Below are 141,967 nucleotides of genomic sequence, written 5' to 3'. Positions count from 1 at the left end.
GGTGGCATTGAGCTCCCAGTGCCTGCTCACTTGAGCCCCAGCTCTGCCCCAGACCTGCAGAGAGGCCCCGTGCTCTGACCCTGGCCAGCCTCAGGACCCATGCGCATCTCCCACTGCTCCTCCAAGTGAACCTTCTGCTTTGGCCACAGTGACTTCCTCACCTGGCTTAGGAACTGCTGGGCTACTGGAAGGTGTAGTCTGTACATTAGGAGCTGGCATGGGGTTTGGGAGCCCACAGCGTCCTGGGTGGGGGAGGTCCCTGGATATATGAAGGGACTGCAAAAACTTTCATGGAAAATGGAATTAAAAGGTCAGGTTTATTTTGGTGCAAACACTTGTTTTTTTGAAATCTATGCACAGTTTTTTCCATAATGTACAGTTCTCCATGAACTTTTTGAAAACCCCTCATAACAGAGCATGGGGAAACCTTGTGGCGCTTCAGTGCTCCCCCCATCCCCACACTCCACCAAGGGATGAGGCAAAGGGAAGGATTTGGGGAGCAAGTGACAAGAGAGGATCCTAGTAGCATCGCAGAACAGCACTGTGCAGGGGGGTGCGGGGTGGGCCAAAGGGTCACTTACACAATTAGTCCTCTTCCTCCGGGTCGCTAATCTCTTCATAGGCCACCACGTACTTTCTCTCCCGCAGGCGGTGGCTCCAGACGTTAATCTCCTTCTTTCTGGGTTCTACAATGGAGAAGAGTTGGTACATGAGGGGTGGGTGGGCCCTGTTTTGCAAGAAAAGGAGATGCCTTTTCCCTCCCAAGTGTGCATTGGCCTTCCACAGCCTCTGCTGTTGTTCACATCCACCTCAGACAGGCTGAGCTGTCAAGACCTGCACTGACACAAACCAAGTGTCAGGTCAAGTTTTAGCTTTTGACTCTATGCCAGGTTTTAGACTCTCAACCTCTTCAGTTACCAGAACATTCCATCTTCTTTCGTTCAGCCTCTATCTGTTAAAGGCAGAGTGTGTACCCAGCATTGAGCTAAGGGCTGCGAAGACAACCCAGAGTCAGCTGTGTCCCCAGCTCATCACAGATAGAATGATCTGAGAACCTTTCATGTCATGAAGCCTTCTAGATTTAATTCAACACCTCCACACAATTTATGAACCGTGAAGTCTTCATTTCTATTTTGTAGATGAGGAATCTGAAACTCAGAGTTTGGAAGACTTGTCCAAAGTCGCATGGACTTTATATGGATGGCAACTCAAGTCTGTGATTTCAGAAGTCATAGTCTAACACCTCAGCAGGTGCTGGGCAAGCGCCTCAGCCCAGGTTGGAGCCAGGACTGTCCTGGGTCCATGCCATACACCTAGACCACACACAAATACAGCCAGGAAGACCACAGGGCTTGTTCCTAAGTGGTTTTCTCTTACCTGACACCACATCATGCTCCCCAGAGGTACTTAGGTGTTCCAGATTTCGCTTCTTCTTAGCCTGTCCCGAGTAAGATGTTCTTGGCATTCCACGTGAATTATTCCTTCTCTTTGCTGGCTTCTTGGTCACCTTTTAAGTATGAAGGTCACACATAAACAGTGTCAATGGTGTTTCTCCAGTGCTTTAGAGCTTTATTATAAAGTGTCCTTATATGCATTATTTTAATTAGTGTTCTCAATAACTGGGATATCATTACATTCTTCATACTTAAATCATGAGGACTCTGGGAGGTTCCAATGAAAAGTAATGGCCTAAATGAATGGTGTTCCCAAGACTACAGTGCTTGTCATCACAGTCTATTCAGGCATTCTCACAAACAGCGAGAGTCTCTGTGTAATTGGGAGTATGGGACACGGAAGATTTGACAAGATAAAGCATTCAAAGAATCTACAAGGTCTATAAAAGGAAAGGCTTCTATAAAATTATCAGGGATCATGTATAAATGCAAAAATGTACAGCGGGACGGAGCATTGCTGGAAAAAGGATGGTGTCAGGGAGAGGAAAGAAATGGTTGACAAATTAATCCAGACAACAAAGATAACAGTGCCACATGTGGCATACTGTCCTACCTTGGCAAGAAGACAATGTGAAATTGGGCAAGGTGGGACCAAGAATGTGAACACTGCATGTAAAACAAACTAAGAGAAATTGCTTTCTGAGCTCACAAACATTTTCAATGTGGTAATAATCAACATTAATACTTCTTTTCACAAGCCTTCTTAGAATTTGCTCTCCATCCATCTCCACATTGTCAATCCAACTGGCAGATCCCTTTACCCTGTACGCTAGAGTTGAATCTGCAATTGTGGAATCACAGTCATTCAATACACATTCGGGTGCCTTTGAGGGCTCCTCTGGGCTGGGACTCAGGCTTCAGAGGTACAAGGCCCTCAAGGAACTCGCAGGAGAGAGGGACAACAAGCAAATCAATTCCTCTGCCGTCCAAGTGGCCCTGGGATAGAGCAGAGGCCAGCAGGTACGTCCTGGTGTGAGCATGGGTGTTTAAATGGAAGCATCAGCAGCCTCTGTCGGGGGAATTGCTTGAATTTCATACATGAAATGGTAAAAGAGCCTGGAGATGCTTTGTGGCTCTGGATCAGACTACCACTGCCACCGCAGATCAGGTAAAATTAGTTAACACCGCGATGTTCTCATCTTTACTGTTATTTAACGTATAATCACACTGCTGTTGTTTGGAGATAATAATAGAAACAATGTCAGAGAGATTTTCTTAAGGGTTAAGTAGATTTATCTGTGGGAACGGCTTAAAACCTGGCATTACTATGAAAACAAAAGTATTAGCTATCACAGTTGTTATTAGGTGTTGTTAAGCCATTGGTGCCGCATCGTGCACTGGGATGAAGCCATCAGGAAGGGGAGTGGATGTTCTCCCACTCTGAGCAATCCATATTCATATCCACAGTGTGTGTGTGTGTGTGTGTGTGTGTGTGTGTGTTGGGGGGGCAAAAGTTCTCTGGTTCTTTAGATTGGGCAGATACTCACCTTCAGGTGTTTTCTCTGATGCATGCCAGAAGACTCCGGCACAGGAGCATCTGAAATTAGGCAAGCAATCAGAATTTTTCTTTGTTGGTAAAGATTTCCAAATTCAAGAGACACCTGTGGTATCAGAGGATTCTGAGGCAGAGGGTTATTTGTCCACTCTTTCATTGTCAAAGACTTATCTGAGACTGGATTCTGAATGATCTGTAGTTATGGCTTATGCATTTATTTGCGACATCAATTTGGAATTTCCTTTGTGGTGGGTTATAAAATGGGGTTTAAACTTCATCGCTGCCTTATTCTATTCTGTTACATATCTCTCTTTTGCTCCTCAAATCAAATTGATTGCCTGAGAATCTGAACTGTATCTACTTAAAGATATGTGAGAACCAGAAATCACCGTACACTTAACATGAGTCTTACAATGTCCATTATACTTCAGTTAACCTGCTGAATGCGTGATGAAGCATGGCCAATTTAGTTCAGTGGTTCTGAAATGTTTCTAGTATAAAGAGACTCCTTTAATATCAACAAACTTGGCAGATACTCAAGCACTGGACTTTCTGAGCTCTCCCACTGACTGTGGGGGTGTGCACAGTCTGGTTTGCTTACCTAGAGAGTCACAGGTCTATGGGGGAGAGGTTTGCACATTCTGACCCTATCTTCCCACAAGTGTGCTGTCAGAGCAGAAGAGCGAACGCACATTTTGCCCCCTTTATGTTGATTACACACATTACTCAAAAGCACAAAGCTCTCTGCCCCAGAGTCTGTCTGTCCCTCTTTTTTTAACCCTCTGTTTTCTCTGTTCTCTGACACGTGGGAAAGCTCAATGTATGTGTGTAGGAGGTACTGATCTTTCAAACTCTTCCAAGTTCAACACACAGGCTCAAGTTTGATTGATAGTAAGACAAAATTGGAATTTTCATAACATAATGTGTTCATCACTGTCTATTTATCCCATACCTATGTGCTGTTGTGAAACTGGAAATTTTTGGTGGCTTTACACTTTGATTCATTCACTGTGTTCAGTAAGACAAACAATTCTTTAAAGAATAAATATTTCAAACACACAGGACGCCATGAGGAGTAATATTGAGTCCAGTTGGATCTCAACACTCTCCCATAACTACTTCAGCTCTAAAACAGGGCAGGAGTTGTGGCACAGCAGGTTAACCTGCCACTTGGGACACCCTAATCCCGTATCAAGGCACCTGAAATCCAGTTCTATCTCTGCTTCTGATATAGCTTCCTGCTAGTGCACATCATGGGAGGCAACAGGTGATGCCTCAAGTACTTGTGTCCCTGCCACCCATGTGGGAGACCCGGATGAAGTTCCAGGCTCCTGGCTTGGGCCTGGCTCAGCTTCAGCTATTGCAGGCATTTGGGAGAAAGAATTGGCAAATGGAAGATCTTTCTCTCTCTCTCTCTGCCTTTTAGATAAATAAAAATTAAATAAACATAAAAAGTATATAAAATACTGCCAACAATCATGGCTTAAACTGCCTGTGCAGCTGGCTCCAATTCTCATACTCCCTTTTCTCCACTTATAGCCACTCCCCTGAATTTGATGGGTTTTATTGCAATTCAGATTTGGGTGCATTAACCATCTACTTATTTTCCATAGGAATGCATATTCTTGTTTTGCATCTTTGAGAATTTTATGTGAGGGCCGGTGCTGTGGTGTAGAAGGTTTAGCCTCCGCCTGCAGGGCCTGTATCCCATATGGGCACTGATTCGAGTCCTGGCTGCTCCACTTCCAATCCAGCTCCCTGCTAATGCGTGTGGGAAGGCAATGGAGGATGCCCCAAGTGCTTGGGCCCTGGCACCCATGTTAGAGGCTTAGATGGAGTTCCTAGCTTTGGCCTTGTTCAGCCCTGGCCTTTGCAGCCATTTGGGGAGTAAACCAACTGATGGAAGATCTCTCTCTCTCTCTCTCTCTCTCTCTCTCTCTGTAACTCTACCTTTCAAATAAATAAATAAAGCTTTAAAAAATAAAAAATAAGAAGAATTTTATGTAAATGGCTACTGTACCCAACCTTGGGCATCAGCCTGTTTTCACTTAGCCATGATGCGTGTGGAGCAGCAACTTCCCAGGTGACTGGAGGAAAAGCAATCAGGCCCAATTCCCATCCACTCACCACGACCTGCAGTGCTGACGCCCTGACCTGCATCAGGATCATCTTCCTGGGATTTTTCAGCATTTCTACCAGAACACATGAAAGCTGGGACGACAGTTTTGAAACCTAGAAAGAAGCAAAACACCTGTTGCTAAAGGGACAAAAAGAAGGCAGGGGAGGGCGCTGCCATGTGCAGACAGCAGAGTTCATAGAGAGGCTGACGGGAGAGAAAAGGGCAGGTGCACGCTCCACTGATGCTGCTCCTTGCCCTTAGCCCTGTACAGGACAGAAAAGAGAAGGGTGCCTAGAGGCTGCCTTGGGAGTTCTTCCTGCACCAAAGGAAAGTGGGAGGCACCTGCTGCAGCTGAAGAGGAGACAGGTGTTGTGTGTGCCCAGCCCTTCCTGATACCTAGTTTAGTCATGGTGGTATAGTTTCTCTTCATGTAGACATAAGTTATCTTCTCAGAGTATTCCAACTTTTCCCATTCCTTCTTAGAAAAGTACTGGGATATATCTTTGAAGGCCTAGAAGAGAAGGAAAAAGAAATGTCGGCGGACTCAGTGTTATGGCAAACCGAGTCAACAGGGGTGGCATTTCCTGGCTTCTCCCTTGACACACAGTAGGTGCTTATTGCGGCTAGCTTGCTTCCCCTCCCACCTTCCTGACCAGACTGGGAGTCATCAAGTGTAGTACAAGGTCAAAGACCTGTTTTTCCAAGCTTGTGGGATGAGGGCAGAGTGTGAGTGAGAAACCCCCAAAGCCCTGAACCTCACTCTTGTCCCTGGTGCCTCTATCCTCAGAAATATAGTCACCTATACTCTCCCTTGGCTCACTCCTCTGCCCCCTCCAGGTCATCTCACCTTGCATGTCTTCTCTGATTTCTGAGAATCAGCACTGTGGCTCATGGGAAGGGATCCGTTTGTGCTCATGGAACCCGGAACAGTTTCATCTTGAAGAGATGTAGTCTCAGTATCTGCAGGCACAAGACCAAAAGTACAGAGGAGGAAGAAAGCACCGGGGGATGGCCACTCTCAGCCAGCCAGTGCCATGTAGGTTCTACTTTTCTTCCTACTGGGCTTATCTGTCCCTGGGTAAGGACAGAGGGCAGTGAAGGAGCCAGATGAGAATGAGGAATGGGGGTCTCTGAGGAAAGTATTAATTAGATGACAGGTTTGCCGTGGACATGAGCAAAGCAGCCAGCCTGGAGTTTTTCAGAAGGGTTAGCTACTGTTAGTGGGGGCAAACTTCAAAAAGTTTGTGGAGTTAGTGTTGATGGAAAAAATGTTTTCAAATGACTTATTTTATTTATTTGAAAGGCAGAATTAGGGAGAGGGAGAGGGAGAGGGAGAGGGAGAGGGAGAGGGAGAGGGAGAGGGAGAGGGAGAGGGAGAGGGAGAGGGAGAGGGAGAGGGAGAGGGAGAGGGAGAGGGAGAGGGATCCTCCATCTGCTGGTTCCAAAGCTGGGCCAGACTGAAGCCAGGAGCCAGGATTCAGGAGCTTCTTCCAGGTCTCCTATGTGGGTGCAGGAGCCCAAAGACTTGAGCAATCTTTCTCTGCTTTCTCAGGTGCAGTAGCAGGGAGCTGGATCAGAAGTGGAGCAGCCAGGACTTGAACTGGCGCCCATATGGGATGCTGGCTCTGCAGGTGGCAGCTTTACCCCCTTATGCCACAGCACGGGCCCCAGTGCAAAAAATTTTTGAAATGCATGCATGAAACAAAAATTGCATAAATATTCCCCATTCTTCATTTTTTTTTAACGTGGGAGAGAAAAGTGTATCACCATTTACATGGTATGATTCAGTGAAGCAATATTTGTAACTAAATACCAAATAGAATTCAAAATATTTTTTGCACCAAAATAAACTCACCATTTATTTTCATTCTTTCAAGAAGTTCTTGAAGTACTTCCGTACTTTCTCTGGTATCCGTTTTAGTCTGAAGGAAAAATGGAGAGACATTTGTTAGGTAAATGAGGCACAAAAGACAAATTCTACATGATTATATTCATATGTGGAAGCTAAAGAAATTGATTTCCTAGAAGTAGAGTGTAGGACAGTGGTTATTAGAGGCTAGAAGTATAGGGGAAGTAGGGATTAGAAGGATGGAGGAGGAAGGGCTAGAGGGAGGTTGGGTAACAGGTGTGGAATACATTTAGATAGGAGGAATGAGTTCTGTTCTGCAGCTCAGGGTAACACATTTTACAACGATTTAGTACTTTTTAAATTATTTTATTTATTTGAATGACAGAGTTAAGAGAGAGGTAGAGAGGTCTTCTGTCTGCTGGTTCACTCTCCAGATGGTCACAACGGTTGGAGCTGCACATATCTGAAGCCAGGAGTGAGGAGCTTCCTCTGCATCTCCCACGCAGGTGCAGGGGCCTAAGGACCTGGGCCATCTTCTACTGCTTTCCCAGGCCACAGCAGAAAGCTGAATCACCAAGATTCGAACCAGCACCCATATGGGATGCTGGTGCTTCTGGCCAAGGCTTTAACCTGCTGCGCCACAGCACCGGCCCCAGTACATATTTTACAAAGAACTAAAAAAAAGGAGTTCAAAGCTTCCCAACACAAAGAAATGATCAATATTTAATCATATGCAAATGCTAATTATCCAATTTGTTCATTACACACACTGTATACATGTCTTGAGTTATCACACTGTACCCCATAACTATGTAGAATTATGTGTTAATTAAAAAGAAAAAAAAAGTCTGGAAAAGAAAAGACCCTTGTTGGGGAAGCAGTGAAGTGAATGTGTAATTAGCTTTTTGGTTTTGAGGGGGGGGGGGAGGTTAAGATTATTTTTCTAAAGGGAAAAGGAAAAAAAAACACCAGGAAGAATCACAATGAATTTTTACAATTAAAAAACAAAAATGTTTCATTCCATGAAATTAGTTTTTTCCCCTTTTACAACTTTTTTACAAAAATATTTATTTATTTGAAAGGCAGAGTTACAGCAAGAAGGAGAGCCAGAGAAAGAGAGAATCTTTCGTCTGCAGGTTCACTCCCCAAATGGCTGCCAGCAGCCAGGGATAGGCTAGGTGGAAGCCTAGAGCCAGGAGCTCTATTCAGGTCTTCCATAAGGGTGCAGACTTGGGCCATCCTCTGCTGCTTTCCCAGGCATGTTAGCAGGGAACTGTAGAAGAAGTAGAGCAGCTGGGACTCCACCCCATGCCCTGCTACTCCATAATGCAGGACCTTATTTTTAAATATATTTACTTATTTTTTTATTGTTTGATAGGCAGAGTTACACAAAATAGAAAGGGAGAGACATAAAGAATCTTGGCATCTGCTGGTTCATTCCCCAAATGGCTGCAACCCCCTGCGGAAGCCAGAAGCCAGGAACACCATCCTGGTCTTCCATGTGGAGGGCAGAGGCAAAAGTACTTGGGCCATTGTTGGCTGCTTTCCTTTACAAGGCGCATTACTAGGAAGCTGGATCAGAAGTAGCAGCAGCCTGCACTCCAACAGCAACTTAACCCCCCCCCCCCGATAAAGCTGGCCCCTTTTATCACTTGTTAACCTTTTGTTTTATCTTAACTTCTAAATAACAATTGTACATGTTTATGGGGAACACTGATCTCTGAGTATTTGTACGGGTCATGTACTATTCAGACCATAGCAACCGACACACCGTTCGCTGAGTGGGGTTTCGTGCGGGAGCGGTGTTTCTGACCTGAAGACGTCGTGGAGTGGGGAGGTGAGTCCCAGGGAGCTTTCAGTCTATCGGTTTCGATTTTCCGGCGGAGGGCTATGTGTGGGGTTCCGTTGTTTTGAAGAGAAACAGGGATCACTAATACGAGCGGATTTCGAAGTATTACTGGGCTATCTGGGAGCCATTAATGCGCAGAGGGCGGAAGTCTCAAGACCAAACACCGGGTAATGGTCACTCAGACCTCAGACTGAAGGAATGGGTGGGAGTCGTTTTAACACGCGACAATCTGGAGCTTCTCCCACCCCCCGCCCCCAAACTGAAGTGTGTCTTATGGAAAAGACACTTAGGGGTTTCTGGGGCCAACGGGATTACAGCTTTCTCCCACAAAACATAGTAAAGTAGTTCCATAGGCAGGCAGAGGCTATTTGGTATTATTTGTGAGTACAGAAATATTATTTGGGGGTTCCTCAGGAGGGGGGGAAGTTTTATAATCAGCAAGTAAGGAGTTTTCGCATACTTAAGAGTTTTCTCTCTGCTCGATGGGACCAGCATGCAAAGCTAAAATCACGATTGTAAAGATCTTGGAATACACAAGAAAGGCCGAAGCACTTGTGTACTCTCTAGAGGTTCCCCGATTTTCTACCTGCCCCTATTAACCTGCCCGAAGGCTTCCCCCAAATTGAACTTACCTCCGTTTTGGCGGTCTGGCAGGCAACTGCGGTTCCACTAGGGGCGCAATGAAGTTTCTTGACTGTTGTATTACCATCAACGAGTCAGGCAGTGCGTGAACTCAGTCCCGCCAATCAGATGCCCGGAAAATGGGCGGGAAAAGAGACAGAAAAATTACGTAACAATCTAGGCTTCAAATGCCCAGAATTCTCAAAGGGGCGGAGCCTCTGATTTTCCCGCTTGAACGGATGTTGTGCACTATGAGAAAAAACTAATGCGCGATGCGTAGGTCCGGTTCAACGCATGTCAACACGCATGCTCTGATTTTCCTTTTCACTTAAAAGGGTGTGTATGTGGCATGTTGCCATCTTAAGTCCATCCTCGCAGCTCCTAACTTCCTTACATCCGGGATCTTTTCTAGGACCTCCATAGTAACTTAAATTGAAAAAACTTCATACAAAGAAATGTAGAAAAATTGTAAACAGTATATATTCATATGTGTTTTTATTGACGGTACAAGCATCAGATATATGTGTCATGCCTTGATATTAAAAATATAGCAACAGTGTTTTAAAAATATCTGTGATCACTTCTCAGCCTTTTGGCTAAGATCAAGTGTATAAAAGTATAAATTAGGGCTCCTGTGTTCTGCTGGCAGCAGCAGAGGCGGCAGCGGCGGCAGAGTTGGGGCGGGGAGGATGCAGGTGTCAGGGGCTCAAGCACTTGGATCATGTTCTGCCGCCTTCCCAGGCACATTAGCAGGGAGCTAGTTGGGAAGTGGAGCAGCCAGGACTTGAACCAGCACTCAGATATGGAATGCCTGCATTGCAGGCAGCAGCTTAACTTGCTGCACCAGAACGCTGGCTCCCAAGTCTGTGCTTTCAATTATGTTTCTATATTGCCTCAACTGTTTGTTGATTGGTTTCATGAACGAAGCAAGGAAGGGATGCATCTTAAAATAACAAAGTAAGGGCTCCTGAGCCGCTCTGTACGTGTCCATGCACCGGTTATTTCACCGCCCTGTCTTGTCGGTCTCTCCAGCGTGCTCCTCCCGCCTGGAAAGTAGGGCTGGGAAAGGCCGGGCCTGTGGGAGACGGCAGGAGATGTTTCCAGGGGCCCGAAGCATCCAGAGACTTCAAGTCCGGAGTCTCCGTGTTCGGGGGAGAGGGGACGAGAGTGCAGTGGTTCCCCTGGGAGGGCCGTGGGATGAGTTCGGGATGGGGGGAGACATTCGCGCAGTAAACAGCCACGATTTTATGGGGTTACCGAGGTACCTAGGTCCTCAGTGTGTGGGATTTGCTGCTCTTCTGGCGAGGGTGGGGCAGGTGGTCCCGTGGATCTGAGGGGGTTCTTTTGGCTGGAAGTGGGGATGGACTTGGCCGACAGCAAATCTAGGTCGTGATGGGGAGAGGTCTGCGTCCCTGACATTTGGGGGGCTGAGCACAATTCAGCTCTCCTGGAGCTCTGATGCCGCAGATTTGGTTGTGGGAGGCGGGATCAGGAGACAAACCTGCCTCCGTAATTTTGAGTGAGGGCCATGGCTCTGGGATTGGGGCAAGCTCGCCCTGGGACAATCTTATGCGAGTGTGTGTGTGCACGCGCGCTTCAGCACATGCTCGCGATTGGGTTGGGGGGGATGGGCTAGGACCATGTATCGGAGCAACGTTTGGTTGGTTTGTTTTTTGAGAAGTGTTGAGGGCTCAGCTCAGCGCAGGCATCCATGAGGATTGGTTGCTTTAGGAAGGTAGCCTCCTCCTAGGGTCCCTAGGTTATTGGGGTGGAGGTCGTGGCAACCCTCAGAGCCTAGGTCTTTTCAATATTTCTGGAGCTGGTTTAAATCTCTTTATTATGGAGATATAAGCAGGATCCAGAATTCTCGAGATGCAAATTCAATCCACTGCCTTGCTGCAAATCTATCTGGAGCCAAATCCCTTCCTCACCTTTGCAGACACTGAGGATTGTCCTAGCTACACCTGCTGGATAAGAGCATGGCCCTTTACAGTGAGACTGGAAACCCAGGCTCTATCACTTCCTGGTAGTGTCACTTTGAGAAAGTTGCTGACGTGTTCCGTGCCTCTGCTTCGGACACGTCCTGATTGCAGAGGCAAAGGGAGGTGAGCTTTCTGCTCCATGTCGGTATCTTATTGAAACAAGATGTGGTGATACCCACACTCAGGACCTCTTCCCAGGAAGCTGCCCGCAGTTCTTTCCCCTCTCAGCAGGGCTTCTGTCCTGTCATTGAAAAGGACTGGTTTTGGGGCTCATAGCGTTTTTGAAGTCCCTGGTTGTGTTTCCTGCAATGCCTTCCCCACCCACGGGAGGGCTGTGTGCAGGGGAAAAGAAAGACGCAGCAGCTCCACGGGAGAGCTCCTCGCCAAGGGCGTCCTGCAGTCCTTCTTTTCTCCAATCACAGGAGCTATCTTTCTTCTTCTTTCACATCCTGACCTCATTTTATCTTTAAAATGCGTCTCTGAGGGGGCTGGCAGAGCAGGTTAAGCTGCCAATTGCGATGCCTTGTCCTGCATCAGAGTGCTGGGTTGAGTCCTGGCTGCTCCACTTCTGGTTCAGCTCCAGGCTAATGTGCCCGGGAAAACAAGTAGTTGATGGCCCAAGTACTTGGGTCCCTGCTACTCATGTGGGAGACCTGGATGGAGTTCCTGGTTCCTGGCTTCAGTCTGGTCCATTCCTGACTTTTGCACCCATTTAGGGAGTGAACCAGCAGGTGGAAGATCCTCTCTTTCTTCTCTCTCTCTCTTCTCCCTCTCTGCCCCTGCTTTCTAAATAAATAAATCTTCAGAAAAACATTTAAAAAACCCAAACAATAAAATACCTTTAACCTTTACATAACTCCCTACAGTCACCCAAAATTTCCTCTGGCTGCTATAAATTACCACAAAACTTCTTCCATGAAATAATAAAAATTTATTCTCTCACTGTCCTGGAGGCGAGAAGTTTGAAATCAGTATTGCTGGACTGAAATCAGAGGTTCTAGAAATACTCCTTTCCTTCATTTTTTAAAATAAATGATCTATTTTATTTGAGAGGCAGAGAGAGAGAGAGAGAGAGAGAGCGAGCGATCTTCCATTCACTTGTTCACTCCCTAAATGGCTACAATGGCTGGACTGGTCCAAAGCCAGGAGCCAGGAACTTCATCCAGGTCTCCCATGTCAGTGCAGGGGCCCAAGCACTTGGGCTGTCTTTTGCTGTTTTCCCAGGTACGCCAGCAGGGAGCTGGATCAGAAGTGAAGAAGCCAGGACTAGAACTGGTGCCCATATTGGGTGCTGGTGCTACAGACGGGAGCTTAACCCACTATGCCACAGTGCCAGCCCCTCCTTTGCTTTTCTAGGCTCCAAGGGCTGGTGTCATTGCTTGATCTCTGGCAGTGCTCCTCCAACGTTGGAAGCCAGCACCCTCAGCTTTCTCTCTTCCATCTTCTGTTCTTTGCTTTTTAAAATATTTAGTTTATTCATTTGAAAGGCAAAACAACACAGAGAAGGAGAGACACTTGTGAAGCCAGCATCCCACATCAGAGTGCTTGTTTGAGTCCCAGATGCTCTGCTTCTGATCCAGATCCCTGTTGACACACCTGATGGGGCAGTGGAAGATGGCTCAAGTGCTTGGGTCCTTGCCACCCACATGAGAGACCGGAAGAAGCTCCTGGCTCTTGGCTTTGGCTTGGCCTAGCCCTGGCTGATTCACTCATTTGGGGAGTGAATCAGTAGATGGAAGATCTCTCTATCTCTTCCTCTCTGATGTTCTGCCTTTCAAATCAATCAATTAAAAAATGCTATACCTCTCTCCCAGGGTTATGTAACTTGTGACTATACCTCTTTCACAGGGATAATGTACTTTAGCATATAGCTAGGTATATTGTGCTATAAGATTAGTTGTTGGCCAGCGCCGCAGCTCACTTGGCTAATCCTCCGCCTGTGGCGCTGGCACCCCGGGGTTCCAGTCCCAGTCGGGGTGCCAGTCCCAGTCGGGGCGCCAGATTCTGTCCCGGTTGCTCCTCTTCCAGTCCAGCTCTTTGCTGTGGCCCGGGAGTGCAGTGGAGGATGGCCCAAGTGCTTGGGCCCTGCACCCGCATGGGAGACCAGGAGGAAGCACCTGGCTCCTGCCTTCGGATTGGCGCAGGGCGCCGGCCACAGCGCACCGGCTGTAGGGGCCATTTGGGGAGTGAACGAACGGCAAAGGAAGACCTTTCTCTCTGTCTCTCTCTCTCTCACTGTCTAACTCTGCCTGTCAAAAAAAAAAAAAAAAAAAGATTGGTTGTTGTTAGGATTAAACCAGGAACATGGTAATAGCAACACCATGTATTCATTCTGCTTCTCATTCTGATATTTCCAGGTTCAACACAGAATTTTTTTTAATATTTATTTTATTTATTTGAAAAGCAGAGTTACACAGAGACACAACAGAGGGGGAGAGAGAGAGAGAGAGAAACTTCCATCCACTGATTCACTCCCCAGGTGGCTGCAATTGCCCGGGGGCTGGGCCAGACTGAAGCCAGGAGCCTGTAATTCCATTTGGGTCTCCTACATGGGCGTAGAGGCCCAAGCACTTGGGCCATTTTTCACCGCTTTCCCAGGCACATTAGCAGGGAGCTGGATTGGAAGTGGAGCAGCTGGGATTCGGACCCGCGCCCATATGGGATGCTGGCATCACAGGTGGTGGCTTTACTTGCTATGCCATCGCGCTAGCCCCATTATTGAATTCTGAGTTCTTTTGTGTTCTGTATACAAATCGTTTAACAGATATGTTTTACAGTTTTTCTGCTAGTCTGTGCCTTGCTTTTTTCATTCTTTTAAAAAGGATTTTTTTATTTATTGTTTATTAAAAACGATTTATTATTTATTTATTTTAGAAAAGGATCTATTTATGCATTTGAAAGGCAGAGCAACAGAAAGAGGGAAAGGTAGAGAGAAAAGAAATTCCATCCACTGGCTCACTCCCCAAATGGCTGCAACAGCCAGGACTGCGCCAGGCCAAAGCCAGGAGCCTGTAACTCCATTTACATCTACCACATGGGTGGCAGGATCCCAAATACCTGGGCCATCTTCCGCTGTTTTCTCAGGTACATTAGCAGGAATCAGGATTGAAGTGGAGCAGCTGGGACTAAAACCAGTACTCTGTAATGGGATGCAGGTGTCACCACTGGTAGCTAAACCCTCTGTACCACAACGCCAGCCTCCTTCCTTATCTCTTGATTAAGGTGTTGGCAGCCCCACAGGTGTAGCCACTGTCCAAATCCTAATATCTAGAGGCGCAAACACCTGTCTCTAAGCACTTGTCACTGTCACACATTAGGGGGTGCTGCTGAAGTCACTTGCGCATCATTCACTTCCAGCCTTGAGTGAAACAATTCCCAACAAACCACCTCTGGCGACATGGCATCAGCCCCCAGAGAGGCCACGAGGGAAAGATGAGGAACTCCCAGCATCATCTTTCCACTTCACACCAAGTCTTTTCAACTGGAAAGGGCCCATCTGTTTAGTCCTCTCTTCTACCCAGACTGCAGATTTTCAGAACTATGTTTTTCCTCTTTTGATACCTATGAGCCACTGGCTTTTGCAAAATATCTTTTTTTTTTTTTTTTGACAGGCAGAGTGGACAGTGAGAGAGAGAGAGACAGAGAGAAAGGTCTTCCTTTGCCGTTGGTTCACCCTCCAATGGCCGCCGCGGCCGGCGCGCTGCGGCCGGCGCACCGCGCTGAGCCGATGGCAGGAGCCAGGAGCCAGGTGCTTTTCCTGGTCTCCCATGGGGTGCAGGGCCCAAGCACCTGGGCCATCCTCCACTGCACTCCCTGGCCACAGCAGAGGGCTGGCCTGGAAGAGGGGCAACCGGGACAGAATCCGGCGCCCCGACCGGGACTAGAACCTGGTGTGCCGGCGCCGCTAGGCGGAGGATTAGCCTAGTGAGCCGCGGCGCCGGCCACAAAATATCTTAAAATATATATCTTAAAAGGGTTTTAATATGTGACTTGGCCACATTGGTGTATAGGATAGTCTTAGTCCACTTCTTTTTTTTCCCTTAAATAATGAACATTTCATAAGAGTTTAAAGAAACCAGAAAAGATACTAGCTTTCCTCCAAACAGATTTATTGGGCATAACAAAATCTATAACACACAACATGATCCTTAAAAAGCAACTGACTCTAACTAAATAGAATAGTGTCCGTTGTACATTGAATGAATGGCCTCACGACTGGAACTTTATAAGTTCCAGAAGGTAACTGTGTAGGATCAAACCCCTGTGACAGACTGCTGGAGAACTGATGAGAGATGGCAAGAGGCCATTTTGTGCACTGCCACCGTGATGCCATCATGTTTCTGGATCATAATGTTCCCATTATCTGATTCTAGACACACCACAGGAGTGTCTGTGGGGTCAGAGGTTAGCTTAGCTGCTTGCCAGGCTAGAACAGATATCACTCCAGCATGCTCATCTGACAGTAGCCCAAGGCGGCCTAGATTGAGTCCTTGTGAATCTGCACACGTGACTCCAATGATGGATGGATTCTTCATTGTGTCTTCCACGTGTTGCTTCAAGGTTGTCTCTATCCTGCCTGCCTGCCATACACCCCTATCTTAGTCCATTTTCTGCTGCTATTACAGAATACGCAGATGGGGAAAATTATGAACAATAAAAGTTTATTTGGCTTACAGCTCTGGAGGCTGGGAAGTCCAAGGTGGAGGGGCTGAATCTGGTGAGGGCGTCTTGCTGTGTCTCCATATGATAGAAGCCATCCCATGGGAAGAGAGCACATGAGAGAGCAAAAGCAAGAAAGAGAGTGGAAGGGGCCGAGAACTCATCTTTTTTTTTTTTTATCAGGAATCCAATCTGAGATAACTAACCCATATGGTAATAGTATTAACCCGTTCGTGAGGCCAGTACCCTCATGACCTAATTGCCTTTTTTTTTTTTTTTAAGATTTATCCATTTATTTGAAAGGCAGAGTTACAGAGAGGCAGAGGCAGAGGCAGAGGCAGAGAGCGAGCGAGCTCTTCCATCTGCTAGTTCACTCCCCAAATAGCTGCAACAGCCAGAGCTGTGCTGATCCGAAGCCAGGAGCCTGGAGCTTCTTCCGGGTCCCCGATGTGGGTGCAGGGGCCCAAGGACTTGGAACATCTTCTGCTGCTTTCCCAGGCCACAGCGGAGAGCTGGACTGGAAGTGGAGCAGCCGGGACTTGAACCGGGGCCCATATGGGATGCTGACACTGCAGGTGGCCCCCTAATTGCCTCTTAAAGGTTCCACTTCTTAATACTGGTTGGGAAGTAGAGCAGCCAGGACTGGAACTGGCACTCTGCTATGGGATGCTGGCATTTCAAAGAGCAGCTTAACCCACTGTACCCCCATGCTGGCCCCTGCTCTTTAATTATAAAGACTGTTACAAAGGATACAGATGAAGAGTTGTATAGGATCCGGTATAAGAAAAGGGGTGTGGAGCTTGCATGCCCTCTCTGGTCATACCACCCTCCTGGGCCCTCCACATGCTCAGCTATCAGGGAGCCCTCCAAACCCTGTCCCCGGAGAGTACATTATCTATGTATGATTGTTGCTAGATTGGGTGGAGAAACCCAGCAAAGCCTATTCAGATTTTTCTTGGCCCCTGCATGCAGCATTTCTTCCTCCAGGATAAGAGGCAGGCTGTATCACAGATGGGAACTAGGGATGAGCAGGGAATAGTGCTTCTGAGTAATTCCTTTTTGTAGCGTTTTGATTTTTTCATCAATATTAATGTTTCACATATGTAAAAAAATAAGAAATAGCCACTACATCTGACCACAATGGGGTATAGATATGATTATTGCTTTAGTCAGGACCATGCAGAAAACGATGTGTCCTTTCTTCTCCACATTGAATCTGAGTCCAGAGTCACATTCCTACCAATATGGCCTTCGGATCTGAGGTTTGATTCTGGTCCTCTGTTAATTCATCCACCCTCAGTGCCATTCAGGTCTGACCTTACACCTTGTTCTCTGTTCAGTCTCAGTATAGGGTTATTTCAAGTAAAAGATTTATTTATTTATTTGAAAGGCAGAGTTACAGAGAGGGAGAGGCAGAGGCAGAGAAAGACACACGCACACACGCACACACACATCAGAGAGAGAGAGAGAGAGAGATCGAGATCTTCCATCCACTGGTTCACTCCCCAAATGGTCAAAATGGCCAGGGCTGGGCCGCTGAAGCTAGGAGCCAGGAACTTCCTCTGGGTTTCCCACGTGGGTGCATAAGCCCAAGGACTTGGGCCATCCTCCACTGCTTTCCCCAGCACATTATCAGGGAGCTGGATCGGAAATGGAACAGCCAGGACTTGAACTAGTGCCCATATGGGATACCAGCACTGCAGGTGGCTGCTTTACCTGCTGTGCCACAGTGCCAGTGCCTCTGTGTGGGCTTTTGTTAATGCTTCTGCCACTAATACCTCACTTAGCACATTTAACTTGGGTTTCACTTTAAGTTAGTGCATACTATTTCATCATCAATTGAATTATGGCATGTGCGGGGCATGCTCTGCTTCCGGGGTGCACAGGTGTCTGCGTAACATGCTGGCGCAGCGGTGCAGGCTCCCCCAGGATAGCGCTGAGAGGAAGTTAGACGGGCGGAGTCCGAGTTGTTTACAAGGAAACTTGATTGGGCACAGGCATCAGGAGAGATGACGTCAGCACGTGGACTCTATGGAAACCAAGCGCTTGATAGGGTAACCTTTGAAACGATTGGCTGGCTTCTCTTTCCCTCCCCTATAGCTTTGAGGTTTTTTGCTTTAAAAGAGGCTTACTGCGCAATAATAAACGAGTTCCTGCTTGATTGGACTCCCAGCAGCGTCTGATTGTCTCCGGGATCAAGGGATCAAGGGAGACTGGGGAATATGCGAGTGATGCACTTACCTTTCCTTGGACCCAGTCCATCTTCATTCGAGTGGACTAAGACCCTGCAGACATGAAAACCAAACCTGGTCTCTATTTCTTCTTCCATCAGTGCCTTTGATCTGGGAATCAAATCCATTTTCTCGACACTATTACTTTCCTATTCTAATCTATGTTATACTCAGATCTCAGTTATAGATTTTAGCACTCAGCTAATAAGTTATTTTGACCACAAGCTTCCTAGTGGCTACAGTGAAGAGGACAACATGAGATATGCGTTCTCCATAAAGAGAAATCACTCCAGATCCTCAACAAGTCCAGGTTGCAAAAGGACTGCAGCCTAAGCCATTTTATTATTGGGTTTTCCTAGAGGCCACTTGTTTTCAGCTCAGGGTGGCGCCATCAAGAGTTGTTCTAAATGAGCTGTTTTTAGTTAAAATTCTCTGGCAGAGCCGTGGAGAGTGGGATGGTTTCCTGGTTTTCTGTGGCTCCTTTGTTGTCATGTCAGAGTATGAGGAGTCACGATCCAATTCAAGGGCATTTCCTTCTCCTGTGCTCTTCTATTTTCAGTGTTCATTTTTTTCCTCCCCACAGAGAGACGCAATACCCAGGATGAAGAATGTAAGTAATACTTGTACAGCAAAGAAAAATTTAGGATGTGGAATATCTCCGTGATCTAACTTCTGCCTACTTCCCTGACATGACTAAGATTCTCTCGTTTGAGGATGACCTTTCCAGACTCTTCATGTGTGTAACTCCATCCATGTATGTAGGTTTATATGGGTGAATGAGTGTAAGTGATCTGATTATTGTGTATTTTTCTTTACCAAACACACAAAATGCACACACGGTATTTTCGGTTCTGCCACATCATTTTTTAACCTATAGATAAAATGCACTCAATAAGTGTGGTTTTTATATATGTTATTATGGATATTTTCAGTTTGGCATACAGAAGTAGAGATTTTAGTGAACACTTTTGTACTTTCCCAGCTGCAAACATTGTCAACTGGTGGCAAGTTTTGCTTTATTTGTTGTTTATTTTCACCCACTCCCGTCATTGTCAACAACATCATCATAATCTAGTCAATTCTTTATGGATATTTGGTTTAGAATTTATACTGTTATATTCATGAGACATATTGGTGTCTAATTTTCTTTTATTGTTCCTTGTCATGTTTTGGCATTAGGTTATATGAGCCTCATAAGCAAGTTGGAAAGTGTGGTTTGGTAGATTTTGGGTAAGATTGGTATTATTGTTATTTCCTTAAATATTTAGAATAATTCTCAAGTGAAGCCATCAGGTTGTAGTTTTTTTATGGGAAGGTTTTTTTTAAAAGATTTATTTTATTTATTTGAAAGTCAGAGTTACACAGAGAGAGGAGAGAGAGAGAGAGAGAGAGAGAGAGAGAGAGATCTTCCATCCACTGGTTCACTCCCCAGATAGCCACAATGGCCAGAGCTGGGCTGGTTCACTCCCTAGATAGCCACAATGGCCAGAGCTGGGCTCATCTGAAGCCAGGAGCCAGGAGCTTCTTCTGGGTCTTTCACATAGGTGCAGGGGCCCAAGGACCTGAACCATCTTCTACTGCTTTCCAGGCCATAGCAGAGAGCTGGATTAGAAGTAGAGCAGCTGGGATTCGAACTGGCGCCCATGTGGGATGCTGGCACTGCAGGTGGCGGCTTTACCCACTACCCCACAGTTCCGGCCCCTATGGGGACCTTTTAAATTATGAATTCAATTTAATTAAAATATATAGTACCATTTGCATTTTCTTTTTTTTTAAATAGTCACTTTTTAAAAAGTTTTATTTACTTAAGATTTTATTTTATTTGAAAGACAGAGAGACAGAGACAGAGAATGAGCACTCTTCCATACTCTGGTTCACTTCCCAGATACCCACAACAACCAGGATTGGGCCAGGCCAAAGCCAGGATCCCAGAACTCAACTGGGGTCTCCCATGTAGGTGGGAAGGACCCAACTGTTTGAGCCATCAACTTGCTGCCTCACAAGTGCGAGCAGGAAGCTGGATAGGGAACAGAGCCAGGACTTGAACCCAGGCACTCTGATAGGAGATGCATCACATTGACCACTTTGCCAAATGCCTGTCACCATTTTCTATTTATTTTTATGTTGGGTTTGGTAAATAGTGATTTTTTTCAAGTAATTTGTCCAGTTTGTCTAAGCAGGAGTCAACAAAATTTTCCTGTAGAGATCCAGATAGAAGTATTTCAGGCTTTGTGAGCCTTGTGGTTTCTATTGTAACTACTCAAATCTGCTGTTTTAGGTTGAAAGCAGCTGTAGACCATATGTAAACCAATGAGCATGGCTCTGATCCAGTACAACAATTTGTGGACAGTGAAAGTTGGATTTCATGTGTCACAGAATATTATTCATCTTTTTTCTTTTACTCAACCATTAAAAATATGAAAATTGGGGCCAGCGTTGTGGTGTAATGGGTTGTCACCCCCTGCAATGCCGGCATCCCATATGGGCACCAATTTGAGTCCTGGCTGCTCTACTTCTGATCTAGCTCCCTGCTATAGCACCTGGGAAAGCAGTAGAAGATGGCCCAAGGGTTTGGACCCCTGCACCCACGTGGGAGACCCTGAAGAAGCTCCTGGCACCTGGCTTCAGCCTGGCCCAGCCTTGGCCACTGTGGCCATTTGGAGAGTGAACCAGCAGATGGAAGATAATTCATTCTCTCTCTCTCTGTTACTCTGCCTTTCAAATAAATAAGATAAATCTTACAAAAATGAAAACTATTTCTTAGCTTATGGGAGTTTCAAAAACAGATAATAGGCTAAATTTGCCCTTCAAGCCATATTATGCAGTTACCTGGCATACATTTATCAAATTTATTGGTGGAGAATTGTTTATAATACCCTCTTATCATCATTTTTGGTGTCTTTAGAATACCAACCTGTTGTTTATGAGCCTTTTTATTGTTTCTGTTTTTTTCTCCTTTATATAATGGTGATAATAATAAGAATCATAGTTACTATTTACAATGTTTACTTTTATGCTAGGTTATGGAATAAGGATATAAGCCTCAACCATTCTCCCTCATTGCCCAAAAGAGGTAAACTTTGGAATGTGTTCCTTGCCCTTGAATCTCAATATCTCACACCCTATTGCCTTCATACCCCACCCCTCACAGCCACCTGAAAGACCAGTTGCTCTGAACACCTAAAAGACCAGTTCCAGGAATTCCCTTCTGCCTGCTGCCCCCTACCCCACCCCCAGCCCCAGCCCTCTTAAAATACAAAAAGGCCTGACCCCTGGGGGTCAGGGCCTTCTACCACGTGTTTCATGGATGTACATGTGGGCAATTGGTCACCTACGTCTGTGAATTTATTTTCTCTGAATAAATTCGGTCTGGCTGTAAATTCGTACACTGCCTCCTCTCTATTCTTCGCCTCTTTTCCTAACATTTTGGTGTCTTGTGTGAGGAGGCACCAATCTGCAACTCTTTTCCTAACACCAGGAACTGTTATAATACCTTATAGTGTAATTAACTCATTGAATTTAACCAGGAACCCTTTGTGCTAGGCACTCTTGTTGCTCCCGTTGATCAGATGAAGAAACTGAGGCACAGAGTTCACTCAGCTAGTACAGTCTAGCAAGAACTCCGAAACAGTGAAGCCATAAATAAGGAAACAACCTTATAAATAGATTTTTTTTACTTTTCAAGTATCTGTGTAGGTCAGACTCTTCAACATGATTGTGCAAAGCGACAACACATCTGTGTATAAATGTAAAGGGCATTTTTCAAATTGTATTTTGATATCGTGCAATCAGCTTAGACATGTGGCCACAGATTGTTTACAAGAAGGCCTAGTTCTCAGTGTCTTAACCCCCCCCCAGCCCCAGACATCATCAGTGTTTTTAATTCTCATTGTTTTGTGACTGAGCATTATATCTTATTTCTATTTGCTTTTCTTTAATGTTTAAATGAGATCCAGCCTCTCTTAACATTTCTTTTCCATTTTGTGTTTCTCTGTAAATCTCCCTTTCCTTTTCATCTTTTACTTACTGCTTTCTAGAAGCTTTTTATGAGTAGTAGGAATTTTGAAATGCACACTGCAAACTTTTTTTCTTGGTAGGTTGATTTGTCTTTCAACCTTACTCTCTGTTTCCTCTCACTGGAGGGAAGTGGTTTTTTTTACATTTTTAGATTAATATAAAGAGAACAGATTTAATGTAGTTCATTGATACAATTCTAAGAATATAATATTTCCTTTTTTAAAAGGAACCTTTAAAAAATATTTATTTATTTGAAAGGCAGAGCTACAGAGAGGCAGAGGCACAGAGAGAGAGAGAGAGAGAGAGAGAGAGAGAGAGAAAGGGCTTCCATCTGCTTGGTTTACTCCCCAGAGGGCTGCAATGGCTTGAGCTGTGCCAATCTGAAGCCAGGAGCCAGGAGTTTCCTCCAGGTCTCCCATGTGGGTGCAGGGGCCCAAGGGCTTGGGCCGTTTTTTGCTGCTTTCCCAGGGCACAGTAGAGAGCTGGATCACAAGTGGACCAGCTGGGACTTAACTGGCACCCAAATGGGATGCCAGCACTGAAGGTGTCAGCTTTACCCACTATGCCATAGTACTGGCCCTGATACTTCCTTTTTCCCCTCCTCTCTTCCCCTTCCTTTATTTCTCTCTTTTTAAATTTTTGCAGTAGCATATATTTAGTTTACTTTATATTCAAAGGATCAGTGCTCCACTAAATACAGAGTTCAGCAAGTGGAGAGTAGAAAAGTAGAAAGAACAGTGTTCAGCAGGAACATAGACAAGGGCTACAAACAATCACATTCAAAGATGTCATTTCTACTCATGTACATTACATTTTTTAATACTCTATATATTAACTACCACAAATATGAGAAAATGTGTGTTATTTGTCTTTTTGGGTATGGTATATTTAACTAAGCATAATGATCTCTGGTTGCATCCATTTTGTTGCAAAAATCAGAATTTCATTCTTTTTTGTGGCTCTGTAGTATTTCATCATGTATATATGCCACATTTTCTTTGTCCAGTCATCAGCTGATGGACATCTAGGATGTTTCCATATTTTAGCTATTGTGAATTGAGCTGCTATAAACTTGGGAGTACTGGTAATGCTTCCATATGCTGATTTCATTTCCTTTGGGTCTATTTCCAGGCATGGGATGGCTGTGTCATACAGTAGGAAGAGTTACAGAGAGAGAGAGAGAGAGAGAGAGAGAGAGGAGAAATGCAAAAAAGGAGAGAAGGAAAGAGGGAGAGAGAGAAAAAAAGAGAGAGGGATAGAGGGAGAAAGAGGGAGAGAGGAAGAGGGTGAGAGAGGAAAGAGAGAGAGAGAGGGAGGGAGAGAGGGAAAGGGGGAAGAAAGAGGGAAAGAGGGAGAGGGAGAGAGAGAGAGGGAAAGAGGGAGAGGGAGAGAGAGAGAGAGAGAGAAATCTTCTGTCCACTGGTTCACTACCCAAATGGCCACAATAGCTGGGGCTGGGCCATGCTGGAGTCAGGAGCCAGGAGCTTCATCTGGGTCCCCAGGAGGATGCAGAGGCCCAAGGACTTGGGCCATCCTGTGCTGCTTTCCCAGGCACATTAGAAGGGAGCTGGATTGGAAGTAGACTACCCAGGAATTGAACTGATGCCCATATGGGATGCTGGTGCTGCAGGAGGTGGCTTAACCCTGTTGCATCACAGCAGTGGTCCCATATTTTCAGATTTCTGAGGAATCTCCATATCCATAATGGTTGTACCAGTTTTCATTCCTGTCAGCAGTGTATCAGGATACCATTTTAATCCACATTCTTGCCACCATCTGTTATTTTTTTATTTTTGGATGATAGCCATTCTAACTGGGGTGGGGTGACACTGCATTGTGGTTTTTATTTTCATTTCCCTGATGGCTAGTGATCCTGACAATCTTTTCATGTGTCTGTTGGCCATTGTGTTTCATCCTTTGAAAAACACCTGTTCATATCCTTTGCCCATTTCTTAACTGGATTGTGTGTTTTGTTGTTGAGTTTCTTGACCTCTTTATATATTCTAGATATATCAGATAACATAGTTTGCAAATATTTTCTCACATTCTCTTGGTTAACTACTCACTTTGTTGAGTGTATTATTGTACAGAAGCTTCTTAGGTTGATATAATTCCATTTATCTATTTTTTTCTTTTATTGCCTGTGTTTCTGGGGTCTTTTTCAAGAAGTCTTGACTTATGCCAGTGTCTTACAAGGTTTCCCATATGTTTTCCTCTAGTAACTTTATGTTATCAGGCTTTAGATTTATATCCTTAATCCATTGTGAAATCATTTTTATATAGTGTGTAATATGGTAATACGGGGTTCTTTTTTTTAAGATTTTTATTTATTTGTTTGACAGGTAGAATTACAGACAGTGAGAGAGAGAGAGACAGAGAGAAAGGTCCTCCCTCCATTGGTTCACTCCCCAAATGGCCGCAACGGATGGAGCTGCGCCAATCTGAAGCCAGGAGCCAGGTGCTTCTTCCTGGTTTCCCACGCAAGTGTAGATGCCCAAGCACCTGGGCCATCCTCCACTGCTTTCTCAGGCTACAGCAGAGAGCTGGACTGGAAGAGGAACAACCAGGACTGGAACTGGCACCCATATGGGATGCCAGTGCCGCAGGCAGAGGATCAACCAACCCAGTGCGCCACGGCACCAGCCCTGGGGTTCTTGTTTCATACTTCTGAACACTGTTTTTGGTTTTTCTGTTTTTTTTTTCTTGTTTGTCTCACTAAGATAATTCAAAAGACTTGTCTTTTAGCTCAGACATTCTTTCTTCTATATCATCAAGTCTGTTGTTAAGGCTTTCCACAGTATTTTTTATTTGACATATTGAATTCTTCATTCTTAATATTTTAGTTTGGATTTTCTTCAAAATCTTTATTTCTTTGCAAAACTGCTCATCCTCATCATGTATAGATTTCCTTATTCTGTGTAATTGTTTCTTTGTGTTTTTGAGTGATCTTACAATCATCATCCTTCTGAATTCCTTTTAATGGCATTTCATTAATCTCCCTGTCTTTACAGTCCAATATTAATGTATTATTGTCTTCCTTTTGTGGAGTCATACTGTCTTTCTTATTCATGTATCCGGTATTTTTACATTGATGTATATGTGTGTTTTTTTTTTTTTTACCTATATGGGGAATCACTTGTTATTATCTCTTCTGAAGACTTTGTTCTTGGAAATATGCCTCTGTGACTTGGGGAATGCCTCCAGCTTACACTGGAGATCCAGAAGTGTGTGCTGGGTGGGGCCAGGGAGCTCTGACCACAATTTGCAAGTGGGGCAAGAGGCATGGTGGATCTCCTCTGACTTTAGTCATTAGGGGGAGGGGATGTTGACACTGGCTGGTTGTGTTCACATCATCAGTCTGTCTCTACCAAGGTGAACCAGCTGATTCATTGCCTGGAGTGAGCTCACGTTGCCTGTACAGACCACCCACTCAGGAACACAAACTCAGAAAACATAGCACAGAGCACTGATGAGCTCCATAGTGTGAGTCCTGAACCCTCTGCAAGGTCCATCCCCAGCACTCAGGGAGCTCCAAACTTCCAGAGTTGGACCAGGTGACTGTCCAGGAACCCTACCACACCCATGCCCTTCTCTGTTCTTCAGCTTATGCCCAGAACTCCCACAGTCTGGGAGGTATTGCTGTGGTTAAAAAAAAAAGTGAGCAGATTGTACTTGAATATCCTATTACAGGAGTGTGATATTTGAGGATGTGGCCTGTTGTTTTTGAGCTAATAAAACAGAATACCTGAAATTGAAAAATTTATGGAAGAAATGAATTTATTTCTTAAAATTCTGGAGGCTGAGTTGTCCAGGATCAAGGTGCTGACATTTGGTCTTATTAGGGCCTTAGGTGCCCTTGCACAGTAAGAGGCAGAAGGACAGGCTAATGAGCTAGCAAGCTAACTGCTATGGAGCCTCTCTTTTTTATTTTTAGGAATTTATTCTGAGACATCCCAGTTTTATCTTTTTTAAAAAAATATTTATTTATTTGGCAGGCAGAATGACAGAAATAGGGAGAGAGGGAGGGAAGAAGAAGAAAGAGAGATCTTCCACCTGCTGATTCACTCTTCAAGTTGCCACAACAGCTGGGGCTGGGCAAGGCCAAAGCCAGGAGCCTGGAACTCCACCCGGGTCTCCCATGTGGGTGGCAGGGCTCCAAGTACTCTTAGTATCCACCCTTTTTTTCCAGGCACATTATTAGAGAGCTGGATTGAAGTGGAGCAGCCATGACTCAAACCAGTGCTCTGATAGGGGAGGCTGGTGTGTGCTGGCCCCTTCTGTGAGGCCTTTTTGGTTCCCAGATTTAAGTCAGCATGTTTGAGCAGGCTGTGTTCTTGAAAACTGCAGCTTGAGTCATCTTGGTTTAGCAGATGCCCTCAAAGTGAAGAGCAAGCAATAGTGGATGCGGTGGTCTTAATGTTTGTGTCCCCTTGCCACCCAATCCATATGATTAAGCCTAATCACCGAGATGATGGTATTGGGAGATGAGGTGTGGGAGGTGATTGTGGAGCATTTTTCTTTTCCTTTTATAGAAATCTTTTCTTTTCCTAATGTTTATCTATTTATGTTATTTACTTTTTTTGCTATCTGTGTGGCTTATATTTGTGAGCAGAAAAAATAATATTTCTCACATGGAAGAGCATAGGAGAAGGAATTTGCATTGAACTGGGAAATGAACTCCCAGACACAGACAATAGCACAGAAGCCATGGAAAACCAGGAAAGCCCAGCCACTACCCTGAAAGCATCTGGCAGAAGATTGTAGCTAAAAATGGGTTCATTAGAATTCTGAGCTGAAAACCACTGACCTTTCGAAAGACCCAACAATAAATTTTCTTAGTCCTGAGTTTTCTATTTGTGGAGAATGAAAATTATGTAGTGATCATGTTTACCCTTTTCTTTTTTAAAAAATTTTATTTATTTATTTTGAAAGGTAGAGTTGCAGATAAAGAGAGGGAGAGACAGAGACAAAGGTCTTCCATCCAGTGGTTCACTCCCCAAATGACCACAATGGCTGGAGCTGAGCCAGTCTGAAACCAGGAGCCAGGAGCTTCTTCCAGGTCTCCCACATGGGTGCAGGGGCCCAAAGACCTGGGCCATCTTTCACTGTTTTCCCAGGCTGTAGCAGAGAGCTGGATTGGAAGAGGAGCAGCCGGGAGTCGAACTGGCACCCATATGGGATGCCAGCACTGCAGGTGGTGGCTTTACCCGCTATGCCACAGTGCTGACCTCATGTTTACCCTTTTCACTGTAGTTGCCAGGAAGTTCACAGACAAATGTGCAGTCTATATAGAAGTAAGGTCATATGAACTATTCATATCTTTATTCCCTCTGAATTTCTTGTATCATGTTTTTCCACTATTATTTGCCTTCCTCTATTTTGTCGTGGGGAATTGTGTATCTGGCTTCCGCAAGACCACTCTCAGACTTGATGATTTATTAGAAAGACTAACAAAACTCAGAAAAGCTGTTTTACTCATCGTTATCATTTTTAAAGATTTATTTATTTATTTGAAAGGCAGAGTTACAGAGAGGCAGAGGCAGAGGCAGATGGAGAGAGAGATCTTCCATCTGCTGATTCACTCCCCAAATGCCCTCAATGGCTGGAGCCAGGCCGATCTGAAGCCAGGAGCCAGGAACTTCTTCCAGGTCTCCTACGTGGGTGCAAGGGCCCAAGGACTTGGACTATATTCCACTGCTTTCTCAGGTACGTTAGCAGGGATCTGGATTGGAAGTGGAGCAGCTGGAACGCAAACCGGCACCTATATGGGATGCCAGCACTGCAGATGGTGGCTTTTCCTGCTATGCCACAGTGCCGGCCCCATGATTATCAACTTTTAATGCAAAGTTACAGAGTAAAATGAGCAAAGGAAAAGGTATGTAGAAAATGAACTTTAGGAGAAACTAGGCAGACGTTTCTAGTTATCATCTCTGAATAGAGTCATGTGGATAGCGCTTAATTATCACAGCAATGTGTGACAACACACAAGAAGTACGGCCAAATAGGGAGGCTTGCTTGAGTCTTGGTGTCTGAGATTTTTACTGGCTGTTAAGCATGTAGTCAAGGAATATCTGGATGACTTACCTTAGCTGTTCCATCCCCAGCTCCCCACAGGTCAAGCTGATATAGTGTGGTCCAAATCTCAAACATACAGAATAGTCATTTGCATAAATCACATTGTTAGCATGAACCATCTGATGTGTACTGAAGTCTGAGGTATACAAAGACACTCTTAGCAGTCTATTCCATAGGCTCTGAGGCTATCTTCTGGGAGCTAGTCAAGGGCCAGTCCTCAGATATTGTAATGTGCAGGGTTTGGGCAGCCTAAGCCTGCTGAGTTAACCCTTTATGGCATAGTACACCCGGCGTTGGCCCATGGCCAAGGCTCCCTTCTAACAAAATGATGATTGTTTTTTGAACATCCACACTTAGTTATTTCTTATGTATTTATTTTAAGTATTTATTTGAAAGGCAGAGACAGAGAGAGAGAGAGAATGAAGGAGATCTTCCATCTACTGGTTCACTCCCCAAATGTCCACAATGGCCAGGGCTGGGCCAGGTGGTGGAAGCCAGGAGCCCAGAACTCCATCCTGAGCTCCCACGTTCAGGGGTCCAAGTACTTGGGCCAACATCTGCCGCCTTCCCAGGTGCTTCCAACTGGACTGGAAGTGGAGCAGCCAGGACTCGAAATGTTGGTGTTGCAAGAGGCACCTTAACCAACTGTGCCACAATGCCAGCCCCATACACTTAGTGTAGTATTTAATAAAGCATAAATAAGATTCAGTGATACTATCAATATACACATTCCTAAAATTTGGAGACTCCACTGTGGATTAGGAGTAGACTTTAAAGAAAAAACTAATCCATCGTATCAAATTTTACATTTTTATACTAATTTGATTACTCATTTACCCTTTTTATCTACTTCTGTTTGTATCTTATATTAAACTTCTACAGAAATTTTTTGGCAGAGGAATTAGCTAATGGTTAGAAGTCACACCTGTGTGTAATGAAGTCTGAATGTGACATAATATCTCCCAGAGCCTTCCTTGTCTCAGAGTAGGGCTTTTTTCTTGGGAACTGGAGCCCACCATGTGATGTTCACTGTTTTTTTTTTTTTTAAGATTTATTTATTTATTTAAAAGGCAGAGTTACAGAGAGGCAGGGGCAGAGAGAGAGAAAGAAGTCTTCCATCTGCTTGTTCACTCCTCAGATGGCTATAATACCCAAAGCTGTGCTGATCATGCAGGTGCAGGGGCCCAAGGTCTTGGACCATCTTCCACTGCTTTCCCAGGCCATAGCAGAGAGCTGGATCAGAAGTGGAGCTGCCGGGACTCAAACCTGCACCTGTATGGGATGCTAGCACTGCAGGCGATGGCTTTACCCGCTACACCACAGCTCTGGCCCCATACGGTTTTAATTCCATACTAAAGCCATTTCTTTTTTTCTATTCTGTTTCATAGCCTTTTATGTACAAAATAAAGGCCACATAGCTCACTGTGGCATTTCAGGCATGCTGCTGCTATATTTCAGCCATTACATAGCCAGGGAAATGTCTAAGCATTCTATCATTTAGGTCTCTAGTAACACAGTAATCAGTCTGCTGGAAACTACACCAGATAGTCTGATGGCCCCCCAGGGTCATTCTTTCCCGGATTGTGTAGTTTGTAGTAGATCTATCCTAAAAGGAAAAGTCAGATTGTTCTGGCCCTTTGAGTTCCACTTAATCATCTATATTTGGTCAAGTTCATCACCAAGCGATATGGCCAAAATGTATCCCAGAGTGATGACATGCAGGTTTACAGGCTTCTGTTTGTCTCTATCAGGTTCCAAAAGCAAAGGGAGTCTCAGAACTTAGGGTTTCAAGGGCCAGCACTGTGGCATAATGGGTAAAGCCACTGCCTGCAGTGCTGGCATCCCATATGGGTGCCGTTTCGAGTCCCAGCTGCTCCACTTTAGGTACAGCTCTCTGCTCTGGCCTGGGAAAGCAGTAGAAAATGGTCCAAGTGCTTGGGCCCCTGCACCCTCATGAGAGGCCCAGAAGAAGCTCCTGGCTCCTGGCTTCAGATTGGGCACAGTCCGGTCATTGTAGCCAATTGGGGAGTGCACCAGTGGATGGAAGACCTCTCTCTCTCTCTCTCTGCCTCTCCTTCTCTGTAACTCTGCTTTTCAAATAAATAAATAATATTTTTTTTAAAAAAAGAACTTAGGGTTTTACCTTTCAGGCATCTGGTATGATTGTGCTGAGACAAAATGAATTTCTTGCTCTGAGCTTCTCTTGAGGCACCAATGTAATATTGATTTCCCCCCATTGCATAACTTACTCATTCTTTTTCCCTCAGCTGCTGTTTTTGCTTCTTTGCCATTATTCTCCCCAAACTTTTCCACCTTTGGAAAGGATGTTTGGCTTAGTCACTGTGCTGATCCAGATTTCTGGCAGCAATCCCAGTCTAGCAACAGTGCCGCCCACTCAGTCCATTCTCACTCCTATTGCTGTATAGGATAAAGTTACATACAGCATTACCCTCTACCTGTGGTTTTCCTTTCCATGATTTCAGTTACCCATGGTCAACCACAGTCTGACAGTATTGAGTGGGAAATTCTGGAAATAAAGAAGTCATACATTTTAAATTTCTCACTGCTCTCAGTAGTGTAATAAATATAATGACATTCTACTCTGTCTTTTAAAAAAAGATTTATCTATTTATTTGAAAGGCAGAGTTACAGAGAACAGAGAACAGAGGCAGAGAGAGAGAGAGAGAGGGGTCTTCCATCCACTGGTTCACTCTTCAGATGGCCACAACGGCTGGAGCTGTGCCGATCTGAAGCCAGGAGCCAGGAGCTTCTTCTGGGTCTCCCACCCAGGTGCAGGGGCCCAAGGACCTCGGCCATCTTCTACTGTTTTCCCAGGCCAGAGCAGAGAGCTGGAGTGGAAGTGGAGCAGCCGGGACTTGAACCAGCGCCCATAAGGGATGCTGGCAGTATAGGTGGCAGCTTTACCCACTGTGCTACAGTGCCAGCCCCCTCCACTCTGTCTTGACAGGGACATGATTCTCCCCTCTGTCCAGAGACCCACACTTACCCACACAGGCTTATCTGCCTGTTAGTCAGTTAGGAGTCATCTCAGTTATCAGATCGACTGTTGAAGCACCATGATGCTTGTGCTAAAGTAACTCTTATTTTACTTAATGATGGTCCCAAAGCACAGGAGTGGTTATTCTGGCAATTTGATAACAGTATACTGTTTTAATTGTTCTGTCTTATTAGTTATTGTAGCTTATATCCTCCTGTGCATAATTTATGAAAATTTCTCATATGCACATGTGTATAGGAACAAAACTGTATATATACGTATATATTGTATATATATATGTGTGTATATACACATATATATGGTTCAGCATTATCTGCCATTTCAGGCATCTATTGGGGGCCTGAAGGTAAAGATCTCATGGGCTCTTTTACTACCAGATAATACAGCTATATTCATGCCAGCTCCAGTTTTACCAGCTAGCCTGATGTAGGAGGTTTGAGGGATTTGGGGTCTGATCAAGGGAAAAATAAGACCATGAGGTGGAGTAGCATACATGAGCTTTATTGGTGAATACACAAGCTTTATTGGTGATGCAGTGAAAGTTTGCATGTGGCGGAAGTCCCTCCTAGCAGCTTGAGTCACCTCTCAGGAGAGGAGGAAGAAGGGAACTCTTGGGGCCAGAGGGGCTGGAGGAGGGACTTAATTGTCTTGGTTATGTTGCTTAGCAGCACAGAGTGGAGTCTCTGGATCGGAGAGCTCACAAGGACAGCAGAGGCTTGGGGTCTTTCCAAGCATATCTTATCTATTGTCAGCAGATTCCTGGTGGGGTTTCCTAGGTATGCAAAGCAGAAGGCTCTAAACAGCTGAAAATCTGATTGGGCTACTTTAAAAGTAACTAGGAGCAGGTGTTTGGTGCAGCCGTTAAGACACCGCTTGGGATGCCCATATCCCATAGAGGGCCTGCTTTGAGCCCTGGCTTTGTTCTCAATTCCAGCTTCCTGTTAATGCACTCCCTGGGAAGCAGCAGATCATGGCCCAAGTAGATGGGTCCCTGCCACCCATGTGGAAGACTTGGATTGGACTCCAACCTCCAGGTTTCAGCTTGGCCTAACGTTGGCTGTTGCAGTCATCTGGGGAGTAAACCAGCGGATAGGAGATCCCTGTCTGTCTCTACTTTTCAAAGAAATGAAAATAAATAAGTAAGTAAATAAATAATGGATGTGCAAATACAGATTTCTCGACTTACAGGGTTATGTCTTTATAAATCCATTGTAAGTTGAACATATTAAAAGTGAAAATGAATTTGCTCCACTTAACCTACCAAACATCACAGCTTAGTGTAGCCTACATGCTCACAACTCTTAGATTAGCCTACAGTTGGGCAAAATCCACTCACACAAAGCCTATTTTATAATGAAATGTTGGATATCTCATGCAATTTATTGCATAATGTATGGAAAGTAAAAAACAGAATGAGTATAGGGGTACATTCTCAGACCATTGTGAAGTCAAAAAAAAAATCATTAAGTTGAACCACTGTTGAGTCTGGGGCCATCTGTATTTGCCACCAGTTTGGCACCAGTTCAGCGTTTGAGCTAATGGGTCTCGGGCTGCAGCAGCAAAGAAATAATCTGTTGGCTAGTTTGTAGAGGCCATCGTTGGCTTATTTGTACATCAACAAACAGTCCATCCCTGTCTCCAGGTGGTTTTATACTGTTAGTTGCATGTTTTTATAATGGAGTTTGGAATCCAGGATTCTGGAAGGGCACAAACTAGGATTTCAAAGCCCATTTGCAGGCAGTCTGCCTGGTTAGTGGGGAAGCCAGGAGAACAGATCAGAAAGAGAGAAAGCTTTGATTTGTTTTATTTGTTTAATCAGTAGAATGATAGTATGGTCCTTTTGGCACATGTCATTGGGTATCTCTGTAAAACATGGAGAGTGTGCTATATCCTGACCATTATATACTCTCTGCTTGGTCTTGACTGAACTTGAGTCAGACTTCTCTCTCCTGCAGGCCATTGAACTCTGCTTGCCCCAAGCCTGAGCAAACACACACAAAAGTGCGGGATGACCCTGTTCTCAGCTTCTCCTGGGAATCGGCTGACCACAGTGAAACACTTTCCTATCAGAACTTACGAGTCATTTCCTCTTGCCTGTCCAGCTTCCTTTCCAGAGTCTGTTTATCTCTGCTTGCCTCCTCCTTAGCCTATAAAAGAAAAGCCTTTCTTTTTTCTTGTTTGGTTTTGAGACTCTTGCAAGGTGTGTGGTCGCAGCAGTCCCAATAGCAGTTGTTCCCCTGTTGTAATGGTCACTTTCTTTCCCTCAAAGTCATCCTTTTAAAAACAGGGAATCTTCAAAAACTTCATGAAAAACTATGGGGACCGGCACTGTGGCGTAGTGAGTGGGTAAAGCCACCGCCTGCAGTGCCGGCATCCCATATGGATGCCGGTTCAAGTCCCGGCTGCTCCACTTCCCATCCAGCTCTCTGCTATGGCCTGGGAAAGCAGTAGATGTCCCTAGTCCTTGGGCCCCTGCACCCACGTGGGAGACCTGGAAGAAGCTCCTGGCTCCTGGCTTTGGATCGGCGCAGCTCCGGCCATTGCGACCATCTGGGGAATGGACAAGTGGATGGAAGACCTTTCTCTCTCTCTCTCTCTCTCTCTCTAGCTCTAGCTCTAGCTCTAGCTCTAACTTTCAAGTAAATAAATAAATCTTTAAAAAAAAAAACTATGTGTGGATTTCAACTGTTTTTCACCAAAATAAACATATCTTTTAGTTCCATTTTCCCATAAACTTTTTCAAGTACCTTCAGAGGAATCTCTCCTTTATAAGTTTTGATTTGGGGCCAGCGCTGTGGCACAGCCGGTAAAGCCGCCATCTGTTGCACTGGCATCCCATGTGGGTGCTGGTTCCAGTCCCAGCCACTCCACTTCTGGAGTAGCTCCTTGCTAATGCATCAGGAAAAGCAGCAGAAGTTGGCCCAAGTACTTGGGCCCCTGCACCCACGTGGGAGACTCGGAAGAAGCTCCTGGCTCTGACCTGGCCTAGCGCCAGCCATTGGAGCCATCTGGGAAGTGAACCAATAGATGGAAAATTCTCTCTCTCTCTCCCCCGCCGTGTGTGTGTGTGTGCGCTCTGCCTTTCAACTTAATAAAATAAATCTTAAAAAAAAAAGTCTGATTTGTTTTTCTTTGAATGTTAATAGCGTCATGACTCACATGCAGTACAGAGTGCCCTCAGACCTGGCTGTCTTCACTCAGGTATTTATGCTGGCTTGCTGGATCCTTTGAGTCTTTTTTTTTTTTTTGGACAGGTAGAGTTATAGACAGTGAGAGAGAGACAGAGAGAAAGGTCTTCCTTCCGTTGGTTCACTCCCCAAATGGTGGTGACGGTCGGAGCTGGGCTGATCTGAAGCTGGGAGCCAGGAGCTTCCTCCAGGTCTCCCACGAGGGTGCAGGAGCCCAAGGACTTGGGCCATCTTCTACTGCTTTCCCAGGCCACAGCAGAGAGCTGGACTGGAAGAGGATCAGGCGGGACTTGAACCAGCGCCCATATAGGATGCCGGTGCTGCAGGCAGAGTATTAACTTCCTGCACCACAGCGCCGGACCCAAAGCTTTTTGTTTAACATGTAACACTGGTCCATTTTCATGTGGTAAAGTACACTATTTCAACAACTGTATACAGCTAAACTGTTTACATCAAATCAGGCAATTAGTTTCTCCATTTTTGGTCTGTTCTTTATGTTTGGAGCCTATCAACTCCTCTCTTCCTGTTCTTCATGCAACATATAACACATTATTGTGAACTGTAATTGTCCCGCTGTGCTGTCGAACATGTGCTCTTCCTCCTTTTTTTGACTGTGTTTTGGGACCTGCTATCCAACCTTCCTCTGTCCCCTCTCTCTCTCCCCTTTGCAGCCTCTAGTAATTACTATTCCAAGTTCAGATCAACTTCTTAAAACTTCTACATATAAGAGAGAAAAATGTGTATTAGTCTTTCTGTGTCTGAGTTATTTCATTTGACATAATGACCTTGGGTTCCATTCACTTTGCTGCAGATGTCAGGATTGCATTCTTGGTTTTTTTTTTTTTAATGGCTGGATATGTTCCATTGTATGTGTACACCATATTTTCTTCATTCATTCATCCATTGACGGACACCTAGGTTGATTCTGGGTCTTGGCTGTTGTGAATGGTGCTGCACAAAACAAAAGCAAAACAAAACAAAACAAAATCACCATGGGAATGCAAGTGTCTCTTTCATATGCAGATTTCATTTTTTCTGGATATACTCCCTGAAGTGGGATTGCTGGGTCATATGGTAGGTTCCCCTTATCCACCCTTCTATCCACCCCTGCTAGTCCTTTTTCTTCTCACTGCAGTCCCTGGATTCCTCATGGTCATTAGAGCGTTAGTCCACCTGCCACCATTGGGGGACTCTTGAAGGACCCCAAAAGTAACTACCAGAAGCTGGAATTGCTAACTGGAAACATGCTGTATAGTTTATCCACTCAGGTAGTCTTTGAAGATACCTAGGTGGTTGCTTGATGTCTCTTTGGTCGCTTATCAAATATTTAGTGTACAGCCTTCTCAAGATTACACATCAAGACAAAAAAAATCATGAAATTCTCCTTCACAAATGTTGGTGGGAAGCTTTGGCCCTCACATTGAAGAGGTAACCTCAATTTCTCCCACCTGCCAGAAGCACAATACTGAAACAAATACAAAGTTGGGCAAAGACAAGAGCTAATGCTGTTTTATATAAACCAGTGAGTTATGGATTTCTGTGTTTGTGCCTGACTTGTAGCTAAGATTTTAGAGTCAGTGGTATAAGATTTGTACCTGTATCTGTATGTTTATGTAGGTCTGTCATGTATATGTGATATTTTTCTACCTCTGGATGATATTACCAACTCAATTTATAAAAATCCTCAAAGGGACTCCATTTTAATTGTCTTAGAGAGGAATAATTAAGCATATAAATTAAAAACTCCTCAAGCTCTCAGAAAAAAAAATCAACACCTGAACTTCTGAATTTCCCATGTGGAGGTTATAAAATAGTCTCTAAAACCTAACATAGGGGCCTATGCTGTAGCTCCTTGGGTTAAGCTGCCAATTGTAACACCAACAGCCGGTCTACAATCAGATTTAAAAAAAAAAAAAACCTTTTTTAAAAAAAGGTTTAGGGGCTGGCACTGTGGCACAGTGGGTTAAAGCCCTGACCTGAAGTGCCAGCATCCCATATGGGCACTGGTTCAACTCCTGGCTGTTTCTCTTCCCATCCAGCTCTGCTATGGCCTGGGAAAGCAGTAGAAGATGGCCCAGGCACCTGCCCCTGCACCCATGTAAGAGACCTGCAAGAAGCTCCAGGCTCTTGACTTCGGATCGGCTCAGCTCTGGCCATTGCATCCATTTGGCGAGTAAACCAGTGGATTGAAGACCTCTCTCCCTCTCCCCTCTCCCCTCTCCCCTCTCCCCTCTCCCCTCTCCCCTCTCCCCTCTCCCCTCTTCTGTGTGTGTGTGTGTGTCTCCCTCTCTGTGTAACTCTGCCTTTCAAATAAATAAATAAGTAAATAAATAAATCATTTAAAAATACATCTGTTTTTTAAAGATTTAATTAATAGTCATCAAACATTTAGGTAATTTCTAAGTTAAATAAAATATCAAAGCATTAATTACTAAGCATAAGTTCCTTATTTTTATCTGGTCCAGACAAAGAAGATTTGTGTCTGTTAATAAACATGTTTTTCTTACCTTCTTTTGCCACACAGAGAAATTGTACTGTATATAAGGAGGTATATACAGTTGGCCCTCTGCATCTGTAGATTCTGCAACGAATCTTGGACCAAAAATATTGGACAATAAAATTGTATCTGTACATTTTTCTTGCTGTTATTCCCTAAAAAATATGGTATACTAACGAGTTACGATAGCACTTACATTGTATTAGGTATTATAAGTAATCTAGAGGTCATTTAAAGGATACTTGAGTATATTCTTAGATCTTGTGGAAAGACTATGCTATTTTATGTAAGGATTTATTTATGTAAGGGTTTATTTATTTATTTGAAAGGCAGAATTACTGAGAGAGAGAAGGAGACACACACACACACAGATATTTTCTTTCTTTTTTTTTGACAGGCAGAGTGGACAGTGAGAGAGAGAGAGACAGAGAGAAAGGTCTTCCTTTGCCGTTGGTTCACCCTCCAATGGCTGGCGCACTGCGCTGATCCGATGGCAGGAGCCAGGTGCTTATTCTGGTCTCCCATGGGGTGCAGGGCCCAAGGACTTGGGCCATCCTCCACTGCACTCCCTGGCCACAGCAGAGAGCTGGCCTGGAAGAGGGGCAACCGGGACAGAATCCGGCGCCCCGACTGGGACTAGAACCCAGTGTGCCGGCGCCGCAAGGCGGAGGATTAGCCTATTGAGCCATGGCGCTGGCCACACAGAGATATTTTCTATCTGCTGGTTCATTCCCCAAATGGCTGCAATGACCAGGGCTGGCAAGGCTGAAGCCAGAAGCCAGGAGCTTCTTCCTGGTCTTCTTCATGTGGATGCAGGGGCCCAAGGATTTGGGCCATACTCTGCTGTTTTCCCAGGCACATTAGCAGGAAGCTGGATTGGAAGTGGAGCAGCCAGGACTCGAGCCAGAACCCATATGGAATGCTGGAACTGCAGGCCATGGCTTAACCCACTGTGCCACAGTGCCAGCCCCTATCTAAGGAACTTGAGCATTTGAGATCTTGGTATCTTCACTAGAGTAATTGGTAGTATCCTAGAACCAAGCTCCTGTGGATACTGAAGGATAACTGTACCTATAAAAAATTGAGCTTTGCTAACCTGCTACAACATGTTAGTATATGACAGATAGTTCACAGTTATCTACTTCTTATTGTCTCTGTAAAAGAAAAAATAGTGGTTAAAAACTATAATCGTTATTTATAAATGAAACCTTTGGTAGCAATGATTGCAAAAGGAAAAAAACTTTGAATATTAAGGTATGCCAGATATGTTTTTCCCAACATTTTATTAAATTCTCAAGCATAGAGAACAATGAAAAGAATTGTTTAGTGAGGACTCATGTATCACCTATCCAGACTCACATGATGCTAACCTTGCTTTATCCCATGTCTGTTCATTTATCCATCTCTCTAGCTGTCCCTCAATCTATCTTATTTTTGGATGTAATTTAAAGTAAGTTGCTAACTTCAGTGAAATTCACTTCTAATTCAGCATATGTATCATTAGCTAGCATTCAATGTTTATTTAGTTTAAATAAAATTGATAGATGTACAAATCTCAAGCATATCATGAAATACAATTTTCAAAAAGTTTACTTGGGAGAAAGAAGGACAGAGACTGCTGGTTCACTCCCCCAGCTGTCCACAGTGGCTGGGGCTAGGTCGAAGCCAGGAGCCTAGAACTCAATCCAGGTCTCCCAAGTAGGTAGCAGGGATCCAACTAGTTGACCCATCACAACTGCCTCCCAGGGTCTGCATGATCAGGAAGCTGGAATCAGGAGCCAGGATTAGAACCCAGACACTCTGATATGAGAAGTGAACATCTTAACCACTAGGCTAAGTGCCCACCCCTCAAAGAGTTTTGATCAATAGAGACCCATATCAAGGTGCCAAGTATGGCCATCTCCACAGATGGTCCTCTCATGCCCCTTCCTTGTCAATTCCTGCTGCTACCCTTCTAGAGGCAAGCATCATCCTACATTTTCTTGCCATAGGTTGGTTTAGCTTGTTCTAGAATCTTCATACTGGCTTGTAAGAGTTTGCAAGGGCCAGCTGTTACATGTGTACCAACACAACACTGATTGCAGATGAGGATTTTTGTCTCAAGACCGATACATTTCTGCTGACAGACAGGAAGCCATTGTGTCAGAGGCTTCCAGCACTATCACACATGATCCTCACAGCAATCCCAGGAGGAGGAAGCACCAGCCCCTTTAAAAAAGTTATTTATTTATTTGAAAGAGTCACACAGAGAGAAAAGGAGAGGCAGAAAGGGAGAGAGAGAGAGAGAGATCCTCCATCTGCTGGTTCACTCCCCAATTGGCTGTGCCGATCCATAGCCAGGAGCCAAGAGCCTCCTCCAGGTCTCCCATGCGGGTGCAGAGGCCCAAGGACTTGGGCCATCCTCCACTGCTTTCCCAGGCCACAGCAGAGAGCTGGATCAGAAGTGGAGCAGCCAGGACTTGAACCAGCACCCACATGGGATGCCAGCACTGCAGGCAGCGTCTTTACTTGCTATGCCACAGTGCCAGCCTCTGCACCAGCTCCATTTTAGACAGGGAAGGAAAAGGCTGGAGAGGTCAGGTCACTTTCTAATGAATAACCTTCCGAATCAGGATCTGAGCCCTATGTGCAGCTTCCGGGCTAGTCTATGGTCACTGTATTAAGTCTCCCACTGGCACATCAAACTCTTCTTTGCAGGTATATATAGAGCCTTGGGAAATGTGAGCAGAGTTGACTGTTGACCGTCATGGCTGCCTGCACCCCACCTCCCTCCTCAGGACCTGCCTGCCCTGACTTCCTCCTGTCTCATGTAATCCTTCAAGTCCTTGGCTGCCAGGGCCCTTCTTGCCCTCCACTGCTATTTGCCTGAGCCTTGCCCCCTCTGCAGGCTGCCTTTCCTATGAGAACACAACCTGAAGCCTACCCTGGCAGTGGTGGATACCTCCTCTTGCTACAGCCAAGTGTGTTTTTGTTAAGGAAAAAGGTAGCTTTTTAAAAATGTTTTTTAAAAAACATTTATTTATTTGTGGCCGGCGCTGCGCTCAATAGGCTAATCCTCCGCCTTGCGGCGCCGGCACACCGGGTTCTAGTCCCGGTCGGGGCGCCGGATTCTGTCCTGGTTGCCCCTCTTCCAGGCCAGCTCTCTGCTATGGCCCAGGAGTGCAGTGGAGGATGGCCCAAGTCCTTGGGCCCTGCACCCCATGGGAGACCAGGAGAAGCACCTGGCTCCTGGCTTCGGATCAGCGCGATGCGCCGGCCACAGCGCGCTGGCCGCGGCGGCCATTGGAGGGTGAACCAACGGCAAAGTAAGACCTTTCTCTCTGTCTCTCTCTCTCACTGTCCACTCTGCCTGTCAAAAATAATAAAAAAAACCATTTATTTATTTGTTTTAAAGTCAAGTTACAGAGAGGGAAACACACACACACATACACACACAAGGAGAGGGGAGAGAACTCTTTCTCTCTAGTCTCTGTGTCGTAGCAGGCAAAGCCTCTGCTTGCCGTGCCGGCTTCCCATATGGGCACTGGTTTGAGTCGTGGCTGCTCCACTTCTGATCCAGCTCTCTGATGTGGCCTGGGAAAGCAGTGGAAGATGGCTCAAGTGCTTGGGCCCCTGCATCCACCTGGAAGAAGTTCCTGGCTCCTGGCTTTGGATCAGCCCAGCTTCGTCTGTTGGGGCCATTTGGAGAGTGAACCAGCAGATGAAGGATCTCTCTCCCTGCTTTCTCTCTCTCTGCCTCTAGCTCTATAATTCTGCCTTTCAAATAGATAAATGTTAAGAAACAACCTTAGGAAAGCTACCTTCTAAGGGCATACCTCCAGTATGCATACCTAAGGACCTCCCACTAGACCCACTTCCTAAAGGTTCTACTGCCTTCCTGAGAACCAAGCCTTTTAGGGCCTTTGGGGGCATACCGAAACCAACCTCCAAACCACAGCACCTAGTAATGAAGCTTCCACTAAGCCCCAAAGGACAGAGCTGAACACGTGTCAGTTCCTGAAAAGTGCCATGCTCCAAGAGGTCATGGCAATACTGTGCCCTTCCTGCACCCATATGGGATGCCGGCACCACAAGCAGGCCAGAGCTTTAACCTACTGCACCACAGTGCCGACCCTGCCAAGTATTATTTTCCGATAACCTATGCACAATCCTGTTTAAGCAAGTTTTCAAATATCTTGACAGCTTTTGACATTTTGTCTTCCTCAGATCTAATCCTATATTTTACCTTTTATATCTAAAACTGACTTTCAGATTTCTCTGTGGGGCTGGCATTGTGGTGCATAGGTTAAGCTGCTGCTTGCAATACCAGCATCCAATATCAAAATGCTGGTTCAAATCCTGTCTCCTCCACTTCTGATCCAGCTCTCTAGATCAGTAGCAGGCAGCCCTTGGCACCCATGTGGAAGATGTGGATGGAGTTCTGGGCACCTGACTTTGGCCTGGCCTAGCCCCAGCTATTGAAACCATTTTGGGAGTGAACCACAGGATGGAAGATTCTCTCTCTCTCTCTCTCTCTCTCTCTCTCTCTCTCTCTCTCTCTCCGTCCCACCACTACTCTGCCTTTCAAATAAATTAATAAATCTTTAAAAAGAGATTTCCCAGGGCCGGCACAGTGGCATAGTGGGTAAAGCCCCAACCTGCAGTGTTGGCATCCCATATGGGTGCTGATTCAAGTCCCAGCTGCTCCACTTCTGATCCAGCTCCCTGCTAATGTGCCTGGGAAAGCAGTAGAAGATGGCCCAAGTCTTATACCCATGCTGGGGACCCAGAAGAAGCTCCTGGCTCCTGGCTTCAGATTGGCCCAGCTCTGGCCTTTGCAGCCACTTGGGGAGTGAATGAGCAGTTGGAAGATCCTTCTCTCTTTTCCTCTGCCTCTGCCTCTCTGTAATTCTGCCTATGAAATAAATAAATAAGCATTTTTTTAAGAAAGAGAGATTTCCCAGAAAAATGACAGAAAAATTTGTTCTTTCACCTTGTAAAAAAGAGGTGTTAAAATAATTAGATTTATTTTATATTTTATAAATTGTATGAAAAGCATTGTAAAAAATACTTACCTTTGCCTAGATTAAAGTTGTTTGGGTAAAATAGCATCAATATAAATATTTCAAAAATTTTGTAAAATCCCTAGAGATTTATCATTGCGCTCACTGTTCATGATATATTTATTAGAATTCTAGTATTGTTTTCTTTATATTAGACAACAGTACAATGTTATCAGACATAATTTCAATTATTTAAAAACTCTTAACATGGTCACAATTTTAGTTGTTTTTTTTTTTTAAGATTTATTTGTTTCTTTGAGAGGCAGAGTTACAGAGAGAGAGAGAGAGACAGGGAGAAAGGTCTTCCATCTGCTGGTTCACTCCCCAAATGGCTGCAATGGCTGTAGCTGGCCCATCTGAAGCCAGCAGCCAGGAGCCTCTTCCTGGTCTCTCACTCAGGTTCAGAAACCCAAGGACTTGGGCCATCTTCCACTGCTTTCCCAGGCCATAGCAGAGAGCTAGATTGGAAGTGGAGCAGCCAGGACACAAACTGGTGCCCATATGGGACGCTGGCACCACAGGCAGAGGCCCAACCTGCTATGCCATAGCTCCAGCCCCCAAAATTTTAGTTTTTAAAAACCCGATAGTGGGACCAGTGTTGTGGCTCAGAGGATGAAGCTGCCACCTGCATTACCGGCATCCCATATGAGCACCAGTTCGAGTCCTGGCTGCTCTGCTTCCCATCCAGCTCCCTGCTAATGCTCCTGGGAAAGCAGTGCAAGAAGGTTCAGGTATTTGCATCCCTGCCACCCATGTGGGAGGCCCTGATGGAGTTCCAGACTCCTTATTTTGGCGTAGCCATTGTGGCCATTTGGGGAACGAACTAGCAGATGGAAGAGCTTTCTCATTTTTTAAAATATTTTTTTAATGATTTATTTATTTATTTGAAAGTCAGAGTTACACAGAGAGAGGAGAGGCAGAGAGGGAGAGAGAGAGGTCTTTATCTGCTGGTTCACTTCCCAATTGGCCACAACCACCGGAGCTGCGCTGATCCGAAGCCAGGAGACAGGAGTTTTTCCAGGTCTCCCACATGGGTGCAGGGGCCCAAGGACTTGGGCCATCTTCTACTGCTTTCCCAGGCCACAGCAGAAAGCTGGGTCAGAAGTGGAGCAGGCAGGACCCGAACTGGTGCCTGTATAGGATGCTGGCATTGCAGGTGGCGGTTTTACCTGCTCCGCCACAGTGCCAGCCCCACCTGCCTAAGATTTAGGGGCACCCTTTTTCCATCAGTCAGGAACCCTTTGATTTTTCTACCTAGACATCAAAAGGAACCTCCAGCTCCAAAATGTCTTGAAAACAGCAATCTGTTTCATCAGTCCGCCTTCTTTCTCACCATCATCACTGTATTACCTCTGGTTTAAGTTTTCTAGACATTAGATGTACCAAAAGGTCTATAACAATATGTTAGGACTACAAGCTTAGGTGGAATCCCAGCCTCAGATGGAAGGCTGTGACCTTCCTTTCTCATCAGATTCTCAAGAAGCCTTAGAGCAAGAGGTGAGGAGATTTGGAATAGGCCTATTAAACTTGACCGTGACAGCAGATTGTGTATAGGTAGCCTTCACGCCTGGAGCTGCTGCTGTGCAGGCCACTCAGAAGTTCATGCGTCTGCCATGCTTTGCTACAGGAAATGACTGTGTTCCATGAGCAGTCTGACCAAAACCACTCACAGAGTTCTCAGAAAACTGCAGGACCTCCAGTGAGCTGTCTCGTCACAATTGTCCGGCACAGGGTATGATCCTGGCTTCTTGGTCAGAAGTGATTGCCGTTCATATGTTCCCCCAAACACTCTGGTATCTGTGCTGCCACCCAAAACATGCGGCCTGCAAACCAGCAGACCCATTGCCTTGTCACTGTCATCATTACTCTGCTATCTGAATACACTTCCGGCCGATGTCCAGGAATCTTCTGGACTAGCTCCCTGCAAATCTTAAATCTTGCCCTTGTCTACCTTTAATGGCTGCTATTTAGAAAAATGTATTTCTAAGTATACCTCTCATTAAATTCCCAGTCTCTCACTCTCTGACAGCTGTCAGAGTCCTTCACACTCAGGAAAACTCTTTGAAGCGAATTCAACCTTGCGGTAACTCTTCATTTCATCACCAACAGTGTTTCAGGATAGAGTTTGTGGCTTTAAAAATAGGGGGAACACAGCAAGTGCTCACAACTGCCCTTTGCTACCCTTTGCTTGGTCTTGACCTAACTTGAGTCAGGCTTCTCTCTTTCCTACAGGCCCTTGAACTCTGATTGCCCCTAAGCCTGAGCAAACAAAAAAGTACAGCATGACCCTGTTCTCAGCCTCTCCTGGGAATGGACATTTGCCTCTGAGACCCCACTGGCCATTTTTCCTTATTTTTGCAGCTTCCTCTCCACAGATTTTTATCTCTGGTTGCTGCCTCCTTACCCTATTAAAGAAAAAAAAGTTTTTTGTTTGGATTTGAGACTTCTGAGTTCTTTATGGTCACAACATTCTCCCTATTGCAATAGTCCCTTCTCTTGTAATAATCTTTTTGAATCAAAGTTTCTCCTAAGTCCTGATATTTTTTTGACAACTCACATGCAAAAAGATGTGTTAACAAGTATGCAGAGCTCCCCGTCACAGTAAGGAGGTAAACTAGGGCTATGCTGCTATCTAATAACGTGACTGCTGAAATATAGTGAGATCTGCCAAGGTTTCCAGTTCTTGAGTCTTTTGTTTAATTCACATGGATAGCTCACTGCACTCTGCTATCTGTGTTTCTTATTTGAAATACTGTGTGATGTCCTGCACACTTGCGGTTCCTGCTGCCCCCTCTAAGATTAGTGATTTTTTAAAAAAAAAAGATTTATTTATATATTTGGCAAAGTGAAAGTGTGAGCAAAAAAAGAGAGGGGAGAGACAGCGAGAGAGAGAGCGAGCCAGCGAGAGAGAGAGAGATATCTTCCATTGGCTGGTTCATGCCCCAAATGGCAGCAACGGCTGAGGCTGGGCCAGGCCAAAGCAAGAAACCTGGAACTCTAAGTCTTATATGGGTGGTAGGGTTCAAGCGCTTGGGCCATCTTCTGCCACTTTCCCAGACACATTAGCAGGGAGCTAGATTGGAAGCAGAGCAGCTGGAACTTGAACTGGCCCTCTGATGTGGGATGCTGGCATTGAATTGTGGAAGCTTAACTCACTGCACCACAATGCCAGCACACAGATGAGTGATTTTAAGGTGACTTGTACCACCACAACTATTGGGAAAGTTTGTGACGTTAGAGAGTTGGGTGAGCATGATTGTCAGGGTCCCTTCCCTGGGGCATACTGCTGCTGAGTGAACATTTTGAGCCAAATTCAAATTCAAGAAATACTGTCCAGTGTGGAATGAAGGGAAGTTTATGATAAGCCCCTTGATTCCCTAAAAGGCCTTCCAGGCTCACTCTGCTGTGAGGTTAGGTTAGTGAAGAATTCCTATGCAGGTAAGTTTGTGTGGCTTAGTGCAATTCTAGGTTGTGCTATTAAGAGTTTATAGTGTTGCAGCCAAACAAAAGTGCATGTTGTCCATATTATATTTAACACATAGGTCAACTCACTGATTATGGGCTCCGTCCACCCTTGGCTGGATATGAGTATTCACATGAATTACCTTCTGGATCTTGTTGATGGATGTCTATATCAGGGGAGTAGGCTTATCTTGGTAGGTGAGGTTTGTGGGGCCTGCTTGGCCAGAAGAGGCTGTTTTGCGCTGTGTACTGAAATCAGTTCGGTAGAAGCAGACCAGTGTATGGTTGGTTATGTTTGTAATCTCAAGGCTAAAGCTAGGTACAGGTATGGTCATCCTTGTTCTTTTTTTTTTTTTTTTAACTTTTATTTAATGAATATAAATTTCCAAAGTACAGCTTATGGATTACAATGGCTTCCCCCCCATAACGTCCCTCCCACCTGCTACCCTCCCCTTTCCCACTCCCTCTCCCCTTCCATTCATATCAAGATACATTTTCGATTCTCTTTATATACAGAAGATCAGTTTAGCATACATTAAGCAAAGATTTCAACAGTTTGCTCCCACACAGAAACATAAAGTGAAAAATACTGTTTGAGTACTAGTTATAGCATTAAATCTCAATGTACAGCACACTAAGGACAGAGATCCTACATGAGGAGTAAGTGCACAGTGACTCCTGTTGTTGACTTAACAAATTGACACTCTTGTTTATGGCATCAGTAATCACCCTAGGCTCTTGTCATGAGCTGCCAAGGCTATGGAAGCCCCCTGAGTTCACCGACTCTGATCATATTTAGACAAGGCCATGGTCAAAGTGCAAGTTCTCTCCTCCCTTCAGAGAAAGGTACCTCCTTCTTTGATGACCCATTCTTTCCACTGGGATCTCACTCACAGAGATCTTTCATTTAGGTTATTTTTTTTTTCCCCAGAGTGTCTTGGCTTTCCATGCCTGAAATACTCTCATGGGCTTTTCAGCCGGATCCACATGCCTTAAGGGCTGATTCTGAGGCCAGAGTGCTGTTTAGGGCATCTGCCATTCTATGAGTCTGTTGTGTATCTCACTTCCCATGTAGGATCGTTCTCTCCCTTTTTGATTCTATCAGCTAGTATTTGCAGACACTATTCTTGTTTATGTGATCCCTTTGGTTCTTAGTCCTATCATTATGATCAATTGTGAACAGAAATTGATCACTGGGACTAGTGAGATGGCATTGGTACATGCCACCTCGATGGGATTGAATTGGAATCCCCTGGTATGTTTCTAACTCTACCGTTTGAGGTAAGTCAGCTTGAGCATGTCCCGAATTGCACATCTCTTACCTCTCTTATTCCCACTCTTTGTATTTTTTTTCTTTTTTTCTTTTTTTAACTTTTATTTAATAAATATAAATTTCCAAAGTACAGCTTTTGGATTATAGTAGCTTTTTGGTCATCCTTGTTCTGGTAGATGTGCATTGGTGTTTCAGTTTCCTGCTGATGACCAGTAGTCAATAAAGTGGACGTGTGTGCATGGCTAGAAGCTTTGCAGTGCTCTCAGTGCGTTTTCAGAAAACTTGTCAATTTAGCTGCATACCAAAGTGAATTCTGAACAATAGGGAACACACGTATGGGACCCTTATAAGAGGGGGTGCAAATTATCTCAAAAGTAGACATGCGTTGTATTCCACACGAGAGCCGTCTGTTCCCCTGCTTCTCAGGATGCTGCTGTTTCAGTGGGGGATGACCGGCCCCATCCCTCGCCCTCTGGGAGAAACTGTTCTAGGGCAGCCAGTGCACAGCTTCAGTAGCCCCAGAGGCGGCCCCTTGGAAGCAGGTGATGTGACTACGCCAGCACGTTTCCTCCCAGGCTGGCCGTGCCTCCACCCCTTTCATGCCTCTACCCTGTAAGCTGGGATGTGCACGTCCTGTAAGGTAGCCCAGGAGAGTAACACTGGGCAGCAGCACCCCTCCAGGATGTCCCAGGTCCTTATGGATGGTGGCCTGGGTAGGTAGGCCTGGCAGATGTTGGCATAGCTATGCCCAAGAAGTTGTCAGTGAGGATGGAGAAACTCCCATGCAGAGAGCTGTGGGGAGCAACTCGGACTAGACTAAGTTACTGGAATTAAGACTTATTCTATGCATCTGCTCTCCCACAATATGGCGCTGAGAAGGGAGTAACAACTTCTACGCAGCTGCCTCTCGCCAATTTGATTGACTGAGCTGCAGGAGCTGATCTTGCTCCTGATTGGAGGAGAGCAGCGTACTCGGCGTGTGGGTAGCAGAGTTGGGATTGGTGGAAGAGGACTATAAAGGAGGAGAGAGACAACATGCACCAGGAACATCTGGGGGAACACCTGAGGAACACCTGTGCAGCCCCCGAGAGAGCCGGCCGGCGGTGTGCCGCTCCCCCGCGGAAGTGGGGAATGTGGCAGGGGGAACCGCCCTTCCACGGAGGTGGAAGGGACGGTAGCCAACCCGGGAAGAACCAGCAGCAGACCCGGGAAGAACCAGCAGCAGACCCGGGGAGGGCCGAGCAGACGAAAGAACAACGCAGGGTCCTATGTCGTTCCTCCACGAAGACGGGGAGTGACAGAGAGCGGTCAGGTTTCTCCAGGGGATCAGCAGTGTTTGGGGGAGATTTGTCTTTGCAGTACCCTCAAGGGACGTCAGTGGTTTACTGGGCAGCCAGCGTTGCAATCCTTGTAGAACCTGCTTCCGTCGGGTGTCCTGGCCGTGTGTGGGCTCAGGGAGGGGAGGTTTCCCAAGCTGGATGTAGCCCCTGTATTTTAGGCATGCCTGGGTCCAGATGATGTGATGTATCCTGCACAGCTTTGCTTGGACGGGACGAGTGGCGTGGGAGGAGGCCCACGGAAAGGAGCCCTGGGCACAGGGTGAGGGCAGCTTGTCTCAGCAAGTGGGGTTTGCGGTGCGGGGGAGAGAGCACGTGACGACCGCTAGGGAAAGAGGCCAGTACAAGGGCTCACACTGCTGGCAGTGTCAGCCCGGGGGTTCTTAGGAGCGCCGATGCTATCTGCAGTCCCGTGGGGTTGGCTGCTGTTGGCTGTGGACGGCAGCACTTTTTGGAACAGATTGCACCAATCACAAGCATCGTGGCGATGACACAGGGTACTCGGTACTGTCTCTGGGCCACCTTCAATGAGACTCCACAGTGGTGGCCAGTTACCTGTGTGTTTGATGACGTGAGTTCACGGTGGTCATTTCACGAGCTCTGAGGTGAGAGGTGGCCCCCGGGACTCGGAAGGCACCTCAGTCACAGGCGGCTGTAACCTAGAGCCTGGCTGAGCCCGGCGGGTGCTGCTTGCGGTTGCACTGGTGGGAGGCGAGTGCTGGCTTCGGTGCAGACGCCTGGTTGGGTTAGGAGGATGGAGCAACCCTCGTGGCCACCACTGTGCTTCCTTCCCACTGTCCCCAGTCTTCCCCGTGTTGCGTCCCCCTGAGGTGTGTGTGTGCCGTGGTGCTGCCGGGCATACCTGGTCAGCACAAGGCTGCAGAGTCCCAGCGATGGTGGCTCCAGCAGTGAGCGTGCACTTGACGCTGCGGAGGGGAGGGGCTGCTTAGAGAAGGAGGGGCTGCAGCAGTAGGGTGGGGGTGAAAACCAGAGACCATCTGCCGTGAGCAGTGAGCAGTGGGGGCTCAGTTTTCCTTGGCTGTCACTGAAGCGATGGCCCTGGTTGGGGGGTTGGGAACAGGTCCAGGTTTGTCCCTGGAGCCTTGAGTAAGGGTCCCTGGGCAGCAGGTGAGCACCCTCTCTTTTCAGGTGGTGGTGGGGTTTGCCGGGCTTAGGCCGGATGAGGAGCAGGTACAGGCTGGGCGTGGCCCCGGGGTGCATGGTCCAGGTCCGCTCTTTGGCGGGACTGAGGGGGAAGTGGCCAGGCGCCGGCTTTGCCGGGAGGGAGAAGGTGAAGGACGGTAACAGGTGTGGGGGCAAGGCCAGGGCCCCCATGTCCATGAACAGCATCCTGGGGCTGCGTGCCTGGCGTGGCTGTGTGCTGGGCAGAGGCCTCGGTGTCTCTGCGGGGGTCTGCTCCGCGTGTGGGTAGCAGTACACTGTCGTTGTGCCATAGGGGCGTGAATAACGTCATCAGGGCTGTGGGCAGTGGTTTCTGAAGTTCTCCCCACAACCCTTGTTCTAAAAGCCCTACGTGTCTTACTATGGCACGGGCCATTAAGGAAGGTGGGAACCCGAACAAAGCTAGTTTGAAATGTCCGTTGCTGCATTTACTCGGCAGTGAGGCAGCACCCTGGGCCTGCCTGCCTGCCTGTGCAGCTCCCCAAGGCCTGAAACATTGGGCAGTGGTGGCGGAGGTTGGTACCCTGCGTGGCTTAGCCGGCAGCTGCCTCTTTCACCATCTGCCACAGTTCAGGCATCTCTAGTGGTTCCTGATGCAGCAGGGTGAGGCCTGTCCGGACAGGAAAATCCAGATAAACAGGTTGAATACTAACTGTTAAGTGTTATTCAAGTCCCACACTGCCATGTTCTCTTATCTGTGCCTCTATGACAACCGGGCAGGTCCTGGTTGCTGATACGTTTTCTGCTGGTCAGTGGGCCCAGTTAGGCTGATACATTTCCTGCTGCTTAGCAGGCCCAGTTAGGCTGACACTTTTTCTGCTATGTAAGTCCTTGGCTGATAGCCACTGTTGTATAAAGCCTGTATATAATATATATGTATATATATATATAAGGAGGCCAACTCTTGTACTGTTGGCTGCTGCTGTTGCTACAGATGCTGCTGTTGCTGCTGTCTGCTGAATAAAGTATGTCTTCTCTACCTGTGCATCCATGAGTGGTCTTCCGGTTTCTGGTCCTGCACACCTCAACATCCCAGGTGGCTGAGCACAGATCCACATCTGGTCTAATTAGCATGAATTGGGGGTGAGTGTCCCCCCGTGCCCCACCAGGGGACATGTTGCATCTGAACGGGCTGTGGTATCCCGTGGCAGTGGTCCCAGCATCTTGGTCCCTCACCCCCACCCCAGAGGAGTGGAAACTGGTGAACGGGAGTTCCTAAACCTTGGGAGGACATGCTGCCAGAGAAATATCGGGCGGATGCTGGTTGGATGGATGGATATTGCATATGATGTCAAAGCAGCAGTATGAAGCCACACTTGGCAGTGACACCTGGGTAGAAAATTGTGCCATGTGGAAAAACAGCTAGAGACCCGTGTATGGGTGTACACTTTGGTGCTGTAAACAGGATTCTTTTCAGGTGAGTATAAAATATAGGGTTGGATAACTATAGTAGGTGGTGCTTGGTGGTTATGGCCTTGTGGGCTGGGGAGCCCTGCCCCCAGGAGTGGCCTGGAGTAGATAACTCTCCCACTACCATGACAAAAGACATTGCATAGATTTCAAGAGCTGTCTGAGCAGGGAAATACCCAAATAGCAGAGAAGGCCACAAGAAGTGAGACTGATTTGCAGACAGAAACCTGAGGAAAACAGAGCTTGCAGTACACCTCAACAACAGCGTGGGAAAAGGACAGCCACTTTGTGAGCTCTGCCTCAAGCCACGTGCTCCACCTCCGCTTTTTCTGGGGAAGGGGGTGAGAAAAATAGAGGCGGCTGCAAGAGCTTGTGGAAACAACAAGGAAAGACCGACTCAGAGGGCCCTGATAACGCAACAAGCTCCAACACCTGGGGAAAGAAGCCCAGGAGATCAAGATCAAGATCAAGATCAAAATGACTGCTACTTAGTGCTGATGAGGGTAATTGAGGCCCTGAGCCAGGTCACCTGCCGGGGGCTACTGTGGGAGCCTGAGCTTTCAGACAAGGTAAATTTTGGCTGCAGGTGCGGGCAGTAAAATCCCTTGTCAGAGGACACCCACAGCACGTAGCAGCGACTGTGCCAGTGCCCCAGCAAATAGCGCGGGTGTCATAGTACCGATTCCCTGGGGTACATGAACAGCTTGAACAGACTGTTATCCAGTTGGAAAAGGTTGATGTTATTCGCCCTATAGACAGCCCAAATAACTCACTGGTATGGCTGGCACAGAAGCCAGATGGTACCTGGCAACTGACTGGATTATCGAAGAGTCAAGCAAGGTGACAGCAATGCTACATGCTGCTGTTCCATGGGTTACGGACATCTTGGACCATTTGACTCTGACTTTGGGACAGTAGCACTATGTGGTGAACTTGGCTAATGCATTTCTCTCCACTGACATAGATCCTGAGAGCCAAGAGCAGTTTGCATTTACCTGGGAAGCTGAGATGATGGACCTTTGTTGTTCTTCTCTGAGGTTATCTACAAAGCCATACTGTTTGTCCTAGGCTGCTAGCTGAGGATCTGGCCTCCTGAAAGAAGCCTCCTACTGTTGTTCTGTTCCATTGTATTGATGATAAAATGTTAACCTCTGATTCTCTTGCACATTGAGAAACTGTAGCTGATGGTTTAAAACATGCTCTGGGGGCTGGTGCTACGGTGCACTGGGTTAACATCCTGGCCCGAAGCGCCGGTATCTCATATGGGCGCCAGTTCGAGACCCGGCTGCTCCGCTTTCCATCCAGCTCTCTGCTCTGGCCTGGGAAAGCAGTAGAAGATGGCCCAAGTCCTTGGGCCCCTGCACCCATGTGGGAGACCTGGAAGAAGCTCCTGTCTCCTGGCTTCGGATCGGCGCAGCTCCGGCAGTTGCGGCCAACTGGGGAGTGAACCAGCAGATGGAAGACCTTTCTCTCTCTCTCTCTCTCTCTCTCTCTCTCTCTCTCTCTCTCTGCCTTTCCTCTCTCTCGGTGTAACTCTGGCTTTCAAATAAATAAATCTTTTAAAAAAAAAAACATGCTCTGGATTCATAGAGATGGACATTCAGTGTCAACGAGGTGCTCACGGACCTGGCTTGTGTGTTGAATTCTTAAGAGTTGTTTGCTTGGGTGAGACTAAAGTCATACCTAAAGCTGTGATTGATGAAATCCAGGCTTTTCCACGTTGTTACAGACTTTTGTGGGAATTACTGGGATACTGGTGAGTATTTATTCCTCATTTAACACAGATGCTCTGCCCATGCTATCAATTGTGCCAATAGGAGGCAACATTAGATGCCCGAGTTTGAGTAGGCTTCTGCAGCTTCCAACCGCATGGTGACACAAGTCAGGTACTACAAGTGATAGACCCCACAAAACCTTTCCAGTTAGATGTTACTGTTATCGCCACTGGTTTTAGAAGGGGGTTGTGAGGACAGGCAGGGAAAAGACAAATTGCTGTCAGGTTCTGGTTCCATTTATAAAAGGGAGGCCAAATGGCATAACCTCCCCCCCTCCATACACATTAAAAAAAGATAACAGCCATGTATGTAGCTTTGCAGGCTTGTGAGCCCATAAGTGTCCCCAGAATATCCAAATAAGGACTATGTACCCTATAGCTGGCTGGTTATGTTAGTGGTGGTGAGTGGAATAGGTCTTCACGCAAGAAAGCATTCAGATGTGTGACAGAGAACAGTGATAAGCAAGGTAACAAGGTTTAATGGGGTAGGACATCTGTCAGAACGGACAGGACAGAATCGGAGAGAAAGCACCCTGTCATTCAGACTGGGGAAAACAAGGTTACGTGGTTTAATGGAGAGGATACACCTGGCCGAACAGGCGGGCAGCTCAGGAGAGAGCTGAGTATGCAGTCTGTATTTAGAATGGGGCTTATAAGGGAAAAGAGATTCAGTTCTTCCCACAATTTCTCCTTCCCCTCCTCCACCTCCTCCTCCTCCAGGACAAAGGGTTTGCTGAGTATGAATTAGGTGAAATTCCTTCCAAAGCTTTCACTACTCAGTGCTGTCAGACCGGTGCTGTCAGACGGGGAGCCTAACTGGCCCCAGGCGGAGGAGCTTCCCCCAGGGTACCTCCCTTGTTTTATTGCTCAGTGTTATCAGGCCATGTAACCCATCTGGTGCTGGGGAGAAAGGATTCTCCTGGGGAGCTTTCCTTGGGGGTGGGGGAGGCTGAGACCACCTTTAGAGATATTGGGGTATGGGTGAGACTTTGTAGTGTAAAATACTGGGCTGCTTCCAACATGAGCTTCTGCAGATACTTTAATTTTCTCAGGCCCCTCTCACACGTACAAGCTAATTTCTAACTTCCTGCCTAACAGTTACAATCCTGGGTGGCTACACCGAAGACGCCTAAGACGGGAGTAGCTCAGAAGCCCACTTTGGCCAAATGGGGGGTATACTTAAAAGAGAGGGTGGCTATTAATACTAGTCTCTAAAGGGCAATAAAGCTCACAAGATGTTACCCTTCCCTCCCTCCCCCTTGCTTCAGGAACAAGCTCAACCTCCCTCAGATTCCCTGGAAAGCATCTGACAAAACAGATAAGCCGAACAGGGCAGCTTGCGAAACAGATAAGAAGAAAGTTTCCAGCTACTTCTAAAAGCCCCCTACTCCCTACTGCCCGCCAGCTGCAAGCCCCCTACCTCCCATCAGGGCGATTCCCTCTTCAGCCAGATAAAAGCCCAGCCCTGCGTGTGCCCTGGGTGCAATCTCTTCAGAGACTGTCGCCACCTCTTTGCTTCAATAAAGCAACCTGTCTCTGTTGAGTTTGGCTCTGTCTCTTTCCATCTCTCTTTTCTGGGGGTACAAAAGGCCAGAACCCCGAGCTATTCCAAACCTAACAGCTTCCTTTCCCAAAAAGTATAGGCCCTAATCGGGCCTGTAACCTATGCTACCTTGCCTGATAAACACCCTCCTGCTGTCCTGGAGACCACGGACCTTACTGTGAGGATATGCCACCCTTGCCATCTACAACTTGTCCTGCCGGGACAATCTGACTACTTGGAGCATGGTGGCAGTAAAGAGACACTAACACCATTTGGGTGTTGAAGACAGGTACTGGACAAAGTAGCCAGTGGACTAAACTGCGGTCCATATGGATGGTTATTACAAATAAACCAGGGCCTTTACATATTAAGTCAGACAGCTGAATAGTGTTCCAAACCATTAACTTTATGGCTACCTCAGTGGGAGCAACAAAACAGGCATAGGTCATTGACCAGTATGGGTACATGCAATATAGAGAGATCTATAGCACATAGGTCCCACAAAAGAGGTCACAGTATATCATTTGAGTGGGCACCATCCACTATTGGCCTCTGAAAGTGATAAAACGAATACAGTAGTCCAGATCCATAGCTTCTAGATTCCTGGTAACATTAGAGCCATATGGTTACATCAAAAATTGGGACACGTCCCGCAGACTATGTTACTTATGGCCCAACCTTGGGATGTAGATATCACTCCCAGCAAAGCAATCCGAACAGTGAAAAGATGCCTTGGATGCATGTGAGTATACCCAGGATGGTTTAGGCTGCATCCTACATCTGGTCACGTGCTGCATAGAAAAGATCCCCTGAAGCACTGACAAGTAGATTTTATCAGACCCCTACCCTCAAAACTGGACTTAAGTATGTGTTAACCACTGTAGACACAACAGGACTTCTTTTTGCTTACCTGGCTTGTGTGTTGTACAGGCACTAAAACATTTAAGTACAATATCTGGTCAGTGTAGCCAGTGACTAGGGTTTGCATTTCACTGGCCATACTCTTCCAAGTCTGGGCTAAAGATAATAGATATATCTTGACCATTGCATGTCCCCTACAAGCCATGAGCTGCTTTCGTGATAGAATGTTATCATGGCCTGCTAAAAAAAAATTAAAGTTTAAAACTGACCCACTGGTTAAACCAAGCCATCCATTTATTAAATAAACAACCAAAAAAGAAGGGGATGTCTCCATTAAATGTGTGACTTCATAGGCAACCACAATGTGTTCATATTCAAGTTAATACAGAGGATGAACTTCTGCAGCCAGTGAGTAGCCCTGATGGGCTTATATTACTGCCAGCTCCTTCCCTTTAATGGAAAGTAAAAAGATAAATGGTCATGACCTTGGCTTCTCATGACTAACATCAATCCCTGGATGGCCTTACTCCATGAAACACAGAGATGTAATATCTGTTACAGGTAACACCTTTCCTTGGTATTCACATGGCCAAACACAGTAAAGGTACCCCATGAACAAAAACATATATGTTGGCCATATGGCCTGTTCCTGTAATGTTATCCACTAAACACAAAACAAATATAATAGGGTACGTGGTCTGGTATCACCAACCAGGATGTCCTCCTCTCCCTGCTACTGTCATATCAAAAGATAAAGCAGTTGCTTGTATATTGCCCAAAGGGTGTGATTTGCCTATGATGGTTTCTGTGTTACTTTTGTCTTTTCTGCCAGCCTGATTCAAGCCGACAGTGTGCTCTCATGGACCCATAATGTATCACACTGTTGGGTATGTACTGAATTTCCTATAAAAACAATAGGGAAATATACCTGTGCCACTCAACAACTAAAAAAAGCTAAACCTGGCTGGCTTCCCAGAACCCCTTGAGCCCAGGATGGGATACAATCAGGTGAGCGATCAAAAACCTGCCATGAGGGGATCAAGACAACCACCACCCCTTCATTAAATATGCCACATAAAATTGTTAGAGTTGGTTGCTCAGGAAACAGACAGAGCTTAGGCAAAGGGCCTACATATGTATGAAACAGCAATGGCCCCCTAAAAATCATGCTGCAGGACAGATCCCACAGAAAATGTGCAAAAATATTACTAGAGTTACAAAGCCCAATTATTGGTGGCGTGGACAAAAACATACTGACACTAAACCTGTAGATGTGCTCTCTACCAGACACCTCTGGGTTTGTGGACAGTCCAGCTGGCCATACCCCCAGCTAACCGGGACTGACAGAAGTCCTTGGGGGGCAACCTTATATCTCTGGCGGGATTCTAAAATCTCTGAGATGCCACACAGTTGACTCGCAGAATACCATAAATGACACCATAAAAAACAAACGCCTTAGTGTTTTTACCCAATGACAGGCACTGTTTCCCAGAGAGGGCGCTATTGAGCTAGAGTTAGAAGTAACTGCTCTTGCAGAACACACTGCCAAGGCCCTAAACCAGACGCGACAGGTGTTAGCTTTGATGATACAAAAGGTGTTGATGATGCAACTGTGTTGCCTTGGACCTACTAACCACAGCCCAGGGGGGCCTTTGAACTACCCTTCTCATAAAATGCTGTACATTCCTACCTGATAGTCAAGATAATGTCATGCGGGTCCTCATTGAGATAGACACTGAAGTGTAAGCTGTGCAGGCTTTATCCCACAACCTTCTAAGAAAGTGGTAAAACAACCTGTCCTCTACCTGGTGACAGATTCTAATTATCTTCACTTTGGTGTCTTATACACTGATGGTTTACTGTTGTTCCCTATACTGTTGTTACGGTATATGGGTCCAAAAAACTGCCCTATGAGCCCCTCCAAATCAACCTATTTAAGGAGTGGAATGTCAAGAAAATCTAGGTAAACAGGTTGAATAATAACTGCTAAGTGTGATGCAAGTCTCATGCTGCCATGTTCTCTTATCTGTGCCTCTAAGGCAACCAGGCAGGTCCCAGTTGCTGATACATTTCCTGCTGCTCAGGGGCCCAATTAGACCGATAGACATCTCCTGCTGCTCAGCAGGCCCAGTTAGGCTGACACTTTTTCTGCTATGTAAGTCCTTGGCTGACGGCCACTATGGTATAAACCCAGTATATAAGGAGGCCAACACTTGTGTTGTTGGCTTCTGCTGTTATAGATGCTTCTGTTGCTGCTGTTGGCTGAATGAAGTATGTCCCATCTACCTACCATTCTAAGAACAGTTTCTGGCCCTGAACACCTCAATGTCCTAGGCGGCCAAACGCAAATTCAACAAGGCTGAATGAAATAGGTTTGCCTGTCGCTCCCCCTCTTCATGGAGGAACGACACTAAACCCTGCCTAGGCTTCATATCCGAGTCACGGCACCATTATGTCGCTCCCCGTCTTCGTGGAGGAACGACACAAGACCCTCAGTTGTTCTTTCGTCTGCTCGGCCCTCCCCGGGTTTGCTGCTGGTTCTTCCCGGGTTGGCTACCGTCCCTTCCACCTCCGTGGAAGGGCGGTTCCCCCTAGCCACTTTCCCCACTTCCGCGGGGGAGCGGCACACCGCCGGCCGGCTCTCTCGGGGGCTGCACAGGTGTTCCTTCAGATGTTCCTGGTGCATGGTGTCTCTCTCCTCCTTTATAGTCCTCTTCCGCCAATCCCAACTCGGCTGCCCACACGCCGAGTACGCTGCTCTCCTCCAATCAGGAGCAGGTCCTGCAGCTTGTCAAGTTGGTGAGAGGCAGCTGGGTAGAAGCTGTTTGCTCCTCTCCCAGCGCCATATTGTGGGAGAGCAGATGTATAGAATAAGTCTTAATTCCAGTAACAGTATAGTCTGAGTTGCTCCCCACATTTGCCAGTTCTGGTGAAGCCTCTCCTGTCTAATCTCCCTACCCCCTGCCGTGTAGTAGCCCCCAGTGTGTAGATTTCTGGCGACTGGTGCAATCCCTAATGACTGGTTAAATGTCTGTCTGTTAGGTGCACTCCTCTATTAACCAATTTTCCTGACCTCGTTATGCCCAAATGCCCTGACCTCTCACGGGGCCACTGATAGGAGGGGTAAGGAGGCTCATCTGCAAGGTCTGGGGACCCTTTTTCCTTGAAAGATGCACCTGCTTTGAAGATCTGGTTAGCTCACACTTGGCCTTGCATTGAGCCTCCACCATGTCCTGCTTTTTTTGTTTGCTTGTTTTGTTTTTGGTAATACAGTATTAACCATATCTTTATGAAATATTCTGGAACCAAAAATGGTAATACATGCACCAGGCACATCCAACACATGATGTTTACAATGGTTTGCATTGCATTTTCCTTTTCATTTATTCCTGGAAACTGCATGTTTTCATCGATGAAATATGGAACTGAGCAGATTCCTTTTTATTCCTACAAAATTATGGGATAAACTCGCTCGATGTTCTATCTCATTTCTAACAAAATTTACAGGTGCACAGTTTGTGAAATAAACCGCTTAAGGACTGAATGCATAGAGCACGCTGCAAGGTACAAGAAATCAGCTAGAAACGAACATAGAAAGCTGCCATCTGCACCACCAGTCCCGAATGCTGGCAAACGTTTATCACAATGTAGGAAAAAAAATAATGAAAGGAGAAAAAGTTCAGTCCTGAAAGGGTTAAAGAGAAACCCCAATATATTGTTGTTTCTAACCATCCCTCCCACTTTACAGCACTTGATAACAGAGTCAAATGTCTGGCACAGAAACTTACACACGTTTGTTCCAGGATTCATCAGAAGCACAGCTGCTTTTGAAATCAAAGTAGCTTGGTTAATCATTGAAGAGCATTTTGTTTCAAAGAGGACCCTCTCTCCCCCTGCAGATTTTCTGGTTACCATGACCAGTCAGGATAGTTCTCAAAAATGGCATTGAACATTTTCTGTGAGGGTACACCTGGTACCAGTCTCATTAAAAGCGAAAGCAAACTAACCACTTAGGATCACAAATAAGTCTGTGCAGTAAGTGACAAGTATTTGAGCAATTAACTCATATATTGAGGATGTCTGCGGTTGCCACAGTTTAAGCCAAGTCAGCATCAGGTTAAATATTATACTAGCGTTCAACTCGGACATCATTCAAAAATATAAAGGGCATTTTACATTAAAAGCCTGCAGCTTGCCTTCCCAGTTTGTGTGATACATTTAATGGAGCTGATAAAAAAATGAATTGGATCACAGCTCAGTATCCCTGCATGTTTTTAGAAATTGCATAGGATCATGAAAGCCTAATATACACTTCTGAAAGAGAATTTTTAAAAAATCAGCCATCCTATACTTTCATTGAAGTACCCACCATTCTAAGAAGAGAGTCTCCATAAGGGTAAACAACCAGCATCTCTGATAATACCAGCATCTCTGATAATACCATCATTGCCTATAAATTACACACTGGAAATGACTCAAAAATCCATGGGAAAGTTTTTTTTTTTAAGGCAGTTGACAAAAGAACTACTGGTAAACAAGCTACTCCAGACTTACCATTTTCACTCTTTAGTCTGTGTTACTTAAATGACAAAAGGAAAAAACGAAAGAGCAGGGTTTACGGTCCAATATTTTAAAAATTTTGTTCAAAGAAGCAACCAAAATAAGACACAAACATTTAAAAAAGCCAAAGTTTATTTTGATAATTCTGTGAACTTGGAAAATTATTTTGAGCTACAAAGCTGGGTAATGAATAGTTAGTTCTTCAAAAGTTTCACCTTTGTTACCAATTAAATTTGTAACATTTGGCCGGCTCACTAGGCTAATCCTCTGCCTAGCGGTGCCCATACACCGGGCTCTAGTCCCGGTCGGGGCGCCGGATTCTGTCCCGGATGCCCCTCTTCCAGGCCAGCTCTCTGCTATGGCCAGGGAGTGCAGTGGAGGATGGCCCAAGTGCTTGGGCCCTGCACCCCAATGGGAGACCAGGAGAAGCACCTGGCTCCTGCCTTCGGATCAGCGTGGTGCGCCGGCTGCAGCACAGCGGCCATTGGAGGGTGAACCAACGGCAAAGGAAGACCTTTCTCTCTGTCTCTCTCTCTCACTGTCCACTCTGCCTGTCAAAAATAAAAATAAAAATAAAAAAATAAAAAATCCTCTAAAAAAATTTGTAACATTTCTTAACTAAGTATAAATAGGAAATGGAGGAAACTGGCTCATTAAAAGTAATGCAGGAAACTGCTGAAATCTTTACTTTGTATATACTAAGTTGATCTTCTGTATAGAAAGTTAATTAAAAATGAATTTTTTTTGACAGGCAGAGTGGACAGTGAGAGAGAGAGAGACAGACAGAGAGAAAGGTCTTCCTTTTCTGTTGGTTCACCTCCCAGTGGCCGCTGCGGCCGGCGCACCGCGCTGATCTGAAGCCAGGAGCCAGGTGCTTCTCCTGGTCTCCCATGGGGTGCAGGGCCCAAGGACTTGGGCCATCCTCCACTGCCTTCCAGGGCCACAGCAGAGAGCTGGACTGGAAGAGGAGCAACCGGGACAGAATCCGGTGCCCCACCGGGACTAGAACCCGGTGTGCCGGCGCCGCAGGTGGAGGATTAGCCAAGTGAGCCGCGGCACCAGCTAAAAATGAATCTTAATGAATAATGGGAAGGGAGAGGGAGTAGGAGATGGGATGGTTTGTGGGTGGGAGAGTGGTTACGGGGGGAAAACTGCTATAATCCAAAAGTTGTACTTTTGAATTTTATATTTATTAAATAAAAATTTTCTAAAAAAAAAAGTAATGCAGGATAGAAAATATTTTCACACTCTGAATGCAAAGCACTGTGTAATTACTTCCCCTGATGGAACACAGGAGAATAAGTACTACCCGGGGTGGGGGGAGGGCGGGGATGACTGCCGTGGCTCAGTGGGTTAACGCCCTGGCCTGAAGCCCCGGCATCCCAAAAGGGCGCCGGTTCGAGTCCCGGCTGCTCCACTTCCAATCCAGCTCTCTGCTATGGCCTGGGAAAGCAGCGAAGGATGGCCCAAGTCCTTGGGCCCCTGCACCCACGTGGGAGACCCGGAAGAAGCTCCTGGCTCCTGGCTTTGAATGGGTTCAACTCTGGCCAATGTGGCCAGTTGGGGAGTGAATCAGTGCATGGAAGACCTCTCTCTGTAACTTTTTTCAAATAAATCAAATAAATCTTAAAAAAAAATTAACTTGCTTAAATCTAAACTTTCAACTCACAGAAAGTCATTAAGACTTCAGCTTAAAAGAAAATAGAGTTGCAGACTTAGACCAAAAAACAAAAACAAAAAACAACCACCAAAACAACCTGGACTATGGTAATTAGGTTAAACAAGCGTGGTCCAGCTTGGACCCTGAATGTACTTCACGGCAAAAGCTCAAAAGGGGTGGGGAGAAGAGCCTGTTTGGTGACAAGGTGTGCTATATACTGTTATATAAGAGGAGGCATGATGAAAATGGACCTTGTCACTAAAGCTTACACAAGTTCCTTGGTCTGTTAAAACCACGTTAGATTTGTGTCTTCTAGTTTGCCTAACTTTTATTCCTCACACATATCTATTTCTTGCCCATTTAAACAAAACCAAACCAAAAGCAACCAAACAACAACAACAACACAGAAACCACAGAAGCTGAAAACCTCCGTTCCAACAGTTTGTACATTTGGATGTCGTGTTTGTCTTACTGTAGCTTCTGCCTTTCAGATCGCACTTGTAGATCCTAGAGGTTTTGAATAGATCACCCGGCATGAAGTTTTCCAAGAAACCACGCAAGATTGTTCTTTTATTTTTTTCTTTCTGTTTTTTTTTTTTTTCTGTGAATTTTCTGCCATGCTCAAGTCAGTTTAAGTTCCAGCAAAAAGATGGTACTTAGGACACCACTGTTGTTGCTGCAGATGACATAATGTTGGTTGAACTTGTCCTGGTGTTTGTGTAACTTCCCTCGCTGTTTGTGTTTGATTTGCTGGGGAGCACCTGGCTTGAGTTGGCTCTCAGGATGGCTCCTGCTTCATTGCAAAGAGGCTGTAGCCCTGGTAGATAGAGGGAAAGCTGGGAGAATAAATAATCCCATTATTACAGACCAAAGTTACTGGAACCTAGACTGGCTGCCAGACCCATCTCTAACTTTCTTGGAATGCAGACATGTCTGGGACAACACAGAGCATATTCTCTCCACAACTGTACGTAGTTTCAGCTTCTACATCCCCGAAGCACACTTGTACAATGTTTTGGCTGTGTAGTAGTTCTTTCCTTCCAAGTTCAGCTACTGCATGTCCTGGTCACTATGTCCCAGCCCAATAAATTCACATGGTTGTGATTCTTGTTTCTAACAATCATGGCGTTGCATTTGCGTGTGCTCTCTCTTTCTTCCATCCACTTCGATAAGATACACACAAGGGACAGGGCAAAAGAAATATTTTTTCATTTCCATATGACTTCTGTGCACCTTTTACACCGATTACCTCACTATTTTATTGCATAGCTTCCCTAGTGAGTTGCCTAGATGGTGGTCGCTCACCAAATTTCCTTTTAATTCACGCCAGGTCCTTCAAGAACATGTACAGGTAAGTCACAGGTCGGAACGCTTTGATGCGCCTCAAAACACCTCAGCCAGTGTATTAATATTCTCCTTTACTTTTGAGATCATAATGGTTGTGAAGAACTATAATGCTTTCATTTGAATGATAGTCTCTCTCTCTCTCTCTCTTAAGATTTATTTATTTGAAAAGCAGAGTTAGAGGGAGAGATAGATCTTCCAATTGCTGGTTCACTCCCCAAATGGCCACAACGGAGAGGGCTGGGCCGGCCAAAGCCAGGAGCCAGGAGCTTCTTCCAGGTCTCCCACATAGTTGCAGGGCCCCAAGGCTACCCTCCACAGTTTTCCAGGCACATTAGCAGGGAGCTGGATCTGAAGTGGAACAGCCGGGACTTGAAGCAGTGTCTATGTGGGATGCCAGCATTACAGGCAGTGGCTTAATCAATTACTCCACAAGGCTGGCCCCTGAATGATACTCACATAATTAAAATCACCTGTCACAACAGGCGCCATCTTCGACAAACTCGCTAAAACTCCAACCCTAGTGAGATTCTCCTCTCCCCGCCCCCATACACCGACTCTTTCTAGGGTCCCTCTCCCGCATCCCTTCCCCTTTCCATTACCACGCTCGATTCCACGTAGCCCCTGCGCTCTTTTTCTCCTTGCAGCCCTCACGGAGGAGCAGACGCCTTGGGCTGCCTGCAGAGTAGGGGATCTTGCTCGCTGCATTCCGTGGAAACCTAACCGCGCCATGTCGTGTTGGATGTGAGCATAGGAGTGCTGCACCTACAGGGCTGAGCAGAGGTCAGTGTCATGAACTGCTCCCACGTCTCTTGATTCCCAGTGTGTGCACCTTGTGTTTTCCAGCCCTGATTTCGTCGAGGTGCTGTGTAAGGTGTTGGCCTGTGACCCACTCACGTTGGGTGGGTGGTGGTGGTGGTGGTCGCCTGTGCGGTCCCCTGGGAGATGGCTTGTCTAAGGCAGGAGCTGTGCTGAGGTCGCACCCAGGTTGGAGCGTGGGGTACTTTGCCCTGGCCCCCATGCAGGGACTGGAGGGTGTGAGTAGGGGCGATGCGCTGTGCCTGCCCATCGCCTGGCTCTCCTGCGCCTCGTGCTCGCTCCATCGGGGAAGGAGGTGCTGGGGTTCTTGTTGGAGAGGTGCCCCACCCTCCCTGCGGTCCCCACTGAGCAGGGGTGCAGGCTTCCCTGGGGTGCAGCTGTTTCCTCGCAGAGTTGCATGTTCTGGTGAGGCCGAGGTGAGCTGTCCCGGTGGGCACCGTTGCCGTGTGCGTGAGCAGGCCTCGGGCTGACCCCAGCCACAGGGAACCCCTGGCGCTGCACAGGGGGCACAGAGGCCCGCGTGGAGGGTAAGTGGCCCTGGTGCAGGGAGGGCTCCTGTGTCCCTGGGTGCCCAGCAGGCCACCAACCGGGGCCACTTTGAGGTCTGTGACAGTGAAGTGAGTAGTGTGTGGGAATAGAGGAGAGGAGGGTGTGTGGTGCAGGGACAGTTGGCACTGCGGGGAGTGTAGCCACATTTATGACACAAATCTTGGACCCAACAGTATGTTCCATCAGGCTTCTTGACAGGAAGAATAGGGGTATTGTAAGGGGAGTTAGTTGGCTGAAGTAGTCCTGCTGACCTCAGTCTAGTGATTGTAGGTCAAAGCCCGTGTAAGGCTTGTGGGTTGAGGGGGTATTGAGGATTGTTGGGGAACGAGGGGTCCTTGAGGGGTATCTTTATGTGGTTGAGGTGAAGGGCAACCAAATGGTGTCCAGTGTCCCAGACAAAGGGTCTACCTGCAGGAAAGGATACCCAACTGTCGTGTGAGGTTTAGAGTCTTGAGAGAGGGGGCTAGTAACAGGAGAGGGGGTAGGCGAGGGTCTGAGGATTGTGGGGCAATGATGGAGTATAGCTTAGTCAATATGCCCACCCAAGGAGCAGAGTTGGACAGGCAGGTAAGATAAGAAAGCTGTGAGTGAAGATTATAGATCCTTTTGAGCAAATAAGAGGTTGAGTACTGAGTGGCTGTGAAATCTGGCCATTATCTCCAATAATATCTAGAGAGCAAGGACTAAAGGTCTCACATATTCCTGTAAGCTGTCCCCATATCCAAAAAGAAAGAAATTGGCTTGTGAGACACACCCTGGGATCTGCACTGGCGATGGCAGTGATGGGGGCCTTGTCGGTCCTTGGCAGCCAGTCCAAGGCACGCATGACCGGACAATCCTGGCTCTGGATTGGGGTTGGAGAGAGTGACTCAGCCTCCAGAGAGGTGGGAGCACTCAGATTTCCAGTGTCCCCCGTCCCCACAGGGCCAGCATGGCCTCAGCAGGGCTCAGGGATTCGGGAAGGCTCTTGCCCAGTGTTCTTCCTTGCCACACTTGAAGCATGGCCCCAGGGGCTAGAAGGGTGTTGACCAGGGTATTGTATGGCCCTCTTTAGTGGGCAAGCAAGTAGCTGGTATTTAGTCTGCTCTCCTTTTAGCTTTGAGTTTTAGATTTGTCTAGTGTATTAAAGACCCCAAAGGCAGCTTTTCTGAGATTCTTTTGTTGGGTCTGGGGCTTGTCTTTAATTTAAGGAGCTTTCTTTGGTAATATCTGGGGATGCCAGTGAAATAAAGAGTGTGGAAGTAGAATCTCTCCATCTCCAACCCTGGGTCTAAGTTGCTGTATTTGAGGAGGGCCTCTGAGTCAGTTCATAAAAGTTTCAGGGTTTTCATGAAGGCTTTGTAAAGTGATTTTAAATGTTATCCTAGTTCCTTTGGGGTCCTTAGGAGCTGCGTCTGTTTGAACAGAGTGTCAAGTTAGGTGTGTCTAAGGAGTTTGCAAAGGCCATGGCAGCAGCCGCGCTGTGGACCTTTCTCTCTAGGTGTGGGGAAGAGGAAAGAGTCGCATACACCTCCTGCTAGGTGAGGTCACAGGCGTGGGTTAGGTGCAAGAATTCCCTTGTGTATTGGGCAGACTCCGTGCTGTAGGAACCTCGGTGCTTTTCAGTTCGAGCCAGATCAGAAAAGGAGAAAGGGACACAGACATGGACAACACCCTCAGCACCAGGCACCTCACGGAGAGGCAAGATGGGGATGGGTGGCAGGGGTGAGCATGGCCAGCATGGCCTCCACAGAGCTCAGGGATTCGGGAAGGCTCCCCGAATCTGCTGGGGGCAGTTGCTGGGAATGCACAGGCAGTATGGAGGAAAAGAGGGGGGGTGAGCAGGAATGGGGGTGCAGTGGGGTGGGCAGCAGCTCCCTGTCTCAGTGTCCATCAGGCCCTGCTCAGACACAGGTTTGAGGAGAGAGCATATGTTTTTATTTAAAGATTTATTTATTTGAAAGAGTTACACACAGAGAGAAGGAAAGGCAGAGAGAGAGAGAGAGAGAGAGAGAGAGAGAGGTCTTCCATCACTTGGTTCATTCCCCATTTGGCCGCAATGGCTGGTGTGTGCCGATCTGGAGCCAGGAGCCTCCTCTGGGTCTCCCACGCGGGTGCAGGGGCCCAGCAACTTGGGCCATCTTCTGCTTTTTTTTTTTTTTTTTTTTTTTTTTTTTTTTGACAGGCAGAGTGGACAGTGAGAGAGAGAGACAGAGAGAAAGGTCTTCCCTTTGCCGCTGGTTCACCCTCCAATGGCCGCCGCTGCAGCCGGCGCACCGCGCTGATCCTGGCAGGAGCCAGGAGCCAGGTGCTTTTCCTGGTCTCCCATGGGGTGCAGGGCCCAAGCACCTGGGCCATCCTCCACTGCACTCCCTGGCCATAGCAGAGAGCTGGCCTGGAAGAGGGGCGACCGGGACAGAATCCGGCGCCCCAACCGGGACTAGAACCCGGTGTGCCGGCGCCGCAAGGTGGAGGATTAGCCTATTGAGCCACGGCGCCGGCTCATCTTCTGCTTTTCCAGGGTACAGCAGAGAGCTGGATTAGAAGTGGAGCAGCCCGGACTCAAACCAGTGCCCATATGGGATGCCGGCACTGCAGGTGGCGGCTTTAGCTGCTATAGCACAGCACTGGCCCCAGGAGCATACGTTTTTGCTACACTCCGTCATCAGACAACAAACATAAAGCTGTGGCGGGGTGGGGCAGTCCATTCTGGAGTTCTGTCCCATTGATCCCAGAGCGCAAAACACCAGATCTTTGTATAAGCACAACGTCAGTTTGGCATCATTTGATAATATTATGGTGTATTTTACACAATTTAACTTAAAAAGTTTTTATTACCCCAACTGAGATCTTATCCTCTGAGAGGTCCAGTCATCCACCTAGATGCCTCAAGTTCAGAAGACTTAGTTTGGAACTTTAATATATTGTCAGGGGTTTAAAACCATTTAGTAGGTCCTTTAAAAAAAAAGATTTATTTATTTGAAAGTCAGAGTTACGCACACACGCGCGTGCGCACACACACACACACACACACAGAGAGAGAGAGAGAGAGAGAGGTCTTCTATCCGATGGTTCACTCCCCAATTAACCACAACGGCCAGTGCTGTGCCGATCTGAAGCCAGGAGCAAGGAGCTTCCTCTGGGTCTCCCATGTGGGTGCAGGGGCACAAGGACTTGGGCCATCCTCTACTGCTTTCCCAGTCCACACAGAGATCTGGATTGGAAATAGAGCAGTCGGGTCTCGAACCAGAGCCCATATGTAATGCCAGGGCGTTAACCCGCTGCACCACAGCACAGGCCCTGGTGGGTCCTTTAAGGCTCAGCTTTCCTAAGTAATTAAGGGTCAACAATATAACAGAAAACAAGAGAAAGCTGTCCTGAAACACATACAATTTTCATTACCTAGGTTAGTTACAGAAACAGAGAAATACCTTGATTAAAGAGATCAGCAGGTGACATCAGCCTGTGAGACATTACTTCAGTAGACAAAGAGGTAGCAAGTCAGATAACCCTGTTAACTGGCCATTTAAGACTAGATCTAACTTTACATAATTTCCTTTAAATCTCATCCATCCTAATCTCACACAGCAGTTACCAGTCACAAACCTTCTACAACACACTTATTTCCTCAGTTTTGTTTGTATATAAAATTCTTTTTATTAAAAAATTTCTTCTTTCACCTTTTGTCACCAAGAATGTATTGTTCTGTTTATAACTTTCTCCACAATTGTCTCTCCTACCTACTAATTCCTCTAACTTACACCCTGACACACTCCTGGAATACCTCTAAATTAAGAGAAATCATCTTTTACAAGAACAGGCAGCATTTTAACTCGTCGTTAATTTAAAGCAATTTTTGAATTTTGGGGGAGAAGGTAGGAAACAGGTTCATAATTTTACTGTACCAAAGCGTTGTGAACCCTAAATTAGTGATTGGCCTCATTTTCTCCTGGTTGGCTTTAGCAACAGTGTTACCAAAGATGGCTTACCAGAGGTCTTTTTGTCTACGTGTAGGAAACGATTCAGGCATGAGCCCCGGGGTAGTGGTAAGCAAGCAAGCAAGGTTAATGGGTTAGGGTATCCGAGAGAACGGATGCGCATCTCTCCAGAGGGAATCAGAGTGTGTGCCCAGTAATGTAGACTGGGGAAAGCAAGCTGACAGAGTTTAATGGAGAGCGTACACCTGCCAGGCCAGGCGGGAATCTTAGCAACGGGCTGAAGGCTGAGAGCCGTGCAATGCAGAAGATGGGTTGGAAGGAGAGGAAGATTTCTGAGCGTGTCGAGGTGGCGTGAGGAGGAGGAAGAGGTGGCAGGACATAGGCGGCAGTACCAAAGTCAAGCTCAGACTTCAGGGCTCCACGGTTCGAACTTTGGTCTTTTCCCGAAGAGGGGGAATCTAATAGCTGGAGCGAGACTGACAGAATGAAGGGCGTTATGGAGAAAGAGGATGTGTGGACTGAACATGGGGAGCCCAGAGCATGTCCCACTGTGACTGATGAGGCTAAGTCTTGGAGCATTTGGGGGTTAAAGTTCCCATCTTAGGACTACTGACTGTTATCTGTTGTATACTGTGGCCAACCCGAATTGCAGAAAAAGATGAGTCTCTTAGGCTTTATTTTCTCCTTGTGGATATGGGGGTCCTAAGCTTATGAAGGAGACATCTAAGGTGTGAATCCTTAGGTGGTCGGGAGGGTGAGTTTCCCACGTGGAAAGTAATGGAGGTGCGTTCCAGAGGGTCACAAAATGGAAAGGAGGGAGAGACACAGGCGTCCCCAGACCTCCTTCTGCACCTGAAAACTGAGACCATCTCTTAACTCCAGGCCTCCCCACAGTTGGGCGCTGGCCAGAAGGGACAGTGTCCCAGGCCAGAGGAGGGAACTTGACCTAGTGCTGTTAGGTAGGAAGTCAGAAATGAGCTTATGTGTGTGTGACAAAGGCCTAAGGAATTGACATCTACAGTGGCATCTCAAAGTCATCCTGATAACCTTCCAGGTGCAGCCCAGTATCTGCATTTCAAACGCCCTGCCCAGATCTTGACCTTCCAGGGGCCCTGCCCCTTCTACCCAATAACCATCCTTCCTCTAAGGCGGGGCGACGCCGGCCAGGCTTCCCCTGTCTGGTAACTTCAGTGGGAAAAAAACTCAGAAAGGAATTTTTCATATTTATATTCAACAAGTCCTTTGTTCCGGGAGAAGGAGAGGGGGAGGGAAGGCAAGACCCACCCCCTTAGAAGCCCCAGCCTAAATGTGCACTGGGCTCTCTCTCCCAGGTCCTGTCTGGAGAGGTGCCTGTCCGTTCTCACCGATGTCCCTGCCCTAATAAACCTTGCTATGTGGCTTTCCCCTGCTCTCTGTCTCACGCCTTTGCTTCTCCGATAACAGTGCTAAGATGTTCGGGTGGATGGCTGGAGTAGAAATGCGGCCAGGCCCTCTGGACAGGACTGAGCAGAACTTGCCTCACGTCCCAGGAGTGTGACGAGTGTGACGAGTCTAAGGAGCAAGGAGACGTGGCGGTTCCTGTGGACCGGCCGCCTGGGAGTCGCCTGCCCAGGTTTCGGTACCAAGGGTTAGGATTAAGATGTTGGTGCACAGAAGGCGCCGAGACAACGAGTCAAGGCAGAAAGGCATTTGTCCTTAGGAAGGACAGCACAGTGAAATAGGCTTTCAGCCTTCCCAGGCAGCAGGCTGGGGGCGGGGCTGGTTAAGTGAGACTCAGCCTGTCTGGCCCGCAGGCAGGGCCTTCTAAGCTCTGGTCAGGAAGGGGTGGGCGATGACAAGCAGGAACAGACATGCAGACGAATCTGATCAGTAACTGTTGATCACTCTGAGGGGGAGCAGGGCACACAGGAAGTCAGCCCTAGCTGCTGACCATGAAATAGAAGAGCAGGAAGGGCAGAGCTACTCCTCCACAATGCATTGTTCTGGGGTTTAGAATGTGCTTGGCAGGGTGCTTGTAAGTTACTACCGACACAGTGTATCTTACCGGGTTTGGAGGTAAGGATTTATACCCTGCAGTCTCACAAATCTTGACACTCCCTTTCCTTTTGATTTGTTTCATTTCTTTTTTAAAGATTTATTTTATTTATTTGAAAGAGTTACAGAGGGAGGGAGGGAGGGAGAGAGAGAGAGGGAGAAAGAGAGATATTCCATCTGCTGGTTCACTCCCCAGATGGCCCCAATAGCCAGAGCTGCGCCAATCAGGACCCAGGAGATTCTTTTGGGTCTCCCACGTGGGTGCATGGGTCCCAGCACTTGGGCCATCTTCCACTGTTTTCCCAGGCCGTAGCAGAGAGCTGGATTGGAAGAGAAGCAGCCGGGACTAGATCAGGCGCCCATATGGAATGCTGGTGCCACAGGTGGAGGATTAACCTACTGCACTGTGGCGCCGGTCCCAGATTTATTTCGTTTTTTTTTGACAGAGACAGTGAGAGTTAGAGAGAAAGCTTCTATTTCACTATTTCATTCCCTCAGTGCCCACAATAGCTGGGTTTGGGTTAGGCCAGAACCGGAGCTGGCAATTCTGTCCAGGTGTCCCATGGGGGTGCAGGGACTCAAGCACTTGGGGCATCTTCTGCCGCCTTCTCAGGCACATTAGCAGGGAGCTGTAACGTGGTCATATGGGATACTGGAGTCACAAGTGACAACTTAACCTGACGTACTGCAATGCCAGGCCCTAGTGACAGGGACTGCAGGGGCCCTGGAAAGGAAAGGAAGAAACATACATGATGGAAACCGCCAGGAGCCCTGAGAGACGGGAGAAACACATACAAAGAATCATCAGATGTTGTGTCTGCCCAACTTCTTGTCCACCTCTGACCTGGTTGACTATTCTGTGAACTTTTATGCAAAACAGGCTGCTCTGAAGTCAGTCCTTGGTTGGCTCCTGTTGAATGCTTCAATAGCATATCCCTCGACCAATCAGACAAACTTCCCCATTTAGAATCACAGCAAAGCTCCTCCTTCCAGCCCTTCATGGCAGCGCCTTTTGGGTCCGGAGCTTTCTCTCGTCTTAGTTAACTTCCTTTGCTTGTTCATTCTTCCTTGTGTGCATGCTCATTCTTCATTCTTCCTGGTTGTGAGGCCACCCAGCAGGGTGAAAGAGCTTAGCAGTAAGAGCTGCAGCACAAACGAGCTGTGACGTCTCTAAGGAGCTTGGGAAAGGAAAAACCTGCAGTGTTTCCTGGGTATGAGGCACAAACCCGAGCCCTTAGCCACAGCCTTCTCAACGCCCGGCTGCCCCTCGCGTCATTGGATTCCTGTGCTGGGTCCTTACAGAGAGAGGCCTGAAGGTGGGCGCTAGATCATGCCGCTTTCCCCAAGTGAGAAATGGCCTCACCTTCCTGACCCTCCCTGGCCTTGGTGTCTCCAGGGTTCCTGAGCACAGAGAGCAGAGATTGTCCTATCACCGTGGTGGCACTGTGCGGTCTGCTCCTCTAGAGGGCGCCAGACCTCTCTAGGGTCCTCCCCTCCCTCTGGTCTCTGGGCAGCTGGGGTCTGCCTCCTCTCTGGAGGGTGTCTTGGGGAGAAGCAGCCTGGAGCGGGGCCCAGCCCAGGCCCTGTGGTTGGATTCAGGATCACCGTCCTGTCCGCTGCAGTCTGGAAAGGGTGGAAATGCCAACTTCCTTGTGTGTCTGGAGCCACTTTAATTAGCACTTAATGACCTTAGTCCAAATTTGTGGTCTTGATTTCGCTCTGCAGAGCAAGGAGGACATTGCCTTGTATTACAGCAGATCCAGGTGTGAGCACAGCAGGTGCACCAGCTGTTGACTAAAGCACCCCCTGCAGCCATGCTTAGGGGACCCATGTCAGTCTCTTCCCTATTGTCTTCTTTACCTGCTGCACTTGCCTCAGCGTCCCCCTACTAAAGGGCCCATGCTCTTAGCTACTTCCACTCTAGGTGGTCCTGGGCTCAGGGTGGCCCTTCGGGGTCAGAGCCCAATACCTTAATGCCACTTTGTGTTCAGACCCACAGTCCTCAGAGTGCCTAGCACCTGCCAAGTAGTGACCCAGAGGGGACAGGCTGAACTCCTTCCTCCTGCAGCTCAGCACCTGGGACCCCATCAGTCAGTTCTTATGAGGTGAGTCCACTCGGGTACTGGGTTTCCTGGCTGGCCAGGCCAGTGTGGCACCGGGGGAGGTCACACGGAACACAGAGTGCAGCACACACCGCAGCGCTCTGGCACATGACGTGAAGGTGGTCCAGCTTTGAGCCCCTACCCCTTGTGGCTACCTGGCATAAATTCGCCAATTGGTTATCCCACTGACTGGGCACACTCTTACCTATTTCATGATAATTTTTAGAAATCCTCCCCTTTTCCTCTTTGCTACTTGGAGTTTTGAACAATTTGGGGTCCTTGAAGGTGAAATCTATAACCACAAGGTGGCAGTAGCACAGTCCATTTTATTGAGGGATTCTCTTATAGGCTTACCTGTCAGGGATCCCTCACTGCAGGAGTCTGAGTGGAGGTTTGGCCTAGGGTCAGCTACTCAGAGGGGGGAAATGCAAGGGAACTTCCGCGGGATTGGAGAGAGCACTTATTTGTTTAGGTTGATGTCATTCTGCAGTGAATTATGGAGTCTCTGGCAGAGAGCTCTGAAAGGTAGCAGCAGCAGCTGCTGCAGCTAGACTTTTTTTTTTTTTTTTTTTTGACAGGCAGAGTGGACAGTGAGAGAGAGAGGCAGAGAGAAATGTCTTCCTTTGCTGTTGGTTCACCCTCCAATGGCCGCCGCAGCCGGCGCGCTGCAGCCGGTGCACCGCACTGATCTGATGGCAGGAGCCAGGTACTTATCCTGGTCTCCCATGCAGGGCCCAAGCACTTGGGCCATCCTCCACTGCTAGACTCTTTATGGCCTGATACTCACCTTATCTACTGCTACAAGAGGCAGGTTCAGGTTTCATGGGGTAAGCAAAATGCACACAGGCTAAAAATCTGCCTGTGTGGGCTATTTATAAAATAATTGGATGTGTGAAGATTTGTTTCAGTCAGTGGGCTTTTTTTTAAGATTTTATTTATTTATTTGAGAGGTAGAGTTACAAACAGTGACAGGGAGAGACAGAGAGAAAGGTCTTAGGTCCGCTGGTTCATTCCCCAGATGGCCGCAATGGCCAGAGCTGCACCAATCCGAAGCCAGGAGCCAGGTGCTTCTTCCAGGTCTCCCACGTGGGTGCAGGGGCCCAAGGACTTGGGCCATCTTCCGCTGCTTTCCGAGGCCACAGCAGAGAGCTGGACTGGAAGAGGAGCAGCCAGGACTAGAACTGGTGCCCCTATGGGATGCCAGTGCTGCATGCAAAGGATTAACCTACTGTGCCATGGCACTGGCCCTTGGGCTTTTGACCTAAAGGGTCTCAACCTGCAGTGACAAAATGAACAGCTGGGGCCATTATACCATGGCCATTTCTTGCTCATGTGTATAGCAGATGAAAACATAACCCATCGAAGCTGGTCCTTAACAATTCTGGCGTATAGGCTTAAAGGTACAGTTAGAGTTTTCATTTGGGGATCATCTCTGTTTTTGGCACATATACTTGTAGCATTGGTCCCAAGACCACTGCATCGGGTAGGAAAGAGGAAAGTTGAGGTGATGTGGGGGAGAATTGTGTAGTTGTACTAATATCTGCCTCAACCATTTCTTTCTCAGACCCCTCGTAAAAATGGAGGTTTCTCTCTAGTGGGGACTTTCTTTGGCCCCTATTGTACTAATTGTGAACACACATTCGTGGATGGGTACAAGACAGCTCTTCATACCTTTCTTTTGGGCCCATTACAGACCATTGCCTATTCCAATTCTCCATTGAGTCAGTTTGCTGAAGATGATATGCAACATGGTATGTGATGTGATACTTCTTTTCCTATTGTTGAACACCGTGGGCTAGGAAGCATATTCCTTGATCTAAAGAAATATAACTGAGTGGTTCAACTTGATACAGTACCTTCTCTTCCAGTCAGATGTAATATTCGTCCTGAATAATTAATTGAGACAAGGCACATGTAACCACATAGCATAAAATCCATTCACACATTTCAGTTTCCACTCAAACTTTCATCTCAATCTCATCAACCATTTCATTCTCATACCCTCCCAATCTAACTATAACCCTGTTAGGACTTTACCAACAGATTTTAGGTTAACTGCATTGGGCTCTCATGTCAAGGAGTTCCAGCACATTTATTCTCCACCAACCATTTTAACCACACGTGTGCATATGGCCTTCAGTCCCCATGCAGGGCTCAGGCCAAAGGATCCTGGCTCCTTCATCAGTCCCCATCCTGATTCATTTGTCAAACCATCACCTCCAGCAATCTCAGGGAAGTTTTTCCATTGTTATTTGTGCTATCAACCAAAGGCTACCAGTTAAAATCAGCAAAGGAAAAAAAGTATAGGGAAAAATTTAGGGGAAACCAACCATAAGCTTCCAAGGAGCTAGAAAGGAGTCATTTTATAATCCAGGGCTCTTATCTGACTGTGGGTGGCTACAAGTCCCTCAGCTTGTGGCTTAATTCATGAACTACCTGACTCATCCATCCTCTTTGCCAAATTTGTTGAGAAACTATGATTAAAAATAAAATGAGAAAATCCAGAAATTCCTCTTCACAAAATATAGGGAAGAAAGAAAAAAAGGTTTATTATTGAATAAGCATTAAACCAGACTGCAATGTGTATCACAAGCAATCTTTTAAAGAGATTGCAAAGCTAAAAAGAAATCTTACCCTTTTATTATATAATCAGGCAGATATAATCCATTTCAACAAACAGGAAGTTTGTTTTTCCCTGGGTCCATACATGACGCTACAATCAGCTAGGGGGTCCAAGCTGGCCACTCTCACATATCTGGGGCCTCACCTAGATGGCTCTAATGGGTAGGTCCTGCCTCTCCATTTGGATTTCCACTCTGGGCATCTTCATGTGATGGAGGAAAAGTTCGGCAAAGATGAAGGAAGACATTTCAGCAAGGCTTCTTCAGAGTTATGCCCAGCAGAGAGGCAGTAAGGATGGAATACTTAACAGGGAGCAGGGTCTAGGTTAAAGCAGGGAGTTGTTACCAAATAGTTAACAGGGGCCCGTTTTCCAAGTAAGAGCAAAGGGGCATTGATGGAGGAGGAATGGACAGGGCCCCAGATTTAAAGGCAGACCACAAGAGGCTTTGATGTTGGCACAGTTAACAGGTTCCAGTTCAGAATCGAGGAGTACTGATGATATGAGAGTGAATGGAGGCACACAAAGTCTAGAATATTCTATCATTTGTTCTTTTTTTTTTTTTAAAGATTTATTCATTTGAAAGACAGAGTTACAGAGAGAGGTAGAGACAGAGAGAGAGGTCTTCCATCTGCTGGTTCACTCTCCAAGTGGCTGCAATGGCTGGAGCGGAGCCGATCCAAAGCCAGGAGCTAGGAGCTTCTTCCGAGTCTCCCATGTGGGTACAGGGGCTCAAGAACATGGGCCATCCTTCGTTGCTTTCTCAGGGGCATTAGCAGGGAGCTGGATCAGAAGTGTAGCAGCCAGGACTCGAACTGGTGCCCATGTGGGATGCCAGCACTGCAGGCCAGGGCTTTAACCCGCTATGCCACAGTGCTGGCCCCAAATATTCTGTCATTATTGGTGGAATTACTTTAAAAGGTCCAAGCTGAAGTTCATCCCAGAGCAGCAACAATGGTGCAATATTAAACCGGCTGGAGTTCCAGTTGGAAGAATAGTTAACAGACTATCACTTAGAAGCTTGTAACACAAAAAAGCATTGTGGCACAGCAGGTTAAGCTGCTGCTTGGTATGCCAGTATCTCACATCAGGGTGCCAGTTCCAATCCAGCTCCCTACTAAAGCACCTGGGAAGGCAGAGGATGATAGCACAAGTGCTTGAGCCCCTGCACCCACGTGCAAGACCCCAGTGAAGCTCCTGGGTTTGGCCTGGCTCAGCCCCAGTGGTTGTCATTTGGGAAGTGAACCGGCAGATAGAAGATCTCTCTCTCCCCATCTCCTTCTTCCTCTCCCTCTCCCACTGTCTGTTACTCCACCTTTCACATAAACAGAACCAATGTTTAAAAAATACAAAAGGTGTTCATGTAGGGTACATTATGTATGAATGGTGGCCACATGGCAGAGTGAATGGAAGTGAAGATTCGGGGTACAGTGGGAAAGACTAGATTTGAATGATTGGGAGAGCAGGAAGGAATGGGGCCATGAAGGGTAGAGTGTGCTGGTGGGGAGGTGACAATGCTACCTTTTTATCTCAGTGAGTTCTGTGCTCCTGAAAAGCAGTTGTGTTTAGGAAATGCACCTCTCTTCCCATTTTATGTTTCAACAAAGCATCCCTGTATTAGTCAGTCCAGGAGGCTAAAACAAAATAATAAAGACTGGATGACTTAGCCAGCAGGAAATTTCTTTCTCACAGTTCTGAAGGCTGGAAGGTCAAGATCAAGGTGCTGGCAGATTTGTTTCCCAGTGAGGGCTCTCTTTCTGGCTTGCAGACAGCTGTCTTCTTGCTGTGTCTTCACTTGACTTCTGTATGCACATGTAGAGTAAGCATACCCTCAAGTGTCCTTTCTTAAAGGCCACTAATTTTTTTTTCTTTTTAAGATTTATTTATTTGAAAGTCAGAGTTATACAGAGAGAGGAGAGGCAGAGAGAGAGGGGGTTCTTCCATCCGCTGTTTCACTCCCCAGATGGCTGCAATGGCCGGAGCTGCACCAATCCAAAGCCAGGAGCCAGGAGGTTTCTCCAGGTCTCCCACGTGGGTGCAGGGGCCCCAAGACTTGGGCCATCTTCTACTGCTTTCCCAGGCCACAGCAAAGAGATGGATGGGAACTGGAGCAGCCAGGGCTCGAACCAGTGTCCATATGGGATGCCGGCACTGCAGGCGGCGTCTTTACCCACTACACTACAGTGCCAGCCCCATCACTAATTGTTTTCACCAGGATTTTACTCTCATGACCTTATCATGACTTCCAAAGGCCCTGTGTCCAAATACCATCACACTGGTGGTTAGGGGTTCAACATATGAAGTGGGGGGGGGGAGGTTGGAATGTGCACAGAATTCAGTCCATAGCAGTCCCCAATGATTTTTCTTGTTCTGAGGTAATAAAAGGAGACAGAAGGGGTTACAGTTAGGCAGACAGATGGAAGTGTGTGTGTGTGTGGGGGGGGGTTCTTCTCAGAAAAAACTGCTAGGCTGTTTCTTGGAAAAACCACTAGGCACCCACAGGGGCTTGCTTCTGAGAAACTGCATGCTTGCTATCAAAGGTGCAAGCTGGCAGAAGTGCAGAGCTCCCCTGGCTGAGCAGAGCACTGGTTCACATGCCAGAGACCCCCCCTCCCCCTTTTTTTTTAACGAGTTGGCTGGCAATAGTTAACGAACCAGATGACTGTTATCTTACTTTTGAGATTGACATCTTAGCCAGCCAATCAAAAGAATTCCCCTGTTTACCAGCCTAAAACTAAACTCCAAAGTGAGCTATCTTTTCTGGCTTTTCCTTTATCAATAAACTTGCTTTTCCTCCTCATTCCTTGCTTTCTGTGTCCTTCATTCTTTACCGGCATTGGACAAGAACCCAGTCAGTCCCAACACCAGAATGCCCGTGTCAGAGAGACCTGTCTCCATCCTTCCCCAGGATTCAAGCGTGGCTCCTTTGTAAATCCCCAGACTCCCTTCCTTGTCTTTGGGATGTTCCTCATCAATGAAAGTGTTCCCCACGGTTATAGCCTGAAAAGAATGGTATCTAGTCGCCGCATGCATTTTGTCTTTCACAAGATTAAGTGGTAGAATGCGATTACTAGGTCGGAGTGTTTGTGGTCCATGACCACCTGAGCACTGTCAGTTTCCTATTTGTTCCCCAGGCCTCAAGGGGGCACTGAGTGGCACACTACAGGAGCAGAACACCCCCACCCCCCAGTCCCGCCTCCCGCCCCCAGCCCGATCTCTCTGCCCCAAGTCCCGGAAGGAAGATGGAATGTGGATGCAGAGGGGTCACCGTCAGGTCTCCCTGAATTCTCTTTTGGTCTCCGACTACGATACCATCTGGCCAGGGTGCCTGTCCCGGTACCTATGTTTATCAATCTCAGTTTCTTCACTTTTCTATTTCTCTGAGGACAGAATTATACCACCGTGGCCTCCCCCCCCCCCATCTGCTTCAGTGGTATCTCCCAAGGCAGACTGTACCAATCTGAGACTTCGCCACAGCCATCCCAATGGTACGTATCACCATACTGTTATTTACTTGAGAGGACTACCACCTCCGTAGTGTCTTCCCAGCTGCACAGTTGTACTGATCTGTGGGGAACCATTGTAATATTTGCTTTCCTTCCCCACAGTAAGTCCCTAGGTAGGACTGGACCATCCGAGGTCTCCCCTCCTTTTCTGCAGTGGTATCTCCCCGCTGCAGGCACTGTGGTCCTCAACTCTTCATTTTTTATATATTAGTTCCCATCAATCACCCCTTGCAGCACATATGCACACCTAACATACACATAATTTACCCATCCATATCCTTTGCATAAAAGGCGCCACTCTTACTGCCAAGTTTTCAAATTCCTCCCCAAATCCCATCTCTTCCGCGTAAGAGGCACGTTTCTCCGCGGTACAGAATCATTCATTGGTGTAAGATGTCTGCTCCCCTGCCAATCTGATTGCTTGATATGGCCATATTTCTTGCCAACCAAATAAAATTATTGCCCTTACTGAACAAAACCAATGTTAGCTGTTCACGTCAATGACGTCAGAAAATGCTACTGCGCATGAGCAGTAATGACTGACAGAACCTGAGGCGGAGTAAAGGGCCAAGAAAGTGGCTCTCAAAGTTGTGACTGTTTTTGCAAAACACCACGGGGAAAGGGGACTTTGCCAGAATAAGAATTTGACTCTTCAGATCAGAGCAGGATATGAACAGGAGGGCAGAGGGTTCGCTCAGAATAGATGTGAGAAGCTCTGAGGGCAGAATGACAAGGACCAATGTGGGTTCTCCAAAGATGGGCACTTACTTGGTGAGTCCTTGGAAGGGGTCTCTGGGTTTGGGCTGTCAACTGAGTGACAGGGATCTGTAGCATGAATGATGGGGTCTATGGGGTGACTTGGATCTGGTGGGTGAGTGATGGGTGTGTCCCTGGAAGCAGTGATGGAGGTGTGCAGGGTGAGTAGTAAAGTCTGTAAGAGTGGAACCGAGCCCCCAAACAGTGTCTTGAGTGCAGATGCGAGATGCCATCAGGCCACAGTCTCCTAGCCACGCTCCCTTGGCCTCACCTGCAATGGAGGAAGTGGTGCAGCTGGCCCTACAAGATTCGAATCACTGCACTCAGGAGGTCACTTGCTTCTCCAATAGAGAACAGGAGGTGGCCGGTACTGCCTCGAGGGGGTTCTGTTTGGGTGAATCCCAGGTCTGGGCAGCACATTTCCAGGGCCAGGGCAGAAGATGACCCCCACCTGCATGGGGCCCCCAGGCTGCCTGAAGCCCCCTTGGCCAACACCAGTAGAGGTCTTGTTGCTGCTTCAGGGCTGGACTGCCGGCTTCCCCATTGCCCACGCCCCAAGGCGCATGTCACCTTGTTTCTTGTCTCTAGTTCTCTTGCAGACAACCAGAGCTCAAAGCAAAGAAGGTATGTGCAAGGCAAGCCTCGGTGCCTGGCCGGGGGCAGCCTGCAGCTGCCCCTGACCCTTGCCCGCTTTTTCCTGGCTCCCCCTGTAGCATCCTTAGAAATCCAAACACCATCTTTCAGCAGAGCGGTGGTTCTGGAGACCTCAACTGCTACCCTGGCATCTGTTGATAGATGAAATGTTCTCTTTCCTTCGCCCCAAAACCTCATTATTTTGATTTGCCACTGAGGGCAGGGACTGAACTATTGGTAACAGGAGTATTTGGGATGTGTGGTTGGAGGAGTCTGTGGGGGCGAGTGTTGGAGTCTGTAGTGTAAGTGGTGGGGAAGTCTTGGAGTATGTGATAGGAGGGGGGTCTCTCGAATAAGCAATGGGGGGTCAGTGACAATGAACCAGTGCTGGGTGGCCTATGAGGTCCATGATAAGGCTGTGTGGTTGAGTGATGGGGATTCGTGGGGGAAAACAAATGTCCTTTCCCATTTCTTTCTTTTTTTTTTTTTTTGACAGGCAGAGTGGACAGTGAGAGAGAGAGACAGAGAGAAAGGTCTTCCTTTGCTGCTGGTTCACCCTCCAATGGCCGCCGCAGCTGGCGCGCTGCGGCCGACGCATCGCGCTGATCCGAAGCCAGGAGCCAGGTGTTTCTCCTGGTCTCTCTTGGGGTGCAGGGCCCAAGCACTTGGGCCATCCTCCACTGCACTCCCGGGCCACAGCAGAGAGCTGGCCTGGAAGAGGGGCAACTGGGACAGAATCTGGCATCCCGACCGGGACTAGAACCCGGTGTGCTGGCGCCGCTAGGTGGAGGATTAGCCTATTGAGCCGCGGCGCCGGCCTCCCATTTCTTTTTTTAAACATTTATTTAATAAATATAAATTTCAAAAGTACAACTTTTGGATTATAGTGGTTTTTCCCCCCATAACCACCCTCCCACCCACAAACCATCCCATCTCCTACTCCCTTTCCCATCCCATTCTTCATCAAGATTCATTTTCAATTATCTTTATATACAGAAGATCAACTTGCTATATACTAAGTAAAGATTTCAACAGTTTGCACTCAGCAGGACCATTTTACCAGCTGGCATTTAAAGATTTCTAGTCTAGTAATTTGATGAGCTGTCAATCTGGATATCACTTGTCATTCTCAACTCTTCTCCCCTCCCCCACAGTGTTCTGTCTTTGTAGGCCTTTGCCTTCTGTCCACCAGAGTTAGACCTGACTATGTTCGGGTAAGAAGCTCCTGCCTCCTCATGTAAGGATTCCTAGAAGCAAGGAAGCAGTATTGTATAGTGGTTAAGAGTACAGATTCTGGAACAAAACTCTTAACGACTTTGTGCCTTAGTTTCCCTAACTGTAAAATGGGAATGATGCTGCTGATAATAATACCTACCTTGTATGGCTGATGGGGAGATCAGTTGAATTAAGCTGTTTAGCACAATTCTTGGCACATGTATAATAGGCCTTATTTATGAATTTGTTATTGTTATATAATTTATACTATAAAATGGACTTGTATAAACACAAAGTTAGGATTCTGGAAGTACGGGAAGACCAGGGCGAGGCTGAAATGAATATATGTAAATCCTAGGATTCTATATAACTGTGTTGAGCTGCAGTTGTTTTTTCTCAGCTTCCAAGAAGCTGTGATGTAAAGGGAAGGAAATACTCACTTATTTTATCTCACAGAGTGAGTAAGCCCCTTCCTCAGAAGCAAAGATTTCTCCATGTGGTTAGGACAGTTTTCTGATGGGTCAACCCAGCCTCACCAGCAATCTTGTGATACGTACAAGGATGAGATTGCTCTGCTGTGATTTAAAACATGTCTTTATGTCATCCAAAGGTATCCTTCTGGTGCAGAGCTAAAGGGGTATGACTCTTCAAGAGGCCAAGACTGTGCCAGCACAAACCGCTCTCATGCTCTGGTTCACTACAAGGATATAACTTTGGTGGTCAGGAAGAATTAATGAACCCCATGCCCTTCAATTTCTTTTCTGTTACATTATTTTTCCTCATCTTGGATTTGAGCACTACAGGCTGATCTTCCCATGGGTCTGTCCTTTTCCATTCCAGGCTTATAATTCATGACCATTTTCAGTTCTTTCCCTTCTGCCCTTTCTAAATATATCTATATTATTCCTACAAAAGTGACAAGTGGCATGAAACTCTCGAGGAACATACAATCTAAAAAGGAACACAATCTCCTAATCTCATGTAATCACTCATTCCAGGCGACCAATTGTGTGGGGAATTTGGTTAATTACCGTCTATACACCTCTCACTTTCTCTTGCTTATTTTTTTTAACCTCTATTTACATGTATAAAAGAAAGCTCTCCAGAAAGTTCCTGGAAAATGCTATTTTGAAAAAATTATCCATGAATTTCAAATTTTTCTTGTACCAAGATAATCTTATCTTTTAATTATATTTTCCATGAAGTACCGTGGTATAAACATATAGTTGGCATAAATCAATCTTTTGCAACAATTTTCCCATTATGTAAAATTGTTTTGCCCTGTGTACAGTAATATTGATGATGGGAGTACTTGATAAGCAGCCATAATCAAAAAATCTGAAATTTTAAATACTCCAAAATCTAAAAGTTTTTGATGTGACATCACGCATGGAAAATTCTACCTCTGACCTTAGGTAACAGGTCTCAGTGAAAATGCAGGTGCCCTAAATATATCATATAAGCTTACCTTCAGAATTCAAGTAAATATGAAACATAAATGAGTTTTGTGTTTAGACTTGATTTCCACTTCCAAGATATCTCATTTTGCATATGCAGATATTCCAAAGTCCAAAACAGTCTGAAATATAAAACATTTCTGGTGCCAAGCAGTTTGAATGAGGGATACTTAACCTGGAGTGGTAATACTACTGGTAATACAAATGATGATGCTAATGATATATAACAGTGGCAGATCAGAAGCCAACATACAGAGATCTTATGCTGAGCTTAGCATGTTATTAAGCACTTCTCATGTATGATCACCGTTAATTCTCACGATAACCCTAGCAAGTCAGCAGTTATTATCCACACCTTACAGACGAGGAGCCTGAGTTCCAGAGCGAATATGCAAGTGATATGTGCTACAGATCTGATAATTCGTGTAGCTAGGGTAGTCTCTGTTCAATGAACACCTGTTGATAGATATCTCAGTGCCAGGATATGGAGATATTTTTAACAGTTGCGTATTTTTCTCTTAGATGCATGTTCTGTGATTTATTAATAACCTATATTGAAGGACTGATGCGTAGTGTCTATTATACTGTGGCAGTGATCACTCCTGACATGGTGAGCATTTCTAGAATGTCTAGTTCAAAAAGTGAGCACGTTTTCTCTTTAACAACCCCTAAACACTTTCATTCAGCAGAGCCATAGTTCTTGAGAACCTGAGGTCGATTGCCTTCTCATCTGTGGACAAATTAAATATTTTCTTTCCTTCACCCCCTACCTAAAAAAAGTGGGCACATTTTGAACTTACATAGATATTGCTGAATTGCCTTTTGAAAAGTTACTACAAGTTGACACTCCCACAATAAGGAAGAAAAATACCCTTTCAAATGCTCTTGTCATAGTTTCAATCCTTGCCTTTTTGATAGGTTATAACATCTCATTTCATTTGTTTGTGTTTATTGACCAATGAGGTTGAACATCTTTTCATATTTTTCTTTTTTTAATATTTATTTTGTGAATTGTTGTTTTGATGGTCATTTGAGGATGTGGTTTTGGTATTCACCCAGAAAGAGTGGAATTAACTGGACCCTACTGAGAACATTTTGTACAAATATGTGATGATAGAGAACTATGGCCATCTTCTCTGTGTGGGTGAGGGTGGCTACCCTAAGTAACCCACCGTGTACCTAGTGAAGTAACCTTCCATCCCTGAAGTGCTTCAGTTCTTTGACTTTGGGTTTCAGGATTAAAGTTTTTTCTTCTTCTTCCAAATATTCATCTACCCATTTGAAAGCAAGGGAGGGAGGGAGGGAGGGAGGGAGAGAGAGAGAGAGAGAGAGAGAGAGAGAGAGACATGAATATCTTCCATCTGTTTACTCCCCAAATGCCTGCAATGGCTAGAACTGCGCCAATCTGAAATCGGGACCAGGAGCTTCCTGCAGGTCTCACTTGGGAATGCAGGGGCTCAAAGACCTGGTCCATCTTCTTCTACCTTCCCAGGTGTACCATCAGGGAGCTGGATTGGAAGTGGAGCAGGCACCTACACGGGATGCCAGCGGTATAGGCGGTGACTTGACCCACCACGCCACAGTGCTGACCCCAGGATTAAAGATTTTTGATGCCTCTTAGACTGATCAAAATGTATTTTCAGGGTTAGCGGTATGGTGCAGTAGGTTAATCCTCTACCTGTGGCACCAGCATCACATATGGGAGCTGGTTCTAGTCCTGGCTGTTCCACTTCCAATCCAGCTCTTTGCTATGGCCTGGGAAAGCAGTAGAAGATGGCCCAAGCACTTGGCCCCTGTACCCACATGGGAGACCCAGAAGAAACTCCTGGCTCCTGGCTTTGAATGGACTCAGCTCTGGCCATTGTGGCCATTTGGGGAGTGAATCAGTGGTTGGAAGACCTTTCTCTCTGTTTCTCACTCTCACTGTCTGTAACTCTACCTCTCAAACAAATAAATAAAGCCTTAAAAATGTATTTTCAGCCCCCGTGTGAAATTTCCTGCATTAAAATGTACCTTCCAAATTTTTAAAAAGATTTATTTACTTGAAAGGCAGAGTTACAGAGAGGCAGAGGCAGAGAGAGAGCTGGAGTGAGAGCGAGAGCAAGAGAGAGAGAGAGAGAGAGAGGTCTTCCATCTGCTGGTTCACTTCCCAAATGGCCACAATGGCCGGAGCTGCACTCATCTGAAGCCAGGAGCCAGGAGCTTCTCCCAGGTATCCCACACAGGTGCAGAGACCCAAGCATTTGGGCCATCTTCTACTGCTTTCCCAGGCCATAGCAGAGAGCTGGATTGGAAGTGAAACAGTTGGGACTCCAACTGGAGCCCATGTGGGATGCCGGCACTGCAGGCGGTGGCTTTACCCGCTATGCCACAGCACCATCCCAGCTTTCCTGATTTTTAAGGCCCTGTGTCCACCAAGAGGTGCCCAAATTGTGTATCATTTCTCAATACAGGGTATCCTGTTATCAAACCAGTGATGATCACTTCTTTGGAGAAGAGAGGACTTTGAATCATACAGAAATCCCAAGTTGCAACTGCATGTGTGAATAAGAAGAGAGAGAGAGAGAGAGAGAGAGAGAGACAAATGTCTCCAATAGCCAGGCCTGGGCTAGGCAAAAGATCCAGGAACTGGAAATTCAATCCAAAGATCCAGGAACTGGAAATTCAATCCAGAGACCTAAATCCTTGAACCATCACCTGTTGCCTTCCATGAAGTGCTTTAGCAGAAAGCTGGGATTAGGAGTGGAACCAGGATTTGAATCCAGGCATTCTGATGTGGGATGCAGGCATCTCAAGGGTCATCTTCACCACTGCTCCAAATGGCTACCCTGAGAGTGATACTTTTTAGGGTAAGGTAATTCGTACACACACCTGTTCCCCCACCTTGCACTTCTGTCTCCAAACCTGTAACTGTTTTGTGAACCAAGCACTTTATGTGTTTTACAAACATTAATTTATTTAATACTCCCAATAACCCTGTGAAGTAGTTCCCATCATTATCATCCTCATTTTACAGTTGTGGAAACTAAGGCACGGGAGAAATTAAGTGCCTCTGTCAAGACAACACAATTAGTAAGTGGTAGAGATGGTATTCTAACCAAGAAGAACCCATGTTCTTTTATTTTAAAGATTTATTTCATTTATTTCAAAGACAGAGTCACAGAGAGAGGTAGAAACACAGAGAAAGAGGTCTTCCATCTGCTGGTTCACTCCCCAGATGGCCACAACAGCCAGAGCTGAGGTGATCTGAAGCCAGGAGCCAGGAGCTTCTTCAGGCTCCCACGTAGGTGCAGGGGCCCAAGGGCTTGGGCCATCTTTTACTGCTTTCCCAGGCTATAGCAGAGAGCTGGATTGGAAGAGGAGCAGCTGGGACTAGAACCGGTGCCCATATGGGATGCTGGCGCTTCAGGCCAGGGCTTTAACCCACTGTGCCACAGCGCCAGCCCTGAACCCATGTTCTTAATCACTGCCCACCCGTCTCTTCCTCCTCATCAAGTGGTCCAGCATCTTTTAATTAAAGCTTTGAATATATGGAAGAAGTTATTGGGGTATGTCTAGGCTTTGGAAAAATGAAGAGTTATGCATCAGACCATTTCTTATTTTGTTTATAGATGTCATTCTTTATTAAATCCACAAAAGAATAAAGAGAAAGGAAAAGAGAATCTCTATTCCTGGTAGTTTGAGTCATGGATGCATTTTCCTTGAGTCAGTCTTTAAATGCACATCACACCCCTTGATCCATTCAGATAAATCATGGCCAGAACAGTGCTGGGTCCAGGAATCCCTGGGAAATGAATGGAGAGAGGGAGGATGAAGTGGACAGGTTGGCAGGGTGGCAGTAGGACTACCCCTGGCTGCCTGGTGACCAGGCCATCCTTATGAACTTACCAGGCACTCATACTGTTCTGTGTGGATACAACTCGCTTGGCACACAAGATGTCATCTAGAATGTGGCGGTTGAGTAGATCTGAAGGGAAGAGAAGGGCATGGTGATCTGGTGCACTGGGGACAGGATGACAGTGTAGGAAGGATCCGTGGTTTTGAGTTTTCTTGAATAATCTCAACTATACTTTGGCCAATTGTGGATAACCTTGACTGTCTTGTGAGCTGATTATGAATCACCTCAACTGCTGTGTTGGCTGATTCTGTACAAAGTTAACTCATGCTGACTGGTCTTGTTTGCCTTTGACTTTGAATGACCTCAACCACCATATTGACTGATCCGGGACCATCTCAAGCTCTACATTGGCCAGTTTTGGCTTGCTGCAGCTGTCATTATGTCTGGTTGCAAATGATCTCAACTGTAATGCTGGCTGGTGTGACATCACCTCATCCACCATGTTGTCTGATTGGAAAGCTACTTAACTGCCACGTTGATCAGTGCTGATAACTTCAAACACAATGCTGTCCTGGATAAACTCAACTTCTCTTTTGACTGGTAATTAATGACCTCAATCTCCATGTTGGCTAGTCTTGTTTAGTCTCAACCACCAACTGCCATGTTGGTCAGACAAGGCTGATCTTTAATCGCCATTTTGCTATTTATTTATGATTTCAACCACCTTGATGACAAGTCCTGGAGAATCTCAATTTCCATGTTGATTGGCTCAGGACCTCAACTTCCATTTTTGCTAATCCTGGACTACTTCCATTTTTTTTGACAGGCAGAGTGGACAGTGAGAGAGAGAGAGAGACAGAGAGAAAGGTCTTCCTTTTGCCGTTGGTTCACCCTCCAATGGCCGCCGCGGCCAGCGCGCTGTGGCCGGCGCACCGCACTGATCTGATGGCAGGAGCCAGGTGCTTCTCCTGGTCTCCCATGGGGTGCAGGGCCCAAGTACTTGGGCCATCCTCCACTGCACTCCCAGGCCATAGCAGAGAGCTGGCCTGGAAGAGGGGCACCGGGACAGAACCGGCGCCCCGACCGGGACTAGAACCCGGTGTGCCGGCGCCGCTAGGCGGAGGATTAGCCTAGTGAGCCACGGCGCCGGCCTACTTCCATTTCTATGTTGAAACTTAACTACCTTTTTTTTTTTTTTTTGACAGGCAGAGTGGACAGTGAGAGAGAGAGACAGAGAGAAAGGTCTTCCTTTTGCCGTTGGTTCACCCTCCAATGGCCGCCGCGGCCGGCGCGCTGCGGCCGGCGCACCGCGCTGATCCGATGGCAGGAGCCAGGAGCCAGGTGCTTTTCCTGGTCTCCCATGGGGTGCAGGGCCCAAGCACCTGGGCCATCCTCCACTGCACTCCCTGGCCACAGCAGAGGGCTGGCCTGGAAGAGGGGCAACCGGGACAGAATCCGGCGCCCCGACCGGGACTAGAACCCGGTGTGCCGGCGCCGCTAGGCGGAGGATTAGCCTAGTGAGCCGCGGCGCCGGCCGAAACTTAACTACCTTAACTAGCTTGTTTAACCACTTTAGCTAGTCTTGAAAAGAACCCAGTATTTATGTAATCCTGTCTTAGAGAACTTCAACCTCTATGGTGGCCAGTCCTGGACAACCTCATCCTTCATTCTGTCCATTCCTGGGGGACCTCTTCTGTCACACTGGCAGGACTTAGGTATCACCAACCTCCATTTGGGCTGACCCCAAATAACCCCAGTCTCCATTTTGGCCTGTCTTGGACAACCTCTTCTACAATTTTGGACATCCCTGAACAACTTCAACTGATACTCTGTTTTGTCTTCAACAACACCACACTATTGTTTGGAATGTTCTATCACTTCTGCAATGAGGTAGTTTGTTCCTGTTCCTACAGCCAGACATCTACTTCTTTCCTCATAGCTTGGACAAACTCCACCCCAAATTGGGACAATCTCTCCTTCTATTCCACATGGAGCTGAGTTTCCTGTTCCTTGGGTCCCAGAAACCTGCAGTTTCCATTCTGTGTGAGATCTGGGACCTTTGAGATCTCCTGTCCTTTACAGCCTCCCAGTGTAATCTGGGTAAGGGTGCAGGATGGTATCTCTAACAGCCCAGACAACTTTCCTGTTTTCCCCATAATATTTTTTTATCTCTTGTGGAAGGAAATGATGGCTTAGATAACCTTGTTCTCTGTATGTGGAGGAATGGGGACAAGCAAGTTTTCAGTGTGTCCCTAGTGCTGCCTTACCACGACATTCCATGTGGCAGAGGTTCTCGGTGGGTGTGATGCCGTTGTTACACCACCAGGCAGAATTCAGCTGGAAAATCCCATATTCACTGCTACCATCAGGATTGTGGTCCACGAAAGAGGTGTCATAACCACTCTCATAGTGTGCCATGCACAGCCCTGGGCAAGAAGAAGAGAGGTAGGAGGTAGGATTAGGGTCTAGGAATAGGAGATGCTAGGATGAGGGGAATGAGGATGGGAGGGAGCTGTGAGGGTGATGATCGTGGTTTGGTGGTAGTGTTTATGTTGGTGATTCTGGCGAGGTATTAGGGATGGGCATGGTGATGGTATTCATTATAGTATTAGCAGTGATGCTATAGATGATGGTGATGGTGTTGGTGGAGATGGAGGTAATGATTGTCAAGGCAAGAATGGTGCTAACTAGAGTGAGAACACTCACTATAGGGAGTTCCTGAGAGGGCCATGCCCTGGCCCAGAGAGGATAAATGACAAGGTAGGGGGGCTGGGGCTGGGGCTAGTCAGTGGCTTGGGGTGTGGGTAGGGCCTGGGGTAATGGGAATCTCACAGTCTCCAATGCTGTAGCCCCTGTAGCCATCGAGGCCTGCTTTCTGCAGCTTCATTCCCAGCTCACAGCGTTCATAGATCTTGGCATCTACAGTAGAAATCATCAGTGTGGCCAAGGTTAACACCACAAAGCTCCAGGCCTGCATTATGATACTCACAAGCCTCCTTAACTATCTCCTTGGCCAGACTCACCCTACAGTGTTCAGAGTTAGGGACGTTCTAGAACTCTGGGCTCTATGAGCCCTATTTTAAGTGATGGATTCTGGAACACAGAGGTCTGGACACCTTACAACTTTCCAGTGTCAGCACTGTTAAAGACCAACAGACATACACAAGGAAATAAAAAGATGTAGACATATACACATAGATGGAAGGAGACAGAAACAGGAAGAAACCCAGAAGTGTCAAAGAGATATGGGGACAGAGGGGCTAGGGACGCGTAAAGGACAGATAGTAATCATGCCCTACCACTCAGTTACATCTGTTCCCAATGACTCTGCCCCTCATTGCCTGCATTCCCCCTATATGCTGAGTGCTCAGTGCTGCCCACTACATTGTGCATACTACCACCTCTGTTTCCTCCTGCTCTACAAAATATGAGCACTGTGGCCTTACCCTCGCCTCCTCATTACTTCCATTTTTCATCTTCTTAGTTCATTTGTGCTGCTATAACAGAATACTTGAAACTGGGAAATTTATAAATAATGCAAGCATCTAATTTTAGTAAGAATCACAATCAACACTTACATAACACCTGCTATGTGCCAGCCATTGTTCTAAATCCTTTACAATGATCTACTCCCTTGTTATGGCTGTTTTAATGACATGTGGACTCTATCATCCTTATCTTATAGGTGAGGAAACTTTGCACAGAGAAGATTAGTTGTGCCCTAAATTGCACAGCTGGTAGGTTAGGGGTTTGAACTCAGGATGTCTCCATCATGTTTGTTTGGGTCTGCTTTCTTCTTTGCTATATTCCTAAGTATCTAAGATACTACCTGGCACACAGGAGGTGCTTAATCAAATCCCTGTAGAGGTCATATTTTAATGGGGACAAGACAGACAATAAACAAATGAGTTAAATATGCATGTATTTTAACATTAATATATAATTCTAGTTTGCTTCACATTAGTTCTTTAAAAATATCCCTCTCCTGGCTTCCCATATGGCCAGAATGAAATATGAGCTCTCTTTCTGGCAGAGGTGACCCTACATCACCTGGCTCCCGCCCACACTTCTACAACCCAATACATTGATATTGTCTTATCTTTGCCCATCTAGAGAAAGCAACATGGCAGTCACTACTTAACACCCACCTCCTTGCCGCCGGTGTGTGTTCCACTTCGTCGTTTATTTATTCTTTAGCTTCTTGTTTGCAAACCGACTTAACGTCCTTCAAAAGTTAGAAGGTAAATTCCCAGCCCTAGCCACTGGATGGAGCCCTGGCCCTTCCCTACCTCCTAGTCTTTGCACACACAGCAATTCTGCCATGCATCCCGTCTTCTCATTCAACTACACTTGCAACCCCATTGCTGCTTTCCAAGTTCAAGACTCGAAATTGCCGCTTGCTACACTCTTTTCCTTCATTGGGCATTTTTCTCTCCCCGCTCCACTATTCCAAGAGAAATGGAAGTCGGAAGTCTTAGAAACGCTGGTTTCTGGAGAGCAAAGTGAATACCTGCTTAGCACAGTCGCCCTCTAGCGGCAGAAACAGAAGTTACCATCATTTCGGCTCCCAACAGTGACGTCACTGGCGCGGATATCTTTGCTCTGCGCTTGCGCCACGGCCCGCTCACCTTTGCGGCCCCATGTTGACTATTGGCGGACGCGGCCTCAAAGGCACTACTGAGCGTGCGCAGAACCGGCGGCCGCTGCATTTTTATCGGCGGTGCTGGAATAGGTTTAGAAGCGGAAGTGCTTGTCTGGGCCAGTTCTTGTAACGGTCTTCTCAGCAGCGAGCAGAAAAATCTGTTCTCGAGAAAGAGTGAGGTTGAAAGGGCAAGTCTTGGGGGCTGTGGGCTGAGTGATGGGGAGTTTTGTGGGTTGGGTGAACGGGAGTGTGTGAGGGTCATTGATGTGGGGGTTTGAGGGTTGAGCAATTAGGGGCCCGAGAGGTTAGTGCATGAGAGTCTGGGGACCTTTGCTGGACAAAGTTATGGCGCAAATCAGGAATGGGTAGGACTCATGGAGCTTTGACTTTCACACATTTTCCAGCCCCGTGACCTGCACAAAGGGTCCACGCGCATCCCCGAGGCCCCTCTTTAGATGAGCCCCGCCTCTCCCTCTGCCCCTCTGTCCCTCTTCCCCGGGCTGAAGCCTGATTAGGGGCGTCCTGTGAATGTTCCAGCTGAAGTCAATCCGCTCCTGGGCCAGACGGCCCCAGTGAGGTGAGGAGAAGGAAGAAGAGGCACCTGACCACGGGCCTCGCCCAGAGTTTGGGGCCGGGAGGGGTGGGCGGTGCCTGTTGGTAGACGGCAGGGGGATAGCCTCATTCATTGAGACGACAGTTTTAATGTTCCCTATTTTGGCGTCTAATAAGTAACACTGGAGTTATAGATTAATCAGAAAATGGAAGGGAACTGATTAAAATGTCCATTCTTAGACTCTTTTAAAAAAATGTGTATAGGGGTACGCCTTTTAAAACATTTAGCATATCGTTTTAAAATGGATTCTTGAGGTTTTATGACCTTTGTTTAGAAGTTTAATTCAGCTTAATATTTTTCTATAATATTTTTAAACTTTTCGTTGAAATACATGGACAACAAAAGTACATGGATAAGTGCGTGGTTTCATGTAACATCTTTAAGAGCTGTATAACATTTTATCGCTTAGTTTCTTTATTAATCCCTCATTGTGGATCATACGGGATCGTTTAAGTTTTTGCATTATTGAAATCAGTGCTGAAATGAAGGTGTTTACAGAGAAATTATACGTCGTGATAAGTTATTAAAGGAAGTCACTAGAAGCACAATTTCTGGGTTAGCACTATATACACAGCATGTATATCCTTGTGTTTTCAATGTGCACACGAGGAAAAACAGTAATGAATTCACGGGTGGTTGTTAACACCATGTGGTTGCCCAAACTTTCACAGAGCAGCCTCGTGACCAGCTGGTGCGAGGGGGATTCTAGGCAGGTGATTCTAGGCACTGAAAGCCTAATGGGGTCTACTTATGTGTTCTACTCTTCTCCACTTGTTTCAGCTCAGCCTTCACGCATCTCTGACTTTTCCCAAGAAGAGCAGGAAATGGCGAAACCCCAGGTAAGTGTGTCTTCTGTCTGTTACTGTGGATGTGATGAGATACATAAGAATCAGTATGTGAAAGAGGAAATTATTTGTAATGAAGGATTAGGGTCAGGGAAAATGCAATCAAGGCTAAGTTAGAATATGAATGCATGGAGGACTTAAGATGTAATAGGGATTCAGGCTGTGTCCAGATAAACCCATCATAAGTTGCAAATGTTGGAAGTTGAAAATGCATTGAATATACCTAACCTACTGCACGCTGTAGCTTAGCAACACAGCGCACTGTAGAGCACTGGTGGTTTCCCTTTGCCCAGCATCACGAGAAAGGATCATAATGCATATTGGTATCCCAGGAAAAGAACCACATTCAAAAGTGAAAGTATGGTTTCTACTGAATGTATATTACTTCTGCACTGCCACAAAGGTTAACAGTTTTAGGTTGGACTGTTGTGAGTCGGGGACCGTCTGATTAATGTTGAGCTGCTGGTTTCTCTGTGAACCTTCTGATAGCCAAGGGAAATGCAGCAAGCACCTTGGCTTAGTGTACTCATAAGGGGAGAGTCCAGCAAATTCTCAGGGGAGGTTAAGGTTTCCTGGAATTGCACTTCAAGGCTGTGTGTGTGGGGTCTTCCGGTGGCTGGTGGGATTGTTTTCAACCATAGTCTAGTGACAAATGCAATACCTGGTTTCCTGCAGGTGTATCCTACCGCATTCCTCAGTGAGCTGGAGACGTCATGTTAAAATGTAATTTGCGAATGAAACCTCTTAGGGACCCTCCCTCCTGTCGTCCAAATAATTTTTTCAATCAAACTTTCCACTTTTACGTAATTTTCTCAGTTGGACTTTCAGTTCTCTTTTGGCCAACAGACAGTTCTGCAGATACCCACAGCCTACCATCTTTTTTCTTTCCCTTCAAAAGTTTTATTAAATTTACATACAGTAAAATTGATTTTGTTCTTGTGTTCATTAATAAGTATTAACACATGTAGAAGAGTGTAACTAATCTACAGGGGAGTTTTACCACCCTAAAAACTCCTCATGGTACCGTTTTGCAATCATATCCTCCCATACCTGTAGTCCGAGGCAACCACAGGTCTGTCCTGTGTTGCCATAGCTTTGTCTTTTCAAGAATGTCATATAAGTGGGGTTTCTTTTAAAATCAAACTTTTCTGTTTGGGTTGATTGACTTACACGCAGTTGTAAGAATAATACACAGAGATTCTGTATACCTTTTTCCACAGTTCCCCCCAGTGATAACATCTTGCATAACTAGAGAAGAGTGTCATAGTTGGGGTATTGGCATTGAGATGGCCAAGCACAGACTAGTTGCATCATCCCAAGGATCTCTCAGGTTGGCCTTTGATGGCCACATTCACTGTCTTTGCTCTGTCCTGCCCATTGCTAGACTCCTAGAAACTACCAATCTGTTCACCTTTTTGGGAATTTTGTCATTTCAAGACTAATCCGGGGAGGGTGTTTGGTGCGACAGTTAAGGCACTGCTCGGGATACCCACATCCCAAATCCTTGTGCCTGTGTTCAAATCCTAGCTCGACTTTCCATCCAGCTTGCTGCTATTGTGCACTCTGGGAGGCAGCAGATGACGGCTCAAGTAGTTGGGTCCCTGCCATCCATGTGGGAGACCCACATTGAGTTCTGTGCTCCTGACTTTGGCCTAGTCCAGCTCTGGCTATTATGGGTATTCAGGAAGTCAACCAGTAAATAGAAGATCTCTGCCTCTCCCTCTCTTCTTTTCCTCCATTCAAAGAAATAAAAATTAATAAAAATTTTAAAGAAAGTAATCTCAATGGATTCATACAGCATGTAGCTTTTAGATTCTGGATTCTTTTTTTTTTCATTCTGCACAGTTCCCTGGAGATTAAACCCAGTTGTATATGATAACAGGTTCTTTTAAAAACAAAACAAAAAGATTGGGGTGGCACCGTGGCGCAGCAGGTAAAGCTGCCATCTGCAGCACGGGCATCCCATATGGGTGCTGGTTCGAGTCCTGATTGTTCTACTTCTGATCCAGCTCCCTGCTAATGTGCCTGGGAAAGCAGCAGACAATGGCCCAAGTGCTTGGACCCCTGCATCCATGTGGGAAACTTGGAAGAAGCTCCTGGCTTTGGCATGGCCGTTGCGGCCATTTAATGAGTGAACCAGCAGATGGAAGATCGATACCCCCCTCCCCTAATTCTGGCTTACAGCAAATAAAATAAATCTTTAAAATAAATTTATTTATTTGAAAGGCAGAGTGACAGGGAGAGACACAGAGGGATTTTCCATCTCTGGTTCACTCCCCAAATGACCACAATTGCCAGGTCTGAGTCAGGCCCAAACCAGGAACCTGGAACTCCATTCCGGTCTCCCACATGGGTGGCCGGGGCACAAGCACTTGGGCCGCCTTCTTCAGGTTTTCCACGCACATTAGCAGGGAGCTGGATCAGAAGTGGAGTAGCTAGGACTTGAACCAGTGCTCATGGGATGCTGGTGTTGCAGGTGGTAAGTTAACTTACTGCACCACAACGCAGGCCCCAGAAAATCCAAAATTTGAAACACTCTGAAATCCAAAACTTCTTGTGTGGAGTGGTGGCATTTGTGAGTTGAAAAAAAATCCAGGTTTTGAATTTTCAGATTGGGGTACTCAACCTGTAGTGAGTTTTGAGATTTCTTTTATATATTCTTTTTTTTTTTTTTTTAAGATTGATTGATTTGAAAGTCAAAGTTACACAGACAGAGAAGGAGAGGCAGAGAGAGAGAGGTCTTCCATCTGATGGTTCACTACCCAACTGGCTGCAACAGTCGGAGCTGTGCGAATCCGAAGCCAGGAGCCAGGAGCTTCTTTCAGGTCTCCCACAGTGGTGCAGGGGCCCAAGGACTTGGGCCATCTTCTACTGTTTTCCCAGGCCATAGCAGAGAGCTGGATCAGAAGTGGAGCAGCCGGGACTCAAACTGGCACACGTATGGGATGCCTGCACTGCAGGCAGCGGCTTTACCCGCTACGCCACAGCGCTGGCCCCCATATATTCTTAATACAAGTCCTTTTTGGATACATGATTTGTAAATATTTTCTCCAAATGTTTTATCTGTCCTTTTTTCTCTTAACAGTGTTGTTTACATCAGAGCAAAAATTTTTAATTTTTAAATGTCCTATTTATAAATCATTTACTTTATGGACTCGTGCTTTTGGTGTCATGTCTAAGAACTCTGCCTCATCACCCTAGGCCATGAAGATTTTTTTTAAATTTTTTTTTTATTTTTTGACAGGCAGAGTGGACAGTGAGAGAGAGACAGAGAGAAAGGTCTTCCTTTGCCGTTGGTTCACCCTCCAATGGCCGCCATGACCGGTGTGCTGCGGCCGGCGCGCTGCGCTGATCTGAAGCCAGGAGCCAGGTGCTTCTCTTGGTCTCCCATGGGGTGCAGGGCCCAAGCACCTGGGCCATCCTCCACTGCACTCCCTGGCCACAGCAGAGAGCTGGCCTGGAAGAGGGGCAACCAGGACAGAATCCGGCGCCCCGACCGGGACTAGAACCCGGTGTGCCGCTGCTGCAAGGCGGAGGATTAGCCTAGTGAGCCGTGGCGCCGGCCAGTTTTTTTTATTCCGTAATTTTTGTAGTTTCCAGTTTTACGTTTAGATCTGTGACCCATTTTGCATTAATTTTTATATAAGGTGTAAGGATTAGGTCAGGATTCGTTATTTTGCATATAGATTTCTAATTGTTCTAATTGTTGAAAGGCCCATGTTTCTTCTGTTGAACTGCTTTTGTAACTTCATAAAAAATCAGTTGGCCATATTTGTGGGGTCTGTTTTTGGACCCTGTTTGTTTGTTTATTTATTTATTTATTTATATGAAAGGCAGACTGACAAGAGATGGCAGAGACAGATCTTTCATCTGTTGGTTCACATCCCAAATACCCGCAATAGCTGGGGCTGGGCCAAGCTGAAGCCAGGAGCCTGGAACTCCATCTGGGTCTTCCATGCGAATGGCAGGGGCCCAAGTACTTGAGCCATCATCTGCTGCTTCCCCGGGTGTGCACTAGTAGAAACCTGAAGTCAGAAAAGCAGAGCTGGGACTCGAACCCAGGCACTGCAGTATAGGATGTGGGTTGATTCACATGCAGTTGTAAAAAAGAATATGTCCCAAGTGGCCTCTTTACTGCTGTGTCAAATGACTGCCCTTGTTTTTTTTAAAATGAATATTGACAAATCATAATTGTATGTATTTATGTATTACAAAGTGATGCTATATTGTATGTGTACTATCTAGAGTGGTTAGGCCATGCTAATTCGCATACCCATCACCTCAAATACTTATCATTCATTCCTCCTGTCTTACAGGAACTTAATGTCCTTTGACCAACATCCCCACATTCTCCAAACACCCCCCCTCCCCGCCGTCTCCAGCCTCTGGTAATCACCATTCTAATCTCTCACTTCTATGAGTTCAGTTGACCCCCTATTTTATTTTTATTAAAAATTAAATTATTAGAGAATGAGAGAGCAAGATAGTGAGAGGGGCAAGCTGGGGGGAGGTACACCCATCTCCAGCATTGGGGTAAAGGGAGGGACAAAGTTGGAAGCTGGGAGCCCAGTTCAGGTCTCCTGTGTCGGTGCCAGGAACCCCACTACCTGAGCCATCACTGCAGCCTCCCAGAGCATGCATTAGCAGGAAGCTGGAGTCAGGAGTTGGGGCCAGAAGCAACCTAGGCAGTCTGATGTGGGCTGCAGGTGTCCTAACTGGTGTCCTGGTTGCTAGGGTAAATGCCCACTCCTATTTTATTTTTCTACTTCTCTTTTTTTAGCAATTAAAAGCATCTGCGTAGGCCGGCGCCGCAGCTCACTAGGCTAATCCTCCGCCTTGCGGCGCCGGCACACCGGGTTCTAGTCCCGGTCGGGGCGCCAGATTCTGTCCCAGTTGCCCCTCTTCCAGGCCAGCTCTCTGCTGTGGCCAGGGAGTGCAGTGGAGGATGGCCCAGGTGCTTTTAAAAAAAGCATCTGCATTTTTATGGGGGAAAATACAGTGTTTCAACACATGTATACAGTGTAAACTGATCAAATTAGACAACTAGCTTTCTATTTCTTTGTCTTTTCTTTATGTTTGTAACCCTATATGGATTTCTTTTTTTCTTTTTTTTTTTTTTGACAGGCAGAGTGGACAGAGAGAGAGAGAGAGACAGAGAGAAAGGTCTTCCTTTGCCGTTGGTTCACCCTCCAATGGCCGCCGCGGGCAGCGCGCTGCGGCCGGCACACCGCGCTGATCCGATGGCAGGAGCCAAGAGCCAGGTGCTTTTCCTGGTCTCCCATGGGGTGCAGGGCCCAAGCACCTGGGCCATCCTCCACTGCACTCCCTGGCCACAGCAGAGGGCTGGCCTGGAAGAGGGGCATCGGGACAGAATCCGGCGCCCCGACCGGGACTAGAACCCGGTGTGCCGGCGCCGCTAGGTGGAGGATTAGCCTAGTGAGCCGCGGCGCCGGCCCCTATATGGATTTCTAATTCTTCTAGCTGCTGTTTTGTGGTTCTTCTGGTATTCAGAGGAGCCAGGAACTCCATCCGAGTCTCCCATGTGGGTGCAGAAGCCCAAGGTCTTGGGCCATCCTCTGCTGCTTTCCCAGGTGCATCAGCCAGGAGCTGGATTGGAAGCCGAGCAGCTGGGAATCAAACTTGATCCCATAAAGGATGCCAGTGCTGCAGGCGGCGGCTTTGCGTGCTATGCCATAGCAGTGGCTCCTAAATTAAAAATTTTATAAAGGAAGATACCACCGACTGGGTGGCTTAAACAGCAGAAGTTTATTTTCTCACAATTCTGGAAGCTTGAAGTCACAAGATCAAAGTGCCAGCAGGGGGGCTGGTGCTGTGGTGTAGCAGGTAAAGCCACTGCCTGCAGTGCAGGCATCCCTTATGGGCACCAGTTCGAGTCCTGGCTGTTCCACTTCAAATCCAGCTCTCTGCTATGACCTGGGAAAACAGTGGAAGATGGCCCAAGTCCTTGAGCTCCTGCACCTGCGTGGGAGACCTGGAAGAAGCTCCCGGCTTCAGATAGGTGCAGCTCCAGCCATTGTGGCCAATTGGTGAGTGAACCATCAGATGGAAGACCTCTCTCCCTCTCTCTCCTTCTGCCTCTTCTGCTTCTCCTTCTCTCTGCCGCTCCTTCTCTCTGTGTAACTCTGATTTTCAAGTAAATAAATAAATCTTTAAAAAAAAAAAAAGCAAAACAAAGTGCCAGCAGGGTGGTTTCTGGTGAGACCTACCTTTCTGGCTTGTTGGTGGCTGCCTTCTTGCTTTGTCCTTACATGGCCTTTCCTCTGTGCACACATGTGGGACAAAGAGGGAACGTTGATATCTCTTCCTCTTCTTACAAGAGGACATTAGACCTGAATTACTTTGTTAAAGGATCTCCCTCCAAATTCAGTCACCTTTGAGATCAAGGCTTTAACATAAGAATTAGGGGGACATAATTTGGTCTGTAAGGATGTGTTTTGTTAGATTTACATGTGCTTCATTTTTAAAAGATTTTATTTATTTGAGAGGCAGAGTTACAGGCAGAAGGAGAGAGAGAGAAAAACGTCTTCCATCTTCTGGTTCACTCCCCAAATGGCTGCAGTGGCCAGAGCTGGGTCGATCTAAAGCCAGGAGCCAGGAGCTTCCTCTAGGTGTCCCACACAGGTGCAGGGACCCAAGCACTTGGCCATCCTGTGCTGCTTTCCCAGGACATAAGCAGAGGGCTGGATTGGAAGAAGAGCAGCCAGGACACGAACCGGCACCCATATGGGTTGCCAGTGCCTTAGGCAGAGGATTAGCCCACTAAGCTACCACACCAGCCCCACGTGCCTCATTTATAAGGCTGTTATGAATGGCTTTGTTTTCAAAATTTAAGTTTCCAGTATTGATTGCCAGTATATGAGAATATTGCTAAATTCACATATTAGTCATGGAGCTTATTTTGTAGATTCCTTGGGATTTTCTGTGTAAACCAATTATATTGTTAATGAATTGACACAGATTTTTTTCCTTTCCAATCAATATGCCTCTTTCTGCTTTCTTTATTACTACATTGGCAAACGTTTCCATTAGAATGTTGAGCCTTTAGAATGGTGAGAGCCTTGTTTTGGTTCTTAGGGGCTTAAATATCCAGACTTTCACCTTTCAGTTTGATGTTCTCTCTAGATATTTTGTAGATGCCTTTCTAGGTTCAGAAATTTCTCATCTTTTTCTAGTTTCCTGAGAATTTTTATCATGAACAACTGTTGAATTTGTCAAATGCTTTTTTTTTGTATTAGCTGATAGGCTTAGATGGTAATTCTCTAGACTTGGTAGATTACATTGATTGAGTTTCAAGTATAGGAATAGCCTTGCATTCCTGAAATTAATCCTTTACTTGGTTATGGTATATTATTCTTTTGATATGTTTGTTGATTTGATTTGCTAATATTTTGGGGAGGACATTTGCTGTATTTATGAGGCATATGTCTTTAGTTTGCTTGTACTGCCTTTCATGTGTGGTTTTAGTATTAAGGTAACGGTTCATAAAATGAGTTTGAAAGTATTTCTTCTGTCTTTTGGGTGATAGTGTGTAGAATTGGTATCATTTCTTCACTATCCTGTACTTTCAATTTTCTTTTTGGAGGAGGCTTTTATCTCAAAATTCAATTTCTTTCTTAGTTCTAGAATTATTCATGTTATGTCTTTCATCTTGGGTGAGTTTGGGCAATTTGTAATTTTTGAAGGATTGATCCAGTTCATCTAAGTTGTTGAATTTATGTATGCAAAATTGTTTGCAGCATTCCATTATTGTTATTTTACTGTGTGTAGTTTCATTTCTTTTTTTAAAGATTTATTTATTTGAAAGAGTTACAGAGAGAAGGAGAGGCAGAGAGAGAGAGAGAGAGAGAGAGAGAGGGAGGGAGGGAGGGAGAGGTGTCTTCCATCTGATGGTTCACTCCCCAATTGGCCGCAACAGCCGGAGTTGTGCTGATCTGAAGCTGGGAGCCGGCAACTTCCTCCAGGTCTTCCCACACCCATACAGGGGCCCAAGGCCTTGGGCCATCTTCTACTGCTTTCCCAGGCCACAGCAGAGAGCTGGATCAGAAGTGGAGCAGCCAGGACTCAAACTGGCACCCATATGGGATGCCGGCACTGAAGGCAGCAGCTTTACCTGCTACATCACAGCACCGGCCCCAGTTTCATTTCTGATGTTGGTAACTTGTGTCTTCTCTTTCTGTTCCCTTTGTCAGTCTTGCTAAGGGTTTATCAATATTACTACCTTTTTCAAATAACCAACTTTGGGTTTCATTGATTTTTATTTTTATTTTTTTAATTTCATTGATTTCTTTTGAGATTTATTTATTTGAAAGGCAGTTAGGGGTTGGAACTGTGGTGTAGTGGGTAAAGCCGCTGCCTAAGTGCTGGCATCTCATATGGGCACCAGTTCGAGTCCCGGGTGCTTCACTTCTTTTTTTTTTTTTTTTTTTTTTGACAGGCAGAGTGGACAGTGAGAGAGAGAGAGACAGAGAGAAAGGTCTTCCTTTGCCGTTGGTTCACCCTCCAATGGCCGCCGCGGCCGGCGCGCTGCGGCCGGCGCACCGCGCTGATCCGATGGCAGGAGCCAGGAGCCAGGTGCTTTTTCCTGGTCTCCCATGGGGTGCAGGGCCCAAGCACCTGGGCCATCCTCCACTGCACTCCCTGGCCACAGCAGAGGGCTGGCCTGGAAGAGGGGCAACCGGGACAGAATCCGGCGCCCCGACCGGGACTAGAACCCGGTGTGCCGGCGCCGCTAGGTGGAGGATTAGCCTAGTGAGCCGCGGCGCCGGCCCGGGTGCTTCACTTCTAATCCAGCTCTCTGCCCAGCTCTCTGCTGTGGCCTGGGGAAGCAGTAGAAGATGGCCCAAGTCCTTGGGCCCCTGCACCCATGTGGGAGACCTGGAAGAAGCTCCTGGCTCCTGGCTTCGGATTGGCGCTGCTCTGGCTGTTGCGGCCATCTGGGGAGTGAACCAGCGGATGAAAGACCTCTCTCTCTCTCTGCCTCTCTGTAACTCTGCCTTCAAATAAATAAATAAATAAATCTTTTTTTTTTTAAAGCAAAGTTAAATGGAGTGATAGAGATCTTCCAGCCATGGGTTAACCCCCAAATGGCCTCAGTGGCTGGGGCTGGGCCAGGCAGAAGCCAGGAGTCTCGAACTTCATCTGGGTCTCCCACGTGGCTGCAGGGGCCCAGGCACTTGGGCCATCCTCCACTGCTTTCCCCGGGCACATTAGCAAGGAGCTGGATCGGAAATGGAGCAGCCTAGGCTTGAACGGGCACTCATGTGGGATGCTGGCATCCCTGGTGGTGGCTTAACCTACTGTACTACAATGCTGGCCCCAAACTCTGGTGCTCATTGACTTCTATTTTTTTAAAAGATTTGTTTATTTATTTGAAAGAGTTACACAGAAAGAGAGGCGGAGAGAGAGGTCTTCCATCCACTCGTTCACTCTCCAATTGGCTGCAACAGCCGGAGCTTGGCTGATCTGAAGTCAGGAGCTAGGAGCTTCTTCTGGGTCTCCCACGTGGGTGCAGAGGCCCAAGCACTTGGGTCCTCTTCCACTGCCTTCCCAGGCCTTAAGCAGAGAGCTAGATCAGAAGAGGAGCAGATGGGAGGCAAACCGTGGCCCATATGGGATGCCGGCACCCCAGGCGGAAGCTTAGTCCCCTGTGCTACGGTGCTGGCTCCCCTGCCTTGTATTTTAGTTGTCTTATGTTTTACATCTACATATGTTGAAACCCCTACTAGACAATGTTATAGTTTTCTTTTAAAGATTTATTTTATTTATTTGAAAGTTACAGAGAGAGAGGTAGAGAAAGAGAGAGAGGTCTTCCATCCACTGGTTCACTCCCCAGATGGCCGCCAACGGCTGGAGCTGTGCTGATCTGAAGCCAGGAGCCAGGAGCTTCTTCTGGGTCTCCCACGTGGGCGCAGGGGCCCAAGGACTTGGGCCATCTTCTGTTGCTTTCCCAGGCCATAGCAGAGAGCTGGATCGGAAGAGGAGCAGCCGGGACTAGAACTGGTGCCCATATGAGATGCTGGTGCTTCAGGCCAGGGCTTTAACTTGCTGTGCCACAGTGCTGGCCCCATAGTTTTCTTTTTTTAACAAAAGATTTATTTATTTATTGGAAACTCAGAGTGAGATGGACACACACACACACAGATATTGATCTTCCCTCTGCTGATTTACTTCCCAAATGCCCACAATAGCTGGAAGTAGGCCATGCCACCAGGAGCCAGGAAGTCCATGTGGGTCTCCCACATAAGTGGTAGGGATCCAAGTACTTGGGCCATCATTGGCCTCCCAGGAGCATTAACAAAGAAGCTAGATCAGAAGTGCCGAGTTGTAGGGACTTTCACCAGGCACTCAGATATGGGATGTGGGCACCCCATACATTAGCTTAACCTCCTGCAACAGAGTGCCTGCCTCAGTGTTAAAATTTTCATTTCAAACTGTCATGCATATTTTAAAGAACTTAAGAGGAAGGGCAGGTGGTGTGGTGTCGTGGATTAAGCTGCCACTTGCCATGCCAGCATCCCATATCAGAGCACTGGTTTTAAGTCCCAGCTACTCTACTTTTGATCCAGCTCCCTGCTAATTTGCCTGTAAAGGCAGTGGAACATTGTCCAAGTGCTTGGATCCTTGCCACCCACATGGGAGACTTTGATGGAGCTCCTGGCTTCTGTCTGGCCTAGCCCTAGCTGTTGTGACCATTTTCTTTCTCTCTCTCCATCACTGTGTCTTTCAAATAAATTTTTCTATTTGCTTCTGAAGGGTTTATTTTTTTAACTTTTATTTAATAAATATAAATTTCCAAAGTACAACTTTTGGATTATAGTGGCTTTTTCCTCCCATAACCTCCCTTCCACCCACAACCATCCCATCTCCCACTCCCTCTCCCATCCCATTCTTCATTAAGATTCATTTCCAATTCTCTTTATATATAGAAGATGAATTTAAGTATATACTAAGTAAAGATTTCAACAGTTTGCACCGACACAGAAACACAAAGTATAAAGTACTGTTTGAGTACTAATTATACCGTTAATTTACATAGTACAACACATTAAGGACAGAGATCCTACATGGGGAATAAGTGCACAGTGATTCCCATTGTTGATTTAACAATTGACACTTATTTATGACATCAGTAATCACCCGAGGCTCTTGTCATGAGCTGCCAAGGCTACGGAAGCCTTTTAAGTTCACAAACTCCGACCTTATTTAGACAAGGCCATAGTCAAAGTGGAAGTTCTCTCCTCCCTTCAGAGAAAGGTACTTCCTTTGATGGCCCATTCTTTCCGCTGGGCTCTCAGTCACAGAGATCTTTCATTTAGGTCATTTTTTTTTTTTTGCTAGAGTATCTTGGCTTTCCATGCCTGAAATACTCTCATGGTTTTTTTTAGCCCGATCCGAATGCCTTAAGGGCTGATTCTGAGGCCAGAGTGCTGTTTAGGGCATCTGCCATTCTATGAGTCTGCTGTGTATCCTGTTTCCCATGTTGGATCGTTCTCTCCTTTTTAATTCTATCAGTTATTATTAACAGACACTAGTCTTATTTATGTGACCCCTGATCGGTGACAACTAACTGAGCACCTAAAAGGAAACCTGTAGAAGTGAAATGGACACTATGAGAAACAATGACTTGATTAGCCCTTGTTCTGACTATTGAAGAAGAACTTATTCCTTTTAGTATTTTTTGTTCTACTTAATACCATTGGTTGAACTCTTTAATTAACACACAATTATTCTTTGGTGTTTAAATTTAACTGAAAAGTGATCCCTGTTAAATATAAGAGTAGGAATAAGAGAGGGAGGGGATGTACAGTTCGGCACATACTCACTCGGACTTACTCCTAATGGTAGAGCTAGAAACGTGCCAGGGGATTCCAAATCAATCCCAACAAGGTGGCATGTACCAATGCCATCTCAATAGTCAAAGTGATCAGTTTCAGTTCATAATCGATCATAATGATAAGACTAAGTGTCAAAGGGGTTAAATAAATATTTTTAAAGATTTATATATTTATATGAAAGAGTTACAGAGAAGGACAGACAGAGACAGAGATCAGTCTTCCATCTACTGGTTTGCTCCTCAAATAGCTGCAATGGATGGGGCTGGAGCAGGCGACAGCCAGGAGCTGCTTTTGGATCTCCCATGTGGGTGCAAGAGCCCAAGTACTTCGGCCATATTCTGCTGCTTTCCCAGGTGCATTAAAAGGGAGCCGAATCTGAAGTGGAGCAGTCGGGACTCAAACTGGCACCCACTTAAGATGCCAGCATCACAGGCAGAGGTTTAACCTTCTATGCCACAGTGTTGAACCCCAAATAAATCTTTTAAAAAAGAACTCGAGAAAGATAATCTGTTTACCCAAGTTTTTACCATTTCTGATAGTCTTCCTTAATTGTTGATGATTCAGATTTCTTTTTGCTATCAGTTGCCTGTTATTTCAGAACAAGTCTGCCAGCAGCACATTCTTAGTCTTCTTTCATTGACAGTCTATTTTATCTTCATGACTGAAGGAAATTTTCACTGCATATAGATTTCCTGGTGGAGTGTTCTTTTCTTTTGGCACTTTGATAATATTCCACTTCTTTCTGAACTCCACGGTTTCTGATTAGAAATCCAATCATCGCAATAGTTGTCCCCTCAATAAGGAAGGTGGTGGTTTCCCTTAGTCCTCAGCTTTCAGCAGTCTGGACCTCTTGAACCTATAGAGTAATTTCTTTAGCCAAATTTGAGAAGTCGTCAGAAATGAATTATTTTAATATTTCTTCTGTGCTACCCTCTTTCTCCTCTCCTTCTGAAACGCTGATAGCATGGATTTTGGATGTTTTGATATTGTCCCACAGATCCAGAAGCTCTCTTTTCTTTTCAATGTTTTTTTTAAAAATATTTTTCAGATTGATAATTTCTATTGATTACCTTTATGTTTACTTACTTTTGTCCATTGTCTATTGTGCTATTGAGTCCATCCAGTGGTTTATTTTAGTCCTTGTCTTTTTCAGTTTTAGACTTTTCATTTGGTTTTTCTTTATAACTTCTGTTTCTTTGGCGACTCTTTCTGTTTTTCTGTTGATTTTCAGAGGGTTTGCCCTTCTTGTGGTGTTTTCGTGATAGCTGCTTTAAAGACCTCCTCAAATAATTCCAACACCTATGGCACCTTGGTGTTAGTGTCTTTTCTCATGTGAATCGACATTTTACTAGTTGTTTGTGTACCATAAACTTATAGATAGTGCTCTGGATATTTTGAGTATGATGTTATGAGATTCTGGGTTTTGTTTAAATCCATTGGAAAATGTTGCCATTTTTTGTTTGTCATAGACAATTGGCCCTGTGGAGTTCAGGCTGAAAATTCTAATCAAACTTTCTATGTCTATGGTTTCTATGTCAGTTTAATTTCCAAACCTTTATGGTGCCATTTGGACCTCCCTCTCCCTCCCCTTCCTCTCCCTCCCCTTCCTCTTTCTCTTCTCCTCCCATTTCCCTACCTTCTCCCTCTCCTCCTCCCTCTCCCTCTCCCCCCATCCCCCTTCCTCTCCTCCTCCCCCTCCCTTTCCCTATCCCTCTTCCCCTTCGTCTCCCCCCCCTTCCCGCTCCCTCTCCTTCTCTTCCCTCTCCTCCTCTTTCCTCTTGTGCCTCTCCTCCTCCTCCTCCCTTCCTTCCCTCCTCCCCCTCTCTCCTCCTTCTCTCCTCCTCTCCCCCTTCCCTCTTCCCGTCCTTCTCCTCCCTACTCCTCCCTTCTCCCTCTCTCTCCCCACAACTCTTCCCCTCCTTCTCCTCCCTCTTCCCCTCCTCCCTGTCCCCCTCCCTCCTCTCCCTCTCCTTCCTCTCCTCTCCTCCCTCTCCCTCTCGCCCTCCCCTCCCCCTCTCCTCTCCTCCTCCCCCTTTCTCTGTCCTTTTCCCTCCCCTCCCCCACCTCCTCCCCTCCCCTCCCTCTCCCCCTCCTCCTACCCTCCCTCTCCCTCTCCTTATCACCCTCCCTCTTCTCTCTCTCCCCCTTCCCCCCTCCCTCCCTCTCTTCTTCCCTCTTCCCTCTCCCCCTTCTGTTCCCTCTCCCCCTCACTTTCTGTTCCCTCTCCCCCTTCCACTCCCTCTTCCCTTCCCTCTCCTCCCTCTCCCCACTTCCTCCCTTCTCTCCCTCCCTCCCTCTCCTCTTCCCTCTCCTCCCTCTCCCCTTCCCTTCCTCTCCCCTCCCTCTTCCTCCTCCTCCCTCTTGCCCTCCTTCTCCCTCTTCCCTCCCTGTCCTCCCTCCCACCCTTCTGCCTTCCCCCTCCTCTTCCCTCTCCCCCTCCTCTTCCCTCTCCCCCTCCTCTTCCCTCTCCCCCTCCTCTTCCCTCTCCCCCTCCTCTTCCCTCTCCCCCTCCTCTTCCCTCCCCCTCCCTCTCCCCGTCCTCTCCTCCCTCTCCCCCTTTCCTCCACCTCTCCTCTCACTCCTCCCCTCCCCCCTCTTTCCTTTCCCCCTCCTTTTCCTCCCTCTCCCCTCCCTCTCCCTCTCCCTTTCCCCCTCCCCCTCCCTCTCCCCCTCCCCCTCCCTCTCCCCCTCCCCTTCCCTCTCCCACTCCTCCTCCCTCTCCTCCCTCTCCTCCTCCATCTCCTCCCCCTCTCTTTCCTCTCCACTTCCCTCTCCTCCCTTCCCCCTCCCTCTCTTCCCCCTCCCCTTCCCTTTCCCCCTCCTCCTCCTTCTCCTCCCCCCTCCTCCTCCCCCCTCCTCTCCTTCCTCTTCCCCTCCCCCTCTCCCTTTCCTCCCTCTCGCTCTTCTCTGTCCCCTCCTCTCCTCCCTCTTCCCCTGCTCCTCCCTCTCCTCTCTCCTCCCTCTCCTCCCTCTCCCCCTCCCCTCCCTCCCCTCCCTCTCCTCCCTCTACCCCCTCTACCCCCTTCCTCCCTTTCTCCCTCCCCCCTCCTCCCCTTCCTTCTCCTCCCTCTTCCCTCTCTCCCCCTCTTCTCCTCTTCTCTCTCTCTCTCTCTCTCTCTCTCTGTGTGTGTGTGTGTGTGTGTGTGTGTGTGAGAGAGAGAGAGAGAGAGAGAGACACACACACACACACACACCCCAACTAATTCTTCAGCCATTCTGAGATGTAGGCCGTGGTCCATCCCTTACTTCAGTTCTCAAATTATTTGCTTTTCTGTTTAGGATTAGATCTACACATTCACAGCTTAAAGATAAGCCCAGGAGTTGACCTATGATTTTGTGGAGTTCTTTTCCTGAACTCTTCCCCTCCATAATTTCTTTTCTACTTTTGATTTCCTTTCAGTACTGCCTATTCCCTCCCTTTTACAGACAAATGGGACTTAACTTAGGCTGCTGTGTTGTACTTTCCCCAGCTGTGTCCATGGATAGGAACAAGTGGCAGATTAACAGAGAAAAGAATGAAATTCCCACCCTCTTAGAAGCATAGTGCCTCCAAAAAGAGAGGAAGATTCTCTTCCCTCTGGATTTATTTTTTTTAAATTATCTTATTTGAGGAGGGTGAGGAGAAAGAAAGAAAGAGAGACTAAGAAATTTCATCCTCTGGCCCATTCCCCAAATGCCGACATTGACTGAGGCTGGGGCAGGCGAAAGCCTGAAGCTGGAAGCTTAATCCAAGTCTGCCATGTGAGTGATGGGGACTGAAGTACCTGAGCTGTCACATGCTACCTCCCAGGGTGTGCGTTAGCAGGAAGCTGGAATTTGGAGCAGAGCTGGAACTTGAATCCAGGTACTCCAATATGGGATGTGGGCATCCCAACTGGAGTCTTAACTAGTAGGCCGAATACCTTCCCTCTGGCTTTTGGGTGACAATTGGGCTCCACTTCTGTTCTTGTTTTTGCTATTACTGCTGCTGGATTTTCTGCTGTCTGGGATATTCTCTCAAGACATAACTGCAAAATGGGGGCCAACATTGTGGTGTAGCAGATTGAGCTGCTGCTTGCAATGCCAACATCCCATATCGGAATGCCTCTTTAAGTCCTGGCTGCTCCACTTCCAATCTAGCTCCCTGCTAATGCGCCTAGGAAGGCAGGGGAAGAAAGTCCAAGTAGATGGCCCTTGCCACCCACATCAGAGACCAGGATGGAGTTCCTGGTGCCTGACTTCTGCCAGCCTGGCTTGGACTTGGCTGTTGCAGTAATTTGGGGGAGTGAACCAGTGGGTGGGAGATCTCTTTATCTTTGTCTCTCCTCCTTTCTCTGTGTTTCAAATAAATAAAATAAATAAATCTTTTTTAAAAAGCAAAATGGATTTCCCTCACTCTCTCTGAGCATCAGGAATTCCCTTTACCATTCTTCAAGCAACATCTAGAAAGTTCTTTGTAAACACTTGCTATGTGTCTTCAGTGCTGTCTTCTTGATTTGAAGCTGCCTTGCTCCTGGGCCAGAGAACAAGTGGCAAACTCACAGTCTCTTTGGTGGTACTTCAAATTCTGGCCTTTTCCCCTGATCAGCCTGCTACTTTTTGAAATAACTTTTCAGAAACATCACATCACCACTTCATGTGTTCTGTCTAGGTTTTATAACTGTATTCAGTGGGAGAGATAGGATGGAATGTGCTTACTCCGTCTTGGAACCTTGCAGCCCGATGCTGTCCTACACTCCGCAGCCCACAGGAACTAAGATCTCTGGGTGTGTGCCTGTGTGCTCCAACTGCTGGGTACCATTCTGCCACCTCAGCTGCTGCTTACCACCAACATTTGGGGCTTCTCACAAGCTCTAATAGCACTGTCATTAAGCTGCTGACAGATGTGGCAAGCAGTGGGATGGTTGGCTATGTGTTCACATGTCTTTTTAAACAAATTCTTGTTTCATCAGGATGTCTCTGATGCCTAGCATTTTCTCTTCTCCTTTTTTAAAAGATTTATTTATTTAATTGAAAGAGTGACAAACAAGGAGAGGCAGAGAGAGGGTGAGAGGGGGAGAGGGAGGGAGGTTGGTCTTCCATCCACTGGTTCACTCTCCAAATGGTTGCAGTAGCCAGACCTGCACTGATCTGAAACCAGGAGCCAGGAGCTTCCTGAAAGTCCCCCTCGTGGGTGCAGGGGCCCAAGGACTTGGACCATCTTCCACTGCTTTCCCAGGCTGTAGCAGAGAGCTGGTTCAGAAGTGAAGCAGCTGAGACTTGAACCAGCACCCATATGGGATGTTGGCACTGCAGGCGGCAGCTTTACTTGCTACGCCACAGTGCTGGCACCTCTCTTCTGCTCTTATAAAAGAAATAGAAACCTTTTTCATTACAAATAGAGCACTTGCACCTTATAAAAATCCAAGCAAGTCAAGACTATAATAGGAATGTGAATGTAAAAACCCATGATTGGATACATTGTCATCTGGAGAGGATTCATCTTCAGGGTTCGATAAATGTTGCCAGGGAAGTTTATCTTTTATATATATAACCCTTACTAATTCTCTTTCCCTCCATCGTTACCTTTGATTTCCTTTCTCCCCCTTATGTATTTATATCTAATTAGTCATTTTTATGTTCTTTCCATTTTCCTCCTATCCTTCCTAAGGCTTCTGAATTCACTCTTTTACTACTACTTTTGTGTTAGAAGAACTTTGTTGTGGTTGGCTTTGTGGCTGGTAAAGCTGCTGCCTGGGATGCCAGCATCCCATATGGGTGCCCATATGGGTTGCTCCACTTCCCAACCAGCTCCCTGTTAATGGCTTGGGAAAGCAGCAGAAGATGGCCCAATGTTTGGGCTCCTATACCCATGTGGAGAACCTGGATAAAGCTCCTGGCTTCAGGCTTCATGTTGGCCAGCCCTGGCTGTTACAGCAATCTGGGGAGTGAACCAGTAGATGGAAAATTGCTCTGTTTCTCCCTCTCTCTGCAGTTCTACCTTTCAAATACATATATACATACATACAGGGGTCGGCGCTGTGGCTTAGTGGATAAAGCCACCGCCTGCAGTGCTGGCATCCCATGTGGGCACTGGATCAAGTCCCGGCTGCTCCACTTCCAATCCAGCTCTCTGCTATGGCCTGGGAAAGCAGTAGAAGATGGCCCAAGTCCTTGGGCCCCTGCACCCACTTGGGGGACCCAGAAGCTGCTCCTGGCTTCAGATTGGCACAGCTCCGGCCATTGTGGCCAATTGGGGGAGTGAACCAACAGATGGAAGATCTCTCTCTGCCTCTCTGTAACTCTGCTTCTCAAATAAATAAATAAATAAATCTTTTTTTAAGAAAAATACATATATACTTACATCTTTTAAAACAGAACAACAACTTTGGGCACTTTTTAAGGGTAGGTCTGCCAATGACAAGTTTTTTGTTTTCCTTCATCACAAATGTTTTGATTTCCCCTTCATTTGTGAAGGATGACTTTGCCAGATGGAAAATTTGTGATTGACAGTTCTTTCCTTTAGCTCTTAGAAAATACATATTATGCCTCCTCTTTCTGGTTTCCTCAGTTTCTGGTGAGAGATCTGCTGTCATTGAAAGTGTTTTTTAATATAGATAATTCACTGTTTCTCTATGACTGCTTTCAGGATTGTTTTGTTCACTTTTAGTTTTTAGAAATTTAAGTTTGACATGGATTGGCACAGATTTCTTTTTTTAAAGGATTTATTTATTTTTACGTAGAAGGAGAGGCAGAGAGAGAGAGAGGCAGAGAGAGAGAGAGAGAGAGAGAGAGAGAGATCTTCCATCTGCTGGTTCACTCCCCAATTGACTGCAATGGCTGGAGGTGCGCCAATCTGAAGCCAGGAGCTTCTTCCAGGTCTCCCATGCGTGTGCAGGGGCTCAAGGGCTTGGATGATCTTCTGCTTTCCCAGGCCATAGCAGAGAGTTGGGTCAGAAGTGGAGCAGCCGGGACTCGAACTGGTGCCCATATGAGATGCTGGTGCTGCAAGCGGCAGCTTTACCCGCTACGCCACAGCGCCGGCCCCAGGCACAGATTTTTTGGGTGTATCCTATTATGAATTTATGCAGCACCTTGAATTTTTAGGTTTATGTCTTTTACCAAATTTGGCACATTTTCAGCCTTTATTTCTTTGCTGTTAGCTACATTCCATTTCTCCTTTCCTGGTACATTAGTGATTTGAATATTGGTCTTTTGTTGATCTATTGTTCTCTGAGATTCTGTCAGTTTTTTTTTCAAACCACTTTTATAATGTCTGTCCATTTGGTTCTCTTATTTCATGACTCCTATTTCTGCATGTGTGTAAATTCTTCTTCTTCTTTTTTTTTTTTAAAAAAAGGTTTATTTGAAGAGCAGAGTTATATATAGAGAGATATTCCATCTGTGGTTCATTCCCCAAATTGCCACAATTGCTGGGGCTGGGCAAGGCTGAAGCCAGGAGCTTAGAACTCCATCTGGGTCTCCCATGTGGGTGGCAGGGCCCAAACACTTAGACCATGCTCTACTGATTTCTCAGGTGCATTAGTAGGAAGCTGGATTGGCATTGGAGCAGCCAGGACTTGAGCCTGCACTCCTATGGGATGTCAGCATCACAGGCAGTAACAACCTGTTGTGCACAATGCTGGCCCCAGATGAAGTAAAATCTGTCTTCATGTTCACTGAGTCAATCCTTTGTCATCTCCACTAAACTATTGAGCCCATTCAGTGAGTTTTTAGTATACTTACTGTACTTTTTCACTTTTATAATGTCCATTCGGTTCTCTTATTTCATGACTCCTATTTCTGTGTTGAGATTTTCAGTTTTTATTTATCTTAGGAGAATTTTTAATTGTTGAAACGTTTTTATGTTGGCTGCTTTATTTATTTTAAAGGCATAGTTACAAAGGGAGAGAGGGAGGTATTTCCATACACTGGTTCACTCCCCAATTGGTCATAATGGTTGGGCTGGGCCAGGTGGAAGCCAGGAGCTTAGAACTCCATCTGGGTCTCCGATATGGGTGACAAGGGCCCAAGCACTGGACCATCCTCCAGTGACTTCTCAGGTATATTAGCAGGGAGCTGGATTCGGAAGTGGAGCAGCTGAGACTTGAACTCATGCTCATGTGGGTTGTTGGCATTGCAGGCAGCAGCTGAACCTACTGTACCGTGACACTGGTCCCTGCTTGAATCTTTATAGGATGTTATGGGCAGAATTGTGTTCCCCCCAAATTTGTATGTGTACATCATGATTAGTGCAGACACCACACTTAAATGGCCCAGTCCCACAAGACTGTCTCCATTTCAGATGTCAGCCCCAAGTGGGGTTACCCAGGCTACCTGAACTTCTGCTCAGTCAACTACAAATTCAAGCGTTATCACAAACCCGTTTCAGTTTCAATAATTTGCTGTAACATTTCCTAGAACTCAGGAAACTGTTTTACTTATTCTTACTGGTTTATTATAAAGGAAACAACTCAGGAGCAATCAAATGGAAGAGATGTATGGAGCGAAGGCTACGGCAGGGGCAGAGCCTCCATGTCTTCTCAAGGTGCGGTGCCCTCTCCGAACTTGGATAGGTTCACAGCCCTGGGTGCTAACCTCTCGTTTGGGGTTTTTCTGGAGGTTCCATTCCATAGGCCTACTTGATCAAATCACTGGCCATTTGGTGGGGATCCCAATCTCTTGGCCCTCTGCCCTCCCCAGAGGTCTGGGAGTGCGACTGAAAGTTTCCATTTTGTAATGGTGGGTCTGTTTTTTCTGGTGACCAGCTCTCATCTGGAAACTCTCTAGGGGCACTATAAATCATATCATTAGCATAGAAAATATAAATTGTAAAATATAAATTGTAAAGGTTTTGGGAGTTCAATGCCAAGAACTAAGGGCAAAACCCAAGTAACTTTTTGTTATACTACAGAATGTTGCGTTTGTTACCTGCTTCAGTCTTGGGGTCTCTCTCACGAGAGTGGCTATGAATGCTAGCTTTGCTGTGATGGGGCTCTAGAGGATGTGGTTTTGGGTGTTTACAGTGTGCCTTTCACATGACACTTTATCCTCGTGGACAGCCTAATGCCTAAGTGTCTGACCTGTGACTGGGTGTTCCTCCCACAGGGAACTGGTTTATACTGTGGCTCTTGTCTGACTCGTCTCCAGTTTATTCCTGCCAGCATACCTACTCTCTAGGAAAGCCAAGATCTGGGAAGAAGTTGGCTTCAGGTGTGCCAGTCAGGCAGGAAGGAGAAGGCAGTTCAACAAAACCCATGAAGAAAAACAGTGTATTACTTAGGATTCCAAGGAGAGAAAGGGAGGTTTTGAGATCTGTGGGTTATCATTGCCTCTGTTGGGGTCCAGAGTGTTACCTTAGATGGGTTTCCCTGGGGGTGTTATTTTTTAAGGTTTATTTATTTATTTGAAAGGCAAAGCTACAGCAGGGAAGGGGGGCAAAGACAGAGATCTTCCATCCACTGGTTCACTCCCCAAATGGTCACAATGTCTGAGGCTGGGAAGATCCAAAGCCAGGATCTAGGAGCTCTGGGTCTCCTATGTGGGTGGCAGGGGCCCAGGGGCTTGGGCCATGTTCCGCTGCTTTCCCAGGTGCATTAGGAGGGAGCTGGATTGCAAGTGGAGCAGCCAGGACTTGAACCGGCACCAACTTGTGATGCTGGCACCACAGGCAGTGGTTTCACTCATTAGGACACAGCACCAGTCCTGGGGGAATTCTAACTGGTGGGTTTAAAGGAAGCAGGCCAAATTCCCTGGAATCATACTGTGACTGAGAGAGAGTATGTAAGTTAGTTTTTGGGGGTTACTACAATAAAATACCTGAGGCGACTAACTTTTTATATTATATAAAGAGAAAATGCATATTTAGCTCACAGCTATGGAGTTTCAAGTCCAAAATTTGGCAGCCTCTTTGGCTTGGTGTTTAGTGAAGATGGTGGGTAACAGTGGAGGGGGATTTACAGAGGATCACATGGTGAGCCAGGAAGCAGAGCGAGTATTTAGTCTCAGTCTTTCGTTTTCATAACACTTGTGGAGACTGATGGCACATCCCCAGTGACTGATGGACTTCCCAGTAGGCCCCAGCTCCAAACACTTTTTTTTTTAACTTTTATTTAATGAATATAAATTTCCAAAGTACAGCTTATGGATTACAATGGCTTCCCCCCCATAACGTCCCTCCCACCCGCAACCCTCCCCTTTCCCACTCCCTCTCCCCTTCCATTCACATCAAAATTCATTTTCGATTCTCTTTATATACAGAAGATCAGTTTAGCATACATTAAGTAAAGATTTCAACAGTCCAAACACTATTACCTGTTAATTTATGACTTCAGGTATTAGAGTCCTGTATGAATTCTTGGGCCAAATCATATTCAGACCATAGCAGGTGGTTGCAGTGTATCTGCACTGTCCATGTAGGGGGTGAGGGTCTACAAGGCGAGTTGGGTAGTTTGTATCTAGCTGTCTCCAAGGGAGGCAGTCATCAGTAGGTGGCATATAAGACATAATTGGATTGAACAGATTGAGGAACTGGGTGGAGGCAGAGACCTGGAGACTGTGTCAGGGATGACTGAGCCCTGCCTCTGATATAAGTCCAACGTATATCCAAAGTAGATGCCAAAGCAACATACAATTATGGGAATTTAGTACATAGGGGACGAATAGTGCTTCCTGGGCTGGGGGCTTGTGATGTCCAGAGTTCTCGCTGCTGGATCTGCAGGGTGCCTGGTGTCTCGGGGTTCTTTGACCAGCAGGGATATGAGCATTTCTCAGCTGGCTGGGTGCTTGTGTGGGGATCCACTGTCAGTGGTGTCTGACTGCCAGTCAGTCTCTGGTTGAGTGGGGAAGAAGAGCAGTCTCCTTGCTGGCTTATTGCCAGCGGGGCTCCTACACAGTCTCCTTTGCTGGGGGCACAGTTTGGTGTTGCTGGAGGGACTCTTGTTGAGTTGGGGGCAGACCAAGACTACCCAGGCTGCTTTCTGTTGCTGGGTTAGGGGTTTAGAGAAGTTGTTGGTTCCCTAACCAGTTTGCTTTCTGGTTTCCTCCTTTTGGAATTGTATTTTGGCTGTGTCTTGCATTACTTCCAGGGTTTGTCATTGTGCTTAATGGGGAGGAGGAGGGAGAGGTGTCTGTGCCATTGTGTCCATGCTAGAAATCTACTTTCTCTTACCTCTCTTTTGAAACAAGGCACGTACAGGTACATGTTGCCAACTGTGGTTTTCATTCTGTGTAATTTGATGAATGCCTACTGAGTAATTCAAGTGTGGTTATCTTTGTGCATCAGACTAGAGAATGGTCTTTTCCTTCTTCACAACTGCGCATAATTATTGCACAGGTTGAGCATCCCTAATCTCCAAATCCAAAATCTGAAATACTCCCAAATCCAACTTTTTGAGGGCTAATGTAATGCCACAAGTGGAAAATTCCACGCTTGACCTCCTTTGATGGGTCACATCAAAACACAGGCACACTAAAAGTGTTATATCAAATTACCTTCAGCCTATGTACATAAGGTGTATATGAAACTTAAATAAGTTTCTTTATTTTTTAATGATTTATTTATTTATTTGAAAGAGATACACTGAGAGGAGTGGCAGAGAGAATGAGAGAGGTCTTCCATCCACTGGTTCACTCTCCAAATGGCCGCAATGGGCGGAGCTGCGCTGATCCGAAGCCAGGAGTCAGGAGCTTCTTCCGGGTCTCTCATGCGGGTGCAGGGGCCCAAGGAGTTGGGCCATCTTCTACTGCTATCCCAGGCCATAGCAGAGAGCTGGATCAGAAGAGGAGCAGCCGGGACGTGAACCGGCGCCCGGTTGGGATGCCAGCACTGCAGGTGGTGGCTTTACACGCTATGCCACAGCACTGGCCCCTAGACTGATCTTGATGCCTAGATCTGCCTTCTGACTCTGGGACTGCAGCCTCCAACTTGGGTGGACCCTGGTAGGCCTTGGTGATAGCTGATATAATTTGGTTCTAGCCACCATGTGGAAGACCCGGATTGAATTCCTCCTAGTGCTTGGCTTCAAGCCATTGTAGGCATCTGGGGAGTAAATCAGGGATGGGAGCACTATGTCTATCTTTATCTCTGTCTTGTAGACATTCATTTTCTTTGTTCTTAGAAGTATGTAGAGGTCTCTGGAATCCTACCTTCAGGAACTCAGAATCCATTCAGAGCCTTTGGATCTGCAACAGGAGAGTCAAAGCCAGGAGCTTCCTCCAGGTTTCCCATGGGGTACAGAGGCCCAAGCACTTGGATCATCCTCTCCTGCTTTTCCACACCATTAGCAAAGAGCCGGACTGGAAGAGGAGCAGCTCAGACAAAGACTGGCAACCATATGGGATGCTGACAACAGAGGCAGAGACTTAGCCTACTATACCACAGCACTGGCCCCTACAAGGAGCTCTTAAAAATCAAGGTGAGGGGCCAACACTGTGGCGTAGCAGGTTAAGCCACCGCTTGTGGTGCCGGCATCCCATAGGGGTGCCAGTTGGAGACCCGGCTGCTCCAATTCCAATCCAGCTCTCTGCTATGTCCTGGGAAAGCAGTAGAAGATGGCCCAAGTGCTTGGGCCCCTGCACCCACGTGGGAGACCTGGAAGAAGCTCCTGGCTCCTGGTTTCAGATTGGCGCAGCATGGGCCACTGCGGCTACTTGGGGAGTGAACCAGCAGATGGAAGACCTTTCTTTCTCTCTGCCTCTCTTTCTCTGTGTAACTCTCACTTTCAAATAAATAAATAAATCTTTTAAAAAAATTAAGGTTAAAGGGGCTGGCATTGGGGTGTATCAGGCTAAGTTTCTGCCTGCGATGCTGGCATCCCATATGGGCACCAGTTCACTTCCGTCGACTGGTTCACTCGTAAGCTGCTGTCTGTGATGCTGGCATCCAATGGGTGCACTGGTTCAAGTCCAATATGCTCCACTTTGATCCAGTTCCCTGCTAATTTGCCTGGGAAAGCAGCAGAAGATGGCCCAAGTGTGTGGACCCCTGCAACCAACAAGGGAGAGGTAGGTGTAGTTCCAGGCTCCTGGCTTCAGCCTGGCTCAGACCATTGTGGCCATTTGTGGAGTGAACCAGTGAGTGGAGGATCACTTTGTCTCTCTCTAACTCTGCCTTTCAAATAAGTAAATCTTCATAAAAACATTTTTAACAGGCAGAGAGTGAGCAAGCACTCTCATCTGCTGTTTCATTCCCGAATGTCTGAAATGGCCTGAAGCCAGACGAGACTGAATCTGGGAGCTCAGAACTCAGGCCAGGTCTGCCATGTCGTGTGGCAGGGACCCAAGAGCTTGAGCCATCACCTGCTGCCTCCCTGAGTGTGCATCAGCAGGAAGCTGGAATCTGGTTCACAGCTGGAACTCAAACCCGGACACTGATTAGGAGATGTGGGTATCCTAACCAGAGGCTTAACTGCGAGGCCAGATACACACCCTGTTTTTGTGGTTATATTTGACAGTCTTTTATTACACGGGTTTTTTTTTTAAGTTTTTATTTATTTATTTGAGAGGTAGAGTTACAGTGAGAGACACAGTAAGAGACACATTTGGGGTTCACTCCCCAAATGGCTGCAATGACCGGAGCTGTGCTGATCCGAAGCCAGGAGCCAGGTGTTTCTTCCTGATCTCCCACACTGGTGCAGGGGCCCAAGGACTTGGGCCATCTTCTACTGCTTTCCCAGGCCACAACAGAGAGCTGGATTGGAAGAGGAGCAGCTGGGATTAGAACCGGCGCCCATATGGGATGCCGGCACTGCAGGTGGAGGATTAACCTACTGTGCCACGGCGCCGGCTGCTACATGGGGTTTTTATTCATACTTAGTCTTTTCCTGCAGTCATCATAGAGGTGTTTAAGCCATTTTTTCTTCAGCCTGGCCCAGCCTCCGGCCAGTTCAGTCATTTGGGAAATGAACCAGTGGGTGAAAGTGCTTGCTCCCTCACTCTCTCTGCCTATTAAATTAATTTTTAAAAAATTTTTGTGGTAAAGATTTATTTATTTATTTGAAGGAGTTTCAGAGAGAGGGAGAGACAGATCTTCCATCTGCTGGTCTACTCCCCTAAAGGGCCACAATGGCCAGGGCTGGACCAGTTTCCACTTCTGTACTTTTATTCTTGTACATGATGTGAATATGGTTGTAATTTAACCTTTTCCAGATGGCTCTGCATTTGTCCCGGCATCATTTATTTCAAAAGTGGTTATGGCCGGCGCCGCGGCTCACTAGGCTAATCCTCCGCCTAGCGGCGCCGGCACACCGGGTTCTAGTCCCGGTCGGGGCGCCGGATTCTGTCCCGGTTGCCCCTCTTCCAGGCCAGCTCTCTGCTGTGGCCAGGGAGTGCAGTGGAGGATGGCCCAAGTGCTTGGGCCCTGCACCCACATGGGAGACCAGGAGAAGCACCTGGCTCCTGGCTCCTGCCATCGGATCAGCGCGGTGCGCCGGCCGCAGCGCGCTGGCCGCGGCGGCCATTGGAGGGTGAACCAACGGCAAAGGAAGACCTTTCTCTCTGTCTCTCTCTCTCACTGTCCACTCTGCCTGTCAAAAAAATAAAAAAAAAAAAAATAAAAAAATAAAAAAAAAAAACAAAAGTGGTTATTTCACCCTGTGCTTTGAGAGAATACTTATAGCAAATATGTTTTGCTATCTGATAGGGCTATTCTCTCCCTCTATTTTTATTTCACAGTGTTTTTCTAGCTATTCTTAAACATGTATTTTTCCAGAAGATTTTCAGTATTACTTTCAGTACCGTTTAAAAGGTTGTTTCTTTATCGAACTCTCATTAAATTATAAGCCAACTTAGGGATAACTACATCTTTATGATCTTCTGTCATTCTATGAAGAGTTTCGACAGCTCTGAAGATAGAAGCAGCAATTCCCAAGGGAGATCACCCTCACCTCTCACACCAACTGCAAGTTCACTATTCCCAAAACCACTGTTGGGTTTGGTAGTTCACCTGAAGGACTCACCGAGCTTACTAAGAGTTGTTATACTTATGGCTTATAACAGTGAGAGGAAAGAGATTGGAATCAGCTGTGGGATGAAGTGCATCCATCAGCCTCCAAGCAAGTACCCAATATGGAGCTTACTTTTTTGGATATAGTATTGCTAGCTAGGTAAACTCATGTGAGTCTTAGTGTTCAGAGCTTTTACTGGGGCTTTATCACATAGTCGTGATAGTCCAGGTGCATGGTCTTAGTCTCTAGCCCCTTTCTCCTGGAGTAACCCAAGTCCCCCATCCTAAATCATGTGGTTAGTCTTTCTTATGTGGCTAGTTTCCACCATCAGTGTCAGTATCAGACTATCTATGGTTGACTGAAGGCCCCCATGCAAACGAAGATACTCCTGTAACACGGTGCCTTAAAGATTACCTTCTAGAAGCCAAGGACAGAAGGCAGCTTTTTGAGCAAGAGTAAATTATTTACTACACACTTTTTTATTTTTGCAGTTTTCAAGGTTTTATTTAAACACAAATAAAATGTGCACCTGAGTCGCCTACTCATTTTCTTTACTGCGCAGCCTGGCGTTGGGGTTGGTGACCCTGATGGCCAGCTGGGCCACTCTCTCCACAATGGCTTTGCGGTTCTTGGAGGAGACGTTGTGAGTGATCTCTGCACAGTAAGATTTGTTGCACATCAGCAGCACCTCCAGCTCCTTGACGTTGTGGACCAGGAACTTCCGGAAGCCGCTGGGCAGCATGTGCTTGGTCTTCTTGTTGCTCCCGTAGCCAATGTTGGGCATCAAGATCTGGCCCTTGAATCTTCTCCGCACCCTGTTGTCAATACCTCTGGGTTTCCGCCAGTTACGCTTAATCTTGACGTAGCGGTCCGACTGGTGGCGGATGGACTTCTTGGTCCTCTTTTTGACGATCTTGGGCTTCACCAGGGGTCTGAGGGCAGCCATGGTGCCGAGGAGAGGGCAGCCACCTCCGGAGGCAGCGCCAAGGAAGAGAACTACTACACACTTTCAAGAATGAAAGATATCTTGTCATTTGTTAAGTTTATTTTTGTACCTTTCATGTTTTTTTAAAAAGATTTATTTATTTGAAAGAGTGACAGAGATCATCCATCCACTTGTTCACTCTCCAAATGGTTGCAATGGCCAGAGCTGGGCCAGGCCAAAGCCAGGAGCCCAGAACTCCATCTTAGTCTCTCATGTGGGTGGCAGGGGTCCAAGTACTTGGACCATCCTGCATTGCCTTTCTAGGATCATTAGCAAGGAGCTGGATTGCAAGCGGAGTAGCTGGGAAACAAACCAGTGCTCTGATAAGGGATGCTGGCATGGCAAATAGCAGCTTAACCCTGTGTCTCAATGCCAGCCCCTTCACAAATGTTTTAAAGTTTTAAACAAAGGTTTTCCACATTTCTTTAGAAGTTTATTCCTATTTTATTATTTTATATTTGAAAGGCAGAGATTCGGGGGGAGGGAGGGAGGGAGGGAGGGAAATATCTTCCATCTACTGGTTTACTCCCCAAATGGCCACAATGGCCGGGGCTGGGCCAGGCAGGAGCCAGAAGCTTCATCCAGGTCTCCCACGTGGGTGTCAGGGACCCAAGGACTTGGGCCATTTTCTTTTGCCTTCCCAGGCACATTCACGGGGAGGTGAATCTGAAGTGGAGCAGCTAGGTCTTGAACCGGTGCCCATATGGGATGCCAGTGCTATAGGTGGCAGCTTAACCTGTGCCACAGTGCTGGCCCCAGTCCCTATTCCTATTTTCTTTTCTTTGTTCTCCCACATATGAGGGAGAACATGCATCATTTGTCTTTCTGTGTCTGATTAATTTCACTTGACATGGTATATTCCAATTCTGCCCATTTTGTTCCAGATGATAGGATTTCATTCTTTTTTTATGGCTGAGTAGTAGTCCATTCAAGATTTTCTTTATCCATCCATCTAATGATGGATGCCTTGGTTGATTCCATATCTTGGCTATTGTGAAGAGTGTTGCAATGAACTTGGTGGAGCAAGTATCTCTGATAAAATGATTTCATGTCTTTTGGGTGTATACCCAGTAGTGTGATTGCTGGATCATATGGCAGTTCTATTTCTAGTTTATAAAGAAATCTTCACACTGTTTTCCATAGTGGCTGCACTGATTTACATTCTCACCAACAGTGTATAAGTGTTCAACCTTTCTTTACATCTTCTCCAGCATTTGTTACTTTCTGCCATTTTTGATAATAGCCATTCTGACAGGGGTGAGGTGATATGTCATTGTGGCTTTGATTTGTGTTTCCCTGATGGCTATTGATATTGAGTGTTTTTTCATGTATTTTTTGCACATTTATATTTCTTTTGAGAATTATCTATTCAGGTCCTTTGCCCATTTCTTAATTGTTGTTGAGTTTTTTTTTTTTTTGTTTTTGTTTTTTTGTTTTTTTTGGTGTTCTTGATATATTCTAGATATTCACCCTTTGTCAGGTAAGTAGCTTGCAAATATTTTTCTCCCATTCTATTGAAAGTCTCATCACTGTATTGTTTCCTTTGCTGTGCAGAAGCTTCTGAGTTTGTTGGAACCCTGTTTGTCCAGTTTTGTTTTTGTTGCCTGTGCTTTTGGGGTCTTATCCAAGAGATCATTGCCTACACCGTGTCTTGCAGTGTATCCCCTATATTTTCTTCTAACATTTATGATTTTAGGTCTCACCTTTAGGTTTTTGATCCATCTTTATTTGCTTTTATATATGGTAAGAAATAGCAATCTAATTTTTTTATTTCCTTTTTTCATTTTTAACTGATACCAATATTTAATGCCTTGAAATTTTCTCTCTTTACTCTTTATCCTATAGTTTTTGATACTTAAATCTTTTGTCATTTTTACAAATTCTGAAATTTTGGTTTGTATTTCCCCTCTCCCAAGAGTTGTTAATATAAGTATTTAATTTCAAGGTGAAAGATCTGTTGCTATTAATTTTCAGTTTTATTGCATTTTCATTAAAGAGTTGTTTGTGTTCTTTCTACTTTATGGAACTTACTGATTTGTGACAATATATGATTAGTGTTTTTAAGACTGGTTTATTTGAAAGGCAGAGAGAGTGCAAGAGCGCTCCCATCTGCAGGTTTACTCCCCAAATGGCCACAATGGCCAGTGTTGGGCCAGGCTGAAGCTGTGAGCCTGGAACTCCATCTTGGGCTCCCATGTGGGTAGCAGAGGCCAAGTAGTTGGACTGTTTCCACTATCTCCCCAGGCACATTAGCAGGGAGCTGGATCAGAAGTGGAGCAGCTGGGATTCCAACTGGAGCTCTGATACAGGGTACCAGCCTTGCAAGCAGCAGCTTTATATGATTATTTTTTGTGACTGCTCCTTATGGGCTTGAGAAAAAGGTATATTTTCCATGATTAGGGTGGACATTAATATTTATGTCCATAAGGTCTGCTTTATTAATCGTGTTGTTTAGGTTTTCTGTATTCTTCATTTTGTTCTAATTTTCCTGTCTTGTGCTGAAAGTAGTAGCTCCTACTGTTAGTGTTTCTGTTTCTCCTTGAATCTCCCGTGCCTGCTACTCTATGTAGATATTTGCTTGTAATTTGTTACATAGGTGTCTACTACTGATATATTTCTTTTTTAAGATTTTATTTATTTTGAAAGAGTTGGAGGGAGGGAGATCGATGTTCCATCTGCTAGTTTACTCCCAAGATGGCTGCAAGAGCTGGGGCTGAGCAGACCAAAACCAGGAGCCAGGAGCTTCATCTGGCTCTCTCGAGTGAGTGCAGGGACCTACACACTTGGGCCATCTTCCACTGCTTTTCCCAGGCCATTAGGGAGCTGGATTGGAAATGGAGCAGCAGGGACTTGAACCACCGCCCCCATGGGATGCCACTGTCAAAGGCAGTGGCTTTCCCTGCTGTGCCACACCACCAGCCCCACTGATAGATTTCTTGAAGTGGATATTAGCTTTAAAATGTCCTTTTTATGTTTAATATGTTTTTGCTTTCTGGTTCGAATTCTTATGTCGGGAGTTTCCAGTTGTTTGGTGTACCATTGCCTATTTATTATTCTTAGCCTTTCTGATTCACTTTGTTTTAGGTTTGTCTCTTGTGTATGGCATTGAGTTGGATCTTGCTTTGTGAGCCAATCTGAAAGTCTTTTCCTTTTAATAAGTCTTTTTAAAGCTTCATCCTATTTCTTGATTTGAATAACGTTTGGTCTAAACTCTGACATGTTTTATTTTATAATTGTGTGTGTTCTATTGCAATGACTACTGCCAGCAGCTGTCTAGAGCTGGGCTCAACTTAGTCCCAGACACATTAGCAGAGAGCTGGATTGGAAGAGGAGCAGCTGGGACTAGAAGCAGCGCCCATATGGGATGCCGACGCTGCAGGTGGAGGATTAACCTACTGCACCACAGTGCTGACCCCTGTGATTACAGTTTATAGCAAAGGGATAGAAGTGGGATCAGCTAAAGGGAAGAGATGCATAGGCTGAGGTCTGGGAGGGTTCCAGCTGTTGTAGTAAACTGTAGAAACTGTTGTAGTTCCCCTTCATTTTCCTATCCTAGAGCACGTCAAGAAGTGACAACATGCAAAGTATTGATGACCAGGGAAGTTAACCATGGTTTTGGTGTCTGGAATGTGATTGAATCATTGGCCACAAGGTTGAACTCGGTTTTCAGCCCCTGTCTCTTCCCTGGAGGTTGGGCTGCTATCACGTGGCTCAAACTGTGAAGTCTTTTCTATGGATTGAATGCTTGTTCCCTCCAAAACCATGTTGGAGTTTAATTGCCTATGCAAAAGTATTCAGAGGTGGGCTTTTAAGAGGTGATAAGGGCTCCACTGTCGGGAGTGGGTTTGGCACTGCTATAAAAGGGTGAATTTGGTCCCTTCTTTCCGTCTCTTGCCTTCTTCCCCTGCCAGTTGCCAACACCTTGATCTTGGACTTCTCAGCCTCAAGAACTGTGAGCAATACAATTTTGGTGATTATAAATGATCCAGTCTCAGGTATTCAGCAGAAATGGATTAAATCACCCTCTAATCACCTGATAGGTTTTTCTGTCTTGGTCAGCCTCATCTGAGTTATTTCCTTAGCTTAAGCTACCTAGGAGCCCACTGTGAATAACAAGCGTTGTTGATTTGAGATTTTTCTTTTTTTTTTTTTGATGCATTAATAGGTATAAATTTCCCTGTTAGTACTGCTTTCACTTCATCCTGTATGTTTCGTATGTCGTGTTTCATTTTCATTTGTCTCAAGGCATTTTCTAAGTTCTCTTATAATTATTGTTTGGGAGTGTATTGTCTAATTTTCACCAATTTTTCCAGTTTTCTACTGATTTCTAGTTTCATTCCATTGTGATTGAAAGAGATATTAATGGCCGGCGCCGCTGCTCACTAGGCTAATCCTCTGCCTGGGGCGCCAGCACACCGGGTTCTAGTCCCGGTCAGGGCGCCGGATTCTGTCCCGGTTGCCCCTCTTCCAGGCCAGCTCTCTGCTGTGGCCCGGGAAAGCAGTGGAGGATGGCCCAAGTACTTGGGCCCTGCACCCCATGGGAGACCAGGAGAAGCACTTGGCTCCTGCCATCAGATCAGCGCAGTGCGCCAGCCGCAGCGCGCAGGCCGCGGCGGCCATTGGAGGGTGAACCAATGGCAAAGGAAGACCTTTCTCTCTGTCTCTCTCTCTCACTGTCCACTCTGCCTGTCAAAAAAAAAAAAAAAAGAGATTAAAAAAATTTTGTCTATCTATGGGGTTGGAGCTGTGAACCTCTGCTTGCTGATTTAAGTCCCAGCTGCTCCACTTCCTATCCAGCTCCCTGCTAATGCGCCTGGGAAGGCAATGGAGGATGACCCAAGTGCTTGGGCTTCTGCATCCACAAGGGAGACCCGGGTAAAGCACCTGGTTTTCTCCCTTAAAAATGGTGGTTTGTTTTGTTTTGGTGACTGCTACCTTGGGTCCTGCACACCTTTCCTGTAGCTGGTGTTCTGATATGCCTAGCCTTTCTTTCAGTATTTTCATCCTTATGGTAGATTTTCCAAGTGTGATTTCAGCTCACCTTCAGGCTCTCCACTCCCCTCTTCTGTCTTATTTACTGGTCTTTCAGACCCTCCTTGAGGTCTACAAAGGTTCATGGCAGGAGTTTGAAAAACAGTTGTGCTGGAATTTGGTACTTTTGTTTTCCTTATAGATAATTAGAAAGTGACAATAGTCTATTTTCTGCTATGTTATATATTCTGAAGGCATAGGTGATATGTGGTTTTCATGTTCTTCATGTTGATGTGTATAGTTTTTGGAGACTATATGGAGAGGTTTGGATTTGTATAGTTGGATTGATTCTTGATTGCCTGTAAGCTACTTAAAATTTTTTTTCTTTGAAAGACAGAGTGACAGGGAGAGGGAGAGAGGTCTTCCATTTTCTGTTTCATTTCCCAAATGCCTGCAATAGCTGGGGATGGGCAAGGCTAAAGTCAGGAACCAAGAACCCTATCCTGGTCTCCCACATGGGTGGCAGGGGCCCAAGCACTTGCAAACAAGACCCCACCCACCTCGCCCGCTTTCCTGAGCCTTGGGGGGACCAGCCCACAATGAGCCTCTGTTGTCCCTTGCTGTCTCTAATAAACCTACCCCGCATACCTTGTGTGTGTGGATGCTATGTCTCTTTGGAGCCAGTGTGAAGTGGTAGTTCATTGCATTGTATGACTGTGCCGCAACCTGCCCACTCTGTTGTGCATGGGTTGCCTCCCGCCCCTGCTTTGATTTGGTATTAGGAATAGTTGGTGCTGCCGTGAACATGGCTGTACTTGTTTTCCAGAGCACATGTACATGCTTTTCCCCAAGGTTTGAAAGTCTACATCAGAGTCAGATTCTGGGTCACGGTATATGCACATCATTCGCTTCAGTAAGTAATGCTAGCCTGTTTCACCAAAGAGATTATATCAGTTTACATTCCTAACAGTGTTCACATTTCAAAACAACGTTATGGTATTTTAGTCTGCACAATTGTAACTTTTCTGGTTGGTGCCTAAGTAGTATCTCTGTGTGGCTTAAATTTTCATTTACCTGGATGGTAAGGGGGTTGAGTACATTTTCTTTTTATGTTCATAGGTCATTTTTTTTAAAATTTGGGAGTGAGAGAAAGAAACAGAAATAATGTCTTCCATCTGCTGGTTACTCCCCATATGGCTGCAATGGCCGGGGTTGGGCCTATCTGAAGCTAGGAGCTTCTTTCAGGTCTCCCATATATATGCAGGGACCCAAGCACTTGGGCCATCTTTCACTGCTTTCCCAGGCCATAGCAGAGAGCTAGATTGGAAGAAGAGCAGCCAGGACACAAACCAACACCCATATGGGATGCTGGCACTGTAGGCAGAGGCTTAGCCTATTAAGCAACAGCGCTGGCCCTGGTGATTTTTTTTTTAAAGAGATTTATTTTTATTTATTTGAAAGAGTTACAGAGAGAGGTCTTCCATCCCCTGGTTCACTTGCCAAATAGCAGCAACAGCCAGAGATGAGCCAATCCAAAGCCAGGAGCTTCCTCTGGGTCTCCCACATGTGTGCAAGGGCCCAAGTACTTGGAGCCATCTTCTGCTGCTTTCCCAGGCACATTAGCAGGGAGCTGGATTAAAAGTGGAGCAGCTGGTAGTTGAACTGGCGCCCATATGGAATGTTGGTATTGCAGGCTGGGTCTTTAAACCATTGCGCCACAGTGCCAGCCCTGGTCATTTGGCTTTTACTGATATGTACCTGTTTACTTCTCTTGCCCATTCTTCTTTGTTATTTTGTATATTCCATGTAAGATGCCTTTAATTCTCATGACTGCAGCAGATAATGGCCCCATCTGTAGCTTGCCTTTCACTGCCCTACTTTTATGTTTATAACACAAGGCTTTTCCTTTACGAGTAGTGCTTTTCATATCTTGCTTTGGAATTCTTTCCCTATCCCAAGCTTAGGAAACATTTTTCTCTATTGTTTTGACTTATTGAACTCACAGCTGGAGCTACCCAAAAATGGTGGCAGGGGAGTTTCCTACAAGAGAGTGGGACCTTTTGGGATTCCAAAGAAAGGTGCTAAAAGCCAGGATTATCAGTCCAGAGCATTTTTTTGAGGATCTCACTTACAGAAAGGGCTTCAGTCCCCTGTCTCATGATGGACAATGAGAGAAACGGATGTCCTACCAAGGGGTGTTCACACCAAGGTGGCAGAGTATTGGGTTTGATGGGAGAAGCTTGAGGAACTTGACTCGGGGCCAGGGCTGGTTTCTCTCAGTGTTTTGGGCAACAACCTAAACACCTTTCTCAGTGCCTGGGAACGTTCAAGGTCCCAACTTGAGTTCAAGACTGCTGGGAATACCATGCAGCTGGCCTGGTTACACAGCAGTATAGGCACTGTGTTCCAGCAAGGTCAGGAGAAAAAGGAGGAAGCAGAGGGCCCTCCAGTTACTCTATAGACACTTGTGTCACCTCACATTATACAGTTTATCTGTAGCTGATTTTTGTGTATGGTCAGAGGGAATAAATTTAATTTCCCCTCCAGGTAGATATTCAGTAAGCCATCTACATTTATTAAAAAGATCACCTTCCTACTGCTTACTAAGCTGACTTTGTCATAAATCAGGTGTGTGTCTATACATGTTTGGATTCTTTTTAGTTCCACTGGACTGTTTGTCCATGCTTAGGGTAATATCACATTTTTAATATCATATTACCTAATGGAATAGTTTTTATACCATAACTTGTGATTCTCCCACAAAGTAGGTTACTAACTTGATATGAAATAGACATGCTATATTAAGTCATCATGGTGCACTGGGAACCCAATCAGACTTTTCCCTACATTCTATCCTCATCACCCAATGGTGAGCGTTTTTTAAAAAGATTTATTTGAAAGAGTTACACAGAGAGAGGAGGAGAGGCAGAAAGAGAGGTCTTCCATCTTCTGGTTCACTCCCCAATTGGTTGCAATGGCTGGAGCTGTGCCAATCTGAAACCAGGAGCCATGAGCTTCTTCCAGGTCCCCCTCGTGGGCGCAGGGGCCCAAGGACTTGGGCCATCTTCTACTGCTTTTCCAAGCTATAGCAGAGAGCTGGATCAGAAGTGGAGCAGTCTGGACTTGAATTGGCACCCATATGGGATGCTGGCACTGCAGACGGCAGCTTAACTTGCTATGCCACAGCACCAGCCCCGAGCATTTTCTTTTAAAATTTGAAAGAAAGCGGGAGATGCAGATTGTCCATCTGCTAGTTCACTCCCCACCTGGCTACAATAGGCAGGACTGAGCCAGGCCAAAGCTAGGAGCCTGGAACTCCCTCCAGGTGGCCCATGTGGGTGGCAGGGACTCAGGTGCTTGGGTTATCATCCATTGCCTTTGAGGTACATTATCAGGGAGCTGGGTCAGAAACAGAACACTCAGGACTTGAACCAGCACTCCAGTATGGGATGCTGGCATTGAAAGTGGTGGCTTTATCTGTCATTTTAGGATAAAAGAAATGTACTATTACAGGCACTTGTGACATTTGAGGACGTGGCTGTGGATTTCTCCCAGGAGGAGTGGCAGTACCTGAACCCTCAACAGAGGACTCTGTACAGAGATGTGATGCTGGAGGCCTACAGCAACCTGGTCTCTGTGGGTAAGAGTGGCCTCCTTGGCTGATTTTGCTGTTTAGGATGATTATGTCCGGTCGAGGGCCTTCTCTTTTCAATTTCCCCCTTTTCTCTCCCGACACGGTATTTTTTTAAAATTTATTTGACAGAGTTAGACAGTGAGAGAGAGACAGAGAGAAAGGTCTTCCTTCTGTTGGTTCACCCCCCAAATGGCTGCTACAGCTGGCGCTGCGCTGATCCGAAGGCAGGAGCCAGGTGCTTCCTCCTGGTCTCCCATGTGGGTGCAGGGCCCCAAGCACTTGGGCCATCCTACACTGCCTTCCTGGGCCATAGCAGAGAGCTGGCCTGGAAGAGGAGCAACTGGGACTAGAACCCGGCACCCACATGGGATGCTGGCACTGCAGGCAGAGAATTAACAAAGTGAGCCACGGCGCCGGCCTCCCGACACGGTATTTGTGACCTTGAAACCCAGAATTAAATGGTTTGACTTGCTCATGTGCGAAGCAATAGGTCCCTGGTGCTGCCTCCAAACTGCAAGTTTGCTGTCTCTGAGGCTCTAAAGAACAAGGAAGTACCCTGTCATTTCTCATTCACAGGGCAACAGGTCACCAAACCAGACCTCATCCTCAGGTTGGAAGCAGAAGAGCTGTACCCAGAAGGAAAAATCCCGATTTGGAACTTTCTGGGTAAGTGGCATTGAACCAGGCTCTGAGGACAGAAGGTCTCAACCTATCATTCGGGTGAGGCTTCCCTGGAAAGGGCTTTCAGGAATTTATCTTGGAGAAAGTTTGTGGCCCTCTGGTGCTAGAGGACAGGGACATGAACACCCCAGACATTAGGACTGACACCCCCTGCCCTGCCCTGCCTCTCCGTGGGCCACTCTCCCTTGGCTGACGCTTACCTGAAAGTTTCTGCATAGTTCCCTCTGACTTGTGTATAAATGCCTCATTCCCTTCCAGGACTCTCATCTGTCACTGGCTTACCTGAAGCCAGGCCCCTGTTAGCCACGGGCCTGGACTTGAATGCTCCAATTCCAAATTGGACTACCTGAGTCCATTCTTCTTATTCAGCTGAGACACTCCTGTTTAGAACAGATTTGTAGACTTAACAGTTAAAATGCCTTGATTTTCTATTGCTTACAATAGTTTTAGTGAGAGAATTCTCATGTCATAAAATCCACCTTTGAAGAGTCAACAACTCAGTGGTTTCAGTATATTCAGAATTGTACAGCCATCATTGGTAATTCTTCGTTTCATCACCACCAAAAGCAAGCTTAACTCTTAGCCGTGCTTTCCATTCCTTTTGCCCACCATTCTCTACCAGTCACTAATGTACTTTCTGTCTGATTTTGCCTATTCTGGACATCTCATATAAAAAACGTAGCCTTTTCTTCCTGGTTTCTTTCAGTAGACCTGTTTTCATGCTGTGGCATCTGTACTCCATTCCTTTTTAAAAATAATTTATTTGAAAGCTAGAGTTAGGGAAAGAGCTTCTATCCGCTGGTTCACCCCACAAATATCTGCACCAGCTCTGGCTGGGCCAGGCTGAAGCCAAGAGCCTGGAACTCCATCTGTCTCTCCCATGTGGGTAGCAGGGGCCCGAGTACTCGGACCATCTTCTGCTGCTTTGCAATGCACATTAGCAGGAAGCTGTATCAGAAATAGAGCAGCGGGTACTCAAGCTGGTGCTCACGTGGGATGCTGGTATTACGGGCGGCTGCCCAGCTGACTGCCACAATGCTGGCCCCTTTTGGAGGACTTACGTTCCATAGTATGGCTAGATAACATTATCCATTCATCTATTGATGGACATTTTTTTTGACAGGCAGAGTTAGAGAGAAAAGTCTTCCTTCCGTTGGTTCACCCCCCAAATGGCCACTATAACCGGCGCTGCGCCAATCTGAAGCCAGGAGCCAGGTGCTTCCTCCCAGTCTCCCATGCAGGTGCAGGGCCCAAGCACTTGGGCCATCCTCCACTGCCTACTGAAAGAGGAGCAACCAGGACAGAATCCAGTACCCCAACTGGGACTAGAACCTGGGGTGCTGGTGCCGCAGGCGGAGGATTAGTCAAGTGAGCTGCAGCACTGTTTTTTTCTTTTTGACTTAGGAATGCTGCTGCTATGAACATTCATGTACAAGGTTTTTTGTGGTTTTCTTTGGGTAGGTATGGGGAATCTTCAAAAAGTTCATGGAAACTCTGTAGTATGAAAAAGCTATGCAGGGATTTCAGATCTTTCATGCCAAAAAACCCCTGATCTTTTAATTCCATTTTCCATGAGCATTTTGAAGAACCCTCATACACAGGATTGGAATTGTTATATCAGTGTACTATGTGTTTAACATTTTGAAGAACTGCCAAACTGTGTGAATATCCTATTATTGAAATCTGAAAGGTAGGGGCTAGCATTGTGGCTGAGTGGGTTAAGCTACTTCCTGCAACTCTGGCATCCCGTATGGGCACTGGTTCAAGACTCAACTGCTCCACTTCCCATCCAGCTCCCTGCTAAGCAGCAGAGGATAGCCCAAGTGTTTGGGCCCCTGCTCCCCACATAAGAAACCTGGAAGAAACTTGTGGTTCCTGGCTTTAGCTGGGCCCCTCCCCGGCTGTTGTGGCCATTAGGGGAGTGAACCAGGAGATGCAAGGTATCTCTCTCTGCCTTTCAAATAAATAAAAATCTTTTAAAGATATCCCAAAGCTTTTAACATTCACTGGTTCTTGCCTGAAGCAGTTATTACAAAGATGACTGATTCTTATTTTTTCACAGTTCATTCATTTTCAAGTTCAAGATGTCCTTAATTTATCTAGCAGAAGTCCCTTCAGGCTGGCACCTCTGTCATTTTAACATGTCCCTAGCATTGAGCACTTCTCACTTTCTAGTACAAGAATACCTTCCAGGTTCACCTTGTCCTCTCCCTGGTTTAGACCTGGGATCAGAAACTTCACCAAGGATGTCTGATTGCTATTAGTGGGAGTGTTTTTAGAACTCAGGACTGATGTCTGTGCATAGCTACTCAGATTCCTGTATCTTTTATCCCCTTGTATGAGTTCAAAATGTTTATAGAAAATGGAATGAAATGTTACATTTCTTTGGGTGCAAAGACATTTTTAAAGTCCATTCATAGCTTTTTCATAATATACATTTTCTATGAACTTTTTGAAGTACCCTTGTATTTCTTTAACTGTATCAATTGTCCTTTAGTTTTCCACATTCTAAGTAAATACCACCAGGAGGTATTTACTTATTTATAGTCCTTTGTTCTCTGTCTTTTGCTGTTGTTAGATCTAGAAGGTGAGTCCGATTCAAGTTTTTAGTTTTCTTTAGCAAGATTACACCCTAGCTCATTCCTCCAGTAGGCATATAATGCATAGTTCTCTCTGTTTTGTGTCATTTGTGACTATAGCTTAGATGCATTAATTCATTAATGGTTGGGAAATGGTGACATTTTAATTACATCACATCTTCTTTGTTGATTGTCTAGAATACTTCTATATAAAGAGAAATGCCCTTCATCTATTATTTGGTTAACATGAGTTACCCTGTCTTTCTATTAAGTTTTCTACCTACCAGTTTTCAGGAGTTGGTTTTGTAGCATCATTCAAAGGTAACCAATTAGTTATGTCTTTTCTTATATATCACTGAATCCATTGCATTATCACAAATCAAACCATCTGATCTTTGGCAACTTCCTTGCTTTCTGGCATTATAAGACAATCTAGGTTTGTTAAAGAATGTATTTTGTCTATTTCCTATCTCTGGCCTGGAATTGGCCATTTCTCTAAGGAGCCCTGGTGCTTTTTCATTGACAGAGCCAGGAATTATGTTTACATTTTTAAAGGAAAAAAATACCTTGTGTATTCAAATTAATATTTTCAGATTATATTCTGGACTTAGATTTTAATTAATCTTACAACTGATAATTTTAATATTCTGACACTGTTGTATGTATATAGTGAGTTGAATCAGTTGATGTAACCATATTGGTGCCATTGAGAATCAAGACTTTTGAACATGGTCATTAGGAAAGGACAAAGGGAGGTTTACTATTAGGGAACTCTTTGTTCCATGTTGACTTATGATTATTTAGTTCTAATATACCATCTAAATAACAAGGCATATTCAGAGAAGTCTATCATCTTTCCTTCTCCATCCTATTTCCTTTATATATTCATTTTCTTAGAAAAAGGGTACCCTGTTGGACAGTTTATTTTTTCACTAAAACATCTGCTTGAATATTAAGTACATAGAAATACTTTTTCACAGTAATATGGTTCCTTATAACAATAGCAATATTGTTGTGGTAATGTACATTTTAAAGCACTTCCTATGTGCCATGTGTGACCTATTCTAAGTAATTTAATCACTTTAACATCCATTTGTTCAGTCAATGTTATAATTCCTGTACTACAGGCATGAAAGTAAAATACAAATAGATTAGATCAATGACCTAAGGTCACAGGTTGGACTAGAGAGCCACGCGCTAAGCACATGGGCCGTACTGCTTCAGCAGATCCTTGCTGGCGCTTAGGTCTCACCCAGTACATTTTGTAAAAGCTCTTCTGATTCTGTGTTCATCTCTGGTTAGGAAGTCTCAAGAAGGGAAACTACACCTGAATGATCCATTTTAAAATTCAGCACAGATTCAGTGTTCCTTAGCCAAAATATTTGGGATCAAAATGTTTCAAGATTCTGGAATTTTTTGAATTTTGGAATATTTGCATAGACTTTACTGGTTGAGCATCTCTGAAAATGTAAAATGCTCCCAGATCTGAGACATGACATTCAAAAAGATCAAGTTTCATATCAGTTTGGATTTTGATATTAGGAATGCTTCACTTGCATTACTATGGCAAAATGTTGACATTACCAAATCTAAGCAGTAATATGAATAGTTACTGTACTTTTAGCTTTTCTCCGTGCCTGAAAAACTTTATAATTCTGGAAAAACAAATGCAAGAAATATTTACTATATTAACTTTTGAAGATACTTTTCATTTTAATACATACACTAGAAGAAATTGCCATCAATTAATCTGATATGCCATTGAGTATAATATGCATCTGGATTCAGAGGTATTAAAATGTGAAATATTGTACATGTAATGGGTGAAATGCGAGGTTTTACAAGATTTTCTCTAAATGAGTGATACAGATGACCACCTACTTCAGAAGTTAAGAAAAATTAAGTTTTCAGAGTATACGTTTTTAGAAATACTGAACTGCCTCTTGAAAGTTAGATTGTCTAGATTCTGAATTTAGCAAAATATGTAGGACAGGGCCAGGTGGTGATGGAACATGACAACTGCTTTGGAGTTAATAATAGCCACAGTTTTAGTGGAGATAGTGTAGGCAGAAGCAGAAGAGGTGGTGTTGAAGCACTGTGAATGAAAGCTTGGATGGATATCCAAGTAAAGCCACATTAAGTAACAATCTTTAGGTTGTTTCTGTCAAGCTTCTTTTTCTGTTATCCACTGAGAATGTAGATTCCAGGTTATTTTAAGCCTTGAGTCTAGGTACCATCCTGTTGCATTTCTTTCTCATTGGAAATAGTTTAAATCAGGTACGGGTAAGAGTTCACATAGTAACTGAAGGTTAAGGTAGATAAGATCCCCAGAGTTGATGGAAGTCAAGAGATGCTATAGAAGTACAGGTAAGAAAGGCTGAGGTGTCAGTATAGGATTGTGGAGGTTTTGTAAAAGACTCTGTCCAGGAACTCTGATCAGAGTGTCATCTTCTGCATGGTTGGACATTTCTAAGGAAGATTCCTTTCATAATGTCACACTATAAAGATGGTTTGTTGTTCTTTCTAGAAGAAGTTGGCCACGTTGATGAACAGATCAAGAGGCAGCAGCAGGATTACCAAGATAGCTGTGTGTTGATGCCATTTGGATTCCCTGACAAGAAAACAGGCACTACCAAAAGTAGCCGTAACTATAATGAATTTGGTGATACACTTCATCTGAACTCCAGCCTTGTCACTTCAATACAAAGACCCCATAAGTATGAATTGTTTGGAAATAATATGGTAGATAATTTGGACTTATTTAGAAGCTCTACAGAAAAGAAACATGGTAGTGGATGTGCAAAATTATTCTTCCATACCGAGTATGAGAAAACAAATCCTGGAGTGAAACCCTATGGCTATAAAGAGTGTGGTAAAGCCCTCAGACGAAAGAAAGGGCTTAGTCTGCATCAGAGAATTAAAAATGGAGAGAAACCTTTTGAATGTACCGCCTGTAGGAAGACCTTCAGCAAGAAGTCCCACCTCATTGTACACTGGAGAACTCACACGGGAGAGAAACCTTTTGGCTGTACTGAATGTGGAAAAGCCTTTAGCCAAAAGTCTCAGCTTATCATTCACCTTAGGACGCACACAGGAGAGAGACCCTTTGAGTGTCCCGAGTGTGGGAAAGCCTTCCGAGAAAAGTCCACTGTCATCATCCATTACAGGACTCACACAGGAGAGAAGCCTTACGAGTGCAACGAGTGTGGGAAAGCCTTCACTCAGAAGTCAAACCTCATTGTCCATCAGAAGACCCACACAGGGGAGAAGACCTATGGGTGCACCAGATGCGGGGAATCCTTCCTCCAGAAGCTCGATCTGATCCTACATCATAGTACTCATACGGGAAAGAAACCCCATGAGTGTAATGAGTGCAAGAAAACCTTCAGTGACAAGTCAACCCTTGTCATACATCAAAGAACTCATACAGGAGAGAAACCCCATAAGTGTACTGAATGTGGGAAGTCTTTCAATGAGAAGTCAACCCTCATCGTTCATCAGAGAACACATACAGGAGAGAAACCCTACGAATGTGATGTGTGTGGGAAAACCTTCACCCAAAAGTCAAACCTTGGTGTGCATCAGAGAACTCATTCAGGAGAGAAACCCTTCGAATGCAATGAATGTGAGAAAGCCTTCTCTCAGAAATCCTATCTCATGTTACATCAGAGGGGTCATACAGGAGAGAAACCCTATGAGTGCAATGAATGTGAAAAAGCCTTTTCCCAGAAGTCCTATCTCATTATACATCAAAGAACTCATACAGAAGAAAAGCCCTATAAATGCAATGAATGTGGCAAAGCCTTCAGAGAAAAGTCCAAGCTCATTATACATCAGAGAATTCACACAGGAGAGAAACCCTATGAATGTCCTGTGTGTTGGAAGGCTTTTAGTCAGAAGTCACAACTTATAATACATCAGCGAACTCACACAGGAGAGAAACCTTACGCGTGCACCGAGTGTGGGAAAGCCTTCAGAGAAAAATCGACATTCACTGTACACCAAAGAACTCATACTGGAGAGAAACCCTACAAGTGTACAGAATGTGGGAAAGCCTTTACCCAAAAATCAAACCTCATTGTACATCAGAGAACCCACACGGGGAAAAAGGCCCATGGGAGAAGCCACAGCCGGAAGCCAAAGCTTATTGGGCATTAGACTAAATCAACACACACTGAAGAAAAGTAGTGTCAAATTCGCTACTTTGCAAGTATGTTCTTTTTGATGGTTTAAATGTGGGGAGTAAGTTCACCCAAAAACTGCAGAAGTGTTAACAAAATGAGGAGAGGGCTTCCAGGGGCAGAGGGGATCCAGCATTGGTGTAGGAAATTTGAGAGAGAGAAGGTACCCAAGGCTGCAGATGTGAGACAGCAGTGGGTAGACTCTCAGCTGAGGTTCAGGATGCACTGGGGGGTACAGTGCAGGGTGTCTTTGAATAACGCTCCAGCCACCCTTATTCACCAACTCAGGAGAAGCCTGAAATAATTAAGTGTGTAGGGATACCCGGTTGTTAGAAAATACAGCCCTTAAAAGTCCAGGAAAAACTCTTCTCAAAGAAGATTCAAAAGTTGAATACCACAGGTACACTTCTAGGAGTGTAATTACATGTACAAAACGATTAACACACAGAGGTATTCACTGATGCACTGTTTATGCAAACAAAAGATTGGAAGCAGTCCAAATGCCACCACGAGGGTTTTGGTCCCCCAGATTGTAGTATGTTCATATGGCAAACTCCTAGGTAGACAGAAATGAATAAGGAGAACTTGGATACCATTTATAGAGTGATGTTGGATAATCGCCATATTCTGTTATTAGGTAGGAGGAGCAAGGTGCAGGATAGTGAGTGTAACATGCTACCATTTGTATATAAAAAAGGGAAATGGCTAAGTACATAATTGAGTGTATATGCATTAAATATCACTGGAAAGACACACAAGAATCTGGTAACCGATTACCTGGGTAAGTGGCAATGGGTAGCTGGGGGGATGGACTTGGGAGGGAGACAACTGTGTGTCATTTCATAGCTTTGGAAAATTATACTGTATGGATGTCCTACCTTTTCAAAACTAAATAAAACTTAGAAAAAAAAGCATGCTGTATTACTGTTAGAGTCTAGATACAGGATTTGAAAACATTTAATGAGTAGATAACACTCAGTAGAATCTAACCATTTTTTTTCCAACTGAACAAATCAAATAACCAGGCGAACAGAGCAGAGTCCATGAATTCCAAAGGCACTTAGGCATTAAAGTGATTCCTGGGTCAGCTGGGACCACATTAAGTAAACCGAAAATAATTAAGATGGGAGCATATTTCTTCCTAGACAAAGTGATATCTGAAAATATCCTACACTGAAGCCCACCAGTGTCTGTATCTTAGCAAAATGATTCTGATTCCTTCATTCATATACAGAGATGTATACTGTTTGAGAGGTACTAAAGCTGAGTCCACACAGAGGTTGACTAACTTTCTCCTAAGCGTCACCAGCAGTAGTGACCTTGTCTTTTCCAATGTGAGAGGTTGAAAGCCGTGGTCTCAATGAACACAGCCGGAAATTACTTAACCAGGTCATTTGCTCCAGAACAAAAGGCCCTGCTTGGGAATCGCTGTATTTCTGACCCTTGGGTTAATGTGCTTTTTCACTGGGACCATTTCTGTAGAAAAGGGTAACCCACACTACATAAAACCTATCCGTCAAACAGGCTAGTGACATAGCCCTGACACCCTGTCTGTGCTCTCGCAGGCTGCCATTTTTCCTGAATTATTCTGCAAGGAAATGAGCCTTTGGCTCACTTTTTTTTTTTTCATGACAAACACATTCAGTGCCTTTCCAGGGAGAGGACGTGGGCTCAACAACTTGCCCCTGACGCAGTCTTCTGGGATGCTGAAAACAAAACCTCCCATCTTCTTACTGCTGGAGAACCTCCCTGGGGTTTCACATCCATTAAGGGTCATCTTGCGTCTTACCATTTCCCACGGCTCTTGGACTCCGGCTTCCTGGGACACAGATGGGCCACTTGTGGGCAAACGGAGGTGAGTGAGGCAGAGACCTAGAAGGGAAAGTATGGGGGTGAATAAATGGGCTGCAGTAAGGGACACATCCCCTGGAGTGAGTTACTAGAGTAAAAAGTTAAGTAAACGTGAGTGTGTGGGGTGAATGGGGAGACGAAGGGCAGTGTGACTGATGGCGGTGCGGTTGAGTGAATAGCAGCATGGCTGAGTGACCCCGCATGGCAGGGTAGCAGAGCCAAAATCGTCTAGGCAGTCAAGGTGGGAAGACTGCTGGAATGGGGGAATAATAGTGGGTACTTGGGAGTGACACGGATGTTTAACGCAGGGGTAATAAGGTCTTGGAGTTGGTCATGGAAACTGGTGGGGAGTGAATGGAGGAGGTGGTCACTGGAATTTCTAATCCAAGAGAAGCTGCCCTCACAACCCTGTGGTGACCCCTGGTGTATGGGCTAGAAAAAGCCTGTTCCTCTGGGCATAGCATTCAGTGTCACATCCATGTTCTCATTACTTAAATATGAAGGGACTTCAAAAAGTTTGTGTAGGTACAATTGAAAGATAATCTTTTGGTGTATAATTATTTGGGGGCAAAATTTTGAAATCCAGGTATATAAGGGGTCTTTTTAAAAGCTGAGAGAACTGTGTATTACAGAAAAACTGCACATAGGTTTTTAAAAGTCTTCACCAAAATCAATTTCCCTGTGAACTTCCTAGAGTAGCTTCATACACTTGAATGGCCACCTAGAGATATCCCTGACACTGTCCCCAAATCAGCTCAGTCATGACTAGGCAAGCTGTGAGTTTCACCTCTATTCTTTTGAAGACTTACTTGTTTTGTTGTTGTTCTTTTTGTTCTACTTAATACCACTGGTTGAACTCTGTGATTAATACACAGTTATTCGGCCAGCGCCGTGGCTCACTAGGCTAATCCTCCACCTTGCGGCACTGGCACACCGGGTTCTAGTCCCAGTCGGGGCGCCGGATTCTGTCCCGGTTGCCCCTCTTCCAGTCCAGCTCTCTGCTGTGGCCCGGGAAGGCAGTGGAGGATGGCCCAAGTGCTTGGGCCCTGCACCCCATGGGAGACCAGGAGAAACACCTGGCTCCTGCCATCGGATCAGCGTGGTGCGCCGGCTGCAGCGCACCGGCCGCAGCGGCCATTGGAGGGTGAACCAACAGCAAAGGAAGACCTTTCTCTCTGTCTCTCTCTCTCTCTCACTCTCACTCTCACTATCCACTCTGCCTGTCAAAAAATTAAAGAATAAGGATAAAATGAGATAAAGGTTAATGATCCCTAATTTGAAAATTTGAAATATGACCTGCTCCAAAACTTTAAACCTTTTAAGTGCCAACATGAGGCCACAGTTGGAAAATTTCACACTTGACCTCCTGTGATGGGTTGCAGTCAAAATGTAAATGCACTAAAAATATTTTATAAATTACCTTCAGGCTATGTGTATAAGGTGTATATGAAACAAATGAATTTTCATGTTTAGACTTAGGTCCCATTCAAGATATCTCATTATGTAACATGCAAATCTTACAAAACCAAAAAAAAAATTTAAAGTCTAAAACACATCTATCTGGTACCAAGCATTTTGGATAAAGGTTACCCAACCTGTATTAATAAACAGGACAAACAAGATTTTGTTAACAAAATCACTAGAATAGATAAAAGTACATAGGCCAAAGACATCTGATTAAGAAAAAAAAATTAGGAATAAGAAAGGGGACATAATCACACATATAGGAGAGATTTTAAATCAATCAATCCATCTACAGTTTCCAGTTTAAAAGGTGAAGTGGCTACAAGCGCTTAATCCTCTCTCAAAATACACACACACACACACGCAAGATTTACTTATTGAGAGGCAGAAGTTGGGGGAGAAAGTCTTCCATCCACTGGTTTGTTCCCCAAATGGTCACAACAGCTGGATCTGGGCTGATCCAAAGTCAGGAGCTTCTTTTGGGTCTCCCATGTGGGTACAGGGGCCCAAGGACTTGGGCCATCTTCCACTGCTTTCCCAGGCCATAGTAGAGAGCTGGATTGGAAGTAGAGCAGCCAGGACTAGAACCAGTGCCCATATGGGACACCAGCACTGCAGGCAGCCGCTTTACTGGCTATGTCAGTGCCGACCCCAAGATATATTATTTTAATTTATAAATCCACCAGAATGAAAGGAATGGGAAGAGACATTTCCATTCATGTTAAGAACTTAGCAAATTATTGGTCCGGTGTTGTGGCATAGCTGGTAAAGGCACCATCTGCAATGCCAGAATCCCATATGGGCACTGGTTGGTATTCTGGCAACTCTGCTTCCAATTCAGCTCCCTGATAATGGCCTGGGGAAAGCAGCATAAGATGGCCCAAGTGTTTAGGCTCCTGGTACCCACATGGGAGACTCAGGTGAAGCTCCTGGATCCTGGCTTTGGCCTGGCCTAGTCCTGACCATTGCGACCATCTGGGGAGTGAACCAGCAAATGGAAGATTCTTCTGTCTCTCCTCTAACTCTGACTTTCAAACAAATAATTTTAAAAATAAAGAGTTTTGCAAACTAGGAATAGATATGAATTCCCTTAATCTGACTGAGGGCACCTACATAAAACCTACATGTAGTTAAGGTGCCTGACTAAATGTTTCCCTTTAGATCAAGAGCACCATTTCTCTTCAGTACTGAATTCAAGGTATTAGCCAATGCAATAACCAAGAAAAAATGTAAAAGGACAAGAAAGAAGCAATATAATTGTTAGAATTTGCATATGACATTTTATCTTCAGATGAGCTATTAGAATATGTATAAAAATATGTAGTCAATTTCACAAGATTAATGGATAAAAACGTCACTATATAACACTCTCTAGATAGAACTGTATTTCTACATGTCAAGAATAATTAGAAAGTGAAAGTTTAAGATGATGCTACTTACTGTATCAGCAAGAAATATTGGCAATACCAACTAGGAATGAACTTCAAATATGCACAAGGCCTCTGCAGAGAAAATTACAAAGCCTCACTGAAAGAATATAAAGACCTAAATAAGGCAGTGAAGTTCTTGGCACAAAGACAAGTACACAAATAGAAGCAAATAAACAATTTAGAAATGGATCCACACATAAATGATCAGCAGAACTACAACAAAGGCCACAGTAACCAAGGGTGATCCTTTAAGTAAATGGTGCTGGACCTGAAGAGCCATATGGAAAAAATAATTTTTTCCAAAAGTATTTTACTTATTTGAAAGGCAGAGTGACAGAGGAACAGTTCCTCTATCTCCTGATACACTCCCCAAATGGCCACAATGGCCAGGGCTAGGCCAGGCCCAAGCCAGGAGCCAGGAACTCCATACAAGATAGTATCCCATATGGTTGGCAAGGGCCTGAGCACTTGGACCATCATCTGCTGCTTTCCTGAAAACACTGGCATAGCATGGAGCTGGACTGGAAGCAGAGCAGCTGGGACTTGAACTGGCACTCTTACAGGAGGCCAGCGTCGAGGGCAGCAGCTTACCCTGCTATGCTACAATGCTGGTCCTGGAAAAAAAATAATCTTTAGCTCTACCTCATGTCCCAGAAACTAAGGATTGTTATATAAATGAGACAAAGATAGCCCCCTAAATTGACCCTTTAATGTCCACTTCCTCACATTAGGTTGAGACCATTAGCTCAAAGACTGCTGGAGACAAATGCAAATTTATCCACATCCAATTGCTTTACATATAGCCCCACATAATATCTTTAGGCATTTAGAGTGTGTCAGCTTTGTATCCTTTTTGAAACTTTCTTCCATCTGCTACCTATAGATAAAACAAAGCCTGGGCTATAAAAGATCCCACGCAGCTGCCGCCCTTCTGAGCTCTGACGCAAGACTCAGGATTTGCTATTGAGCCACACCAGTATCACCAGGCCTGTAGCCACTTCTCCTGTCTCCAGCGAGAGCGACCCTGCCCTCTGCCCTTGTAGGGCGGTGGTCCCATGCCACCACCTCAGGGTGTCAGCCACTGGGGACTTCCCCTGGCAGGCTACCTGTCCCAGCATGGCACCCAAATGGCTCATTGTGAAAAACACTACTCTTTTGTGTTGATCAGCCTCAAAATCCTCAAATGTGCTGCATGGGGTAGTAAGGGTGAGATTTGTTGATTGATGGAGGAATTGGCATAACATAACATCATAACATAACATAACATAACATAGTTATGCTATTGACCTCTGCAGACCCCAAATTTGCACTAAGGTCGTTAAGTGCTACTTAAAGTGGCTCCAGACACACAAGGAAGTTGGCATTTCCACCCTTTCCAGACTGC

The 141,967-nt window shown here is 46.0% G+C and overlaps 4 protein-coding genes and 1 long non-coding RNA gene across 30 annotated transcripts in view; 2 read left to right on the top strand and 3 right to left on the bottom strand.

Annotated features, from left to right (window-relative positions):
• Nucleotides 1-9,546, bottom strand: part of LOC103351797 (protein SSX1) — a 10,046-nt gene extending 500 nt beyond the window's left edge. The window contains exons 1-8 of the mRNA XM_008272568.3: nucleotides 9,399-9,546; nucleotides 6,924-6,990; nucleotides 5,916-6,028; nucleotides 5,465-5,579; nucleotides 5,077-5,181; nucleotides 2,942-2,991; nucleotides 1,378-1,507; nucleotides 582-686 (exon numbers count right to left, since the gene is read on the bottom strand). Of these exons, the coding sequence (XP_008270790.1) occupies nucleotides 586-686; nucleotides 1,378-1,507; nucleotides 2,942-2,991; nucleotides 5,077-5,181; nucleotides 5,465-5,579; nucleotides 5,916-6,028; nucleotides 6,924-6,936 (627 nt within the window). The 5' untranslated portion in view covers nucleotides 6,937-6,990; nucleotides 9,399-9,546 and the 3' untranslated portion in view covers nucleotides 582-585. The remainder of the gene's footprint in view (nucleotides 1-581; nucleotides 687-1,377; nucleotides 1,508-2,941; nucleotides 2,992-5,076; nucleotides 5,182-5,464; nucleotides 5,580-5,915; nucleotides 6,029-6,923; nucleotides 6,991-9,398) is intronic.
• A 68,221-nt stretch (nucleotides 9,547-77,767) lies between these two features.
• LOC138847590 (uncharacterized) lies at nucleotides 77,768-80,306 on the top strand. 2 transcript variants are annotated; one of them, XR_011385472.1, is made up of 2 exons: nucleotides 77,768-78,032; nucleotides 79,936-80,306. It is a non-coding gene; the product is annotated as an uncharacterized lncRNA (long non-coding RNA). The 2 variants fall into 2 exon arrangements; XR_011385471.1 differs by lacking the exon at nucleotides 77,768-78,032 and adding an exon at nucleotides 78,610-78,821.
• A 5,397-nt stretch (nucleotides 80,307-85,703) lies between these two features.
• On the bottom strand, nucleotides 85,704-90,408 carry LOC100342234 (sperm acrosome-associated protein 5). Of its 2 annotated transcripts, XM_008272567.4 has the most exons (5): nucleotides 90,098-90,408; nucleotides 88,782-88,868; nucleotides 88,217-88,375; nucleotides 86,000-86,078; nucleotides 85,704-85,895 (listed from the first exon to the last, which is right to left on the bottom strand). In XM_008272567.4, the coding sequence occupies exons 2-5, from the start codon at nucleotides 88,834-88,836 to the stop codon at nucleotides 85,796-85,798; spliced, it is 393 nt and encodes a 130-aa protein (XP_008270789.1). In that variant the 5' UTR covers nucleotides 88,837-88,868; nucleotides 90,098-90,408; the 3' UTR covers nucleotides 85,704-85,795. The 2 variants fall into 2 exon arrangements, with proteins under 2 accessions (XP_008270789.1, XP_002719937.1); XM_002719891.5 differs by lacking the exon at nucleotides 90,098-90,408 and having other exon boundaries at nucleotides 88,782-88,987.
• Nucleotides 90,409-90,601: 193 nt separating this feature from the next.
• On the top strand, nucleotides 90,602-136,715 carry LOC100353466 (zinc finger protein 182). Of its 24 annotated transcripts, none has more exons than XM_070066990.1 (7): nucleotides 90,641-90,779; nucleotides 90,996-91,168; nucleotides 91,985-92,043; nucleotides 112,329-112,410; nucleotides 128,277-128,403; nucleotides 128,974-129,063; nucleotides 134,185-136,715. In XM_070066990.1, the coding sequence occupies exons 4-7, from the start codon at nucleotides 112,351-112,353 to the stop codon at nucleotides 135,813-135,815; spliced, it is 1,908 nt and encodes a 635-aa protein (XP_069923091.1). In that variant the 5' UTR covers nucleotides 90,641-90,779; nucleotides 90,996-91,168; nucleotides 91,985-92,043; nucleotides 112,329-112,350; the 3' UTR covers nucleotides 135,816-136,715. The 24 variants fall into 24 exon arrangements, with proteins under 24 accessions (XP_069923095.1, XP_069923093.1, XP_008270784.1 ...); XM_070066999.1 differs by lacking the exon at nucleotides 90,996-91,168 and adding an exon at nucleotides 96,366-96,437 and having other exon boundaries at nucleotides 90,649-90,770; nucleotides 128,253-128,403; XM_051827073.2 differs by adding an exon at nucleotides 96,366-96,437 and having other exon boundaries at nucleotides 90,686-91,168.
• On the bottom strand, nucleotides 119,291-119,796 carry LOC100341720 (large ribosomal subunit protein eL32-like). The gene has a single exon (XM_051827079.2). It carries the CDS (start codon nucleotides 119,751-119,753, stop codon nucleotides 119,346-119,348), a length of 408 nt encoding a protein of 135 aa, XP_051683039.1. The 5' UTR covers nucleotides 119,754-119,796; the 3' UTR covers nucleotides 119,291-119,345.
• Nucleotides 136,716-141,967: the final 5,252 nt, after the last annotated feature.

The sequence above is a fragment of the Oryctolagus cuniculus genome, chromosome X, assembly GCF_964237555.1.
Source record: "Oryctolagus cuniculus chromosome X, mOryCun1.1, whole genome shotgun sequence".
Lineage (NCBI taxonomy): Eukaryota > Metazoa > Chordata > Mammalia > Lagomorpha > Leporidae > Oryctolagus > Oryctolagus cuniculus.
This window is presented reverse-complemented; position numbering and strand designations above follow the sequence as displayed.

Excerpts from the sequence above, each read along its gene's own strand:
- LOC100341720 (XM_051827079.2), bottom strand. The coding sequence starts at position 119,753 with ATGGCTGCCCTCAGACCCCTGGTGAAGCCCAAGATCGTCAAAAAGAGG.
- LOC100342234 (XM_002719891.5), bottom strand. The coding sequence starts at position 88,926 with ATGCAGGCCTGGAGCTTTGTGGTGTTAACCTTGGCCACACTGATGATT. Across the intron at positions 88,376-88,781 it reads GGGCTACAGCATTGGAGACT|GGCTGTGCATGGCACACTAT; the intron begins GTGAGATTCCCA and ends CTTCTTGCCCAG. Across the intron at positions 85,896-85,999 it reads CAGAACAGTATGAGTGCCTG|GGATTCCTGGACCCAGCACT; the intron begins GTAAGTTCATAA and ends TTCATTTCCCAG.
- LOC100353466 (XM_070066999.1), top strand. The coding sequence starts at position 96,373 with ATGTCCTTTGACCAACATCCCCACATTCTCCAAACACCCCCCCTCCCC. Across the intron at positions 96,438-112,328 it reads CCCGCCGTCTCCAGCCTCTG|GAAACAACTCAGGAGCAATC; the intron begins GTAATCACCATT and ends TTTATTATAAAG. Across the intron at positions 129,064-134,184 it reads CCCGATTTGGAACTTTCTGG|AAGAAGTTGGCCACGTTGAT; the intron begins GTAAGTGGCATT and ends TGTTCTTTCTAG.